General features: G+C 33.3%; 8 protein-coding genes, 1 long non-coding RNA gene, 1 other non-coding gene and 1 pseudogene across 20 annotated transcripts; 3 read left to right on the top strand and 8 right to left on the bottom strand.

The window, feature by feature from the left end:
• Positions 1-8,969: 8,969 nt before the first annotated feature.
• On the top strand, positions 8,970-10,364 carry LOC121216785 (uncharacterized). Its single transcript, XR_005913002.1, has 3 exons — positions 8,970-9,072; positions 9,546-9,621; positions 9,777-10,364. It is a non-coding gene; the product is annotated as an uncharacterized lncRNA (long non-coding RNA).
• A 2-nt stretch (positions 10,365-10,366) lies between these two features.
• LOC107902400 (uncharacterized) lies at positions 10,367-11,197 on the bottom strand (annotated as a pseudogene).
• Positions 11,198-11,352: 155 nt separating this feature from the next.
• Positions 11,353-14,603, bottom strand: LOC107902399 (uncharacterized). The gene is made up of 7 exons (XM_016828590.1): positions 14,409-14,603; positions 14,072-14,306; positions 13,584-13,981; positions 13,244-13,489; positions 12,845-12,896; positions 11,887-11,984; positions 11,353-11,451 (listed from the first exon to the last, which is right to left on the bottom strand). The coding sequence occupies exons 1-7, from the start codon at positions 14,601-14,603 to the stop codon at positions 11,353-11,355; spliced, it is 1,323 nt and encodes a 440-aa protein (XP_016684079.1).
• Positions 14,604-24,112: 9,509 nt separating this feature from the next.
• On the bottom strand, positions 24,113-25,037 carry LOC107904027 (uncharacterized). The gene is made up of 2 exons (XM_016830295.2): positions 24,622-25,037; positions 24,113-24,524 (listed from the first exon to the last, which is right to left on the bottom strand). Exons 1-2 carry the CDS (start codon positions 24,898-24,900, stop codon positions 24,351-24,353), a joined length of 453 nt encoding a protein of 150 aa, XP_016685784.1. The 5' UTR covers positions 24,901-25,037; the 3' UTR covers positions 24,113-24,350.
• Positions 25,038-59,329: 34,292 nt separating this feature from the next.
• LOC121216784 (uncharacterized) lies at positions 59,330-59,930 on the bottom strand. The gene has a single exon (XM_041092200.1). It carries the CDS (start codon positions 59,791-59,793, stop codon positions 59,353-59,355), a length of 441 nt encoding a protein of 146 aa, XP_040948134.1. The 5' UTR covers positions 59,794-59,930; the 3' UTR covers positions 59,330-59,352.
• A 3,722-nt stretch (positions 59,931-63,652) lies between these two features.
• Positions 63,653-63,759, bottom strand: LOC121218083 (small nucleolar RNA R71). Its single transcript, XR_005914347.1, has one exon. It is a non-coding gene; the product is annotated as a small nucleolar RNA R71 (small nucleolar RNA).
• Positions 63,760-85,199: 21,440 nt separating this feature from the next.
• Positions 85,200-88,722, bottom strand: LOC107904025 (uncharacterized). Of its 8 annotated transcripts, none has more exons than XR_001686068.2 (10): positions 88,138-88,555; positions 87,907-88,050; positions 87,241-87,267; positions 87,000-87,162; positions 86,820-86,921; positions 86,555-86,650; positions 86,055-86,168; positions 85,841-85,977; positions 85,562-85,616; positions 85,200-85,465 (listed from the first exon to the last, which is right to left on the bottom strand). XR_001686068.2 is itself a non-coding variant. In XM_016830290.2 (9 exons), exons 2-8 carry the CDS (start codon positions 88,048-88,050, stop codon positions 85,847-85,849), a joined length of 777 nt encoding a protein of 258 aa, XP_016685779.1. In that variant the 5' UTR covers positions 88,138-88,555; the 3' UTR covers positions 85,200-85,616; positions 85,841-85,846. The 8 variants fall into 8 exon arrangements, 2 of the variants coding, with proteins under 2 accessions (XP_016685779.1, XP_016685781.1); XR_005912998.1 differs by having other exon boundaries at positions 85,841-85,948; XR_005912997.1 differs by lacking the exon at positions 87,241-87,267 and having other exon boundaries at positions 88,138-88,722.
• Positions 88,723-90,232: 1,510 nt separating this feature from the next.
• Positions 90,233-91,330, bottom strand: LOC107902981 (serine/threonine protein phosphatase 2A 55 kDa regulatory subunit B alpha isoform-like). The gene is made up of 4 exons (XM_016829065.2): positions 91,209-91,330; positions 90,997-91,095; positions 90,766-90,885; positions 90,233-90,578 (listed from the first exon to the last, which is right to left on the bottom strand). The coding sequence occupies exons 2-4, from the start codon at positions 91,063-91,065 to the stop codon at positions 90,300-90,302; spliced, it is 468 nt and encodes a 155-aa protein (XP_016684554.2). The 5' UTR covers positions 91,066-91,095; positions 91,209-91,330; the 3' UTR covers positions 90,233-90,299.
• Positions 91,331-95,145: 3,815 nt separating this feature from the next.
• LOC107904023 (disease resistance protein At4g27190) lies at positions 95,146-101,476 on the top strand. Of its 3 annotated transcripts, none has more exons than XM_041092199.1 (6): positions 95,146-95,325; positions 95,674-95,736; positions 95,825-98,842; positions 99,163-99,945; positions 100,298-101,047; positions 101,188-101,476. In XM_041092199.1, exons 3-6 carry the CDS (start codon positions 95,870-95,872, stop codon positions 101,287-101,289), a joined length of 4,608 nt encoding a protein of 1,535 aa, XP_040948133.1. In that variant the 5' UTR covers positions 95,146-95,325; positions 95,674-95,736; positions 95,825-95,869; the 3' UTR covers positions 101,290-101,476. The 3 variants fall into 3 exon arrangements, with proteins under 3 accessions (XP_040948133.1, XP_040948132.1, XP_016685778.2); XM_041092198.1 differs by having other exon boundaries at positions 95,182-95,325; positions 95,674-95,749; XM_016830289.2 differs by lacking the exon at positions 95,146-95,325 and adding an exon at positions 95,371-95,584.
• A 733-nt stretch (positions 101,477-102,209) lies between these two features.
• On the top strand, positions 102,210-108,501 carry LOC107904022 (disease resistance protein At4g27190). Of its 2 annotated transcripts, none has more exons than XM_016830282.2 (6): positions 102,210-102,359; positions 102,718-102,780; positions 102,869-105,883; positions 106,186-106,968; positions 107,323-108,072; positions 108,213-108,501. In XM_016830282.2, the coding sequence occupies exons 3-6, from the start codon at positions 102,914-102,916 to the stop codon at positions 108,312-108,314; spliced, it is 4,605 nt and encodes a 1,534-aa protein (XP_016685771.2). In that variant the 5' UTR covers positions 102,210-102,359; positions 102,718-102,780; positions 102,869-102,913; the 3' UTR covers positions 108,315-108,501. The 2 variants fall into 2 exon arrangements, with proteins under 2 accessions (XP_016685771.2, XP_016685772.2); XM_016830283.2 differs by having other exon boundaries at positions 102,718-102,793.
• Positions 108,502-125,475: 16,974 nt separating this feature from the next.
• On the bottom strand, positions 125,476-127,310 carry LOC121216781 (peroxidase P7). The gene is made up of 3 exons (XM_041092197.1): positions 127,011-127,310; positions 126,707-126,898; positions 125,476-126,230 (listed from the first exon to the last, which is right to left on the bottom strand). Exons 1-3 carry the CDS (start codon positions 127,215-127,217, stop codon positions 125,679-125,681), a joined length of 951 nt encoding a protein of 316 aa, XP_040948131.1. The 5' UTR covers positions 127,218-127,310; the 3' UTR covers positions 125,476-125,678.
• Between the last annotated feature and the right edge of the window lie 16,869 nt (positions 127,311-144,179).

Raw genomic sequence — 144,179 nt, 5'->3', positions numbered from 1 at the left:
ATCCAATCAGCCGCTCTATTAGCTTCGCGCTTAATGAGGGAAACTTCAACTCTGATATTTCATTCAACAGCCTATCAAATTTATGCAAAATGGGACCAATGCTCCTTCTCCTCTCTGCTCCTCCAACCTCAATCTGTTTAGCAATAATCTTTTAATCAGTCTCAATAATAATTTTAGCCCATCGATTCTTCACTGCAAGCTCAATCCCTGTTAAAACTGGCCATGCTTCAGCAGCTTCTGCAGAACAAACCTTCAATTCTTTCTCAATCCCATCAATCATCGAACCAGTCCAATCTCTTCCAATTACCCCAATCCTAGCCATCTCAGATTCTTCTTTAAAGCTTGCATCACAATTTATTTTAATCCAATTCTCAGGAGGATTCATCCATTTATAATCAACAGTAATTCTTTACTACCAAATAATGGACCACATTCAACCTTTTGCTCTTGAACTTTAAGAAACTCCTGAGATGACAATTTGATCCTTCGAATGGTCTGTCCAACATCCAGAGTTTTCCCTCCAAGAACCACTTCACATCTAACCTTCCAAATGTACGAGCAAGTATATACAAGCTTAACCATCATACTCCTATTCCCAAATTTACTTCACATCAAACGACTTGATATCCTCCCTTTTGATCTTCAATCCAGAGCATACTTCAAACCAAACGCCCCTAACCCAATCATACCCCAAAATAAGATGTTCAACAGATTCACTTCCTCTTGAAAAATCGAGCAAGTTGAGTTTTGCGCACACTTTCTTTTCCAAAGATTAAGCCATGAAGGAATAGCATTATGACACAGTTTGCAAATAAAAATCTTTATTTTGCTAGGGACCTGTAGTTTCCATATAAATTTCTAGGTACAAACCTCAATCACATAGGAACTAGAGGGTTTAGAAGTAAGCACATTACCAGATTGCTTCTTCAGCTCTTTATAACCGGACTTAACAGAATATTGCCCTATTGTATATTATATGGCCAAACCAACCTGTCTTGCTCCTTAGTATTATACACCGGAATTTGGTGGATTTCAGCAATTTCTCTGTTGTTTAGCCACTTTGAGATTGCAGCCAAATTCCAGCATTCACGCTCTTTACATATGATTTCAGCTGCTAGTATTGGTAATGGTTCTTCCACCTGTCCAGGATAAGAAAGAGGCTCAATTGCCCCTCAACCATCTGTCCTCCCATATGTGAACAGATTCTCCGTTTTGAATTTTCCATAACAACGTTCCTTTAAGAAAATCCTTGCCTTCAATAATGCTACTCCAGACCCAAGATGCTTTAGAACCCTTAAATTGTTGGCACATAGTTAAATTAATCTTGCACAAAATAAATTATGAAGAGTTAGAAATGCGAAGAGACTTGAAGATGAAGAGTTACACACATGCATATAGATGAATAGTCACAACTCCTATAGCATTTAAGTGATGTGGATGAATAGTCACTTACAACTCCTATATAAAGAGTTGTATGTGATGAAGCATTTGTAGAGTATGTGAAATAAAAAAGAAAAGTTTATTAGAAAGGGTGTTTCTCTCTTCCATACAAAATTTATTTCTCTTCTCCATTATATTCTTCATCATTTTCTTTGTTTTATTTCTCCAAATATTAATCAATCTTCTACAAGTTGGTATCAGAGCAAAGTTTGATCGACATGAACAATTCTATTTCTCTTTCTTCCGTTCCCTAATTAACCAAAGAAAATTATGGCAAATGGAGTATCCAAATGAAGGCTCTTCTTGGATATCTAGAAGAATGGGAGATTGTTGAAAAAGGTTATAATGAAGTTGAGGCTGAAGAGGAGGAAGGATTAACACAAGCTCAAAAAGAGAGTCTAAGAAAATCAAAGAAGAAAAATCAACAAGCCTTATTTTGGATATATCAAAGAGTTCAATCATATGAAGCAGATTGGGAAAAAATCGCTTGTGCCACCTTGGCAAAACAAGCATGGGAGATTTTACAGAATTCATTCAAAGGAGATGAAAAGGTGAAAAGAGTTTGGTTGCAAACTCTTCGAGGGGAGTTTGAAAGATTACAAAAAACAGAGTCAGAATCTGTTTCTGATTACTATTCATGAGTTTTGTCCATAGTCAACCAATTAAAAAGAAATGGTGAAACTATGGATGATATTCGTGTTGTTGAGGAAATCCTCCGTTCTTTGGATTCTAGATTTGACTACATTGTGGTAGCCATTGAAGAATCAAAGGACTTGAGTACCATGACCATTGATGAACTCACAGGTTCGTTGCAAGCCCATGAAGAAAGATTAAACAAGAAGAAGAAGGAAGTAAATCTAGATCAAGCACTCCAGTCAAAGTTGTCTCTAAATGAGAAGAAGGAAGATTTTAAAAATCAAAGAGGGAGAGATCGTGGTCGTAGAAGAGGAAGAAACTTTAAAGGAAGAGGCTGAAATGCTCGTGGAAGAGGTGAAGATGCAAGCACGGAGAATGGATGGAAAGAAGCCAACCAAAATTAGAATTTTAGAGGTTCACAAAGAGGACGTGGACATGAAAATCAAATAGGAAGAGGTCGTGGCTAATTTAAATGTTATCATTGTCACAAACCTAGTCATTTGGCGAGTGAATGCTGGTATAAGAAAGAAGAGAAAGATGAAGCTAATATAGTGCAAAATTATCAAGAGGAAAAGCAAGAAACTTTGTTGCTCGTGTCTCATGGTGGAGAGATTGATGATGTCTGGTACATAGTGTGATAGCCCGAAATAGGGCCTAATCGAAATAGTGGTTTTATAACCACAAATCTGAAGTGAAATAGTTTAATTTTATAAATTTTTATTAATTACTGATTGATTGAAATATTGTGTGAAAATATGGATAGGAAATTTTAATGATTTAGTGCCTAATTGATTTTTTAGGACTAAATTGAGAAAAATGCAAAGTGTGTCTAATTAGTGATTAAATGACTTAATTGAATTATTGCATGAAATTGGAAGTGTTTATGTGGAAAATAGACCATAAATTAGTGTTATGGACTCAAAAGGGTAATTCTAGAAAAATATCTAAGTAAATGGGTCAAGGGTATTTTTGTCAAAAGTGAATAAAAGACAAAATAAAGTGAAAATAAATGTCCATTTCTTCAAAATATTAAAGAGTTGTTGCCGAAACTTTCATGTTCTATAAGCTAGGGTTCTTGATTTTTCTAAGCTCAATTATCAAGAAAGAAGAAATAGTGGAAGTGATCGGGGAAAAGAGAAGGTTATCGACTAATTTACAAAAATAGTCGTTTTGCATCCGAGTGTTTTGAGCTTGCTCGAATTGGGGATCGTCGGAGCTTGTATCACACTATCACAGCCACCTCGATATTATGTGTTTTCAAAATGTTTAAAGCTATGGCATGTATAGAGTCTTAATCATTTTGAGTATGTTCAAATGATATGGCTAAGATTAGCTATTGAAATGGTTAGTAAAGAATATGTTTCGGTGTTATGTATGTTTAAATGGTATCTAATATAAAGAAGCAGTTTTTGGACAGCAGTAGTGACGTAAATTTAAAAAATCACCAAAAATAGTAGAAATGGAATTAGAGACTGAATGAGATATAGGATTAAATATTATCAAGTCTATTTTTATGTAAAAGAAACGGTGTAAGAAAAGGAATTTTATATTTTGAGATATTTGAATTTTAGTGAGATAGGGTTAGAATGGTTTTTGAAGTCCCCTGTTCTAACTTTAGAAAATCATTATAAATTGTACAGAAATTATTATGGTTCATAATTTATATGTATAGATTCCTTAATGAGTCTATTTTCAAAATAAACAAACGATAACATTATATGAATTCTGTACAATTAGATAATTGATTTTTATTTCCAAGAGGTCAGAACTGTAGAGTAGGGAAACAGTGGAAACTTTAATGAATAAACAGTACTAATTGACCAAACCAAAAATTCTGAAAATTTTATGCTAAATAGGAATATGAGTCTAGTTTTAGGGAAAATTTACGGATTTAAATTATGAGTTTTTTAACTAGAGTTATAATTAAATTAGTGACAATCACGTAGGTGGACAGTTTTGTTGTGAACAGTGAAATTAATTTTAAAGGCAATTTTTTTTATGCTCCGAATTGGTAAGTTAAGTTAGATGACGCCTCGTGCTCGACTCCAGCAATGGTCTCGGGTAAGGGGTGTTACACATAGACAGTGGTGCTAGCAAGCATATGATAGGTAACAAAAATTTATTCTCAAAGTTATTTGAATCTGATTGTGGAGAAGTAAAAGTAGGAGATGGCAAAGCTTACAAAGTTAGTGGTGTTGGTGAGTTGGAGTTGGAAAACAAAGTAAGGAAGGGTTGAGAAAATGTCTGAAGTTTATTTTGTTCCTGGTCTTAAAAATAATCTGCTTAGCGTTAGGCATCTCTTGAAGAAGGGGCATGATATTCATTTCCGTGACATGGCTTGTTACTTGTCAAGGAAAAATCAGGTTGTTGCTAGAGTTGGAGTAGCATCAAATAATCTTTTCTCTCTCACCCTTCAAAATCAGAAGACGTCTTGTTTTATTAGTGCTCATAAAGGAGTTTCAAAGTTATGGCATGATAGATATGAACATTTGAACTATGGAAATTTGGAGCTGCTTTCAAGAAAGATGATGGTCAGAGGTTTACCAAAGATCGATCGGCTTGACGATGTTTGTGAAGCTTGTCAGATTGGAAAGCAACACAGAATTGCTTTTCCTTCTCAATCCTCATGGAAAGCAAGAAGACCATTGCAACTTATTCACTCGGATCTTTGTGGTCCAATGACAGTTTCATCTTTGGGAGGTAATTGTTACCTTATCTCTTTCATTAATGATTACTCAAGAAAGTTATGGGTGTATTATGTCAAAGAAAAATCAGAGGCTTTCCAGAGATTCAAAGATTTCAAGGCAGAAGTGAAGAACTTTACTGGGCTAAAAATTAACACCTTGCGGACAGATCGTAGAGGTGAATATTTTTCAAAAGAAATTGAGAAATATTGCAGAGACAGTGGCATTCAGCATGAAATAACAATCTGCCATACAACTCAGCAAAAAAAGTGTGTGTGACAGAAAGAACAAAACAATTATGGAGATGGCTAGATGTCTTCTTAAGAAGAAGAGGTTATCAAGAAGATTTTGTGCTGAAGCTGTTTCTTGTGCAGTTTATCTTATCAACAGGTCGCCGACAAGAAGCTTGGAGAATTGCATGCCACATGAGGCATGGTATGGTACAAAGCCTAGTGTTCGTTATCTTAGAGTATTTGGGAGTGTTGCTTACTCTCATATTCCAGATGCAATGAGAAGCAAGTTGGATAACGAGTCAGAGAATTGTATTTTCATTGGCTATAGTGAAAGAAGTAAGGCATCCAAGTTGTACAATCCAATGGCAAAGAAGATTGTGATAGGTCAAGATGTTTTGTTTGATGAAAATTCCATGTTTAAATATATGGAAGTTAAAAAAGAGAATTTACCAATTTTTCCTTTTGAACTAGAAGAAGAAGAAGAGGCAGTAATTGAGAATGCTAAAGATGTTGCTCAAGCAGCAAATCCTCTTGCTTCCCCAAGTTCTTCATCAAATTCTTCTTCATTCAGCCCGATCCGAAAAACGAGAAGTATCCAAGAGTTATATGATGTAACTGATGAAGTTGTGCAAAATGATGTCGTATTCTTTGCCTTCTTTGCATGAGAAGATCCAATTTCTTTTGATGATGCATATCAAGAAGAAATATGGAGGAAAGCCATGAAAGAAGAGATTTGCTCAATTGAAAACAATGATACATGGGAGCTCATAGATTTGCCGCCACACAAGAATTCTATTGGAGTCAAATGGGTGTACAAGAAAAAGATGAATCCAAATGGCTCTATCAACAAGTACAAGGCAAGACTGGTTGCAAAAGGATGCAAGTAAAAGGAAAGAGAATATTTTATAGAAGTACTTGCTCCAGTTTCAAGACTTAAGACAGTTTGGTTACTTATTTCTCTTGCTGCCCAAAACAATTGAAAAATATTCCAAATGGACGTAAAGTCTGCATTTTTTAATGGTGTTCTCAAAGAAGAAGTCTATGTTGATCAACCACCAGGGTTTGTCAAAAAATGAGAAGAAGAAAAAGTTTACAAGTTGAACAAAGCTTTGTATGAGTTGAAGCAATCACCTCGAGCTTGGTACAGCTGCATCGATTCTTATTTTCAAAAGTGTGGATTCCAGAAATGTCCATATGAGCATACTCATCAAAGGCAATTCTCAAGGAAGATTCATGGTTTTAAGTATCTACGTTAATGATCTTATTTTCACAGGAAATGATGTGAATATGTTGAAAGAATTTTAGCACTCAATAATGGCAGAATTTCAGATGACAAATTTGGGAGAACTTCATCATTTTCTTGGCATTGAAGTTTATCAATCCGAGAAAGGAATTTTTATTTCACAAGAGAGCTACGCAAAGGAAGTTCTAAAAAAGTTCAAGATGGAAAATGCTAATCCAATCTCTACTCCATGCATCAAAGGTCTGAAGTTATCTAAAGAGGGTGAAGGAAAGCTTGTCAATTCCATCATATTCAGAAGTTTGGTTGGAAAGTTTATGTATCTGACTTCGACAAGGCCTGACATCGTGTATGTTGCTAGCTTGGTGAGTAGATTCATAGAGAAACCTTACTCCAATCACTTGGAGGCTGCTAAGAGAATATTGAGATATGTGAAGGGAACCATTGATTATGGAATTTTCTATAAAGCTAATACATTAGTTGATCTCATTGGTTATACAAATAGTGATTTAGAAGGAAACATTAATGATAGCAGAAGCACTTCTGGTTATGTTTTTCACCTTGGTAGTGGTGCAGATTCATGGAGCTCAAAGAAACAATCATTTGTGGCTCTTTCGACTACAGAAGCTGAATATATCATTGCATCTTATACAAGATGTCAATTGATTTGGTTACATGGAATTTTGGAGAGTCTTAAGCAGAAGCAGAACAAGTCAACGATTTTGTTTTGTGACAATAGTTCTACTATTTCGGTCACAAAGGATCCAGTTCTTCATAGAAGGACAAAACTCATTTGCATTCGATATCACTTCTTGAGGGAACTGGTAAATGATGGTGATGTTCAAGTTAAATATTGCAAGACGGAAGATCAGATCACTGATAACTTCACAAAGCCGCTTAGTGGACAATTCTTCAAGAAAAATGTTGAAAGGTTGGGAGTTCGAAGCAAGTTTAATTTAAGGGAGGCATTGTTGGCACATAATTAAATTAATCTTGCACAAAATAAATTATGAAGAGTTAGAAATATGAAGAGACTTGAAGATGAAGAGTTACACACATGCATGTAGATGAATAGTCACAACTCCTATAACATTTAAGTGATGTAGATGAATAGTCACTTACAACTCCTATATAAAGAGTTGTATGTGATGAAGCATTTGTAGAGTGTGTGAAATAAAAAAGAAAAGTTTATTAGAAAGGGTGTTTCTCTCTTCCATACAAAATTTATTTCTCTTCTCCATTATATTCTACATCATTTTCTTTGTTTTATTTCTCCAAATATTAATCAATTTTCTACATAAACAGGCATAAGAAAACCCGAGTTATGAAAATAGATTCACTTAAAATCCAAGATGCTTTAGCATTGCGTCAGACAATATGACTTGCATTATTTGGAGTTTTAATCTTTTCAACAAAATCAGTCAAGCAATGACTTAGATGATTTCTTGGATGTTTGAAAGCATCTTTGAAGACCGTTTAAATGGAGAAACATATCTTCAATATTAAATTGGATTGGATTGGATTGGATCAAGCATTCAGATCCCTTTAAATAAGATTGGATCGAGAGTTCTTGAATATTTTTTTCTAGTATCTACAAATTACCTTGGACTTTGTTATTATATTGTACATATTATTTTAACTACAGTTTTATAGGGGAATTGATTGGAGAGACTTGTAATTGATACTGCAAAGAAGTTTTTAGACTAAATTTTTGAGGAGGAACTTAGAGGTGGGTGATTTAGATCTTTAGTTAAAAAAGTGAGTTTGCTACACTGTAGTGTAATAGGTATTAAATCACTTTTTGCATTAGGACTAAAGATAGTAGATTTAATCACTCAATTAGATTCCTCAAATATATAGAAACCGAACTACATGTATAACTTGTGTTATTAATAGTGGTTTCACATTTGTCATTATTTTAACTTAAATATAGCCTTGCGGGAAGCTATTTAACTAATGTAATTTGAGTGTATAACAATTAACTTAACAACCATTATAAATATATTCTCGAGTTATCATGAGATAATCTTAATAAGAATCATATATGACTTGTTATCCTTTTAAAGAAAATCTCATCCTGTGATCCACATGATAATACTTATCATAGGATGCAGCCAGATTAAAACTGGCTCAAAGTATTATTACACTATCCCTTAGATACCATTAATAGAGGCTATGGGTTAAAACTGGCTCAAAGTATTATTATACTATCCCTTAGATACCATTAATAGAGGCTATGGGTCATGGTTAGAGACCTTCTCCTACTCAATCTTTTAAAAAAACATGTAAAGTTTTAAATTCTAATTTCATATATGAAAGATTAAATATGCAAATAAGATCAAGTGACATTCTTTTATAATCTGTAACATGCTTCATCATATATGCATGACATGCTAATCAATTTTATCAACATTCAATTAAACATAATAAAATCAATATCTAATTCATAATGAGAAATAAAATCAACTCTAAACAGCTAAAAATTTTCATGACTCCATTTTAGAAAAAGAAAATTTGTAAAAGATTACAAATTTTTTCACAATGCATATTTTGGATCTTGAACTTTTCTAGTTTTCGAACGTTTGAACAATATTTTTCTAAGATCCAACTTTGTCGTGATGTGCAAAATTTTGATCGAATGAAAAATTTAAAGTTTCACATCAAACGAATATAAAAATAGATAAAAGCTTCCCCAAACTAAGGAACCGAAGCTGTTGCATTTGTGCAAGGCTTGCAAGGGGGTGTGAGTCGTGGCGCTAGCCCTACTTGCCCCTAGTCCCCTACTACGCACGCGTGCACTCTGCCTGGTTATGCCATGCATGCTATGGCTATTTTGGAGGTGAGTGTTCTAATTTTTTAGGGATAAAAGTGAGATCTCTATGCTTGGGGACTAATAGAGTGTGAATCACCTTTTGCATTTGTGATTAAAGATAATGGAATTGCTCACTGACTAAACTACGTAAATAAATCTTGATATTTTTTGTGTTTTCATTTGCACAATTATTCAAGTGCCAAGCAATAATGATCACTTTAGTGTAGCACTTTCATTAATTGTTTTCATATTAAGCAAACAATTGTAGTTAGCAAAACTCATCAAACAAATAACACACCCCATAATCTCACAGCTTCTTAAAGAATTTAACTGCCAAATCATTACTTTCTAACAATCCATGTTAACTTCATCAATGATTTTACATTTTTTTCACTTTAAATTACTTAGTCTATTACAGAGAGAAAACCTTATCCTGTATGAAATGGTACCTTTTAAACTCTCTACTCTTTTCTTTTATCTTTCTTCGGTATGTTGTTTAGGAGGCTTTTGAGGTGGATGACGCCTGAATGACAGTTGATCATATAATGTTTATGGCGTTGTGGGATCTTTTATACTGTAAGTTCTAATAGTGGGTTTGATTTTGTTTTGTAGTTCTTTTGCTTTTACATGTTTGGGCAAGTTTTGATCTGGTTCTTGTGTTTTTATGGGGATAACTATCCTGGGGCTCCCAGCGTACCTTTTTTACTCTCTTTTCTTTATCTATTTTTCAGTATGTTATTTAAGAAGCTTTTAAAATGGACTTATAGAAACCAAGGCTCCAGCTCAATCGCGAGAGATGCTTTCCCAAGACAATCTTACCGTAATCAAACAAGGTCAATCCACAACCATCTAAGCCTTAACCTCAACCATCCTGTACCACGAGATTAGATATCTCAGCGAAAAAGTTGTCCTGTTTACTTTTGGGTTGCTATTAGCTCCATTGTCCATGGATTCTACAAGAAAGTTGTGCTCACATTGATGATTTGAATTAAGCTATTGGTGATGTCTGCATTGTCAAAGCGTCAGGTAGAATGTGTAACAGATGCCTTGACCATTGCTGACTTTTACCAATCTCGCATGCTTTAAAACTTGGTGGTTGTTGCTGCTACTGGTAATGTATCGAGTTGCTGGCATGCTAGTTATGTTTTATTGTGCTGCTGGAAACATGGTTTGCTGGTGGGAGTTTATTTGTTGTCAAGTTTTCTATGTTATGGTTCCTGGTTTGTAGTTTGATGACTTGATGGGTCGATGAGGAAGTTGGAGAAAATATAAAGTATAAATTGAGTCAAAAAGATAAAATAGTAAAGGTCATTCTATTTTATTTTTCCATAATATTATACAAATAGTCAACCATGTATATATACATGGCACTGACATGATTGTGAAGGCCTACACACTTTCTAATGGTTATATTGGCTATCAAAATTTATTACTATCATAGTAGTACAGGTAATGCAGCTGCAGGCAGCACATTATTATTTAATTTTGATAGCCTTGATTACCAGCACAGCTTGATGAAGAAGCAAAAGGCAGTTATGCCTCTAACTCAAATGATGCCTTAATTGTGGGTGAACGGCTCCCGGCATCAATTTTAATAGATACATTGTACCCAAACTTTGTAATTTTAAATTTTGGTTTTCCTCTTTTCTCAATGTTGGTGTTGATTTGCCCACAGTGAATAGGTTGCCTTTGGATATCAGTATAGACCTGCAGCATGCATGCAATAATCATAGATTAAATGATTATATATACGCATTCTAACTAGTTAATTAATGATAAGATTGAATTGAATTTAATATATACCTTGTTGTTCTCATCTAGTGGGTTGCTCCAGGCAACAACCCACTTTGTTCAATCACGTCGCCTGTACACAAGACCAGCAACTGAACCTGGAATATCAGCATCATCAGTCACTGATTCATGGGTAAACTCGCCCGCATCTCCATCTTCAATTATTTCTGGAAAATTCGCATAATGAGAGCTTTGCCAAACTTTCTTGTCAGTTAAGGTTAGAGCTTCGCTGGAAGAGTTCCAAAGCTTTCCGTTTGTGGTTTGTTGAGCCATTTTCTAAGAAGAAGCCATGGTAGCTTTCTATGTGCTTTGGTTTGGTTGTGTTATGCTTCGGATATTGCAATACACACCTACTTATATAGTAGTTTACACCATGCATGCATTGTCCATAACAACAATGTTTATGCGCATGAAATTTGTAGACTTCATATCAAAACTTTTTTTTATTCCTATTCTTGATGCTAAAAATTCAGGATGCATAGCATAAGGGCTATTATGCACTTCCCGCAGAATGAATTACCTCAAATCAGAGTCGTTAGGCACAAAGACTTGACCTGCGAAACACAAAACCCCATCATTGTTCAATCCAAAATCAGTAGTACTTCCTTCCTCAACCTGACAGAAACATAGAACCAGAGAATCATCCCCCAACTATTTATCCCAAATTTGATCAATCCAAGTCAGCTTAACTTGCAACTCGACTAATAGACTCCCATCATCAAATAGACCTAGGCGAGCAAACATTGTCCTTAAGTCAGACATTACTCTACGACTAAGAGCATCAGCAACCACATTGGCCTTATCGAGATGATACTCAATCGTGTAGTCATAGTCCTTAAGCAACTGAATCCATCTACGTTGCCTAAGGTTTAACTCTCTCTGAGTAAAGAGATACTTGAGGCTCTTGTGACCGGTGTAAATGATACACCTTTCACCATACAGATAGTGCTTCCAGATTTTTAAGGCGAAGACCACCGTAACTAACTCCAAATCATACGTGGGATAGTTGCCTTCATGTGACTTAAGCTGTCAGGATGCATAAGCCACTACCTTACCATCTTCCATCAGAACACAACCCAAGCCAACCTGTGATGTGTCACTATAAACCACAAACTCCTTATTGCATTCAAACTGTTCAAAACAGGAGCCTGAGTAAAAAAAATTGAGTTTCTTAAAGATCGATTGCTGCTCACCAGTCAAGATAAATGATGCGTTCTTACGCAGTAACTTAGTTAGAGGAGCTGCGATAAGTGAAAACTCCTCGACAAACCTCTGATAGTAACCCACTAACCCAAGGAAGCTGCGGATCTTAAAAACATTCTTAGGTTGTTTCCACTCAAGCACAGCCTCAATTTTCTTAAGATCAATTCAGATCTCCTCAGCAGAAGCCACATGACCCAGAAAGGTGACTTCCTTAAGTCAAAACTCACATTTGCTTAACTTAGCATAAATCTGTTTCTCACAGAGTATCTGAAGAAGTACTCTAAGATGATTATCATGATCATCTTCACTATTAGAGTATACCAAAATCTCATGGTTGAAAGACTCGGTTCATAAGGTCCATGAATGTAGCCGGATTATTCGTCAAACCAAATGGCATGACTAGGAACTCGTAGTGCGCACAACAAGTCTTAAAAGCAATCTAATGAACATTGACCTCTTTAACCTTAAGCTAATGATAATCGAAACGAAGATCTATCTTGGAGAACACAGAAGCCCCACGAAACTGGTCAAACAATTCATTGATCCTCAGAAATGGGTACTTATTTTTTACCGTCAATTTATTTAGCTGACGGTAATCTATACATATCTTTCTTCTTTACGAATAGAACCGATGCTCCCCATAAGGCCACACTAGGTCAAATGAACCCTCGATCGAGGAGTTCCTGAAGCTGAGCTTTTAGTTCCATAAGCTATTTCGGTGCCATGTAGTAGGGAGCAATGGACACCGGAGCTGCACCTGGTATAATCTAGATACTGAACTCGACTTCCTGATCCGGAGACAAACCTGACAACTCCTCAGGAAAGACATCCAGAAACTCCTTAACCATTTGAATGTACTAAACAAATGAATCCACAGAAGTTGAATCACACACATAGGCCAGAAATGCCTCACATCCTTTACGAACCAACTTTTCAGCCATAAGAGCGGAGATCACATTGGATAAGTAATTCTGACACTCGCTAATTATATCACTTCCACATCATTCTCAAATCTCAAAACTACTCTCTTAGTAGCACAGTCCAAACTGACCCGATGTTCTATGAGCTAGTTTATTCCCAAAATTAAATCAAATTCTCTTAATGGCAACTCCATCAAATTAGCTGTAAACACAACCCCTTAAAATTCCAGTGGTACATTCCTATAAAACTTGTTAACCCGAACTGACTGACTCAGTGGACTAACCACAGTAATCTCTCCAAAAGTGCTCTTAACAGACATACCCAAGTTCACAAAGACAGAACTAGCTATATAAGAGTGTGTCGGTACTATATTTATCAAAGCAATATAGGGAGTAGTATGAATGAATAACGTACTAGTGATAACATCCGCGGTATCTTTGTCCTTACGAGGTCTAGTCACATATACTAGTGCAAACTGTCTAGCTTCAGTCTGATTAACACCTTTACCCCGATACTCTTTGACCTCTACCTATACCGTTACCACCCCTAGCCGTACCATAGCCTCTAGGCGGCTACTGAACTACCCACTGATGCTAAACTAAACCTGGAGCTAGAGCTTGCACCTGATTAGAATGCTGTGGACAATCCCTAATGCGGTGCTCCATTGACCCACATCGCAAAAAAGCTCCTAACCTCCTCAAATATTTGCCCAGATGATGCCTACCACAATTTCTACACAGCTGAACCACAGTAGGAGCAACAGGAACCTCAACCCTCGGAGGCCAATCAGATCTAACCCGTTTCTTAGGCCTTGAAATAGGACTAGAGGGCTCTGAATCCATCTTATTGTTACCTCTCTCACGATCCCTACTTTCACGCTCAACACGCTTAACCTCCTTAGAAATTCTCGACTTGTCCACTAAGATGGCAAAAACCTGCTCCCTTTGCGAAGCTATCAGAACCCTGAGATTATCTCTTAAGCATTCCTCGAAGCGGATACACTTATAATAGTTATTTGATACTAGCCCACGAGCATATATGCTCAATCTTAGGAATTCAGCCTCAAACTAGACCATAGCCTTTTCCCCCTGAGTAAGGCTTATAAACTCACGTCTATGAGCATCCATAAAACTCGCCCTCACATATTTACTCTGGAAGGTGCTCTTAAAATGATCCCACGTAATCTGATTTGACTGAGTACCCTTATCAACCGTCAACCACCACTGATATACCTCATTGCAAAGCAATGGTACTGCATCTTTTAATTGATGCTCAAGGGTGCAGTGATATCGTTCATAATCCTCTATGTGGCCTCCTACCAATATTCGGCCACAGCTGGGGTGAATCTAGTAACACCCCTGAATAATTCAGCACCATTGGACCAAATTCGTTCAGTTACTGACCCACGGCTCTCAAGACCAAAATGGGTCCAACGACCTCTCCAAAACCTTGAGTATGGCATGGGACAATGCGTCGATCCCAGCCGAGCAACTTTGAGACCCAGTCTCAGCAGTAGGTGTACCTGATGTCTCGCTTGTATCCAAATTAGGCATACTACCCATCAAGGATGAATCAGATCGAGCCCCTCTTCGGTGCCCACCGCACAAACGGGTATCGAGTCTACGTGTTCCATAAGTACTCATCGTATATATTATCTACATTACAAATTTTATGTATCAGTTCCAGTATTTATTAGTAGATATTTTATGCTCAAAAACTTATTAGAAGAATATACAGAGATGTTTCAGTCTCTAATTATCACAGTATGGTTCTAACCAATTTAAAGTTTTCTAAATTAAGGTTTATCTAAGTCAGAAGTACTTACAGAATCGACACCGGAGACTCGGGATTTCACAGAATTATTTTTTCGATTAATGTAGAAAGGAACTTTACTCGGAAAACAATTTTGACAAAATTTTGAACCCAAAATTTCACAACCTAAGTTTTGCAACTTTACTCTGATACCACTAAATGTAACAACCTAAGCCCAGCCTAGACGTTATGATCAAATATGGAGATGTTACATTAAACGGTTGTAAATCCAGTTTTTTGTAAATTTTGGGAAAATGTTGTAAACTTTTATTACTTAAACCCCAGTTTAATAGAAAAATACATCCAACTTAACTTTATAGTTGAAAACAATGTTTGCTTACATTTTCTAAAATGAATACTTAGCAGCGGAAATTCTCAGATCGTTATATTTTGGAAAACCAAGTTTATTTTCTCAAAATCAGTTGTTTTGTAGGAAAAGAAACATTTTCGACAAAATGTTTTTAATAGTATCATGCAAAATTTGAAAATAAAATCCCCAAAATCAAAATAGTCCAAAAAGTCTCAACAGTCCAATAATAATGAAATGCAATAACCCCAAATTTAAGTTAAATAAAAAATGAAACTAAATCAATTTAACCAAGCTTTATCACACCAGTTCACCTAAGTTTGAGCATTACCTGAAAATATTAGACAAATAGAAAGTGAGCTTACAAAACTCAGTGTATAACGGATAACTTTAAACAATTAATTTATATCAGACAGATAACTCTTGTTTCAAGCGTTATATTTCATGCCTTTTGACCTAGTTAATTGCCTATACTGAAGTACATCTAGTTGCATTTTAGGACATTTAATTAGTATTTTTAGCATTGCATTAGAACTTGGGCTGCACTTAAATATTAGGTACTTTTAATTGCTTGTGAAAAGGTTGTGTTTTGTGGTATTGGCAGGTGTAGGGTAAGGAACAAGAAATAAAAGAGTGAAGTTTTGCTAGGGCAAAAAGGTGGTCAAATTGCCAATTCGTATGCCATGGCAATGTTAAAAAGGTGTCTAGTCAACATTTAACTTATATCAGTTTCAATCCAACTCTACTTGTACCAGATAAATCTGCCTAGAAAAGAGGAGAAGATAAATCTTGAGCCGTTGGAGTTATTCTGAAAAAGAAAAAATAAAAAGAAGAAAAGGAGGAAACCCTAGAAGTGAACAAAATGTGAGAACCTGAGGCGCAATAGAAAGGTAGAGGCTGAATAGAGACAAGAAAAGGAAAAACAAAGGCAGTCCCTCTTAACCACCTCAGGACACTGCGCAGCTGGAGTGTTGATTGTACAAGTGAACACTGTCTTCCCGACATTCTTCCATTATTTCTAATATGTTCATTCGTTAATTACAGTGATGAAAACGACAAGTTAAATTTTATTTGCCAACCTATGAGCTAAATCTCATGTGGTTGGGGTTACTTTATTGAACTTTAACTGTCTTTAATGACTACAATATAAATCTGAATTATTTTACTATTTCATTCAATTGTTTTATTCTTTAAAATGTCTGTGAGCAATCCCTAGACATAGTCGACTATGCAGCATACCCTTAAATTAATCTAAAGTCTAAAAGGTTAGATTAGTTAGACCATGGTTGAATGATATGAGCGAGTACTCTACAGATACTTGTAGTAGACTCTAGACATAGAGCAACGTTCATACAGAAGGAAAAAGTGCAGGGTACCATATCAAAGGCCTATAGACACAGGCGAGGTAACTTGATGTTTCTACTTCCGAAAGAAGCAGGTCACTTTAGAACTCTTCAAAGAAGTAGGTTAAGTATGATTTTTCTAAGGCATTGCTGACAGAAAAAGTAGATTCTTAGTAATCCCGACCTTCCCACTCAACATCACATAATCCTTACCTTTTGTCGTAGTATCTTTGACATCACATCCTTAGTTGTTAATTTGTCAGTTACATATTATTCATATAATCTTTTTCATAATTGTCATTACATTCCTACTCTCATTTTGCCATAGCATTTCCAAGTATTCATTAACTCCATATATTGCATACATCATTATTCCTTTTAATTGTCACTGCATACTTACCATAGTTTTACCATAGTATTAATCACATTTTATTATATTATATTGACCATTTGTGTACCTAATTCGATCATCGTGGGAACGATACACACTAATCACTTTATTATTTGATTCGATGTTTACACTTGCACAATTCGTATATCATATTCACTTGCGACAGATTCATATTAGAGAAGTACAGATACATACATATATTCCTACCCCCATCCGCTCCACACCATCTCCGACCATCCCAACACACCATATATGGTCTGAAATACCCATCCAACCCTACACACCATTTACTGTCGATATGACACTTTTCAGAATATTTGCAATTAAGTTGCCAGTGTAATAGACAAATTATCGCCATTCACAAAAACACTTCCTCCACATAATATAACCCATCCTAGATGCAAATACAGAACAAAACATAATCAGAATGCTACAGTTATACATGCATGACATAACAAATACAAAACATACATAGCATTTCTCGGGTTTCTTATATCTTATTACAAGGTTTATTTAACAAATAACATCTCAAATATATGAATAGATATCATAATTTATACTAACAGTTCACCAGATTTCATGCTTTAAAGTCTATTTGATCACATACCGACCTCACAGAAGGCCTATGATCGATCAGAACGATGTGTACGACCCTAGAGAAAAATTTAGAATTTTGGGCTCACATGGCCCAAATGGCCTAGCCTGTGTAGCCCAAATGGCCTCACACATGCCAGTATGGCCCACACACTCATGTGGTCCACACAGCCCAAATAGCCTAGACCGTGCGTCACACACGGTCCAACATACGGCCTACCACACAACCGTGTGGTGTCGACAATACAATTTTTTAGCTTTCGTTGTTTGTTGTTTTTTGGGTTTCTCACACCTGGTCAAAAATCTGATGCACACTCCAAAAAGAAATATTCTAATACCTAAATTGACGAAATAATACAAATTAACAACATAATTTCTCCAACTTAAACGATTAATTTAACAAATCCTACATGAACGAATCTAGAAATCGATACGAACTAACCCCATAATAGCAGAACACTCACCTCCTATCGATCACAACTTGAGCGAATCCAATTAGTCGAAGAACCCACCATCACACAATCCTCACCTAAACATAACTCACATAAAATCAAATTTCCAAACTAAACCTTCACAACAAACATCAAAAGAACCAAGCCCCCAAAAATTATAAATCCAAGAATAGCATTAAAACTTACCCAACGTCACTAAATCATACCAGGGAGAAATAATAGAAAAAGAAATGAAAAAAACAGAGATTATAAGCAACCTCAGCTTGGCAATCAATAAAATAAAAAGAAGAATCAAAATCAAAGACGAAATATTTGGGTAAAAGAAAATCAGCAAGAACGTCAAAAACATAGTAGCTTGAAAGAAAAAGGAAGAAAAGAAAAATGTATGAAACAAAATTGGGGAGAAAGATAGGTAACGTGAGTAAAGTGGGTAGTTTTGAAACAAAACAAAACAAAATAATAAATAAATTAGCTAAATCTTTCAAAACAAACCCTCAATCCAAACAGCCTTACAGGTTGAGTTCAACTCTTAACATAAACTCCGTTCACTAAACAGCACTCAAAGTCGTTTAACAAAATAAAATCACCCCACACCCACGCAAAAATTCAAACTAGTGATCTCCAAGCCACACTAAAGACCATTAACCACTGAAGCAAATATTGACTAATAATAAAATTTAATAAATCGAAAGTTTAAGATTTTGGGGCGTTACAACAGCTCTATGCATGATGTTTTGAGTTTAAATATAATTATGATCAAATTTTCAAAAATAGAAATATAGGGACTAAATTTAAAATTTACAAAGAATACAAGGACTTATGAAATTTTGTAACTTAATATAAAATTTGAAATATGAGTATTTGTTTAAATAATGTTTAGTTTAATTTATCTCATATATAGAATATATGTAAAGTAAATTAAATTTTAATTAGGCATTATTTATTATCAAGTTTATATATGATATTGATTATTACAAAGTATCATCTTATTATAAAATTAAATTAAATTGTCAAAAGGAAATTGTATTATAATATTTTGCAACAAATATATTTATGCTATGCTTGTTCATGAAGAACAATTTTTATAAAATGATTCCAAAAATATTTTTCAAATAACAAAAAATATTTTACAAAAAATTAGTCAAACAATAAAATCTATCAATTTTTTTAATATCAATTTATTTTTTAAAAATCATTTTCGGACAACATTAATAGTTATTAAATAAGAACTGATGGAATCTTGAATTTCCAAAAGCCACTTAACATAGTCACGAAAGCATAAGATACTGTTTAAGTTAAAATCATGTTAGATTACGTCACATTTATTACGTGGATGATTGAAAAAATATATAGATGAAAATTGTATCTTGGAGAAAAATATAAAATAAAATTTTAATATCAATTTCTTTTTTTGTAAAATAAAGCAAAAAAAAAACTAAATTAAACTAGCTTCTCCAAAAGAGGATTTTTCGTATATTACACTGTTCTTCTATTCACAATTAAATTCTCTTTTCGAAGGATATGTTGAATCCTCCAATGTTTTATCCTTCTTAAGAGCTAATGAATTCTTTTAACTAAAGTGGAATTTGAGTCTCCGAAGGAACTTTCCTGAATTGTGTTAACAGCTTCAAGGTAAACTCTATCAAATCTTTGATCTCTAATAAGTTTTAGACCATCAAATACACCCCATAATTCAGCCTTTGAAACTGTACAATTTCCAAAGTATTTGTCGAAACCAATTATCCACCCCTATTATGGTTACTTACTAATCCTCTAGCCACAATGAAACTTTCTTCGATTTTGATTGAACCATCTTTATTTAACCGAACCCAATTACTAAGGATATTAAATTTTCGTGCTAAAGAGTTTTTAGAAATTATATTTCGTATTAAATTAGCGTTTGAATTTCTTTTAATATCAAATTACTCTTTATAACGTATCGTATTTTATGTAATATTTAATTTTTAAAAAAATTGTGTACATGCAATTTAGCATGTATAATATTAATGACATTACTAGATTTAATTTTTTTTTTACTTTTTGAAAATTTTTTATTTTACTATTTTTAAAGAATAACCAAATATTTAAAATTCAATCAAAAGAGATTTTAGTTCAGTTGACAAAAATGGATTTCTTGGATCGTAAGTACTTCAGTTTAAGACTTACTATGCATAAATATTTACGTAAGGTTTTTGAGTTTTAATTTAATTAATCTTAATTTAATGTTAATCTCGATTATATTAGAACGATCGATTTATGATTATTTATATTTGTAACTATATTATACTTGTTACGCTTAAAAAAAAATTCTTTTTCTTTCAGAATATTTGATATTATATTCCTAATCGATCTAGACATCTCTTTTGTGGTTGCATCCACTTTAAACTTCATAATTCCAAAATAAGGTGAGCAGATAAAAGGATTTGCCTTCCAAATATATATTCTCACCAAATGAATATATGCATGTTAATTTCCTTTTTGTTTTTCTCAGGAAAAAAAGGGAATATGCAAGTGCCTTCATTCATCATTATCATATGCATGTGCTTGATTTTGCCTTTTACCTGGCTAATTGAAATGTATACATGCGTGTGTGTGTGTATATACATGCTAATTGTCACCATCTTTTAAAGCATATATTCAGCTCCCTGATCCATTATAGAGGAATATGTTTGTTAGCATCCTTACTTATTTATTAAAGTGAGATGTTTAATAAATACGAGATTTATGATACACTTATATTTATAATATAAATGAAAAATAAAGTTATTTAAAAATATATTTATTAAAAATTCACATAAAAATTAATTGGTATTTTTTATTATAAATGTAAAGTTAATTGTTTACTATGCTTTAATTTAGAGTTGTCTAAGTGTCAAGTTACCCCTCTGAACTTGAAAGCTTGCTCGAAATATGAGAGGGTTTGGACAAGTAGATAAAGCTAAAAAAATGGGCTTGAAAAAATGTATAGGCCCATTCGGGCCTTGAGTAGAGTTTTTAAGCCCGAGCCCAACCTGACCTGAATATATATAATTTCTATATTGATTCTATTCCTTTGCTGGGTATGGAACATTAGAAGGTGTGCAATTTACTTAGTGATACCGATGATGTCTCAGATAAGTTGATTGTAGTTGCATTTATAAGATCCCGATAGCTCTGCATAAAGGATTGGATAAGATGATTTGGCGTTGGTCTAGTAATGGATCATATTCAATAAAATCAGGATGCAAGTTAGCCTCTGATTTGTATTCCAATTCTGTTTCGAATGAAGCCGGTGGTCCTTGATTGAAGATTTGGAATGGCCATTTCCCATCGGAGGTGTCTCAGAAACTTTATTCCTACCAAGGCAATGTTAATTGTTAAAGGATTAAATGTGCCTTCTATTTGTATCCGACGTGGAGAGTTGGAAACGCTTGATCACGTTTTTAATTCTTGTGCGCTCACTCGGGTGGTTTGGTAATATTCTGGACTCCCACATCCGCATTTTGATGTTCTCCATTTTATTCGCACTTTGCTTGAGTCAGTTGATGTTAATAGAGTTTGTTGGACTCTTACTATTTTGTGGAGCATTTGGTTCCATCATAACTTGTTTTTTTTTGGAAGGGTGAGGTGTTTTCCTCGCAACATGATGTCGATTTTGCTGACAAATTTCATAGGCAAAGGTTGAAGGCTCAGTTTGTTTTGGGTATCACTCAACCATTAGCGCATCCGATTACTTCTACGACTCGTGGGCGGGCGCTACCAGCTGTTGGTATTTGTGCTAAATTTTATATATAAACTTATGCCTGTTTGAGAAAGTGTTGAAAAAATTCAATCAATTGAAAATTAACATTATTTAATTTTTTTAAAAAATTAATATCTAATCAATTGAAAATTGATATGCAATTTTAGTTGAAATTTGATGAATTGTTTAAAAAAAATGGGATGGCAATATCTATGCATGATATTTTGAATTTAAATATCTTTATGATCAAATTTTTATTGATTTATTATATGTAAAAAAGATAATAAAAAAATATTATTACAAAAATATAATTTAATTAGTATATAAAAGAATTTTTTAATAATTTTAAAACTGAAGTAATAATCCATCACACCAACTCATCATTAAAACACATAAGTATGGTATAGATTAACTAAGCAGTGTTTCAAAGTGTTGAATGCCTCATGGTCTGGAAAACATGGCCATAAAAACAACATACTAATCTCTTCAGAATGTTAGATCCAATCGGATAAAGTATCCTATCCCATTGAATTTCTAATTTCCAACCAAGTGGGTGACTCCTTATTCTGTCTCGATTATGGATTGAATATACACGGATCCCACAACCCTTTACATGACGACAGTTTCCTACAACCATCTGATCAGTAAAAAAAGTCAGTTCAGAAATTCTATTTTAAAAGAGAAGTGACATTTACCTCATTTACTCTTATCGGTTTGTCATAGCTGAATTTGATCTACTGCAAATTAGCAGCCATGATCGAAATTAACTTTCTGATCTCATGAGGAGTTTTAGTCACTATGACACCTTCGTTGACAACATCCATCATATTTATTTCCATGGGTAGGAGTAATTCATAAAAATATTGGATGAATAATTGTTCCAAAATTCTATGATGGGAGCAACTAGCACATAATTGCTTAAATCTCTCCCAATACTCGTGGAGTCTCCATGCCGTTTTGCTTGATGCTGTAACTTTTTCCTAGTAGAAGTAGCACATGACGTAAAAAAAATCCGAAAATAATCTTATCATGTCAATCCAGGAGGTAGATAACATAGCCAATCCTTCACCTTGTTGGCTAGTGAAAACGGGAAGGCTCTTAGTTTGGTTTGTTCTTTGATCACACATTGTCGTCTCATAGTAGAACAAACTACACTACATGGAAGTCCTTCAAGTGCTTATGAGGATCTTCGTTTTCTTGACCACAAAAAGTAGGCAATAGATGATTCAAAAGATACCTCTAATCTAAGATACTCAATGCATACCAGTTGTTGCTTCAGAATTTTTTAAGAGAGAAATTGGTTCTTCTCCTTTTGATTCGGTAGATGAATCGACTGAGTTGTTCTATGTAACTAGTTGGGTAATGAAGACGGTGGGTTAGTTCTCGCTTGAACTCTCTTCCTTAGTCTTCGAGCAGTTCTCTCTAACTCAAGATTGTACTATTTCACCTACACAAGAAGATCAAAATTTTAATTTTAATAAATATATTTTATGACAGAAAAAAGAAAGAAAGACCAAAACATAAAAAGGAACAAAAATTAAATTAAATTAAAAACAAGAAAGAGATAAAATTATTAACATTAATATATGATAAAAAGGCTAAAATTTGTACAATTGTGGAGACCTATAAAAATAAAATCCTACTAAAAAATATAAATTTAGTACATAGTATTAAGTAGAGTAGTATTCATAGAGATTGATATTAACTTTATTTTTTAAAACAAAAACAAGGAAAGTAAATATGATGGAGATTTTAGAAAATAAAAAACTAAATTTAAATTTAAATCTTAACCAAGAAGGCAATAATAAAAATTGAAGAAATACCAATCAAATGGAGCTCTAGTCAATTGTAAAATATCCGTTTGATTCACAAGTTTAATCATCGATGCAAAGATAATTTTATTGTTTTTTAATAGATTAGTTAAAGTTGCCAATGTCGTGCCTAGCAATCAGTCTCTACTTAATTTATCGATAACCAAGAGAAAGCTGTTGAAATTAATCTCCTTATCAATGAACAACCCTATAAATTCACGTTTAGAATTTAACTTACCGATAGAGTTACAAAGGAGAGAGACCTAATTTTATCCAACAAACACGCTCAAGTAAGATTTATTTGAATTAGATTGCATTCCCACCCAACATTGATTGCATACACAGTTACGGAATTTAAATTAGCTCCATTGGCCATGGATTCTACAAGAAAGTTGTGTTGACATTGATGATTTGGTTTAAGCTATTGGTGATGTCTGTATTGTCAAAGCTTCAGGTAGAATGTGTAACCGATGGCTTGACCATTGCTGACTTTTACCAATCCAGCATGTTTTAAAACTTGGTGGCAGTTGCTGCTACTGGTTATGTATTGAGTTGCTGGGATGCTAGTTATGTTTTATTCTGCTGTTGGAAACATGGTTTGTTGTTGGGGGTTTATTTGTTGTCCGATTTACTATGTTATGGTTCCTGGTTTGTCGTTTGATGATTTGATGGATGGACGCAGAAGTAGGAGAAAACATAGAGTATAAATTGAGTCAAAAGATAAAATAGTAAAGGCCATTCTGTTTTATTTTTCCATAGTATTATACAAACAGTCAACCATGTATACACACATGGCACTGACATGATTGTGAAGGCCTACACACTTTCTAATGGTTGTACTGGCTATCAAAACTTATTACCATAACAGTAGTACAGGTAATGCAGCAGCAGGCAGCACATTATTATTTAATTTTGATAGCCTTAATTACCAGCATAGCTTTATGAAGAAGCAAAGGCAGTTATGCCTCTAACTCAAATGATGCCTTCATTGTGGGTGAACGGCTCACGGGATCAATTTCAATAGATGCAATGTACCCAAACTTTGTAACTTTAAATTTTGGTTTTCCTCTTTTCTCAAGGTTGGTTTTGATTTGCCCCCAGTGAATAGGTTGCCTTTGGATATCAGTATAGACCTGCAGCATGCATGCAATTGGTCATAGATTAAATGATTATATATACGCATTCTAACTAGTTAATTAATGATAAGATTGAATTGAATGCAACAGATACCTTGCTGTTCTCATCTAGTGGGTTGCTCCAGGCAACAACCCACTTAGTTCCATCACGTCGCCTGTACACAAGACCGGCAACTGAACCATGACTATCAGCATCATCAGTCACTGATTCATGTGTAAACTCACTCGAATCTCCATCTTCAATTATTTCTGGGAAATTCGCATAATGAGAGCCTTGCCAAACTTTCTTGTCAGTCAATGTTAGAGCTTCGCTGGAAGAGTTCCAAAGCTTGCCGTTTGTGGTTTGTTGAGCAGTTTTCTGAGAAGTAGCCATGGTAGCTTTCTATGTGCTTTGGTTTGGTTGTGTTATGCTTCGAATATTGCAATACACACCTACTTATATACTAGTTTACACCATGCATGCATTGTCCATAACAACAATGTCTATGCGCATGAAATTTGTAGACTCCATTCATATCAAAACTGTTTTTTTTTCCCTTTTCTTTATTCCGATCTTTTCACTTCTAACCAAAAATTCTTTTCAATTAAAGAAATATCGTATTTGAAATTTTTGATAAATTATTATTTTTAAAAAAGTTTATATAAATTTTCTATAATAAATTAACAATATAAAGGGTAAACCACTTCCAATGGCACCTAATTTTTAATAAGTTTAGTTTCCTCATTCAACTTTAAAAAGTTACAACATTCTCCATTTGCACCACCTGCATCTATTGACAGCTCTCATTTTTCTTCTCTTCTACAGTTCATTTTTTCCATGAAATAACTTTAAACATCACAAATCTGCAAACCAAAATTCAAATAACTTTTTTCTTTGATCACTGACATCGATCATCCAATCGATTTGGATCTAAAATATGTTCTCCTACTTGTCAATGAGTCCTAACCCATTGTACCGAATGTTGAATCATCGTTTGGCTTGCTAACTGGACTTTTAAAATAAACCCTAACAGCCTAGTGTCTTCAACAAAAACTTTCAAATAGTTGAGTGGTTTAAATAAAAATTTTCGAATAGTTTAGAGACTATTTTATAACCTTTTAAAGTTAAATGACCAAAACTTAAATTTACTGACCTGATATGCACTTTACCCTAATAAAAGTATAATTTTTAGGTACTAAAACTAAACCCACATAACATAATTAAATAAATAAATTTCAATGGATGCATTACATAAAGAATTACATATTGATAAAGGTCACCTCTAAATTAAAATTTTCCATCATATGAATTAAAGTTTCCAAAATATCCTTTAATCTTAATTATATATTTTTCAACAAATATTTTAAGAATTGTTCAAATAATTTTCTTTTACTGACTAGTGTCAGTTGCTAGTACTTACAAAACTCCATGTCCACCATAAGAATCTTGTATGGATTTATATATTAATTATATATTATGCCACATTTATTACGTGGAAGATTGAAAAAATATAGATATTTTGGAAACATTTAAAAAGTAGTGATATTAAATTTTGATTTGTTTGAGATATATTTTATATTGATATTGTATTGGTATTAATAATTGAGTGAATTTTGAATGTAATTTAACTTAATATCTTATATACATATTTATTTATTTATTTTTTCATTTCTTTTATTTTTTTAAATTATTTTTTGTTTGTTAAAAAAATATTCATTTATTTTAGAGTAATTTGACAAATAATACAAATTTAAAAAATAAAAAAGATAAATAAAATAAATAAATTTTTTTATAAAATTGGAATATCAAATAAACTATTATACCAAAATAAAAAGCACACAAACAAACAAGCAACAATTTCAACATTAAAGTTATCTCTCCAAAAGGACTAAGATTAAGGTTACCACTTTAAACTTTAAAATTCTAAAAGCAAAAGATAGGATCTGTCTCCTAATTTTATATTCTTACTCAACCTTAAATTGAATATATGCTAGTTAATTTTATCTATATGAGATAATATTTGATGTGTTATCAGTGTATAGGTTTTATGTATTATCAATTAATAATAATATGATATATTATTATTGGTGCAAAATAAAAAATATTGAAGGACTTAAAAATAAATACAATTAACATTATTTTTATTTAAACATAATTCAATAATAGTTATAATTATATTATTTATCTTTTGGGTTTCGAATTTTGAATTTGATGATTTTCCATTTATTTATTTTTAATAATTATAATTAATATTTATTTTAGATCCTTCAAAAAATTTTGTTTTACACTGGTCATGATGTGTCATTTTATTATCAAATTATGGTACATAAAATCTATGTATCAACCATACATAAAATATTCTCCATATATATGCCTCCATCTCGTAGTTTTGGCTTTATTTTATTTGTACTTTGTAATGAAGTGAGATATTTCTCACCTTACAAATTAGTTTTTTCTCCTATAAAAACATCAAAACTTTCATTATATCAAACAATAATTAAGTATCATAAGAACTCAACACCTTACAAAAAACTTGACTACTCAATGTACGAGAGAGCCACAACTACCTCACTGTAAAACTAGCTTCAATCTTAATTCGAAGGAGGAGCAGGCAATTCGTCCTTGTCTAGAATGAACACCAAAGAAGATGGTGGTTGTCGAGTCCAACCATTGTTGCACATCCCATTGTAGAATTTGTTAGTTGTTGTAAATATGGTTAATAAGTTAGAGAGTTAGTTTAGTTTAGTAAACTTTTGTATATAAAACAAGAACTATAAACTTATTGGATATCCTAGAGAGAATTATTCATTTCAATTATCATTTATTGATTGCTCCCATATTTTCTACTTCTTTCATCTGTGTTTCACTCGCTATAAATATGGTATCAGAGCTATTATACACGGTGGTGGTCATGACTGTCAATTGTTAGCAACTTTAGTATTTGGTTTTCTGTTTTCTGCTTCAATTTTGGCACTCTTTATTTTCTACTTTCTTTGTTCCAGTTTTTTTTTTGGTTTTAGTCTTCTTTGTTATTGTTCTAGGCCTATCTTTTAGTTTCTTGAAAAATTTCTGGATTCTTTTTTTTTTTTTTGCAATGATAGTTGTAGACCTTACAAATAGGGGTGTTGATTTCAATAATCTTGTTTATCTCCACCTTCAGACACACCAGTGTTCAATTGGTCTCTCAACCCTTGACCAACATCAAAATTGTGTTGTTTGGAGTCGCTCCATATGAATTGCGTTGTTAGCCAAGAACAAGCTTGGCTTTGTTGATGGATCTTGCACAAGAGAATCTGTAACAACAACCTTTCAACCACAATTGGATTATTTTAATGCAATAGTTCTATCATGGATTTTGAATAGTGTTAGCTCAAATTTATCAATTGGGATTGTATTTGCTACTAATGCAGCCCAAGTATGGAAAGATTTAAAGGAACATTACGATAAAGTTGATGGAACTATCATTTTTTTCTTCTTCATCGAGAAATCTCCTCTTATGTTCAAGGTACTACTTATATTTCTGTATTCTTTACTCAGTTGAAATTACTTTGGGATGAGTATGATGCACTTATACCAGTTTATTCATGTGATTGTGAAATGTCTCAAAAGTATTTGGAGCATGTGTAACAACAAAGATTATTTCAATTTCTAATTGTAGCGCCCTGAATAATTTAAGTCTTTTTTTGTGAAATCTAACACAAATGTGTATCTACTTCAATGGTTAGATGTTCTGGGTGCATTTGAGAGGTCATGGGTTCAAGTCCCACATTTGGAAATTTTGTTATATTTTTATTCAAGCCTTATCCCTGTTGGGTGGGCTTATATTATATTATTTGTAAACTTACATTAGAATAAGCTTACTGGTTCCAGTGGTAAGGTGTTAGCTTGTTGGAGGTCTTGTCTTCGAATCCCAACATGAGCATGGGTGATATTTTTGCTCAACTTATGTGGAAGAGGTTCGGTGGAAATAGGATTCCAAATTAGTTGAGGTTGAGTTGTTAGTGGGAAGTTGAGATATATCTAATTTTGTTTTTATTTTGGGTTTTTTTCAAAAAAACGGTATTCTCTCTCATTCCAATTCTCTTTGACATTATTTTTTGTGTCCCTTCCCCATCAAAAGTTTCTTCTTTCTTTTTCCTTATTCTGTCAAATCTTTTGTTCCAAATCACTGTGATACGAACCCTTGGTCTCTCTGTGTGTTTTGGTAAGCGAAGGTGGTGAGTTCTTGCTCGTTTCAGAGGTAACGGTTTGTGATAATTTTTGTTGATGTTACTTTTCATAGTTTGATTTTTGGGTTTTGGCAGTGGTGAATCGTGAAGAATGGTGCTTTCCTCTTGCAGAATCGTTCTGGGTAGTGGATAAGTGTTGGACACATATGATACACCATTGTCGATTTTGTGGGTTCGGTTTCATTGAGAATTAAAACTGATTGTAAGAGCGTGTAATGTCGATTTCTAGGTTCTAGTGGGCTCAGGAATACTTGCGCGTTAAAATTAAACTAGGTGTATACCCTAAACACGAAAACTCGAGATTTGACGGAAGTCGAAAAAAGGCACTGTCGACGCCACATGGGTGTGTGCCCGACCATGTGGCTGGTCATGTGTAAGACACGACCATGTGACTGACGAATGTGTGGCCGTGTGCATGACACGGCCGTGTGACAGTGTGAGTGTGGCCGTGTGGGCCATATTGGGCATGTAGGTTTTGGGCTAAGCCGTGTGGACCACACGGGCAAGGCCAATCTGGGCGTATGGGCCCACACGGACATGTGGGCCCAAAATTTTAAAATTTTCCCTAGGGTCCTGATATGTATGCTTGACTGTACTGTTTATTAAGTATGTATTTATCTGTATACAAGCATGTTAAGCATGTTTATTCTGTTATGTTCGCATCTGTATTCTGTATCTATATTTGGGGTGAGATTTGTATATGTGGAGGAAGTGATCTGTACGGCTACCTGTTGCCTATTATATGGCAACTTGGTTGCATATTATTCTGTTATGTGTCACATCGACATTATATAGTGTGTTGAGATGGGTGGGTATTATTAACCCCACATGGTGTGATGGGATGGTTGGAGATTGTGTTAGAGGATAGGGGTATGATTCTAAATATATGTTTTGTTTATCTGATTCTGATATCTGTATATTTTATGAACTTAGGTCCGAATTTGTATCTAACTATTTACGAAATTCTATGTATGTTCCATGACTATTTCTGTCAGGTTATACACCGAGTTTATGAAAACTCACATCTATTTGTCTGTTCTATTCAGGTAATCCACAAATTTGGACGGCTCGGTGTGAAGGAGGCTCAACGGTGACCACTCGATCAAAATATGTTTTTATTTAGTAATAAAGGTTTTATTTTAAAATCTTGTTTTCTTGAGAGTTTGTAATTTCTGGAACTCTCTGGACTGTATGGTTTTAACTTTTAGATTTGGATTTCATTTTGCTTTCTTTTTGCAACGTTGACAAAAACATTATGCAAATAAATGGTTTTAACATTTTTTTAAAACACGAGCTTGGTTTTGTTAAACGATTTCCAAACTTCCGCTGCAAAATAAATGGTTAACTTTAAAGAACAACTTATAACGGTTTCAGTAATACATATGTATGAATGAATATGTTTTATCAAATAGCTAAACATGGTTTTATCAAAGTGTCATCAGTTTTAAAAACCCTTCTTCGTAACACTCTGGGATATTACCATAACGTTTAGGTCATGTTTGGAGTGTTACGTTTAGTGGTATTAGAGCCATGTTGCAAAACTCGGGCTCTAAATTTTGGGTTCCAAAATTGTGTTTTGAAAAAGAACTAGTTTTCAAATAATTTAGATTATTTTGAGTAAGTATGTGGTACATCGAGTCTACGGTGCTGATCCTATAAGTATTTTTGAATTTAGAAATACTATAGTTAGTACTTTCTAAAACTGTATTGAGTTAGTTAGATACTAAAACCTCTGAAATACTTTTGAACTTCTGATAATTTAAGCATAAAATATCTGTTAATAAACACTGGAACTGATGCATAAAATTTTATAATGTAAATAAAACTTAAAATACGATAAGCGCTCATGGAGCTCGCGGTCGTGTTATTCGTGGGCACGGTGGGTGCCGTAGGTAGGCTCGAGCTGAGTCTTCCTCTTTGAGCAGTTTGCCAAATTTGAATACGAGTGAGACACTGGTTTCACCTACTATTGAGACTAGGACTCAAAGTCGCTCGGCTGGGGATGACGCACTATTCCAAGCCATGCTGAGAGTTTTGGAGAGGGTCGCTGGAACTCATTCTAGATCTGGGGGCCGTGGGTTGGTAACTGAACGACTTCGGTCCAATAGAGCTGAGTTGTTTAGGGGGTCGCTGGAGTCGCCCTTACTATGGTTGAGTATTGGTTGGAGGCCACTGAAAAGATTATGAATGACATCGACTGCACTCCAGAGCAAAAATTAAATGGTGCAGTTTCTTTGCTTCGCGATGAGGCATGTCAATGGTGGTTGTCAGTTGAGGAGGGTATTCAACCGAATCGCCTGAACTGGGACTACTTCAAGACTACCTTCTAAGGAAAGTACGTGGGTGCGAGCTATGTGGATGCTCGTAAGCATGAGTGTATGAATCTCACACAATGTGATAAGTCTGTGGCCAAGTATGAGGCCGAGTTTCTGAGATTGAGCCGTTAAGCATGAGGCATAGTGGCATCTAATTATGAAAAATGTGTTCATTTTGAGGACGATTTGAGGGATAGTCTGAGGGTTCTGATTGCTCCACTAAGGGAGCGAGAGTTTTTTTGTTTTGGTAGATAAGGCGAAGATCACCAAAGAGGTTAAGCGCATGGAGCTCTAGAATAGAGACCGAAAGAGAGGGAATAATAAGAGGGATTTGGAGCCCTCTAGTTTTATTCAGAGGCCTAAGAAATGGGCCAAACCTGATGGGCTTGTTAGAGTGGAAGTTCATGTTGCTCTTACTAGGATTCAACCTTGTGGTAATTGTGGTAGGCGCTATATGGGTGAGTGTTGGAGGAGATTGAAGGCTTGTTTGTGATGCGAGTCTTTGGAGCATCATATTAGAGAGTGTCTATATCGTACTGATCAGATGCAAGTTTTGGGACTGAGTTTTGTTCAGCCTCAGAGGGTAGTACAGCAGCCACCTAGGGGCCGTGGACCAACTAGGCGTGGTAATGGTATTGGCTGAGGACAGAGAGCACCGGGCATAGGTTCTAATTAGATTGAGGTAAGGCAGCCTACACTGGTTTATGCTACTCGACACCGGGAGGATAGAGATGCCCCTGATGTGATCACGGGTACATTTTTAATTTTTGATGCTCCATATACTACTTTGATAGACATAGGTTCTATGCACTCTTATGTAGATAGTATTGTTTTCGAGAACTTAGGGATTTCAGTTGAGTGTACTTTTGGTGAGATTACTATATTGAGTCTGTTGGGGTAGTCTGTTTGAGTTAGTAGACTATATAGGAATGTTTCGTTAGAGATACAAGGGGTTGTATTTTTGGAAAATTTGATAGAACTACCATTTAGGGAGCACGACTTAATTCTGGGTATGGACTGGTTGGTTGAGCACCGAGTTAGTCTGGATTGCGCGACTAAGAGGATCGTTCTGAGGACTGTGGATGATAAGGAGGTGGTTGTGATCGGCGAGCGTTAGGATTACTTATCTAATGTGATATCCACTATAGTGGCCGAGAATTTGGTTTGGAAAGGGTGTAAGGTGTATTTGGCCTACGTTAGTGTTTCAGTTTTGGAGGACTCTTTTGTCGGGGATATTAGAACAGTAAGGGAATTTTTGAATATTTTTCCTGAAGAGTTACCAGGTTTACCTCCAAATCAAGAAGTTGAGTTTGACATTGAGCTTCTACCGGGTACAGCTCCGGTGTCCATCGCTCCTTACCGTATGGCACCGAAGGAGCTTACAGAGCTTAAGGCTCAACTTTAGAAGCTTCTAGATCATGGTTTCATATGTCCTAGTATGTCTCCGTGAAGGGCACCGGTTCTGTTTTTAAAGAAAAAAGACAGTACCATAAGGATGTACATCGACTACCGGCAGTTGAATAAGCTAACTATGAAGAATAGGTACCCACTTCCGAATATCGACGACCTGTTTGATCAGTTTCATGGGGATGTAGTATTCTCGAAGATAGATATTCATTCTAGGTATCATCAACTAAGTGTTAAGGAAGCTGATATTCATAAGATGGCATTTAGGACTTGTTATGGGAACAACGAGTTCTTAGTTATGCCCTTTGGTTTGACGAACGCTCCGGCTACATTCATAGATCTGATGAATCAAGTTTTTTAGTCGTATTTGGATTAGTTTGTCGTGGTCTTCATCAACGATTCTCCTGTATACTTTAAGACTGAGGATGAGCATGATGAGCATCTTAGAATAGTGCTTCAGATACTTCAAGAGAAACAACTCTATGCTAAGTGGAGTAAATGTGAGTTTTGGTTGCAAGAGGTAAAATTTATGGGGCATGTGGTTTCTGCTGAGGGGATCCGAGTTGATCCTAGAAAGATTGAGGCTATGCTTGATTGGAAACAGCCCAAAAATGTTTCTGAGATCCATAGTTTTCTGGATCTTACGGGTTATTATCGGAGGTTTGTCGAAGGGTTCTCACTTATTGCAACTCCTTTGACTAAGCTTCTGCGTAAGAATGTTCCTTTTTTCTAGACCGATACGCAACAATTGAGCTTCGAGAAGTTCAAGTCTGTTTTGACTCAGGCTCCTATTCTAATACAGCCTAAATTTGGTAAGGAGTTTGTAATGTACAGTGATATGTCGCACGTCGATGTGGAATGCGTACTAATGTAAGATGGTAAGGTTGTCGCTTATGCGTCCCGTCAACTTAAGTTACACGAGGGGAATTATCTGACACACGATCTCGAGTTAGCTACCATGGTGTTTGCTTTAAAGATTTGGAGGCACTATTTGTATAGTGAGAGGTGTATCATCTATACCGACCACAAGAGTCTCAAGTACCTCTTTACTCAAAAGGAGTTGAATCTTAGGCAGTGTCAACGGATTGGGCTGCTGAAAGATTATGACTGTATGATAGTGTATCATCCTGATGAGGCCAATGTGGTAACCAATGCTCTTAGTCGAAGAGAGATGATTGATTTGAGAATGATGTTCACTCGCCTTAGCCTATTCGATGATGGGGGTCTGTTAGCCGAGTTACAAGTTAAGCTGACTTGGATTGGGTATATTCAAGAAAAATAGTTAGGGGATGAGTCTCTAGGTTTGCGGTTGCGTCAGGTTGAGAGTGGCAGCACATCTAATTTTAGACTGAATAAAGATGGAATTTTGTGTTTCCGAGGATGGTTTGTGTACTGAAGGATTCTGGTATGAGGCAGTCAATTTTGAGGGAGACGCATACTAGCCTTTATGCTATGCATCCCAGTGGTAATAAAAGGCATCGGGATCTTCGAGAGCTATACTGGTGGTTGGGTTTGAAACGAGAGGTAATGAATTTTGTTGCTTGTTGTTTGACGTGCCAACAAGTCAAGGCTGAACACCAATTGCCTTTGGGTTTGCTTCAACCTGTTAAGATTTCCTTATGGAAATGAAAACCTGTGACGATGAACTTCGTTAGTAGGTTGCCTTTAACCCCCACTAAGAAGAATTCTGTTTGGGTCATTGTGGATCGATTGACCAAGTCTACTCATTTTATTTTTATTCGGATGGACAACTCTCTGCAGAAGTTAGCAAAACTCTACATTTCTGAGATTGCAAGATTGTGTGAGTTCTAGTTTTGATAATCTCTAATAGGGATCCTCGCTTCACTTATTAGTTCTGAAAGAAACTTCATGAAGCTCTGGGTTCGAGATTGGACTTCAGTACTGCGTTCCATCCTCAAACCGATGGTCAATCTGAAAGGATGGTCCAGATACTAGAGGATATGCTTCAAAGCTGTGTGATTGAGTTCTGAGGTAGTTGGGAGGATTTTCTTCTGTTAGCTGAGTTCGCTTACAACAGTAGTTTCTAGTCTAGCATTCAGATGGCACCTTACGAGGCTTTGTATGGTTGTAAGTGTCGTACTTTGCTATGATGGACTAAGTTGGGTGAGCGTCGAGTTTTGGGTCCTGAGTTGGTTTCTGAGACTGAAGATAAGGTTAGACTTATTTGGGATCGTCTGAAAGTGGCTTTTGATAGACAAAAATCTTATGCAAATCTGAAAAGGAGAGATATCAAGTACTCTGTGGGTGACTTCATATTTGTTAAGGTATCGTCATGGAAGAAGGTTCTGCAGTTCGGTCGTAAGGGCAAGTTAAGCCTTAAGTTCATTGGGCCATATCAAATTCTGAAGCGTGTAGGACCAGTTGCTTATCAGTTAGAGCTACCACCAAAGTTGGATCGTATCCATGATGTGTTTCACGTCTCAATGTTGAAGCGGTATCAGTCTAACCCATCTCACGATGTCTCTGTTAAGGAGATCGAGGTTAGACCAGACTTGACTTTTAAGGAAGAGTCGGTTCAGATTTTGGATCGAGATATTAAGGTTCTGAGGAGGAAGTCCATACCATTTGTTAACTTTCTGTGGCAGAATCATGGCACTAAGGAAGCCACGTGGGAACTTGAGGACTTGATGCATAAGCAGTATCCTTATCTCTTCGGATCAGGTAAATTTTGAGGCTGAAATTTTTTTAAGGGGTAGAGTTGTAACGCCCTGGATAATTTAAGTCTGTTTTTTGTGAAATTTGACACAATTGTGTATCTGCTTCAGTGGTTAGATGTTCTGGGTGTGTCTAAAAAGTCTTGGGTTCAAGTCCCACATTTGGAAAATTTTTTATTTTTCTTATTTAGCCTTATCCCTGTTGGGTGGGATTATATTTCTTTTTTATAAACTCACATAAGAATGAGTCTGCTGGTTTAAGTTGTAAGGAGTTAGCTTGCTGAAAGTCTTGTGTTTGAATCCCTGAGTAAGCATGGGTGATATTTTTGCTCTGGTTATGTGTAAGAGGTTTGGTGGAAGTAGGATTCTGAATTAGTTGAGGTTGAGTTGCTAGTGAAAAGTTGAGATTTATCTGATTTTGTTTTTATTTTGGGTTTTTTTTCAAAAAAATAGTTTTCTCTCTCTTCCCAATTCTCTCTGACGTTCTTTTCTATGTCCCTTCCCCATCAAAAGTTTCTTCTTTCTTTTTCCTTATTCTGTCAAATCTTTTGTTCCAAATCGCTGTGATACGAACCTTTGGTCTCTCCGTGTGTTTAGGTAAGTGAATGTGGTAAGTTCTTGCTCGTTTCAGAGACAACGGTTTGTGATAATCTTTGTTGATGTTTCTTTTCATAGTTTGATTTTTGAGTTTTGGCAACAGTGAATCGTGAAGAACGGGGGTCTTCTCTCGTGAAATCGTAGTCAGAATCGTTTAGGGTAGTGGGTAAGTGTTGAACACTTATGATGCACCGTTGTCAGTTTTGTGGGTTTAGTTTAATTAAGAATTAAAACTGATTGTGGAAGCGTGTAATGTCGATTTCTAGGTTCTGGTGGGCTTGGGATTACTTGCGCGTCAAAATCAAACCAGGTGTATACCCTAAACATGAAAAGTTGAGGTTCGATAAAAGTAAAAAAAGGGCACTGTTGATGCCGCACAGGAGTGTACCCAACCATGTAATTGGTCATGTGTGAGATAGCTGTGTGATTGACGAAGGTATGGTCGTGCGCATGACAACGTCATCTGACGATGTGAGTGTTGCCATGTGGGCCACACGGGCTAGGCTAAATCGGTCATGTGGGCCCACATGGCCATGCCACACAGGCGTGTGGGTTTTGGGCCAGGCCGTGTGGGCCTCACGGGCAAGGCCAATCTGGGCTTGTGATCCCATGTGGGCATATGGACCTAAAATTCTAAAAATTTCCCTAGGGTTACACGGGTCATTTCGATCGACTGTGGACCTACAGTAGGGTCGATAAGGGCTAACCAAACCCTATACATGTGATTTAATACTTTGATAGTCTGATTTGAGTAGGAAACTAATATGTATACCTGACTGTACTGTTAAGTATGTATTTATCTGTATACGAGCGTGTTAAACATGTTTATTCTGTTATGTTTGCATCTGTATTCTGTATCTATGTTTGGGGTAGGATTTGCATATGTGGAGGAAGTGATCTGTACGACGACCTTTCGCCTATTATCTGGCAGCTTGGCTGCATATTATTCTGTGTCACATCGACACTATATGGTTTGTTGGGATGGGTGGGTGTTTTTAACCCCACATTGTGTGATGGGATGGTTGGAGATAGTGTGTAAAGGACGGGGTAGGATTCTGAATATATGTTCTGTTTATCTGATTATGATATCTGTATTTGACTGTTTACAAAATTATGTGTATGTTGCATGAATATTTCTATCGAGTTACACACAGAGTTTATGAAAAATCACATCTGTTTGTCAGTTCTGTTCAATTAATCTACAGACTTAGGCGGGTCGGTGTGACGGAGGCTCAACGGTGACCACTCGATTGAGATATGTTTTTATTTAGTAATAAAGGTTTTATTTTAACATCTGGTTTTCTTGAGAGTTTATAATTTCTGGGACTCTCTAGACTGTATGGTTTTAACTTTTGGATTTGAATTTCGTTTTGCTTTCTTTTCCGCAACGTTGACAAAAACATTACACAAACAAATGGTTTTAACTAATGTTTTTTCAAACACGAGCTTGGTTTTGTTTAAACGATTTTCAAACTTCCACTGTGAAATAAATGGTTAACTTTAAATAACAACTTATAACGGTTTCCATAATGCATATGTATAAATGAATATGTTTTCTCAAATAACTAAACATTGTTTTATCGAAGTGTGGTCAGTTTTAAAAACCCTTCTTCGTAACACTCCGAATTTAGCTATAACGTCTATGTCATGTTTGGGGTGTTACACTAATAGGTCTCAATAACTCTTATGCTTCCATTCATAGTCAAATTATGATTATAAAACCTCTTCCCTCGATAAATCTAGCATAGTCCATGTTGGTTCAAGAAGAGTCTCAACGAATGTATACTTGTGAGGTTTCTCTTAATGATCCTACAACTTTGTATTCTTCTAATGTGCAAACTCAAAAAAAAAAGCGTTCAATGGAGTTTGTGATCATCGTAAGTTGAAAGGACACAAACGAGAGTCATCTCCAAACTTTAAGTTTACCAAGCATAAATCAACCAGTTCCATAGCCAATCAAGTTGGGTCGACTGAGTTGTCTCCTGGCTGTCCTTCCATATCTATATCTAAATGAATAATTGATATGCAATTTTAGTTGAACTTTTATGAATTTTTTTAAGAAAATGAAATTGCGGTATTTATAAATAATCATTTTTCTATATTTATTTATGAATTATCTAAATAAATATTTAATTGTAAATTTGTAATTACATTTCAATTTGAATAAATTAACTCTTAATCAGGTTAGGCTAAACCTGAATTACCCTATTTTATTTAGGTTCGAGCTTGGACAAAATTTCAAGTCCATATTTCGGACCGAGTCAAGCTTGAGCAGAGACAATATCTAGAAATCCCCTTGTCTAGGCACGACCCGTGGACACCTCTATGCATGATGTTTTTAGTTTAAATATCGTTATCATCAAATTCTCAAAAATAAAAGTATAGGGACTAAATTTGTAATTTACGAAGAATACAAGGACTTGTGAAATTTTTTAACCTAGAATAAAATATGGATTTTTTTTGAATAATCTCATTATATGTTCTGATCATATATAAACAAGAAGATAATGTGTTTCAGTGCACTCGAACTCACATCCTCCTACATTGACAACAATGTACATGCTAGTCAAGCTAAGACTCAATCAGCAAAAAATATGAATATTTTAATTATACAAATATGAGTATTTTTTTAAATAATGCTTAGCTTAATTTATCTTATATATAGAATATATGTAATTAAAATTAAGTTTTAATTAGGCATTATTTATTAACAAGTTTATATGTGATACTGATTATTACAAAATATTATCTTATTATAAAATAAATTTCAATTGTCAAAAGATTTCGTGTTCATTTACAAAGAACAGTTTTTAAAAAATGATTTTGGAAAATTTTATCAAATAACAAAAAATATTTTTAAAAAATCCTCCAAGCAATAGAATATATAAATTATTTTTTAGAAATAATTTTCTAACAACCTTAATAGTTATTAAATAAGGAGTGTTGGAATCTTGAATGTCCAAAATCCCCCTAACATGGTCACGAAAGCATACGATGCTTTCTTTTTTTTTTAAGGTAAAGCATAAGATACTTTTTAAGTTAAAATCATGTTAGATTACGCCACATTTATTACATGGATGATTGAAGAAAATATAAATATCAAAATTTGATATTTCGTGTTAAACCTTTTCTTACAAATCATATTTTGTATTAAACTTTGGTTTGAATTTAATCAAATGAGACTTTAATTCAGTTGACAAAAGTATAGGTTTTAGGTCTTGAGTAATTAGGTGTAAAATCTATCATGTATAATTATAAGCATAAAATTTTTGAGTTTTAGCTCAGTTAATCTTACTTTAGTTTTAGTCTCGACTATATTAGTACAATCGATTTATGGTTATTTATATTTGTAACTATATTATCAAAAATAAAAAAAATTAAAAATTGTTTCACTTTTCTTTTCTTTTACATTATTAAGAAATATATAAAAGAATTATTTAATTTTCCAATTATTCTAATGAATCTTTCATTAAACTGGAAAAAAAGAAAAAGAGAAAGAAAAATAGTGAGCTGTCTTATAAATTCTGGTTGAAATTAAAAGAGGAATAAAGCATCGAAATTGAAGATAAGAAATTGGAAGTTACTTATCCAGAAGCGCCAAGATTAACGTAACCTCACATGACACAGATTCGGCAGCACCGGCATTTCATATCGTCCCCAATTAAATATTTATTCCTAATCGATCTAGACATCTCCTTTGTGGTTGCATCCACTTTGAACTTCATAATTCCAATAAGGGATTTGCCTTCCAATTATATATTCTCACTAAATGAATATATGCATGTTAATTTCCTTTTTTTGTTTTTCTTAGGAAAAAAAAGGGAATATGCAATTGCCTTCATTCACCATCATCATCATCATGTGCATGTACTTGATTTTGCCTTTTACCTGGCTAATTGGAATGTATACATGCGTGTGTGTATATATACATGCTAATTGTCACCATCTTTTAAAGCATATATTCAGCTGCCTAATCAATTTTAGAGGAATATTTGTTTGTTAGCATCCTCACTTATTTATTAAAGTAAGATGTTTAATAAATATGAAATTTATGATACACTTACATTTATAATGTAAATGAAAAAGAAAGTTATTTAACAAATATATTTATTAAAAATTTACATAAAAATCAATTGATATTTTGATTATAATTGTAAAGTTAATTGTTTATTATGCATGAATTTAGAGCTGCCTAAGGGTTAAGTTATCCGCTTGAACGCGAAGACTTGCTCGAAATATGGGAGGGTTTGGACAAGTACATAAAGCCCACAAAATGGGTTTGGTACATTGTATAGGCCTGTTTTCTACTCGGGTCAGGCCTCGGTAGAGTTTTTATGCCCGAGCCAGACTCTAAAATGATTGAAGGTAGAGTTTCGAGGGTATCCGTGTAGACCCTAAAATGATTGAAGGTTTTCATGAGTTGAAACAAGATAGGAATGTGTCTGAAATCCAGACTTTTCTCGGCTTAACGGGTCATTATTAGAGGTTTGTTGAGGGGTTTTCGTTGATCCCAACTCCTTTGACTAAGTTGTTACTTAAAAACGTACATTTTGTATGGACCGATTAGTAGCAATCGAGCTTTGAAAAGCTCATATCTATTTTAACTCAGGACTCGTTCTGATACAGCCTGAGTCCAGTAAAAATTTTGTTATGTATAGTGATGCTTCTCACACTAGTTTGGGTTGTGTTCTGATGCAATATGGTAAGGTAGTGGCTTACGCATCCCAACACTTTAGTTGTAGAAAGGTAACTATCCTACGTATGATCTTTAGTTAGCTGCTGTTGTCTTCGCTTTAAAATTTTGGAGACACTATCTGTATGGTGAGAGGTGTTGATACGAGTCACAAAAGCCCAAATTCTTGAAGGCGAGGCCCAATAAGCAAATTCCCAACCCAATCAAGAAATCCATCCATACTTAGTTGAAAATCAGGCCAAATTGTCAAAGTGGCCCAAGTTGTAAAGTTTTATTTTTATTTTTATTTATTTATTTATTTATTTACTTAGTTTAAATTTTTATGTCAATATTCAGTCCAAGAGTCCCAGATAAAATGACCTTTGACCGAATTTCCATATTAAAATAATTAGGAGTTTTTTTTATTTTAGTTTTCTAATTAGATTAGGACTAGTTATAAGGCCTATTTAAAGGCATGGCTGTCCACCTTGTTAAACACTTATCATTATTATTAAAATTTCAGATTTGTTGAGAGCAGAATTTTTTTGAGTTTTCTCCAAGATTTCTCTCTTGAGTTTTCTTTAGAAGTTGTTTTAACAATCTTTTTGATTGTGGGAGCCATCTTCAACCTTCTTCTTGCCATTGATATTCTTTGGAGGGGAGATTAGAGCCGTTTGAAGGGAGTTGTGAGATCTTTCGAGATTTCAAGGCTTCTTAGGACTTATCTTTTAATTTCTTACTGTCAATTCTTCTTTATTTCTGCTTGTGCCGAATCTTTATCTAATTTATTTTCTATTCTTATTGTGTTTTCAGCCTTTTTCTATCTTAAGGAATTAGCCCAAAAATCCCCAATTTCTAGGGTTCTTGCTGATTCATCCATACTCTTTTTTGGGAGAAATTAGATTGCCGAAATTTGGGGAAAACTATCTGGGTGTTCAATTGGGCAGAATCGCAATCTCTTCTAGGGTTTCAAGATTCCTTATTAACACTTATTTCTATTCTCTATTTGATTCTTTACTGTTTTGGGGATTTTATTTCAGATCTGAAAATTTGAAAATCTAATCTTTTAATTTTCTGTTTCGTTTCAGATCTAATTGTTTAGGGTTTTCGTAGGAGTTTCTCGTGACTTGGCAACTCGATCTTGGTCCGCGCGCAACCCCGTATCATTTAGTATCAGATTTTGGGCGTTTTGGGTGTTCTTGGTTGATTTCTAAACTGATCTCTATTTTTTAAATTACAAACAGCAGTTTTACCCAGAAAAAGTTTCGAAAAAAAATTCATTTGAGTGGGTAAACGTTTTCTGATTGATCTGAAATTTTACATACATATTTTTGGCACTGTTATTGAATATAAAAAAATATTTCCCGCAAAAAAATAAGTCGAAAAAGTCAAAAAATTGAAAAAATACGAAATCCAATAAAAAAATTAAAAAAATATTCAGCGGGTTGAATTTGGTGCCCAGATTTTCCAGATCAAAAATTCAATATTTGAAGACATTCCAGATTTAATTTTGTGATTTTTTGAGATCGGGAACACCTCGAACGAAGTTGTCAAGTTACTCCGCAGTTTTTCGGGTTTTCTGTTTTCAACAATTTTTATTGATTCTTAGCTGTAGGTTTTCATTTGTTTGCTTTTTATTCTCCCTTTACAATATCTAGCACCTTCTTGTTTTTTGTGTTAGTAGGATTTAAATGTGTGCCCAATTCTTCCTCGGTGCAACACGAATCAATTGGTGTCTCGTCAGTTTTTGGCATCCTAGTGCAAATTAGGATTCTTTGGTAGTTTGGTTCACACTCTCTAATTGGTTGATATAAACTCTGATAAAGAACTCACAAGATTGAATTCGACCTCATTAAGAATTTGATTTTTCTTTTTGAGTGATTAATGGTGAGGTTTGCTAACTTTTATTTTTGAGTGTTGAGTGTTTATTTTTTACAGGTTTTGAAGATGTCTAAAGGTGATAATAATGATGCACTTATGAAAGTCCAACAACAGTTAGACAAACATACTGCTGCAATCACACAAATAAATGCTACACTTCAAGCATTGAATACTACTTTGAATGAGGTACGAGTGAATCAAAAACATCAATATCGAGATCCAATTAAGGAAGATAGGGATAACCAGCCCCATAGGTGCAACCCTCAACGTGTCCCTAGAATGGATGATGATTGTCATGATCATGGACAATCATCTTTGGGAAAATCAAAGAGCGAGCAGCAACGAGAACATCTCTTTCATACTCGCTGCCACGTACAAGGTAAGCTTTGTAGAGTTATTATTGATGGTGAAAGTTGCTCGAACATAGCCAGCACGACGATGGTGGAAAAGCTTTGCTTAACCACTACCAAGCATCCACAACCTTATCAACTACAAGGTCTTAGCAACGAAGGCCAATTTAGGGTCACTCAACAAGTGCGCATCGCCTTTTCTATCGGTAAGTATCAAGACGAAGTTGTGTGCGACGTAATGCCTATTCAAGCCTGCCATTTGTTGCTAGGAGAACCGTGGCAACTGGATCGAAAAGTCACTCACGATGGTCGTACCAATAGGTATTCTTTCAAGCATCAAGGAAAGAAACTCACCTTAGTGCCGCTCACTCTGGAACAAGTCCATGAGGACCAAATCAAACTGAAAAATTCTGTTAAAACAAGTGAGGAAAAAGAGAAAGAGAATGAAAAAGAGCAAAAAGAGATTGAGAGTGAAAAAGAAATTGAAGAAAGAAGAGAAAATGAATTAGAAAAAGAAACAAAAGAAAAAGACGTGGAAAGGGTAGTGAGGAATGTTTCCACTAACCAAGATATGAATTTTTCTTGTGTTGCTACTTTTCAGGTTCCCGAAAGATCGAAAGATAACTTTCAACTTCAATACCTCTCAAATGAAAGACGCTTTCATACGATCAACTTAGGCAAAGATGAAATCACACTACATGATCCCGAAGGTAAGCGAGGTAAGGAAATTTTAGAAACCGAGTCCAGTGCAGATTTGAAAATTATTGATAAAACTTTTGGTGACTTAGTTCTTAAAAGATCCCCTCATTTTGATCTGATTAATTGTTACTCTTCGATTGTGGTTGATAAAGTTATTACGAAAAGAAGCGTGATTTGTTATTCTCTTGATTTACCTTGTGTAAAATCCTCGAATTTGTCCAAATCTGTTTTGGAGAATAAGGTAACGAAATTTTCCAAATTTGTTTTCAATTTATATTCGTGCCTTAAACAGTTTATGTGGTTGTACATGAAGTTTGAGTTCCATTTGACAAAGGTTAACTCAACAACGGAGATTCGACTACACTATGCCCCCGATGAGCGAAGGTTTGTTTTAAATGAAAAAGGTAAAATCGACCCTTATTCTTCTGCTTATCGAGGTAAGATGCTTGAAACCTTTGAAACACTTTTGTACTCCTCGGATAGTGATAAAGATCGTGTTGATGAACACTTAGATCGAAACGTGCTTGACTGTCCTATTTTATTTATTGATGATCTATCTGTTTTGATGGTTGATAAAAAGATTCTTGTTTTTGATAATGCATGTGTGAGTGAATCTATAGACCGTCGATTAATGCATGGTATGATTATGCAACTCTGTGAACCATGTGAATCTTTTCAAATACCATTTGATTTATTACTCGCAATTTATTCATGGTTTGTGGGAACAATTTGAGACGACTGAATGCCTTAAAACATGTCCATCTTTGTTTCAAATATTTGACGAGGCAGTGGTGAGTAAATTAGATTGTTTGCATGGTAATCTGAATCTGTCCATTCACATGCGTTATACCTGTTCTATTATGCTTATGATTGGACTACAAGCTTATTTCCGTTACTATTTACTATCTCATGGCTATTCTTCTCAGTGGACTCAATTGCCATTAGTCCCATTCGATAGAGGAAAGTCGAGTTCATTTGATTTTCAGATTCGAGAATGAATCTTTTTGAGGAAGGGGGGAATGATACGAGTCACAAAAGCCCAAATTCTTGAAGGCGAGGCCCAATAAGCAAATTCCCAGCCCAATCAAGAAATCCATCCATACTTAGTTGAAAATCAGGCCAAATTGTCAAAGTGGCCCAAGTTGTAAAGTTTTATTTTTATTTTATTTATTTATTTATTTATTTACTTAGTTTAAATTTTTATGTCAATATTCAGTCCAAGAGTCCCAGATAAAATGACCTTTGACCGAATTTCCATATTAAAATAATTAGGAGTTTTTTTTTATTTTAGTTTTCTAATTAGATTAGGACTAGTTATAAGGCCTATTTAAAGGCATGGCTGTCCACCTTGTTAAACACTTATCATTATTATTAAAATTTCAGATTTGTTGAGAGCAGAATTTTCTTTGAGTTTTCTCCAAGATTTCTCTCTTGAGTTTTCTTTAGAAGTTGTTTTAACAATCTTTTTGATTGTGGGAGCCATCTTCAACCTTCTTCTTGCCATTGATATTCTTTGGAGGGGAGATTAGAGCCGTTTGAAGGGAGTTGTGAGATCTTTCGAGATTTCAAGGCTTCTTAGGACTTATCTTTTAATTTCTTACTGTCAATTCTTCTTTATTTCTGCTTGTGCCGAATCTTTATCTAATTTATTTTCTGTTCTTATTGTGTTTTCAGCCTTTTTCTATCTTAAGGAATTAGCCCAAAAATCCCCAATTTCTAGGGTTCTTACTGATTCATCCATACTCTTTTTTGGGAGAAATTAGATTGCCGAAATTTGGGGAAAACTATCTGGGTGTTCAATTGGGCAGAATCGCAATCTCTTCTAGGGTTTCAAGATTCCTTATTAACACTTATTTCTATTCTCTATTTGATTCTTTACTGTTTTGGGGATTTTATTTCAGATCTGAAAATTTAAAAATCTAATCTTTTAATTTTCTGTTTCGTTTCAGATCTAATTGTTTAGGGTTTTTGTAGGAGTTTCTCGTGACTTGGCAACTCGATCTTGGTTCGCGCGCAACCCCGTATCAGGTGTACTATCTACACCGATCACAAGAGCCTCAAGTACCATTTTACCTAGAAGGAGTTGAATCTTAGGCAAGTAGATGCATTGAGTTCCTTAAGGATTACGACTGAGTAATAGAATATCATCCTAGTAAGGCCAATGTTGTGACCGATGCTTTTAGTCGGAGATCGATGTTTAATTTGAAGACGATGTTTGCTCGCCTATGTCTGTTTGAGAATGGTAGTTCTTTAGCTATGTTGCAATTTAAGCCAACTTTGATTGATCAGATTCGAGATAAGCAGTTGGTGGATGATTCTCTAGTTCTTTGGTTTTAGTAAGTTGAAGAGGGTAGGACTTCTAATTTTTGGTTGAATAGTGAGGGTGTTTTGTGTTTCCGGGGTTGGGTTTGTGTGCCTAATGACACCGAATTGAGGAAATCTATCTTACGGGAAGATCATAGTAACCTTTATGCTATGCATCCTGACTGGAATAAGATGCATCAAGATCTTTGAGAATTGTACTGCTGGCCCATATTGAAATGAGAAGTAACCGATTTTGTTTCTCAATTTTTGACATGCCAGCAAGTTAAGGCTGAACACAAACTTCTTTTGGGTTGCTTCAACCGGTTAAGATTCCTCTTTGGAAATGAGAGCCTGTGACTATGGACTTCGTTAGTGGATTACCCTTGACACCCACTAAGAAAGATTCCATTTCATTTATCGTAGATAGGTTGACCAAGTTTGCTCATTTTCTTTTGGTTAAGATAAATTATTCTCCGTAAAAGCTAGTGAAGCTATATACTTCTGAGATTGTTAAACTGCATGGGGTTCTTGTATGGATTATCTCTGATAGAAACCCTCTATTTACATCTTAATTTTGGAAGAAGCTACATGAAGCTTTGGGTACTAGGTAGGACTTCAATACTGCATTCCATCCTCACACTGATGAGCAATCTGAATAGGTGATTCAGATATTTGAAGATATGCTACAGAGTTGTGTTATCGACTTTTGTGATAGTTGAGAGGAGTTTTTCCCACTGCCTGAGTTCGCATATAATAATAGCTTTCAGTCCAGTAGTCAGATGGCACCTTTCGAGGCCTTTTGTGGTTGTAAGTGTCGTACCCCTTTGTGTTGGACTGAGTTGGGTGAGAGGCGGACTATGGGTCCTAATTTTGTTTCTGAGACTGAGGACAATGTTAGATTGATGCAGAATCGTCTTAAGGCAGCTTCTAATAGATAAAAGTCTTATGCAAATCTAAAAAGGAGGGACACTGAGTTTGTCGTAGGAGATCGGGTTTTCCGTAAGGCACCACTCTAGAAGAAGGTCTTTCTCTTTGGCCATAAGTGCGAGTTGAGCCCTAGGTTCATTGGGCCTTATCAGATTCTAAAACGAGTTACGTCAGTCACTTATCAGTTAGAATTACCTCCTAGGCTATATCATATTAACGATGTGTTCCATGTCTCTATGTTGAAGCGATATCGGTCTTACCCATTTCATATTGTGTGTATTGGGGAGATTGAGGTAAGGTCAGATTTGACTTTCGAGGGAGAGCCAATTAAGATTCTGGATCGAGAGGTTAAAGTCTGGAAGAGCAAGAACATTCTATTGGTTAAGGTTCTATGGCAGAATAATGGTACAGAGGAAGCCACATGGGAACTTGTGGATTTGATTCATTAGCAATATCCACATTTATTTGAATCAAGCAAATTTTGAGGTCAAAATTTCTATTAGAGGGAGAGTCGTAATGCCCCAAAAAATATAAGTATTTGAATTGTTAGAAATTGACAAGTTAATTAATCTATTTCAGTGGGTAAGAGTGTTGCTTGTGTGTATTTTTTGACAATGATGAGCCTACTGGTTGTCTTCGCTTTAAAATTTTGGACACACTATATGTATGGTGAGAGTTGTATTATCTACACCGATTACAAAAGTCTTAAGTACCACTTTACCTAGAAGGAGTTGAATTTTAGGCAACTAGATACATTGAGTTGCTTAAGGATTATGACTGAGTTATAGAATATCATCCTAGTAAGGCCAATTTTGTGACTGATGCTTTTAGTCAGAGATCGATGTTTGATTTGAAAGCGATGTTTGCTCACCTATGTCTGTTTGAGAATTGTAGTTATTTGGATAGGTTGCAATTTAAGCCAACTTGGATTGATCAGACTCGGGATAGGCAGTTGGTGGATGATTCTCTAGTTATTTGGTTTTATGTTTCTGGGGTTGAGTTTGTGTACCTAATGACACCGATTTAAGGAAATCTATCTTACGGGAAGAGGATAGTAACCCTTATGCTATACATCCCGATTGGAATAAGATGCATCAAGATCTTTGAGAATTGTACTACTAGCCCAGATTGAAATGAGAAGTAACTGATTTTGTTTCTCGTTGTTTGACATGCCAGCAAGTTAAGGCTGAGCACCAACTTCCCTCTGGTTGCTTCAACCCGTTAAGATTCCTCTTTGGAAATGAGAGCATGTGACTATGGTCTTCATTAGTGGATTACCCTTAACATCCACTAAGATAGATTCTATTTCATTTATCGTGGATAGGTTGACCAAGTTTTCTTATTTTCTTTCGGTTAGGACAGATTATTCTCTGCAAAAGCTAGCGAAGCTATATATTTCTGAGATTGTTAAACTGCATGGGGTTCTTGTATTGATTATCTTTGATAGAAACCCTTGATTTACATCTCGATTTTGGAATAAACTACATGAGGCTTTAGGTACTAGGTTGGACTTCAATATTGCGTTCCATCCTCAGATTGATTAGCAATTTGAGTGGGTGATTTAGATATTGGAGGATATGCTTCGGACTTGTGTTATCGTCTTTCGTTATAGTTGGGAGGAGTTTTCCCACTGCCTGAGTTCGCATATAATAATAGCTTTCAGTCCAGTATTCAGATGGCACCTTACGAGGCCTTTTGTGGTCATAAGTGTCGTACCCCTTTGTGTTGGACTGAGTTGGGTGATAGGTGGATTATGGGTCCTAATTTTGTTTCTAAGACTGAGGACAAGGTTAGATTAATGAGGAATCATCTTAAGGAAGCTTTTCATAGATAGAAGTCTTATGCAAATCTAAAAAGGAGGGACATTGAGTTTGTCATAGGAAATCGGGTTTTTCTTAAGGTCTCTTTGTGGAAGAAGGTCTTTCGCTTTGGACATAAGTGCGAGTTGAGCCCTAGGTTCATTGGGCCTTATCAGATTCTAAAACGAGTTAGTTCAGTCGCCTATCAGTTAGAATTACCTCCTGGTCTATATCTTATTCACGATGTGTTCCACATCTTTATGTTGAGGCTGCATCGGTCTAACCCATTAATTATATGTCTGTTGTATATATTGAGGTAAGGCCATATTTGAATTTCGAGGAGAAGTCGATCCAGATTCTGGATCAAGAGTTTAATGTCTTGAGGAGGAAAATCATTCCATTGGTTAAGGTTCTGTGGCAGAATCATAGTATAGAGGAAGCCACATGGGAACCTAAGGATTTATTCATCAGCAATATCGACATCTATTTGAATCAGGTAAATTTCAAGGTCGATATTTCTTTTAAGGGGAGAATCGTAACGCCCCAAAAATTATAAGTATTTGAATTGCTAGAAATTGACAAGTGAATTAATTTGTTTTGGTGGTTAAGAGTGTTGTTTGTGTGTGTGAGGTTCTGGGTTCAAATCTTTTTCCTAGCAGTTATGCTAAATTTTGTTTAAACCCCTAACTTTGAGTATCTGGTTAAAAACCTTCTGTGCGCATCTATTGACAAGGATGACCCTATTGGTTCAGTGTAAGGCTTCAGCTTACCCTTTGGTCTTGTGCTTGAATATTTGCACAAGCAAACGAGAATAACTTTTGGTAATCCCTTAGTGTGCCGCCCATTTGGTTGGTGTTTAGATTAAATTCAAATTTTAGTCACTTGATAAGTAGTATAAAATTTGATAAGCTAGCATGTTTTTAATTTTATTTTATTTTTGAGAAAATCCCTCCCCAAAAAACTCACCCACTCAACCGTCCACCACCCCACTTTTCTTTGAAACTCTCTTTTTGTTTTTCTTTTCTTTTCTCTTCTCATGTTTTTTTTTTGGAATCAGGAAAGCTTTCTCAATGATTTTTTCTTCATTCTTTCCCTTGCTTACAATAATTAGTTTTATGTCGATTTTTCCTTCCATTTATTTAAACTTTCGTTATCGATTTACTCTTGTTTCTTCGTTGTTACTCATGTTTCATGGTGCCATTCTCAATACGCATAGTGGTTCGATAAGGTTTCGTGTTATATGTGGAATACTATTATGGTTGATTGGAAGTAGATTCTTTGGTTTAATTATTTCGTATTCTGGTAGGAGAAGCTACTGAGGTGAACGACATGTTACTAGTGATTTAGGGGTTTCGTAGGGCTGTCATGATCGTTTGGGCAATTGAACGAGCACCCAAAAGGCTAATTTCCAGTTTATTAAGGTGTATGTTAGCGATTGTGACTGAATGAGTTACTTGGGAATTAGTAAATCATTGTTAATTTGGTCGTTTAAATGTTGTTTTTAGGTGTTGGAATCTTGTGGCTGAATTCATATTAGAAAGTATCTAGGTGTGTGACTCGATTATGTAAAAATAGTGAATGGTAGAAAGTCGAAAAACCCACTGTCGGTGTCACACAACCGTGTACCCAGCCATGTGACAAACCATGTGAGCCACACAACTATATGTTAGGTCGTGTGCCAGACCGTGTGGACCACATGATTTGGGCTATTTGGGTCGTGTAGGTCACACGGGCGTATGTAAGACCATGTGTGGGACAGTGTGAGACACATGAGCTGGGACATTTTTATCGTGTGGGCCATATGAGCATATGTGTCCATTTTCTAGAAATTATCACCAAGGGCTAGTTTAATCTATGATTTCTATTTAGTCTCTCCATGGGGCCCATACTACTTAATTAAGACTTGAAAATATGATATTCGTTAATTTTATTTCGTATGTGATATGATAAGGTATGTGAATTATACATATATGATCTGTATTTTGACAATTCTGAAAGCATGACCACATACGAAAAGCATGCAAGACATCTGTATATTGAGTATCTATTAATATGTACATGTGCATTTGGATTGGGATATGATAGGACGGAGGAAGTGTTGACAGTTTAATGATCTATCTTATATGGTGGTTTAAAACCACATACATCTGATCTGGTGGCTCAGCCACGCATATTTGATTCTAGTGGTTTACTGCATATTATTATCTAGCAGCTTGACTGCATTATTTCTGAAAAGTGACATACGTTCACTTACTGGTGTGTGGGTTGGATGGGTACTTGATACCCTATTTAGTGTGTAGGGATGAACGGTGATGATGTGTAGCAGATGGGGTTAGGATCTGTTTATACATTTGTATCTGTTTATGAAATGTATCTGATTATGTATCCAAGCATATATATGAAATTCTATATGTTAAATCATGTGTGTTTGAATTGTTGATTGAGATATATTACACACAAAGCTCGTAAGCTCACTTTCTGTTTGTTTTCCTCTCAGGTAATCAACCAACTTAGGACGGATTGGTGCTGCATGAGCTCGGTTTAAAATTTGTCGATTCATACTTTTTTTTATTAAATTTAAGCATTGATTTCAATTGGATTGTTTTTGGACTTCTCGGGATTGTTTTATGTTTTGGATTTTATTTCTCGTTTTGAACTGCTTTAACATTTTTAGATTATTTTGATTCGAACTGCACCATGTGGAAATTTTCAATCCAAATTACGATTTTCCAAACTCTGCTTAACTTAAGATTGTCGCTGCAAAATTAAGCAATCTTTTAAGTGTTTTTCTGAAATTTAAGTGAATTGATCGATTAAGAAAATTTTCCCTAAAAACAGGAAATATCATTATTCAATTATTGATGTACAAAACTTTTCTGAATTTTAAGTTTCTAGTTTTCAAATGAACGTATGTAATTTCTCAAAATTTGGCCATAACGTTTAGGTTGGGTATGGGGTATTACAAAAATATTTTAGATTTATTATTTGATCTTTTAATTATTCAAGGGACATTATTATTTTATTTTGAACTGTGACATGAGACATAGATTTAGGGTTTTATTTATAGCTTGCATGACATTTAATTTTATCTTAGAATTTTGATTTATGTTTATAAATTAGTTATGCATGAACTCCTGTTTTATTAAAAACGTAAATTGATATCATTTTTCCGTTGCTAGGTTATAATTAAGTTTTGAGTAATAAATAAATTGGTAATTAATTAAGTTTCAAAGGTAATCATCGTCACAAGGAAAATGCTTCACTTATCATGGCATTTGTTAACTCATGAGTTTTTCAAAAATAGACTAAGTTTTCCTCTAAATTAAGCAAATGTTTTAAACAACTGTTTTATAAACTCTGACCATTACTAGACCCTTTCGGTGGCCGATGTAGTCTACCAAATTTAAATATAACATCTACGCTAAGTTGGGGAGTTACACGATTGCGAAACAACCAATTTTTCAGCTCCAATTGGATAAAATGATTGAGGTGTATATTATAAAATTATAAAACTTCACAAAAGAATCTAAAATGACGTAACTTATTTTTTTCGAGTATAATTAAATAATAACTAAAAAATTAATGAAAAATTTTGTCATAATTTTACTCCGATTTTTTAAACTTCACTACAGAATAATTACTCACAAAGTAATAGGAAGAATGAAATTTTTAGTAAATATTACATTTTACATAAAACTTTTAAAAAATTATGATATTAAGATTATGCATTATACGACAAGTGTGATTTTGAGAATTAATAACGCCATTAAAGAAGTTATTACATTAAAAAGATGTTTATGTAAAGACTATGGTGGGGGGTTTTTGCGGATTGTTTAATAAATTATTTTAAAGTTAATTGTAATTTTTTTGAAAGTCTATTAGGAGTCCTTATAATATTATATAAAGTTTATTTTAGTCTTCCTATTAAAAATTGTTCCGATTAGGTCTTGACATTATAGTTTATTTAAATTATGATACCGTATAATTTATTGATAATTTGGACAAATATATATCATACTTAACTAATTTATCCATAATTTGACCCATAAAAAAAATCAATCATCCCAAAAAAATCATGTATTTTTGAACTATCATGTAAGTTATGGATCGACAAGTTATGACTAAATCAATTGAGTATAATATATTTTACTAAAATTAAAAAGTAATTCAACGATAAATTGTAACAGTGACTTAGTTTAGATAAAATATTAATGTATAAAAACTAATTTGAAGAATTTTTAATAAAAAAAAGCTAAAATAAGCTTTACAGACTTGGATAAACTTTAACCAATTTTTTTCACACAAAATGTTTTGATTTGATTTTAATCATTCGAATTAAACATATGATTTTAGTTATCTTTTATATTGAACAAAAAATATCTCAAATCTATATAAAAAGATAAAAAAAAAATATTAGGTTTGTATTAATATTAAACTAATATAGTCTACTCACATTTTGCGTTGAGTTGATTGTTGGTTTATATCAAATCATAGAGTATGATTTCAAAAATTAAAATATACTCTAAACAAGATTTTTAAAATTGAACACATAGTTGAACTGATTAAGCCATTGGTTCGTATGGTTTGACTGAATAAATCATTAAAAATAATAATAATAATAATAATAATAATAATAAACCAATCCAAATGATTATTTTAACTTGGTTCAACCGGTTTGCATTAGTTTGTGGGTCAATTGGTCTGATATCTCTCTCGAAATCGATATCCCAATTGCTTCAAACAACCATGGTTGTAAGCCTCTACACTTTGTATATTTGAAATTTAGTCCTCCTACTTTTATTTTCAAGAATTTAATCCCTCTATTTTTTTATGTATAAATCTACTTTCAGATTATATATAACCACGTAATATTTTTATTGAAAAGTTATAAATATTAACTATTTGAACTAATTAACTACATTATAAAAATATAGAGACCAAATTATGTTTGAAATTAAAGTATAAAGATTAAATCTCAAATTTAAGCATATTAGAAGGACCAAAACTAAAAGTTAACCACTTTTATAAAATATAAAAAATGATGTCAGCATGAGAAAAATCCTTTAAACCTTAATTTAGTATTTAATATATAAATTATAAATTATAAAATAAATTCAAATATAATATAATTATGCGCATTTTACAGGTTTAAAACTAGTTTTAATTAATACCCAATCATAATCGTTAACATTTTCTGAACTTTTTTAAAGTTCAATTTTTGTAGAAGATTCCAAAATCCATGACTTCAATATCGGAATTTTTTTGTATGAATTATGAAATTTCAAAAACCCTATTCTTGTTTATTGTTAATTTCCAAGCAAAAAAAAGTATTTGCTATATCACTTAAACCTTGTAACTTTTACCAAGTAAACTTAGATCTTTGTTTAAAATTTGCTAAAGCTATAATGATAAATTTAATTTTTAATATTTATATTTTTTGCATATCAAATTCATCTTTGTTTTTTTAGTTAAATATGACTATTGATATTTTAAAAAGAGTCAAATTATTTTTCTTAACAGAAATGTTGACTAAAACATTAATTTTTTTTAATGTATTGACATGGCAACCTGCGTGGTGTTCTTGAACCATAAAATTCTTATACAAAACTTAATAAATTAGGATATGACATGTAAAATCATTAAGAATAGAATTAAATGTAGAAGCATACCTAAATCCATTGATTTCTTGGAATCTTTGATATTGTGGTTTTGATATTCTAAATTAGCATACAAGTAATTAAGAGAAAATGACTCACTTTTTTTTTCTAAAGATGAGATATTAGAAAAGTTACGTATGTGTAAATTAGGGACCATAAACCTAATATATAACTTTTGCACATTAACCCTAATTTCTAATTAGCCCATCATCAATTAAAAACTAGTTACTAGAGTATCTACACATATTTGCTCCATACTTTATTTAATCACTAAAGCCCAAAAAACCTTAACCAAATTAAATTAATTTTAATTTGGGCTAATATTTTATGATAGTAAATAATAACATGTAATTACTATTATTATATATGTGATGTCCATATTTTCCAACAATCTCCCACTTGGACCACATATATATTTATTAATTGCTCTATAATTATATGTCGTTATATAATCTTATGAGCTCAAAACTTTACTATCATATCCAAAAGGTGTTCTGAATAATCTCGTCCATTGATTATGTTAACATAGAACCAATGCGACTTTCGTTTCATATATTGTAACTAAATTCATCATTGATCACATATATTAACATAACCAAATGACATAGATCAAGTATGGATGTGTGGCATGAAAATTACATTCAATGTGAACCAAACATGCCTATTTCCTACTTCTCCTCCTTAAACTTAAGTGAGGTCAATATCAAACAGAGTGAATAAATCGAATACTTCATTTCTAATAAAAAATAACCAAATACATAAATATTTGAAAACAAACATAAAGCAAATAAAATACAAACTCCTACAAAACCATGATGTCCTCAAATAATATAACACCCATATGAGTAGTGTGCTCATGAAAGACCTTGGGTGGTAAACCTTTTGTAAGTGGATCCACTATCATGGAGTTTGTCCCAATGTGCTTTATGGATATTTGTCAACTTTGCACTCTTCTTTCACAACTAGGAACTTTATGTCAATATGCTTTGACATAGATGAGCTCTTGTTGTTGTTGGAATATAGCACCACTGACTTATTGTCAAAAAATAATTTGAGTGGTCTTTTTACATTCGCAAAAACGTGTAGCCTAGTGACAAAGGTCCGCAACCATATTCCATGGTTTGATGCCTCATACCATGCTACAAACCCTGCTGCCATAGTGGAAGAAGCTATAAGTATCTGTTTGACACTTTTCTAGGATATATCTCCTCCAGCTAATAGATAAATATAGCCTGATGTAGACTTCCTGCTATCTTAGCACCTAGTGATATCAAAATCTAAATACCCTACGCCCTCCAAATGATCTGATCTCTTATAAGTGAGCATGTAATCTTTTGTTCTCTAAGGATACCTCATAACTCTCTTTGCTGCTATCCAATGGTCCATGCCAGGGTTACTTAAATATCTACCTAACATCCCAACAATGTACGCAATATCCATACACGTACATACTTGAACATACATTAGACTCCCAACAGCTAATGCATAGGGAATTTATTACATTTTCTGAATTTCAAGGTTACTTTTAGGGCATTGAGTAAAACTAAATTTGTCTTCTTTCCTAACAAGGGTGTCACCTAGTCTATAACCATATATGCTAAACCATTTGAGTAATTTATCGATATAGCTTTTTTGTGACAAGCCAAGAAAACCCTAAGACCAGTCTCGGTGTATCTGAATTCCTAAAAAAAATGTGTTCCTAAGATCTTTCATCTAAAAATGCTTAGATAAAAACTTCTTGGTTTTGTGTAATATGCCTATATCGTTAGTGGTAAGCAAAATGTCATCGATATATAGAACAAAAAATATATACTTCCACTGAATTTGTGACACACACAATCATCAACAATATTCATCTCAAAACCAAATGAGACAATTACTTTATGAAACTTATGGTACTATTGACGGGAAGCTTGTTTGAGTCCATAGATGGGTTTTGTTAATTTGCAAACCATATTCTTTGGGTCTCCTAATTCAAATTTTTTTGGTTGCACCATATAAATTGTTTCTTCAATGTTTCTATTAAGAAACACAGTCTTAACACCCATCTATGTAACTCAAGATCAAGATGAGCAACAAACGCCATGATTGTCTTGAAAGAGTATTTTGATGAAACTAGAGAGAAAATCTTTGTAAAATTAATGCCCTCTTTCTAAGTATATCATTTAGTTACAAGACGTTCCTTACATCTCTCCACATTACCATTTGAATCCCTCTTGGTTTTAAATATTCATTTACAACCAATTTTTTTTGCACCATCAGGTAATGAGAAAAGTTTCCAAACTTTATTGTCTTGCATTGACTTATACTCTTCTTGTATGACATCAATCCACTTTTAAGAGTTATAACTTTTCATGGCCTGACGAAAGTTGATTGGATCATATTCCATCATTCCATTGTCATCCTCATGCTCTTGGAGAAATACAACATAATCATCTAAAATATCATTTCTCCTCTCTCTCATGGACCTCCTTAATGGTACTTGTTCCTGAGGTTGTTGAGTTGTTCTTCTGGAACAATTACCTCATATTGAATAAGGAGTTGTTCAACATTGTCTTGTTAAGGTTTTGGATTCACTTCTTGATCAATGATAGGTAATGAGAACTTTCACATCGTCGAAAGTGATAGCAGGAACTAAGTTAAAATCCAATTCCTCCTCAAAAGCAATGTCTCTAACCTTATTTCTCCCTCCAAACTCAACATCCTCAAAAACTATTGCAGTTCCCATCTAAAAAATATTCCTAATTGTGAGATCATAAAACTTATAGCCCTTGGACCGCTTAGAATAATAAATAAAATAGCTACTCATTGCTCTGGAGTCCAATTTCTTTTCATGTGGCCTATAAGGCCTTACCTCAACTGGATATCCACCAATGTGAAATTGCTTTAGACTAGGCATTCGACCTGTCCAAATCTCATAAGGTGTTTTTGTAGCTGCTTTAGTGGGTACTATATATAGAATGTAAGTTGTTCTCTTTAATTCTTCTCCCTAAAGGGACTCAGGTAAGGTAGAATAAGCTATCATACTTCTTACAATATCCTTAAGAGTCATATTTCATCTTTCAAGTACATCATTCATGCTAGGTGATCCCAGCACAGTGTATTGTGGGACAATACCGCATTCTTCTAGGAATTTCACAAATGGTCCTGGACGTTTTGCACCTGAGCCTTCATATCTATCATAGTCCTCACCACCACGATCAAATCTGATGTTCTTAATCCTTTTGTTGAGTTGGTTCTCAACTTCAACTTCATAAGCTTTGAACACGGCTAGAGACTGAGATTTCTCATGAATGAGATATAGGGACCCATAATGTGAGTAATCCTCTTTGAATGTTATGAAATATTATTAACCATTCTAGGATCCTGTAAGGAATGACTGTAACACCTTATACCCGGTCCGATCGCCCAATTAAAGCTATAAGGTATTACAACTATAAAACTTTAACATCCTTCACAATTTAATAAAAAATAACCAAATAATTCATTTGCAATCATTTCATTCTATTCAATCAAAATGGGACCTATATCAAATTTACAGAACATTTAAAACAAACTGGAAATAATTTTGGATTAAAATAAAACTTTCACAAAAATTTAAGTAAAAAGTAAAAATAGGGGTCACACGGCTGTGTGACAGAGCTCAACCCGTGTGGCTCAATAACATGGTCGTGTGGCCAAACTGTGTAACAAACTGTGCTTGTGTAACTCAGGGTCACACGACCACATCACCAGGCCATGTAAACCTAGGTCATATAGTTGTGTCCCTAGGTCGTGTACAAATTGTGACCGTCTGAACAAATCTACACCATAAATCAAAGATATCACAAGGTTGTGCCATACAACCATATGGGCTACACGGCAGTGTGGTAGACCGTGTCGTAGGCCATGTGTGCCCAAAAACACCTTCAAACACAGGCCAATTCACATACTAATTCTTAGGTTCCAAGCCAATCATTAACTAACACTCAAACCTATTCAAAATGTTCCAAAGCATGCCAAAATATACCAACTCATAATCAACCTATGTGCCTAAGCAATATGTCCTCATTGGCACCACATTTCAATATAAACAACAACCATACAAAATAACACATAACCAACATATCATCCTTATTCATTCATCAAATAAATTCCAAATAACATATGCCATAATCAACCATTTATACCAAACTTTCTAATGCCAATTTATCTCAACCAAAGTTTCAAAAGTTACCAAAACAAAATAGCCATTTCAACAACAAATCACCAAGAAAGACATCAAATGACAAGTTACCATTTCAAGATACCAAATACAAAAATCATGTTTACAATTTAAATAGCATAAGTCATCATCTCACAAAATAGAATCAATATGATATTCCAAATTAGTTTCACCACATCCATCCCAAGTTTATCATGAAACATTAAATTTAATATTATATACCAACTTTAACCATATTACAAATCCAACTAGAACTTTAAGTTCATCAACTTAAAAACCCTATATATATATGCCACAAAACCGAAATAACAAATCAAAAACTACCAAAATAGAAGCTTGATAGTGTAAGCCTTGAAGTTGATCCATCTGACTAGTTCTACAAAACGTTAACTATAGAAAACAAGAACAAACAGAGTAAGTTTAAGTAGCTTAGTACGTTCATAGCTAATATTCAAATCAACTTACCTAAATTAAACATTTAAAAACTAAAATAACTTTGATTAATTAAACCTGACAATCAATTACGAGAACACATAGAATTAGTACTAAAATAATTCATCATATATTTCATGATTATCCATGGTTTAACCAAAATCATTCATATATATACATTACATCACATCAATTCCAAAATGAACATTCTTGCATGATTATACTTTGATACAAACATTCTAATGGATAAACATTGGAAACATCAAATCATTATAAGATTAAATACAAATTTTCATAGCCCGATGAACTATAGTAATATGACTCGGATACTCAGGTAACCATATCACACTAGAGAGTATCAGAATACTAACAGAGGCACCAAAATGCAAACAAAGTTTACCCCATTTAATAATTCAAAGGTACTTTCAGAAATACATTCGTACACATGTTGCTAAACAACTAAGTTCTTTCCAAAATCATGAAAATCATACTTCGCAAATGTTCAACAACTACCAAATATTAACTTTCTCATCTATAATTAATTACAAACAATTTATAATTTCAATTTAATCATCAAAACTAACCTCAAATACAATTAAATCAAATCAAAATAGCACAAGTTCAAAAAATTTATAGATCTATACTATGAACTTACCTAGTATATTTAGCTAAGCAGCAAACAAAAACAAATTCAAATCTAATCATACTTTTCTCTCCAAGAGTAAACCAAAAAGAATACCCAAGAAAAAGCCAACAATATGTCACCAACCGTCTGTCGAAGCCAATCCCAAGCCAAATCCTCTACTCTTCTCTCGAACCAGAATCTCCACACCGCCACCGAACCATGCAAAACCGTGCACCCTTTGGCAAAGAATGATTGGAACTCTCTGTCTTTAACAAATGAGACCATGAAAAGCAAGAACCCCACGGCGAACAATAGCAGACCCGCGAAGGAATCGGAGGTCCGGATCAAGAGCTGATCGTGTGGAGTGGATCCCAAGAGCTTGGTGGCCGTCTCGATCCCGTGGGTGAATGTGTACATTTCTTTCATGTAGAACATCATGAGTGCGCCGCTTGATAAGGCGATCACCGAGTGGAGGAGACAGATCAGCCTGAAAGCTGCTGCTGATGTTGACATTTTTCGGGGTGGGGGTTTTTTGTTTGTGTCTACAAGGGAGGGTGATCAGTGGTTCGATGAAGAAATAGACATGATTGTAGTGGAAAGAAACCCTAACCCCAAAACCGAATGAAATGAGAAGAAAGAGGAAGATGAATAGGAAAAGTAGACTTGTAGGGACTAATCTGCGGTTTTCCCTTTTACCCGGTTATCCTCCGTATGGTTCAATTATTGATCTATATAATGATTAAATTCACTTTACCAATTTCAAATGCATTATCAAATTCATTTCTATTCACATGACCAATAAATTTCATTTTATAAATTTTCCTTGAACTTTTACACTTTGTTTAATTCATTCATTAAAATTATTAAAAACATCACAGTTGATCCGAATATACCCAAAACAAATTCAATATCACACCAAATCAATTTTCAAAAACTTGAGATTTTTCTAAATTTACATGCTAAGTTTTACTTATTTTCATATTAGCCCCTAAATTCAAAACTAATAAAAATTATTTTACAAAATAGTCCTAAACAACAACTGAGTTAACAAAGTCATCATTTAATCACAAGAACACCTAGAATTCACTAATGGCGAGTTTCAAAATCTTTAATAGTATTACAAAATAGTCCATGGGTTAGCTAGATTAAACTACAATGATCTCAAAAACATAAAATTTACTAAAACTGGGTAAAGAAATCACTTACATGCAAAAGCTTCAACTTCGCTAAAAATTTCTAAAGTTAGCTATGGTAATTTCGGGTGGAAATATGAAATGGAGAAGATGACTCCTATTTTCTTCATGTTTTTATTTTATTAATATTATTATAACCTTTAAAATAACATATAATTTATGATAAAAATGCTCACGAACCGTCCACTTTAAAAACAAATGGTTTTTTTCTAATTAAAACCTTAAACATTAATTAATTAACCATCGAAGCACTAAAATTCCCGAATCAAACCTTCACACATCAATATAAATACTCCGTAAATATTTAATAAAAATATTTACGAACTCCGTTTACAAAAGTGAGATCTTGATAGCTCATTTTTCAAAACTACTTTACTTTAAGGACAAACCACTTATACTTAACTATTTGTTCAATTATAAAAAAGTTTATCAAATCAAAATTCAATATAAACTATATTTTACTCATATGACTTAAATAATAATATCTGACTCATTTTTTAGATTTGTGGTCCCGAAACCACTATTTTTGACACCACTGAAATTAGGTTGTTACAACTCCCCCTTAGAAAATTTCATCCTCAAAATTTCTTACATGAAAATAAGTTCGGGTATTGTAACTTAATAGATTCTTTCGCCTCCCACGTAGCTTCCTTAACTCCATGTCAGTGCCATAAAACTTTAGTCAATGGTACTTATTTATTTCGCAATCCTTTCACTTCCCGAGTTAAAATTCTAATCAGTTCTTCACTATAAGTCAAATCGTGCTGCAGCTCAATCTCATCCGTAGACAATACATGTGATGGAATAAAATAATAGTGACGAAGCATCGAAACATTGAAAAAATTATGAATTTTATCAAGTTTTGGAGGTAATGCCATACTATAAGCCACCATTTTGATTCTTTCTAAGATTTCATACAATCCAATGAACCTCAGACTGAGTTTTCCTTTTTTACTGAAACGCAACACTTTTCTCCAGGGCAAGACATTTTGAAACACTTTCTCACCATCAGAAAACTCTATATATTTACATTTCAAATTAGCATAAAATTTTTAACATTCGAATGAAGTTTTCAAATTATCATGGATGGTGCGAACTTTATCTTCAGTTTCCTGAACTAGATCAACTCTAGCCAATTTTCTTTCATTCAAATCAGACAGTATAATGGATTTCTATATTTATGCTCATATAAAGCCTCGTATAGTGCCATCTTTATACTCGACTTATAACTATTATTGTAAGCAAACTCAGCTAACTGATAAGTCATAAAAGTAATATGTTTTTAATCCCATTCTTGATGCATTTTTGGATGATTTATCATGTAAATTAGTGAATTTGATCTTTAAATCCATGTTTCTTTACTTAGGCGAGCATAGGATAGTGAAAGGAGTGAAAAATGGGCCAACATCAGATAAAAAGAGTTGTTTTCAAGATCCACATGACCTGGCCATTTCCAACGGGCTGGGCACACATTTCGCACCCTACTTCTCTTTTACGTGGAAAAACCCAATTTTTAGGGTTTCTGAGCATTCTAAAGTTTATAAATACATATTAGAAGAGGACTTAAGGGGGCACACATAGAAGAACGAAGAAAAGACTCGAGGAAAGCCACCAGATTCAACTCAAAAGCGGATCTCCTTCAAGATTGAAGATCTTCGTTCAATTTCCTTAGAAGTTTTATTGGGTTTCTTTATGTCTTGTTGTTATCCTAACTTTGAGATGGTTTTATTCCAAATTATGAACTAAATTCCCTAGATACTTAGAGAAGATGAAACCTATGATGGATCTTATTATGATTTCTAAATTACATGATAAATACTTTATTCTTGTTCTCAATTATGTATGCTTATTTCTTGTTTTAATATTTCTGAGATATTGATTCAGGTTTAATGTGCTTATTTTAGTAGAGCAAAAGTCAATGTTTAAGAGTAGATCTAGCATAATTGAGTGGAGTTGCATGCAATCCTAGAAATAGGATGACATAAATCCACCGGATTAGAGTCAAATCTAATAGGGGTATCCATAGATTGAGTTAATGCGACAATAGGAGTTTTAATTAGAAAGAGATTTCAATTAATCAACCTATAGTCAGTTGTTCTTACTCTCGAAAGAGATTTTAACATAATTTAGGAATTTTTACGGATCAAGTCACAAGTGAATAATCATTTAATTCAGATTCAGATTAATAAGTGAAGTCTAGGTGGATTCTTTGCTGGGTATTGTCTATCTCATTGGTTATCTTCGTTTATTTTTCCCAATTCAATCTCTGACAATTCTTAGTTAATTTAGATTAGTAAATTTAGATTAAAATAATTCCATCAATTTATTTGCTAAATAATAGAAAAATAGTAATTACTACTACTTTTAGTCCTCGTGGATACGATATTCCCTTCTCACCATAGCTATACTATTGTTCGATAGGTGCGCTTGCCTTTGTCGTAATTATAGTTAGTTTAGTGACCATCAAGTTTTTGGCGCCGTTGTCGGGGACTAAAATATTAGGAACACTTGATTTTTATTAATTTAGCCATTTATTTTTACCATATTTTTTTAGTTTAATTTTTTGTTTTCTAATTTTTCTTTTATTTGCTTCTGCCAGATTCCTTTAGTTTATGACTAGAAGAAACCCGTCAGGAGCATTACTTTTTGATAGTGAAATTGAAAGTACAGCTCACAGAAATTGTAAAAAAGCAAGGCAGAGTCGACAAAGTATTGTAGATGAGCAAGAGGACGTTGTTATTACTGAGGAGATGGGTGATAATCGAAATAATCAGCTACCTCCTGTAGTTGATGCAATTCCAAATCCTACCCCTCGTACTGTGTACGATTAGGGCAAGCCCACTCTAACTGGGTCTAAATCTAGTATTGTGAGACCCACCATTACTATGAATAACTTTGAACTAAAGCCGAACACTATTTAGATGATCCAATAGTTTGTTCAGTTCGATGGTTCGCAAGACGAAGATCCAAGTTCTCATTTGGCTAATTTCCTGGAAGTCTGTGCTTCTTTCAAGATAAATGGTGTTTCTGATGATGCCATTCGCTTACGGTTGTTCCCTTTCTCATTGAGGAACAAAGCTAAATAGTGGTTGAATTCCTTACCACAAGGTTCTATCACTACATGGGACCAAATGATAGAGAAATTTTTACTGAAGTATTTCCCACCGGCTAAGACGGCCAAGTTGAGGAACGATATCTCTTCTTTCATTCTGATTGACTTAGAGACCCTATGTGATGCATGGGAGAGGTATAAGGATTTATTTAGACGGTGCCCTCACTATGGGTTACCTTTATGGTTACATGCTCAAACCTTTCTATAATGGTTTGAACCCCTCAACTAGGTAATTGATCGATGCAGCAGTCGTTGCTACACTGAACAATAAAACACCTTAAGCGGCTTATGAGTTTAGAGAGGAAATGTCACTGAATAATTATCAGTGGCAATTCATGAGGACAAAGCCGACGAAAGTAGCTGGTGTTTTTAACCTAGACGCGGTCACCATATTATCAAATCAGGTAGAACTTTTGAATAAAAAAATTAATGGTTTATGTGTTTCTATGCAGGTACATTCGGTGATGCAATGCGACTCAAATGGAGGTGGAATAAATAATTTAGAATATTTACCCTTCGGTCCTAGCATGGAGAATGAGCAAATAAATTATATGGGTAATAATTTTAGACCTCAAAATAATCCTTATAGTAATAATTATAATGCAGGATGTAGGAACCACCCAAATTTCTTATGGGGTGGTCAAGGAAACCAAAGATCACAACCCCCTCCAGGCTTTCAAGAATAACCTTATCAGCAAGAGAAAAAACCTAACCTTGAAGAGATGCTAGCAAAATTTATTTCGGTGTCAGAGACTCGTTTTCAAAACATCGAGACAGCTTTAAAAAATCAACAAGTGTCTATTCATGGGATCGAAAGTCAAATTGGACAGCTCGCTAAAATTGGTTTCAAAAAGACAGCAAGGTAGTTTATCTAGTAACATCGAACCCAACCCAAAAGAGCATGTGAAAGCAGTTACACTAAGAAATGGGAAAGTGTTGACTGAACCTGAAAAGAAGCTACAATAGGAATCTGATAAGGAAAAAGATTAGGGGTACAACCTGAAGTGAGTGAAACACAGGTACTTAAAGAATATAAACCATCGATCCCATATCCAACAAAGTTTAAGAAAGACCGCATGGATGCACAATTTGGTAATTTTTATGAACTTTTTAAATAGTTGCATATTAACTTACCTTTGTTGAAGCTATTTCGCAGATGCCAACATATGCAACATTTTTGAAAGAGCTATTAAAAAATAAAAGGAAGTTTGAAGAGCTATCCACTGTGGAACTCAACGAGGAATGTTCAGCTATTCTTCAAAATAAACTACCAACTAAGTTGAAAGATCCAGGAAGTTTTACTATTCCCTATTTTATTGATAGTTTAAATATTGAGAAAGCATTTGCTGATTTAGGTGCTAGCATTAATTTGATGCCTTATAAAATGTTCAAGCAGCTTGGTCTTGGGGAACCAAAACCCACTAGGATAAGTATTCAATTAGCTGATAGATTTGTTAAATATCCTAGGGGTATTATTAAAGATGTCCTCGTAAAAGTAGATAAATTCATATTCCCTGTCGATTTTGTTGTGCTTGACATGGATGAGGATGTTGAGGTGCCTTTAATTTTAGGTCGTCCATTTTTAGCCACTGCCAGGGCTATCATTGATGTGGGTGATGGTAAACTTTTGCTTAGGGTAGGTGATGAAGAGATTATTTTTAAAAATATATGATGCCATGCGATTCTCTAGAGAATAAGATGATTCATGTTATTTTATTGACTCTATTGACCATGTTATTCAAGATTCATTACAGGAAATTGTTCATAAAAACACGTTGGAACTATGTCTTGTCCAAAGAGATGAGGTAGCCGATGATATTATTGTGGTAAGTGCGACAAAAATTGATTTAGATTCTAATGAGTCTTCACTAAGACAGAAGAATTATGAGGGCATTGAGGTAAACGATAAATTAAAATTAAAACCCTCTACTGAAGAACCTCTCAAATTGGAACTGAATCAATTACCAAATCACCTAGAGTATGCATTTCTTGGAAATAATTCTACATTACTAGTGATTATTCCTTCAAACTTGTAGCCAAATGAGAATGATGAGTTATTGCAAGTATTAAAGGAGCATAAAAGATCTATATCTTGGAAGATTTCTAACATTAGAGGGATCAGTCCTTCTTTTTGCACCCATAAGATTTTAATGGAGGATGAATACAAACCATGCGTACAAGCTCAAAGACGACTAAATCCTAACATGAAAGAAGTCATTAAGGCTGAGGTAATTAAAATTTTAGATGCTGGAGTTACTTATCCTATTTCTGACAATACTTGGGTGAGTTCAGTGCAGGTTGTTCCTAAGAAGGGAGGCGTGACTGTTGTAGCCAACGAGAAGAATGAGTTGTTTCCAACAAGAACAGTTACGGGATGGAGAGTTTGCATTGACTATAGGAAGTTGAACGATGCCACGAGAAAAGATCATTTTCCTTTGCCATTCATTGATCAAATGTTGGAAAGATTATCTGGGCATATGTATTATTGCTTCCTAGATGGACTCTCTGGCTACATTCAAATCCTGATAGCTCCCGAGGACCAAGAAAAAATGACATTTACATGTCCATATGGTATGTTTTCTTATCGAAGAATTCCTTTTGGATTATGTAATGCTTCTGCTAATTTTTAGCGTTGCATGTTGGCTATTTTTGATGAACTTGTAGAAGACATTATGGAGGTATTCATGGATGACTTCTCAGTATTCGGTAATTCTTTCCATCTTTGCTTAAAAACTTAAAACGAGTTCTAATGAGATATGAGGAAACGAACCTTGTGCTTAATTGGGAAAAATGTCAATTTATGGTTCGAGAAGGGATTGTGTTGGGCCATAAAATTTCTAGTAAATGGATTGAGGTTGATAGAGAGAAAATTGAAACCATTGAAAAATTACCTCCCCCTAGTTCAGCTAAGGTTATTCGAAGCTTTTTAGGACATGTTGGGTTCTATAGAAGGTTTATTAAAGATTTTTCTAAAATAGCTAAGCCTTTAACGAATTTGCGAGAAAAAGATGTGCCCTTCTATTTTAGTCAAGAATGTTTAGAAGCATTTAATACTCTTAAAGAACAATTAATTAATGCTCCGATTGTGGTTGCACCTGATTGGAATTTACCCTTTGAGCTAATGTGTGATGCAAGTGATTTTGGAGTAGGTGCAGTTCTTGGACAGCGAAGAGACAAGCATTTTCAACCAATTTATTATGCTAGCAAGACGTTACAGAAAAAGAATTACTGGCTGTGGTTTTTGCATTCGATAAATTTAGACCATATTTGATATTATCTAAAGTTATTGTTTATACTGACCATTCAGCTCTTCGTTATCTCCTAACTAAATCAAATGCAAAACCTTTACTTATAAGATGGATTTTATTATTGTAAGAATTCGATTTAGAAATCCAAGATAAGAAGGGAGCTAAAAATCTTGCAGCAGATCACCTTTCCAAGCTAGAGAATTCACATCTCAATGAGCTTAATGAGAATGAGATACATGACTCATTTCCTAAGGAACAACTCTTAGTTATAACCGACTCTGAAGTCCCTTGGTCTGCGGATATTACGAATTACTTAGCTGCTAACATCCTACCAAAAGGGTTGACACATCATCAAAAGAAGCGATTCTTTGCCGATGTGAAAAATTATTTTTGGGAGGATCCTTTTCTTTTTCGTGTATGTACCGATCAAGTAGTTCAGAGGTGTGTTACGAAATCAGAAGCGAGTAAAATTTTGGAACACTGCCACTCAGGACCAGCAGGAGGACATTACAGTGGGACTAGGATCACACATAAAACACTTAAATCAGGTTTTTGTTGGCCCATACTGTTTAAGGACGCAAACAGGTATCTTACTTCTTGTGATAGATGCCAGAGCACAGGTAATATTTCTAAACATGATGAAATGCCTCAAACTTTTATGCTCTCATGTGAAATATTTGATGTTTGGGGCATTGATTTTATGGGCCCATTTCCTAGCTCATTTGGTAATAAATACATCCTAGTAGCGGTCGATTATATGTCAAAGTGGGTAGAAGCTCAAGCTTTACCTACTCGGAGTCAACGACAACCATGAAACAATGTCCATAGTGACACACTCCCATTTCTACTCGGGAATCATCCCAGGTTGTAACAAACCTAATGGAACCTGATGTTTGGCTTGAACTTGGTGGCATATCAAGCATCTGGATATTTCACTTTTCATTCCCAGCCACCAATAATTTTGTTTCAGATCGTTATACATTTTATTGTTTCCAAGATGAATCGAGTAAAAACTCTTGTGAACTTTGTTTAACAATTCTCATTTCAACCCAGCATCACTTGGTACACATAATCGATTACGATAGTATAAGAAATCATTAATTCCGATACAAAAATTAGTTGTCAACCATTTTTCACTAGATCCCGCACCGCTAACAACTCCAGATCTTTTTTTTTTTGAAGTTCTTGAATTTGCAATAGGGATACCGGTTTCACTTCCAACTCAGCCAAAATAGAACCATCATGTTCCAACGTCAAACTTGCATTCATAGCCCTCAAAGTAAAGAGAGAGTTATGGATCAAAGCATCGGCTACTATATTAGTTTTCCTGGGATAGTAGTCAATCACTAAATCATAATTTTTTAGTAATTCAAGTCACCTACGTTGTCACAAGTTTAAATCTTTTTGAGTTATCAGATATTTTAGATTTTTATGATCAATAAAAACATGACAGTTTTCACTGTATAAATAATGTCGCCAAATCTTTAGAGTAAAAACAACCACGACCAACTCTAAATCATGTGTTGAATAATTTCTCTCATGAGGCTTCAACTATCGCGTGGCATAAGCAATTACTTTCCCGATCTACATCAAAACATAACCCAAACCGCAAAGGGATGCATCCCTATAAACGATAAACTCTTTCCTAATCTCAGGTTGAGTTAGAACTGGAGCCCCAGTTAACATATTCTTTAATTGTTCAAAGCCTTTTTGACATTTATCGGACCAAACGAAGCTAACATCTTTTTGCAACAACTTCGTTATTGGAGATGCTATGATCGAAAAGTTTTTAACAAATCGCCGATAATACCCGGCTAAGCCTAGAAAGCTAAATACCTCAAAAACATTCTTTGGAACCTTCCAATCAACAATTGTTGATATTTCATTTGGGTCTACTCGAATGCCATCAATGAAGACTACATGACCCAGGAATCCAACTTCTTGAAGCCAAATTTACATTTACTAATTTTTTCATAAAGTTTTATGAGCCAAGTCTGCAATAGAATTCTCAAATATTCGACGTGATCTAACTTGTTCAATGAATAAATCAAAATATAATCTATAAACACCACAACAAAACGATCTAAATATGGTTGAAACACTCAATTCATTAAATCCATGAATGTGGCATGGGCTTTAGTCAAACCAAACGGTATTACTAAAAACTCATAATGGTCGTAACAAGTTTTGAATGCAGTTTTTGGTACGTCTGGTTCTTTAACTCATAACTGATAATAATTGGGTCACCGACCAATCTTCGAAAACACGGTAGCTCATTTTAACTAATCAAACAATTCATCGAATTAAGGTAGCGAATATTTATTCTTTTCTGTAACTTAGTTCAACTGCCGGTAGTCTATGCATAATCTCCTCGATCCATCTTTCTTTTTCACGAATAATACCGGTGCACCCCAAGATGACACACTTGGTTGAATAAAATCACGATCTAACAATTCCTATAGTTGTACTTTCAACTCTTTTAACTCAGTAGGAGACATTCTGTAAGGAGCTATTGAAATCAGAGCTGTCCCAGGCACAAGTTCTATAGCAAATTTGACTTCTCGAATTGGTGGTAACCCTGGTAATTCTTTTGGAAACACATCAACAAATTCTTTAACTATTAATACCTAGTCTACTTGTATTTAGATAGCCGAGAATCAAGAATATATGCGAGATACGCTTCACACCCTTTTTTGATCAATTTTTGAGCCGATAATGTTGAAATTATATTCATCACATAACCTGTCCCAAAAGCCTCAACATGGAGAAGTTCACTGTTTTTACATTTCAAAGTGATTTGTTTTTGTTGATAGTTCACTATAGCATCATCTTCAGTCCACCAATCCATACCAAAATGAGATCAAAATCAGCAAATAGTAATAGCATCAAGTCAGCAAGAGAGTGGTAACCTCGGATTTTTTTTAGTGGACACATTTTACAAATTTGATTAATTAAAACACACTGACCCAACAGATTTGTGACTCTGATATTGTAATCAATTGAGTCGATAGGTATATTCTTTTTGTTTACTAATGTAGTGCATATATTCTTTTTTGTTTACTAATGTATTGCATATATTATTTTTGTTTACTAATGTAATGCATATATAATAATGTGTTGACCTAGGGTCAATCAATGCATATACATCAATATAAAAAAGGGAGAATGTATCTGCAATAACATCAGAAGCAGAAGCTTCCTCTCGAGCTCTAATAGCATAGGCCCTAACGGGTGCTCTCGCCTCTAATCGATCGGTCCTATCATTAACTTTTCCTCATCCGATTGTGATGCCTTTACTATTTCCCGACTTCTTACCTCTCTGTGCAATATTCTCAGGTTTAGTAGTTTGATTCCCAGAGTCATTGAATCACTTTGGATAGTTCTTGAGGAAATGATCAATAGAACCACATTTGAAACAAGTTCCCTTTTTGAATCGACATTCATTGAAATGGTTTTTTACCGCAATGTTCCCAAACTGGTTTTTCCACATTTCTAACACTGCCTACACTAGCAGTTGGTGAGTTCAGAAATCTCAAATTGCTTGGTCTTCGTCTATCTCTAGTAGTGAACCCTGAAGAAGAAGCGAATCGACTAGCATCATTACGAAATTTCTTCGTTGGAAAAGTCTGAATTGATTTAGCTTGCCCTCTTTTACTAAAATCTCAAGATCTCTTATTTCACGGCCTTTTATCTTTACAAATCCCTTCTATTTTCTGTGCACACTCTGACAATTCCACAAATTCTCATAATTTCAAAGCTCCGACCAACATTCAGATTTCATCAATTAACCCATCCTAAAAACGAATACACATATCTTTTTCAGTCGATACAATATTTCGAGCATATTTACTCAAACAAACAAAATCTCGTTCATACTCTGCTACTGATCGATTTCCTTGTTTCAACTCAAGAAACTCTTTCTTTTTCTTCTCTAAGTATAAACGACTAACATATTTCTTTTTGAATTCCATCTAAAAAATCCAAATTAATCTGATCATTCAGAACCATAATTGTCAATGTACACCACCACGAGTATGCTTTGTATTTCAGTAACGAAATTACACATTTCAAATTGTCTTCGGGTGAACACATTAATTCTGCAAAGACTCTCTGTGTATTCTCAAACCAGTATTCAGCTTTGGTAGGATCGTCATCAACTTTACCTTTAAATTCTTCAGCCCCACACTTACGAATTTTATCAACATGGGGTCGATTAACCATTACAGGTATGCGGTTTTGAGGACACAAGGTGTTAAAAGAGGAATAGTCGTGGGTGGAGGTTGCGGAGTCGTAGGGTTAGCTCGCATAAAATTATTGAACCACTAATTCATCATACCCTAAAAGACATTTTTCTTTTCATTATCGAACAATTGCGGAACTAACATACTTTGAGTCATTCCCTGACTAGAAGCTTGAACATTACTTTTGGCTTCATTCATTACGGCACAATTTGATCCAGCTGACATGTTGTGTCTAAAAGAAAAACAGAGTCAGATTGGATTAAAAGCATCGCATTATCACATGTATATGTAGCATGTATATTCTAGACTCGATACACGTTATGTTAGTCCTAGAATCGATTAAACTGTAACTCTGATACCACTAAATGCAACACCCTATACCCAGTCTGATCGCCCGGTCCAAGCTATAAGGTATTACAATTATAAAATTTTAACATCATTCACAATTTTATAAAAAATAACCAAATAATTCATTTACAATAATTTCCATGCTATTCAATTAAAATGAGACCTATATCGAGCTTACAGAACATTTAAAACAAACCAGAAACAATTCTGGACTAAAATGAAACTTTTACAAAAAATTGAGTAAAAAGTAAAAACACGGGTCACAAGGTCGAGTGACAGAGCTCAGCCCATGTGGCCAAACCGTGTAACAAATGTGCCCGTGTAAGTCAGGGTCACACGATTGTGTCGTCAGGTTGTATAAACCTAGGTCATACAGTCTTGTCCCTAGGCCGTGTAACAAACTGAGACCGTGTGGACAAACTTGAACCATAAATCAAAAAGAGCACATAGTCGTTTATACAGTTGTGTGGGACAAACGACCTTGTCACAAAATGTGATCGTGTGGACAAAACTGAACCATAAATCAAAGATACCACAAATTCATGTCATACAATTGTATGGGACACACGACCATGTGGTAGACCGTCTCAAAAGTCGTGTGTGCCCAAAAACACCTTTAAACACAAGCCAATCCACATACCAATTCTTAGGTTCCAAGCCATGCATTAACAACACTCAAACCTATTCAAAATGTGTCAAAATATGCCAAAATATACCAAATCACAATCAACATGCGTGCCTAACCAATATGCCCTCATTGGCACTACATTTCAATATAAACAACCATATAAAATAACACATAACAAACATATCAACCTTATTCGATCATCAAATAAATTCCAAATAACATATGTCATAATCAACCATTTATACAAAACTTTCTAATGCTAATATATCTCAACCAAAGTTCCAAAAGTTACCTAAACAAAATAGCCATTTCAACAACAAATCATCAAGAAAGACATCAAATGACAAGTAACCATTTCAAGATACTAAATACTAAAATCATGTTTACAATTCAAATTACACAAGTCATCATCTCACAAAATAGAACCAATATGATATTACAAATTAGTTTCACCATATTCATCACAAGTTTATCATGAAACATTAAATTTAACATTACATACCAACTTTAACCACATTACAAATCCAACTAGAACTTTAACTGCATCAACTTCAAAACCCTGTATAGATGCCAAAAAACCAAAATAACAAATCAAAAACTACCAAAATAGAAGCTTGATAGTGTGAGCTTTGAAGTTGATCCATCTGACCAGTTCTGCAAAAACGTTAATTACAGAAAACAAGAACAAATAGAGTAAGCTTAAGGAGCTTAGTAAGTTCATAGCTAATATTCAAATCAACTTACCTCAATTAAACATGTGAAAACTAAAATAACTTAGATTAATTAAAGATGTCAATCATTTACGAGAACGCATAGAATTAGTACAGAAATAGTTCATCACATATTTCATGCTCATCAATGGTTTAATCAAAATAATTCATAGATATATATATACATTTCATCACATCAATACCAAAGTGAACATTCTTGCATGATTATACTTTAATACAAACCTTCTAATAGATAAATAGCGGTAACATCAAATCATTAAAAGATTAAATACAAATTTTCATAGCCCGATGAACTATAGTCATATGGTTCAGATACTCGGGTAACCATATCACACCAGAGAGTATTGGAATGCTAACAGAGGCACCGAAGTGCAAATAGAGTTTACCCCATTTAATAATTCAAAGACACTTCCATAAATACATTTGTACACATTTTGCCAAATAACTAACTTCTTTTAAAAATCATAGAAATCATACTTCCCAAATGTTCAACAACTACCAAATATTAACTTTCTCATTTGTACTTAATTACAAATAATTTATAATTTCAATTTCATTATCAAAACTAACCTCAAATAAAATTAAATCAAATCAAAATAGCACAAGTTATAAGTGTATATATATAGATCTATACAATGAACTTACCTAGTATATTTAGCTATCGAGTAGACTTGTAGGGACTAATCTACAGTTTTTCCTTTTCCCTAATTATCCTCCGTACAATTCAATTCTTGATCTATATAATGCTTAAATTCACTTCACCAATTTCAAATGCACTATCAATTTCATTTATATGCATATGACCAATAAATTTCATTTTATTAATTTTCCCTAAACTTTTACACTGTGTTTAATTTAGTCATTGAAATCAAAACTATTTAAAACTTCACAATTAATCCCAATATACGCAAACCAAATTAAATATCATCACAAATCAGTTTTCAAAAACATGAAATTTTTCTAAATTTACGTGCTAATTTTTACTTATTTTCATATTAGTCCCTAAATTTAAAAATCATAAAAATTCCTTTACAAAATCGCCCCAACAACAACCAAGTTCACAAATTCATCATTTAATCACAAGAATACCTAGAATTCACTAATGAAAAGTTCCAAAATCTTTAACAGTTTTACAAAATAGTCTCTAGATTAGCTGGATTAAGTTACAACTATCTTAAAAACATAAATTTTACTAAAAAGGGTAAAGAAATCAGTTATGCAAAAGCTTCCACTTGGCCAAAAATTTATAAAGTTAACTGTGGTGATTTTTGGTGGAAATATGAAATTGAGAAGATGACTCCTATTTTCTTCATGTTTTTCTTTTCTTAATACTATTATAACCTTTAAAATAACATATAATTTATGATAAAAATGCTCACTAACCGTCCACTTTAAAAAGAAATGGTTTATTTGCTAATTAAAACCTTAAACATTAATTAATTAAACATTTTGGTTAATAAAAATAATAGTGATTTAGTTTTACATCTTTTACTATTTAGTTCTTTTTCTTTAATTAACCATCCAAACACTAAAATTCAGGAACCGAACCTTCACATTTCAATATAAATACTCTGTAGATATTTAATAAAAATATTTACAAACTCGGTTTAAAGAAATGAAGTCTCAATACCTCATTTTTCGAAACCATTTGACTTTAAGGACAAACCACTTATACTTAACTATGTGTTCAATTATAAAAAAATTATGACTCATATGAATTAAATAATAATTGATTAATCTCTCAGATTTGTGATCCCGAAACCACTTTTTCTGATACCACTAAAAACAGACTGTTACAATGACCCACAAATATTGGTATGAATTAATTTTAAGACATCTAAAGATTTATTGGCACCCAATCTCTTGGCTTTGGCTTGTTTTCCATTGATGCAATTGACACAGAAATCGAAGCCTGTGAAGTCAAAGGGACTCTAAAATACCATCAAACATAAGATGCTTAACTATACCATTTGAGATATGACTTAAGCGCTTATGCCATAATGATGCCAAATTTTTCTTATTTAATTTGCGTTTAATATGAAGTGATTCCACATTCAAGGTTTCATTATAAGATGCAAGTGTTTCTAGCAAATAAAGATTGTCATAAGTATTTAAAGAACTAGTTCCAACAACATTCAAATTTAAAGGCAAACTAAACTGATTGTTTCTAAATGAACAACAATATCCAAATTTTTCCAACAAAGAAACATAAACTAAATTCCGTGTAAAAGCCAATACAACAAAAGTGTCTTTTAAATCCAAATAAAAACCAGTTCCTAAAAACAACCTAAAATGCCCAATTGCTTTCACTTCTACCGATTTTTCATCACACACAAAGATGTGTCTTTCACCATCACTTGACTTACGGTAGCTTAGACAACCCTGCATAGAAACACTTATGTGAGTAGTAGCACAATAATCTATCCACCAATTGTTTCTAGGTACTAAGCTAAATTGACCTCAGAATAGACCAAAGAAAGAATTATACCTTTCTTTGCACGCCAAACATGATATTTGGCACATTTTTTCTTCATGTGTCCATACTTGTTACAAAAGAAACAACTCTCTTTAACCTCTTGTTATTTCTTTTGAGCTGGACCCTTAGCAGCTTGATTCTAATATTTTCTTTTCTTGCCCTTGTCTTTAGAGGCTTTGGCCAAATGAGTGCTTTCAGACTTATCATGCTTCAACCTTTCTTCCTCTTGCACAGAATGAGAAATGAGCTCATTTAGAGTCCATTTCTCCTTTTGACAATTGTAACTAATATTAAATTGGTTAAACTGTGCAAGAAGCGATACCAAAACTATAAGAACAAACAATTCCTTAGAAAGCTCGATTTTAAGTGTCTTAAGTCTTGAAGCAACATGGAACATCTCCATAATGTGCTCCATGTTTCCTTGACCCTTATACTTCATAGGCATCAAAGAAGTCAGAAGTGATGTCATCTTAACCTTATCATTTTTGGCAAAACGTTTCTCAATTTCGTCAAGGAAACACTTGGCCTGAGTAATCTCTTCAGATTTTGTGCCCCTAAAGGCTTCTGAAATGTTGTGCTTCATGATCATTAGACTCATGCGGTTTGAACAATCCCACCTCTCAAAATCCCTTTAAGCATCAGTGGTGCTTACTGCAGTGAGAGCTGCAAGTTGTTCTTCCCTTAGTGCAAGGTTTATGTCCATACAACCAAGCACTATAAGTAAGTTCCTTTTCCATTCCTTGAAATTAGTCCCATTAAGCAAGGGTATAAAATTTATATTAGCAGATATCGTGGCGACAGAAGATGAACTAGTTGAATACAGAACAAAATATATAAAAACAAGCTCACATCAATATTCATAAGTAAATAATAAATTTAAAATAGTGGCTAATCTCGTCTCAAGATACCAAACACAACATTAATATCAGGTCTTTGGATAGTAATATTATAATAAGCGATACTCTTGTTTTAGCAATCAAAGATTGAAAATAAACATGTATTTCATGCTAATATGATACTTTTTTTCTTATATGTCGCATCAACAAATAATTTAAAAATTATAAGAATTTTAAAAAATAAAATAAATATTGATAAAAAATTAGCATAAGGCACACATAAATTGTTATGCGGGCTGCCATGTTTGAAAATTTAATATTTTATTTAGTATTTTTCATTAAAAGAATAACAATTGAACTCTTTTTAATAGTTGATGATCAAATTCCTTTTATCAATAGAAAATACATATTTTTAACTGCAGTGAAAATCTTTAAAAAAAAAATTGAAACATCGCTTGAAATGAATCAAATGCATTCACTCAATTATTGAAATCTCAAGGAAAGTGTGAGAGCAAAGTGTTATCATTTTCTAGTCTGCTTTTCGACATTATGTAAACAGTAAAAGTTTCTTCTCAAGACTTTCATTTTATTTTCAAATATTTCATATCCCTTTCTACTTTTAAATTTTACGAAAAATACATAGAATTATAACTTATTTTATTTTATTTCCATTCCAATTCGTGGGTATTAATTGTAAAAGAAATTAATGCACTGATTGTTTGTTGAAGCTTTTATTTACAAATTGCAGTAATCCTTTGGCTACTAAACTTCAAAACCAAAACCAAGAAATCCTAGTTTATATTTTTGAGCTTCAAATCCTTTTGATTGTTTTCAACCAGTGAAGCATCTTCTCAGCACCAAGTCTAGTTTGATTTTGAATTTCACAAGTGAGGTAAAGCTATTTATATATGCTTCATTCCATGAATTGTGTTTAGATACATATATATTTCTTGATCTAATAATCTCTTACTATGTTTTTTTCTTGAAGCAAATCAAAGCTGAAAAAGTGTTTGGAATTTTTTTCTCTTTGCAATCAAATACTTGGAATTATTACTTCATTTTGAAGAGGTAAGAGGGGAATGTTTATTATATTTTCCGTTGTTATATGTATATTATTAGTGTGAGGGTAAAATTTTAAAGAATATTGAATTACCTCTTTAAATAAGATATCTATGGACAATTACTTGAAATGATAATTACTTATGATTTGCTACAGTGTCTATTGCTAATAGCCTTGGGAGATTACAAACTCTGAAGATATGGGAGTACTGCTCCCAATTGGAAGTGTCAGACATAAACCTCCAAAGTGTAAGGGAAGTAGAAGTTAGAAACTACAATAATTTGAGGTATCCCTTCCCAATGGCTATTTCTAATAGCCTTGGGAGATTGCAAGCTTTGAAGATATGAGACTGCTCCCAATTGAAAGAACAATCCAAGGCTCAAAAGTGTCAAACATAAGCCTCCAAAGTTTAAGGGAAGTAGAAGTCAGAAACGGCAATAATTTGATGTATCTCTTCCCAATGTCTATTGCTAATAGCCTTAGGAGGTTGCAAACTCTGCAGATAAGTGATTGCTCCCAATTAGAAGAAATAATCCAAGGTTCGGAAGTGTCAAACATAAGCCTCCAAAGTTTAAGGGAAGTAAAAGTTGAAAACTGCAATAATTTGAGGTATTGGGGGATTGCAAACTCTAGAGAGGTGCTTTGGATTGGAAGAAATAATCAAAGCAAAAAAAGAGTCCAACATATGTCTCTATAGTCTAATGGAAGTATTTGTACGTGAATGCAACATGTTGACATCTCTTTCCTCATTGTCCCATGGTCGCATTTTGAAAAGTTTGACAAAACTTGAAATTTACGATTGCCTTCAATTGGAAGACACTTTTCCAATATCAATGGCTCAAGGTCTTCCTCTACTGAATGAGGTTGTGTTGGAAGATTTACCTCAATTCAAAGGAAGGGATGGAAACGAGATTGTGCTCACCCTTTCATCATTGCAGAAGTTAAAAGTGGAGAATTGTCCCGGATTGACATCTTTTATCATTTCAGCTAAATTACAAGTAAGCTTTATACATTGTTTATTAATCTTTTATTGATTTTCCCTCTTGATAATTTATTGTCTGGCTATACAAATGCTTGTATATCATTTTATAATTTTGGTCTAAAGATTCATCAAAATAAACTTTTAAATAGCAAACTAAATTGTATTACCCTTTAGCAACATAATTAATTGTAATATACGAGAAATATATTATTTATAAAGAAAACATTGTTAACACAAACTTTAGTTTTTTTTAATACCTATGTAATATTATTTATGTTATTTTTTAAATTTATCTTAATTATATGTATTTGTTTGAACTGTGATTTTTTTAAAAAATTTGATATAATTGGCTATAAAAGATTGGAAAGAAATTTTGGGCTTATTCTTGAAGGAAAAAAAAATTAGATAAAAGAATTTAGCTTCGTACACAAGTGTTCAAACTTAAATAATTTGATAATTTTTTTTTAAATAAACCTTCATTTAAAGCAAAATTTTGTTAAATTAATAAAAGTTATGTAAGAAAATTAATTAACAAAATGAGAGATAAGTTGTTCATTGCTTTGAACATTTTGAAATTGATGACTAATGATAGGGAGAGGAGGATCATCTGTAAGTATGGAATATTTAAAAGTTTCCAATTTTAAAGAGTTCTTTGATTCTAGCTATAACCTTTCAAGCCTGAAGTTCCTAAGTTTGATGGAACTAACTGAATTGCGAGTGATATGGAATGGTTCCATCCAAGCTGTAAACTTTCAAAATCTCACTGAATTGAATGTTGGAGACTGTATAAGCTTAAGATACATCTTCTCACCTACCATTGCTCGAAATTTGCCACGATTGAGTGTGTTATGAATATCTGATTGCGAGGAATTGGAGCAAATTATTGAGAATGATCAAACGTCATCACAACATCATCTCCAACCTATTTGCTTCCCTAGTCTGGCTGAAGTTAGTATCAGGGATTTTTAAAATTTGAAATATCTCTTTCCGTTTACTTTCGCCCCTGGTGGCATTCTAAAATTGAAGACAATAAGCCTTGAAAAGGTCTCCAAATTAGAAAAGGTATTTGAAGGAGATGAAGCAAATGTAAGTAAGGATGAAGAGAAAGTGATACACCTACCTCAATTAACCGACTTAAAGCTCAATGAGCTACCAAACCTCATGAGCTTCAGCCTGTTGGAACATTTGGCAGCAACAACCAAACAACGAAACACTAAGAGCATAAGCTCTTCAAACAGCAAGCAGAAACACAAAGCATCAAGAGCATAAGCCCTCGGTTAACAGGCAGAAAAAAGAAAAAGAAAGAACAATGGCAGCAGCTCTTAGAAAAAGAACAAAACAGAGAACAAAGGAGGAAGAAACAAAAACAATTTACTTGCTCACAAACGTGCAGCAAGGAAGCAATCTAAGTTTCACAACTGATATGCTTAATTTTTCAATAAGAAAAACAATACATTTATAGCCAACTACATCAGTTATTACTACCTACTACCACTAAGTAGCCTAGTAACTTTAAAAACATTGCTTGTACACAAACAAACCACCTAAACTAGTCATTCAACACCTAAACATATCAAGTTGTCATCAGCTTGTTCATTTCCAAGTAGTTTAATCAACAAAGAAACTAAAAAGAAAACCTTGCTGTTACAGCAAGTATACATGCTGCAGCATGTCATCAAGCTGCATGCACTGTAACAGCAGCATGGTTGGCCAATTTCAACACTCCTCCTTGGACTCCATGCTGCAAATACCAATCATTCATCAAGTTTTTTGAACTTGACAGCCCTTAGATGTTTTGTTTCAAGCTGGCCAATTCATTTTCAACATTGGCTTCATTCACAAACAAATCTGACTTACACACTTGACTATCCCAGTCTTTTGTGCCAAAGATTTGTTCACCAAATGGAGTCTTCTCCTCCTTCACAGCCTTGGTTGACTGCACATCTTACCTTGTTTCTTTGTTCACTACAATCTTGCTTCTTCTTGCACAAACAATTCGTGAGTATAGTTTGCTTGCCTTCATTCTGCCATTTTGGCTTGCAATTCGACAGGCTCACACTTTGCTTACTGTCTTCAACAGGCTTGCAACTATACAACACGCATTGAGCTTCCACATGTTGCTGAGCTCACACCTTTGACAGACTCACATCTTTGCATATTGTCTTCAACAGGTGTCTTCAACAGGCTCGCACTTTCCTAAGCTTGCAGCTTTGACATCTTGCTAAGCTTGCACATTTGGAAAGCTCACACCTTTCCTTGAAACTGAAACTCCTCCTTCAGCTTATTCAAGCTTGTTTGGGGGTCTCATAAGTTTGAGCCGATGTTGAGCAGGGGAAGCAAAATCAATGGTCCCTTAAGACTTAGGCTCTGATACCATTTGTTGGAACATTTGGCAGCAACAACCAAACAATGAAACTCTAAGAGCATAAGCTCTTCAAACAGCAAGCAGAAACACAAAGCATCAAGAGCATAAGCCCTCGGTTAACAGGCAAAAAAAAAGAAAAAGAAAGAACAATGGCAGCAGCTCTTAGAAAAAGAACAAGACAGAGAACAAAGGAGGAAGAAACAAAAACAATTTACTTGCTCACAAACGTGCAGCAAGGAAGCAATCTAAGTTTCACAACTGATATGCTTAATTTTTCAATAAGAAAAACAATACATTTATAGCCAACTACATCAGTTATTACTACCTACTACCACTAAGTAGCCTAGTAACTTTAAAAACATTGCTTGTACACAAACAAACCACCTAAACTAGTCATTCAACACCTAAACATATCAAGCTGTCATCAGCTTGTTCATTTCCAAGTAGTTTAATCAACAAAGAAACTAAAAAGAAAACCTTGCTGTTACAGCAAGTATACATGCTGCAGCATGTCATCAAGCTGCATGCACTGTAACAGCAGCATGGTTGGCCAATTTCAACACAGCCCTGTAAGTTATCATTTTGTTTTCCCATCATTGGAGGATTTAAAAGTAGAAGGTTGTCCCAACATAACCACAAGGTTTAGTGTTGATTCGAAGCAATCAGTGCATGCCAAAACACAGGTGCACTTCTCTCCCAAACTCAATAATGAGCTTTAAAACAAATGTTCATCTGTTGAATTATTTTCTTTGTGTATTCACCCAAACTCTTTAATTTCTATGAATTAATGAAATATTTTTGTTTTGGTTGTCTGAGGCAAATTATTTTTTATGCTTTAATTACTAAATGAAACTATCCGTTTGTTTCACTGAAAATGGCTTCTGGAAAATGATTTCTAGAAAATGACTTACTTTTCTAGAAAAGTTAATATTTTCTGATATTTGGATGAATCTGTGTAAAATATTTTCTTTTGTTTGGCAGGTTCTTTAAAAATATTTCATAAAAGTCATTTTCAATTAAACAAACATACATTTGAGATTTTTTTTTATTTTTTATTGTTTAATTGAGTTTATTTTATATCTATAATTTTATATTTTACATTGTTTTTACATATATTAAAAATATTTTGTTAAATTTAGGTTCATTGCAATGATTATTTTTTAGTTACATGACTACCAACTGAGTATTTTTTTTATTTAAAATGTGACTTTAACAAAATTGACCAAAAAAAATGAACAATATCAGCAGTTGGACTTGATTTTCAAATCTGGAAAGTAAAGGGACTAAATTCTTGAAAATAAAAGTATAGAAACTAAATTGCAAATTTTTGAAGAGTATATAGACTTATGACATATTTTAACATTTATACTACAAAACATTTATTATTAATATATTTATAATTGTAACAAATATTTAGTATTAAAATATTAATATTGATATTTTTCAATAATATGTGAATAATATTATTTAAAATTATTATTTTTAAAATTTACTATTAAAATAAAATATAAATACTTATTAAAAATAATAAATTATATTAATTATATTAGTAATTTATTATATGACTAAATATAAATAATTAAATATGTATGTTTAATAATATTAAAAAATATAATATTTTATATTAATATTTTAAATATTTTTAAAAATAAAAATAAAATTTATTATCAATATAATAATATTAAACTTGATTTAAGTTAATTTTTATATAAAAGTAAAATTATCTATTGAGGAGATCTTTTCCGGAAAATGACTTACGCTTTTCAAAAGGGTAAGTCATTTTACAAGGAAAAAAGCTTATTTTCCGTTGACCTGTAAGTCATTTTCTGTTAACCAAGCTGTTTTCTGTGAAACAAACACAGGAAAATGCAAAAAAACATTTTTCGTAAAACCTTTTACATGTAAACAAATGGACCTGTAATTAATTTTTGTTGGCTATTAGTAGTGCTTTTTTGGATACCCACTACAGCAAAATAGACTTTTAGCGACATTTTTTTAGGCCTTTAGCGACGTTTTTAAGCGCCATGAATTAGCAGCGCTTGTAAAGCGCCGCTATAGACAACGTCATGTGAAAAAAACATAGCTAAAGACCATGACATTTAGCGGCGCTTTTATCACAAACGCCGCTAAAGACCATGACATTTAGCAGCGCTTTTATCATAAACACCGTTAAAGACCATGACCTTTCGACGCTTTTATCACAAACGCCACTAAAAACCATGACATTTAGCGACGCATTGGTCACAAACACACTAAAGAACATGACTTTTAGCGGCGCTTTTGTCACAAACGCCGCTATATAACAAGCCTTTAGCTGCGCTTAAAAGTATAAGGTTGTTCCATCTTTGGAGGATTTAAAAGTAGAAGGTTGTCCCAACATAACCACAAGGTTTAGTGTTGATTCGAAGCTATCAGTGCATGCCAAAACACAGGTGCACTTCTCTCCCAAACTCAATAATGAGCTTTAAAACCAAATGTTCATCTGTTGAATTATTGTCTTTGTGTATTCACCCAAACTCTTTAATTTCTATGAATTTTTGTTGGCTATCAGTAGTTCTTTTTTGGATATCCACTACGGCAAAATAGACTTTTAGCGGCAGTTTTTTAGGCCTTTAGCGACGTTTTTAAGCACTGCTACACAAGCGCCGCAAAAAGTGCCACTATAGACAACGCCGCTAAATTTAGCGGCGTTTATGTGAAAAAAGGTCGCTAAAGACCATGACCTTTAGTGGCGCTTTTATCACAAACGCCGCTAAAGACCATGACTTTTAGCGGTGCTTTTATCATAAACGCCGCAAAAGATGACCTTTAGCGACGCTTTTATCACAAACGCCGCTAAAGACCATGACTTTTAGCGGCGCTTTTGTCACAAACGTCGCTATAGAACAAACCTTTAGTGGCGCTTCTCACAAAAACTGCTAAAAATATAACATTTAAAAAAATTATTTTAGTCAAATAATATTTATTTTTATGATAAATATTATATTATGTTTTATTTTTTATATTTGAACTTTAAATATACTTTTAAGGATAAATAAAAAAATATTATTTAAATTAAATTTTCTATAAAAATTTTAACTTTAAAACTAAATATAAAAATTAATGAATTTAATTTTAGAATTTAAAATAATAAATTAATAACACAATTAAAATCCAAAAGTTAAAACTCAAGTTGTCGTAAATATTAAAGATAAAATAAAAATTTAGAATCAAAACTAAAATAAATAATACATATGAGAAACAGATTGACTAGTTGAATCTGCCTATGACTATACACATTGCAAGGTAATAAAAAATACAATGCATTTTCTTAATCAAGTAAATCTTGGTAATAAAAGATATAATACATTTACTTAATCAAGGAAATCTTGTAATGAACTCAAAGCAATGAGCCTTAGAGAAAAACTTTTAAGCATGGCTTCGAATTTGAACTGCAGATTTAGTGCCTACATGCCCATTATTATTGGCAGGCCCCATTCTCTTTATATAACTACAGCAGCTGGACTTGATTTTTAAATCTGGAAAGTAAAGGGACTAAATTCTTGAAAATAAAAGTACAGAAACTAAATTGCAAATTTTGGAAGAGTATATAGACTTATGACATATTTTAACATTTATACTACAAAACAATTAATATTAATATATTTATAATTGTAATAAATATTTAGTATTAAAATATTAATATTGATATTTTCAATAATAAGTGAATAATATTATTTAAAATTATTATTTTTAAAATTTACTATTAAAATAAAATTTAAATATTAAATAATTTATTAAAATAATAAATTATATTAATTATATTAATAATTTATTATGACTAAATATAAATAATTAAATACGTATGTTTAATAATATTAAAATATATAATATTTTATATTAATATTTTAAATATTTTTAAAAATAAAAATAAAATTTATTATCAATATAATAATATTAAACTTGATTTAAGTTAATTTTTATATAAAAGTAAAATTATCTATTGAGGAGTACTTTTCCGGAAAATGACTTACGCTTTTCAAAAGAGTAAGCCATTTTACAAGGAAAAAAGCTTATTTTTCGTTGACCTGTAAGTCATTTTCCGTTAACCAAGCTGTTTTCTATGAAACAAACACAGGAAAATGCAGAAAATATTTTTCGTAAAACCTTTTATATGTAAACAAACGGACCTGTAATTAATTTTTGTTGGCTATCAGTAGTTCTTTTTTGGATATTCACTACTGCAAAATAGACTTTTAACGGCGTTTTTTAGGCCTTTAATAACGTTTTTAAGCGCCACTAATTAGTGTCGGTTGTGAAGTGCCGCTATAGACAACACCGTGAAAAAACGCCGCTAAAGACCATGACCTTTAGCGGCGCTTTTATCATAAACGCCACTAAAAACATAACATTTTCAAAAATTTAGTCAAATAATATTTATTTTTATGATAAATATTATATTATGTTTTATTTTTTAAATTTGAACTTTAAATATAATTTTAAGGATAAATAAAAAATATTATTTAAATTAAATTTTGTATGAAAATTTTAACTTTAAAACTAAATATAAAAATTAATGAATTTAGTTTTAGAATTTAAAATAATAAATTAATAACACAATTAAAATCCAAAAGTTAAAACTCAAGTTGTCGTAAATATTAAAGTAAAAATAAGAATTTAGAATCAAAACTAAAATAAATAATACATATGATAAACAGACTGACTAGTTAAATCTGCCTATGAATATACACATTGCAAGGTAATAAATAATACAATGCATTTTCTTAATCAAGTAAATCTTGGTAATAAAAGATATAATACATTTACTTAATCAAGGAAATCTTGTAATGAACTCATTGCAATGAACTCAAAGCAATGAGCCGTAGAGAAAAACTTTTGAGCATGGCTTCGAATTTGAACTGCAGATTTAGTGCCTACATGCCCATTATTATTGGCAGGCCCTTTCTCTTTACATAACTACAGCAGCTGTAATGGCAAAAACAAAACAAAACAAAACATGCTGACTTCAACAATAATGCAGCGTGTGTCAGGCAAATGTTTAAATTTAAGTCAATTCTTAACTTTATTCTCTGCAATACCAGGGCACAGCTAGAAGGAACTCAACTTCCCTGTAAACCTACGAGTGATTAATTTCAAGAGTAAAAACAATTGAGTATGTCAGCTCTGATAAGAGTGGAATGATCGGGATTAATAAATTAGAATCAAAATTTGCATTCAACCTATGGCTCAAGCAAACACCTTCAAGACGTGGCATCTGGGATTCAAATCCCAACATCATAACCATTTTAGTATATCTAATGTTATATAAAATGGGGTACAGCAAAGGATGAGAAAACTTACTCGTTATTATTGGCAGGCCCCATTCTCTTTACCGTTTATGGAATTGCCATAATGAAATGATGAATCCAACCATCCGGTAGTCTTTGCTTTTTCAACATGTGCTAGAAACTGTTTTCGGGCATGAGCAGAACATGATCCTTTGCCAATCAGAGGGGAGAATTAAGATATAAACAGGATGAACCAATTTAATAAATGCAAAAACTTGATTTATTACCTGTAGCGTGGCCATGGGGTAAAAGATCACCATAATTCTCATGATTATTTGCAGCATCAAACATGAAGGACGCTTCAGGATTTGCATCCAAGGAGGAACCAGTAGGAAGAAGTCCTACATTTTTAACCCAAAAAATAAAAAAAAAATAAGTAAACATAAGGGTAAATTTTACTAACAAAGAAGCATTTTTTTTCCGGTACTGTTAAGCTTTCATTACATTTTAAGTTGGGAGAAGACAGGAGAGAATGGCACTATATACATATTCGAATCATGGACATCATGGCAACAGAACTTAAACCTACACAACTTATTTGCCACTAGACTAGTGGAGATCATGCAGGTAGAACTTAAACCCCCACAAGTTATTTACCACTGGACTATTAGGTGTGATAAAAACATGGGGCAATTGGAGAGGAGAAATAAAAAAAATACAATAAACCAGATAAACTAATATGATGAATGCAAAAAAAAAGAAAAAGAAAAAATACTCGATGTATTACCAGCACCGACGACATTGTTGAAAATGTTATCATGATTGTTCGTAGCACCATACTCAGGCAAGTTATAATTTGCAGTAGCAGAATCAGTCCAGTCTCCTAAATTAACAAGAAAGTTAATTCAGGAAGCCGTGAGAAAGACCTTGAAATTTAAGAGTTAAATTAACCAGCATAAAGCCAAAAATTTTAATACCGAAAAGACATGAAAATCCTTCGGACAAATTGGGGGGAAAAAAGACACAAACCAAAAATATATGATGATAAGTACCTGCTTTATTACCCTGACTATTAGGGGCATCAAACCCAAAGCGCAAGTTATGGTTTGCAAAACCAGCAGCAGCAGCAGGGGCTGTAATGTTGTAGTCCTGGTCTGCAAACATGTTAAAGGAGTCTATCAATACAACACCAAGCAATTTATTCAAGTTGTGGCTCGTGACTTATATATTACCAAAGCATGTTTGCTGAAGAAAACCAGCCATGGAAGGTTGAAAGTATGTCGCCCCTGTCTCTCCCGAACTCACTAATTCATTAACACTTTGTAAAACAGCTCCCGAAGTTGCTAAAACTTGACCGCCTTGCACATTGGTCTGCAACGCAAACCATTCTACCAGCTGCAATGTAGAATTCAATTCAACACTCAATAGAATATCAGAAACTCAAATATTCAATATACAGCATAATCGGCATACCTTTTCCAAAGAAGTAAGCATTTGCCCCTGCAAGTGAAGAGAAATGAATTATAAACTTTATCTAACATAAGAGAATACTACCTCCAATGACACTTAAACAATGAACTATCTGACTGATAACTAATAACTAATATATATGTATGAACAAATCCACAAAATAAATTAGAATAAATATAGAGAAAACTACATCCAATGACACTTAAACAAGGGATCAAAAAGTTCCCTTAATTTCCTTTCTACTACTAAGTTATGGCCTTATCATAAAAAAAGAAACAAATAGTGATAAATCTATGAATAAAAGATACATAAACTTAACCAAATGTTGAGTAGTAACTACTAAGTAAAAATGGCAATAAACATAAATTATAAAAATTTACAAGAAACAATTTTCTAAACAAGTATTTTTTTTAAAAAAAATAAAGATTTATATAATACAAATTTCCGTACATCAACTTCCCATCCAGTGGGATTCCCCTCATTTGTTCTTCGTTCGCTGTCTATAAAAAAGCAATTATGATTTCACAAAATAAGATTAAAAAACAGTCATATAAATGGGTATTCTAGGAGATTTCAAGGCTTCCCATGTGAATCAAACAAATTTATGATAGTTTAAGCAAATTATTATTGAAATGAAACGAAAAGTAGAGAGGAATGGGAGTGCAGAACCTGTGCCTCAAGCTTTCTCTTAAGTTGTTGGATCTCATTTCCCATAACCCCAATTTTAGACTTGTATTCCTCTAGCTCCATTTTCGTCATCTGGTGTTCATCCTTCAACTTTGGGATCTCTTGTTCCTTCTCCTCATGCCTCATCTTTAGTTATAAAAACACCAAAGCAAAAATTAATTAATTAATTAAAGACAAAAATAAACGAAGGGGAAAAGTTGACGATCACTGTACTTTAATTTTCAGTCGATATCGTTTACAGCTCTCGTTATGTTTATCCTTCTGAGCTGGCGTTTTCAGAGATTTGGTAGCCCTTCGTTTGGGTTGGGTTGAATTCCGGTCTCAGCCTTCACCGCCGCTTCAGCGCCGCCCGTACCGTCCATTTCTGGAGGAGGCCGCTGCTTTCTTTTCACCGTCAAACTAGATTACAAGAATAAAGCTGCCTCTCTACTTGATTACCCGAAATTTGTACTACACACAACTTTCGATTCCAAACAATTGATTGAATCTTTCAAAAAACTTGCTTAGGGAATGGATCAAAGATTCAAAAAAAACAACTTTAATAATTAAAGAGTAGATTTAAATTTTCATATTTTGTTTTGTTTTTTTGGTTTTAGCCTTGGGCTTATTGTGATTTACAAACTAATAATTTGACCCAATTTTCATTTAAAGTTTTACTTTTAATAATTATGTTATTAATATTATTAAATAGTAAACCAATTTGGATTCAACTAAATCCTTGCTTTTAAGTAGTATCTTAAAAAGAGTAGTAATTCATATTTGAATTACAATATCAAAGTAATGTAACATCATTTTAATAAAGGATAAGATAATATAAATTATATTTATATTGTAATTTTGATTTTGATTTTGATTTTTTTTAGAAAACCAAAATTTAATATATAATATTTAATGATGTTGTGAAAAAGTTAAAAAAAATGTTTTTGACAATGAAAATCTTATACCGTTGAAAATGGAGTGGTTATAAAAACATTTGATAATTTTATTAGTATTCATAATAATGAATGAAATTTTATACCACTGTCAAAGAAGCAATTTTTTTAATGTATTGGCATGATAACTTGTGTGGCAGTGTACGCGTGACATGACACTATTTTTTTTATATATCATACTAATGAATAATTTAAAAATTATAAAAAAATTTAAAAATAAAAATAAAAGTTTATAAGTAATTATAAAAATTAGTATACAGCACACATGAATTGTCATGCGGGCTAGCATGTTAAAAAAATAATATTTTAGTTAATATTTCTGTTAAAAAACAATAATTCAATTCCTTTTATAAGATTAATGGCCAAATGAATAAAAGATATAAACGTTAAGGATTAAATTTATCATTATACCCTTACAAAACAATAAAAATAACTTTAAATGAATAAAAATGAATTAAGGAAAACTAATTTTCATTCCATAGCAAATGAAAATTAAGAAGATAGATTATTTTTGTCAATAGAAAATACATATTTTTAAATGCCGTGAAAATGTGAGAGCAAAGACTAGGGGTGCGTTTGGTTCGCTGTATTGGATTAGAGATGTATTGGATTAGAGATGTATTGGATTAGAGGTGTATTGGATTAGAGGTGTAATAGCAAATCAACTGTTTGGTTGACTGTAATGGAATAGAGGCGTAATAGTAATATTGTGTTTGGTTGAATGGAATAGAGCTGTAATAGCATAGTGGAAAAAACTAAAATGACTAGAATACCCTTAGCATAAATTTGTTTTGGTAAATGATTATTGTTATTGTTATTTAAATTTTAATAAGATTATTATTATCAATAATAAATATTTTAATCATATTTAAACATAATTATTATTAAATATATTTTAATTAAAATATATAATTTAATAAAATTCTTAATAATTACCAGAAATTTGTTTTGGTAAATTATTATTGTTATTGTTATTTAAATTTTAATAAGATTATTAATATCAATAATAAATAATTTAATCATATTTTAACATAATTATTATTAAAAAAATGTTAATTAAAATATATAATTTAATAAAATTCTTAATAATCAATATTCTTATATAAATTTACTAAAATCATAATATATGATACTGTAAAATATAATTTAACATAATTATTATTAAAAACATTTTAATTAAAATATATAATTTAATAAATTCTTAGTAATCAATATTCTTATATAAATTTACTAAAATCATAATATATGATACTATAAAATATAATTTAACATAATTATTATTAAAATATTTTAATTAAAATATATAATTTAATAAAATTCTTAATAATCAATATTCTTATAACAAAAATTCAAAGTAATTTCCGACGGCTAAAATGTTAAGACTACAATTGTAATAGCATTACATGTTAGATCAGTAAACCATATAATAAAAGTATTGGCATATCAAACACTGCCTAAACCATGGAAAAATGACAAAAAAAGTAACTGATTCCAAAGTATCTTAACAAATAAGCATTCTGGATTCACAACAACTACCACAGGCAAATGCAAAGATGAGAAACCCCCAGTTGGGAATGAGAAGTCATTGCTTGTGCATCCTCCATTTGCAATGTATTGTTTGGAGCTTGTTGATATACTTGAACCAACAATAGGACCATTTCCCATGGCTTTGGTTGAGTACACGTTCATGTTACATACTTTTTTGACTTTCTTCTCTTGTACCTTTACAAGTTTGAAATGACATTAGAAGTACCCAACAGGATGACAAGGTTAAATTTGTAGATTTGCTATGTTGCTGCTTTTGGGATATTGATATTCCTTGGGAAAAAATAGTGGAGTTATCACAATAATAATTTGTGTATAACTTCATAACTGTAAAATCCAGAATAGAAAATATGCCTTTACCTACCTTCCATAACTTTATTGTTCTGTCATTTGTCGACAAAAGAAAAAGAGCACCATTAGATGACTGGCACCACCTAATTTTGTTAATTTTCTCCTCAATTTCCAAGCTCTTCAGATAGTCAAACTGTATTAAACCAAGGGAGTACACGTTTTCAATATTCAAGTCCAGAAAGTTTTTAGCATGTACTCCCAATAATCATTATGTTTATGTCTACCACAAACCAAGCATAAATACCTCAGGTTCGTGGCTTTGAAACTCTGTTTTATAGCGAAACTCAGGATGCTTATTGATTGGATAATCCATCTTCTCTAGATCTCTTCGATGTCCAACATGCTACATATTATAAAACGGTATGACAAAGTGTGAGAACAGAACACCGGAGAATCACAGTAAGTGAAACAAGCAGGTTCACAAATATTAAAAAGAAAAATGGTCAGAGAACGTACGTCTTGAGTGTCAGTCCTTTCAAACAAAACCACCCGACCCCCACGATCACCGATAGCAAGGTGATCGCCATTTCTATTGAATTCAATTACAGATATGATATCAACTGAAAAAGAAACAATGGCATGTAAATGAAGTGAAAAGAGAACTCATAAAGAATGATTTATTCCTAGTGATGACAATTGAGAACTCATCACATCGCATGCATCAAAAAATGACAACTTAAAGATCACACCTCAGGTTTCTCCCACATTATGCAGTGACAAATAATTTGAAGATAAAGATCCACGACACTTTAAGACATACAGATGCTCCAAATTTAAGAATATTAAGTCCTAATCTTCCCAATTTTATGGAGGTTAAGCATGCAGTAATTGCACAGTTCATTTTTCAACATTTCCTCTATTTTTCTTTTGTTTACTTTTGCTTGGTGATAATAACCCCAGTCATACGCCCTATCTAATTGAGATATACTATCCTATCAGTTGAAGTTGCATCTAGATAATGTAACTGGCACCAACAATCTTCGCATTTTATAGTTTTTATTGAAGACATTTACAAATTTCAAACAAGGAAAATATGGTCTTAAACACAACATTCCCTGTTAAACCAATCCAAACAGCTATGAATAATCACTATGAAATCAATCATGGTATTACCCAATAAAGAAAAAATGAGGTGTTCGAATAACATAGATCTTTAATTCCCTTTAAACGGTTCTCCAAACCAATAAAGATTGTACCAATACCTTATCCATTTGAATTTACATTCTATCTTAGTTACCATTATTTTATCTAGATTTTAGGTGAGTATCGAATATGAATATGCAAGTATACTCAATTTTCTTGAAGATCATATCCTATAGTTATGTCCAAATAAGTATCAAATACTATCAGATCCACTCTCCAAACTCCAGCAAACACAATTAATTTATTTACTTTGCATGATTCAAAGCAGGAGGTGGTTTCCATTCAATATGTCTCAATATGTACAATAACAATAATCCATCAACTATGTATATAAACATTATTGAATCACATTACTAAGAAACTAAATAAATAGGAAAATAATGCGGTGTATAGGACGATTTGTAAGATTGCACTTTGTTCTAATATTTCTAATTTTATTACATATATATTAATTTTTCTGATGATTCTTCAATTGAATTTATACAAACAAAGAGAAAGAGATATCACTGAATCACCGATCACGTAAGGATTCATTTAGAACAAATTCGAAACACACTGTTATGGAACAAAATAGAAAGCCAGAAGAAAAGCAGAAAAAGAAAGGAGGACAGAAACAACAGAGAATGCAGAAGAAAATAGAAAAAATAGAGACAAAATAGCAAGGACGAGGAGAAAGGAAAAAGGGAGACGAAACAGATTTAATTCATCAAAAAAGCCTTAAAAAAATACATAAAGAGGATTCAAATGAGAAACACAAATAACTATCGTTTGAATCGAACACAAGTTAGATAACAAGAAAGCATAAAAACAAACTGATCAACCAATTGATCAACCAAAATCAGCAGCAGCACAATGAAAGCAGTGTAATAGGGTAATCGTTCAAGATTCATACCTCAACAAAAACCAAACGCCGAGACCGGAGAGAAAAAAATGAAGCAGTAGATTTCGGGTAAAGAAATGGGAGATCGAGAGAGAGAATCGATAAAGAAATGAGATGAAATGATGAGGACAGAAAAAAAGAGAGGGTGGAGGACGATTTCGGGTAGGGAGGGAGGGTAAAACAGAGACTTGGGGAGGGAAGCCGGACGTAATGTGTAATACTCGATTTGGGAAGGGATTAGAGAAGCAGGGAATTTGGGGATTAGGTCGGGATTGTATTACGCGCGTAATACCTATTACAGCGAACCAAACGCCGAAATAGGGGCGTAATGTAATAAGCGCGTAATCGGGGCGTAATGAATTAGCTAATACTCTGAACCAAACACAGTGTAAACATTTTCTAGTGGCGCTATTTAGGTTTGCTTTACCGACAAAACAAGCGTAAACTACGGCCAAAATTTTGTCCCAACACTTTTTTTTTTTAGATATTTTTCAAATTTATTTCCTTAACTTTTATTTTTAAAAAGTCAATTCAATCAATGTACGGGGCCCACAAAGATTCCCCTTGTCTTGTCAATCCACTAAAAAGTAACTACAAATAATTGTTGAAACTTTTATTTACAACTGACAGTAATCTCATAACACAAATCCTTTGGCTAAACCAAAACCAAGAATTCCTACCTTATATTCTTCAGTGTTGGAATTTTCCAAGCTCATCAACTCCAATTTCTTCGTTAAGGTTTTTCATCATTTTAGTGCTACCTTCATCCCTCTTCTTTTCTATTTCCCCTTTCCCGCTGTTTTATCTAAATAACCCAAAAAAATATTATATTTACAAAAATAATTTAGGTTTAAAAACAATCACCAAAATAACCTAAAATGAACAGTACCCACTCTTTTTTTGCACCAATGATTGGCTAATTATTGTGTCAGACTTAAAAAATTTTTTTTTTGGGTTCTGGCCTGTCAATGGCCGGAACCCATGTATTTTTTTTAAAAATTGTGTAATACTGAAATACGAATATACGAAAAAGAAAAAAAACAAAAAAAAAATTTTGGGTGCTGGCCTGTCAATGGCCGGCACCCAGTATACAGTACACGAAAAAAAATTTTATTTTTTTTCGTGTCAGAATCAGATAAAAAAATACGAAAAAAATAAAAAAATTTTGGGTGCTGGCCTGTCAATGGCCGGCACCCAGTACACAGTACACAAAAAAAATTATTTTTTTTCGTGTCAGAATCAGATAAAAAAATACGAAAAAAATAAAAATAAAAAATTTTTTGTGCTGGCCTGTCAATGGCCGGCACCCAGTACACAGTAGAAAGAAAAAAATTTTAATTTTTTTTCGTGTCAGAATCAGAGAAAAAATACGAAAAAAATTAAAAAAATTTTTGGGTGCTGGTCTGTCAATGGCCGGCACCCAGTACACAGTACAAAGAAAATAAAATTTTTTTATTTTTTTTCGTGTCAGAATCAAATAAAAAATACGAAAAAAATAAAAAAAATGTTGGGTGCTGGCCTGTTAATGGCCGACACCTAGTACACAGTACAAAGAAAAAAAAATTTAATTTTTTTTCGTGTCAGAATCAGATAAAAAAATACGAAAAAAATAAAAAAAAATTTTGGGTGCTGGCCTGTCAATGGCCGACACCCAGTACACAGTACATAAAAAAATTTTTTTATTTTTTTTCGTGTTAAAATCAGATAAAAAATACGAAAAAAATAAAAAAAAATTTCTTTCTACTGTGTACTGGGTGCCGGCCATTGACAGGCCAGCACCCAAATTTTTTTTATTTTTTCGTATTTTTTTATCTGATTCTGACACGAAAAAAATAAAAAAAATTTTCGTGTACTGTGTACTGGGTGCCGGCCATTGACAGGCCAGCACCCAAAATTTTTTTTTTATTTTTTTCGTATTTTTTATCTGATTCTGACACGAAAAAAATAACTTTTTTTCGTGTACTGTGTACTGGGTGCCGGCCATTGACAGACCAGCACCCAAAATTTTTTTTTTATTTTTTCGTATTTTTTTATCTGATTCTGACACGAAAAAAAATAAAAAAAAATTTTTTGTGTACTGGGTGCCGGCCATTGACAGGCCAGCACCCAAAAAAATATTTTTTTTGTTTTTTTTCTTTTTCGTATATCTGTATTTCAGTATTACAAAATTTTAAAAAAAATACATGAGTTCCAGTCATTGACAGGCTAGAACCCAAAAAAATAATTTTTTTAAATCTGACACAATGATTATGATTAGCCAATCATTGGTGCAAAAAAAGAGTGGCTACTGTTAATTTTAGGTTATTTTAGTGATTATTTTTAAACTTGGATTATTTTTGTAAATATAATATTTTTTTGGGTTATTTGAGTAAAACAGCCTCCCTTTCCATAAAGCCAAAAAAAAAAAAGATCAAGTTTACTCTTTGTGTTCAGTTTTTCCTTTCTTTTATTCCAAAAAATACCTAATCTTCAAATCCTTTTGATTGTTTTCAACTAGTGGAGCATTTTCTCAGCACCAAGTCTGGTTTGATTTTGAAGTTCTCAAGTGAGGTAAAGCTATTTATATATGCTTCATTTCTTAATTGTGTTTAGATACATATATATTTCTTGATCTAATAATCTCTTATTCTGTTTTTTTCTTGAAGCAAATCAAAGCTAAAATTAGGTGGCATTACACTCGTATATTTGATTTTGTTAACTAGTATGAATTGATAAGCAACAAAGAAAATGTAATAAAAGCTTCTCCACTAAGTCTTCTTTCTTTCTACTTATCTCACCAATTCTGTACCATACTTACAAAATTTCTATGGTATAAAATTATTTTTAGTTTGGCATCATATCAATTCTGCTGTCGGTATAAGTTTATCATAGTATTCACTTTTTGTGTTTTCTCTGCAGCTGGACTGAATCGAATAAAAGCCGATTAATTTTCATACTTGGAATTGTCTTTCACCTTGCGTGGTATGTCTAAGAAGTAGGTGTTCATCTTCAACATTTTTTAGTTCTTTAATATTTTTTTCTAATGATAATTACTTATGATTTGCTACAGTGTCTGAACTTGGAAAATCGTATTCTTCAATCGAGCTTGTCAAGAATGGGTTGTGAATTTTGCGACTCTGCTCTTGCTAACGCCGTTGGAACACTAATTGTGGACTATGTGGTAAAGCCGGTGGGACGTCAACTTGATTATGTCCGCCACTTTCATGAAAATGTTGAAAAGCTGGTGGAAAAAAAGGGTGAACTTGGAAGGGCACGAACTCGTCTGCAGCATGAGACTGGGGTTGCTGAAAGGCAGCTTTTACATGTTGAAGATGATGTAGGGGATCTGCAAAGGAAGGCAGTGGAAATCCTATCGAATGTGGAAACTTTGGAAATGGAAATTCAACAGAATAAGAGGTGTCTCAATTGGTGTCCTAATTGGAGTTGGAGATATCAACTAAGCAAGCAAGCAATGAAGAAAACTCTGGATATATCTAAGCTTTTGGAGAAGATCAACAAATTTGGTCAACCTGGACGAGTCGGTTACCGTGCTCCTAGTACCCTTCCCACCATAGAATTCCTATGCTCTAAGGAATTTGTGGTTTCGGAAGCTTCAAAGATTGCTTTCCATCAAATCATTGAAGCCCTACAAGATGACAATATCAGCATGATTGGATTGTGGGGGATGGGAGGGGTGGGCAAAACCACCTTGGCTCGTGAAGTTGGAAATCAAGCTGAAAAACTGAATTTGTTCAATAAAGTTGTGATTACAACTGTGTCTCAAAATCCAAACTTCGAAGTAATTCAAGATCAAATTGCACAATTCATAGACTTTGATATGAAGAATGAACGAGGAAGAAGATCAGTGCAAGATTTATGGTTGAGACTGAAGAAGGAACAGAGGATTCTTATTATCCTTGATGATATTTGGACAAATATCAACTTAAAGGAGAAGATAGGAATTCCGACTGGCGAAGATCATAAAGGTTGCAAAGTTCTTTTAACAACACGCCGTCAACAAGTATGCCTTGCTATGGATTGTCAAAAGGTGGTACAACTGGGTTGTTTAGATGGCGATGAAGCTTGGAATTTGTTTGCAACGAAAGCAAGTTTAAATGGCTCTGCTGATGACGCTATTAGAAAGGTGGCAACTAAAATCATCAGAAAATGCCAAGGTTTGCCCATTGCTATAGTTTCGTTGGGAAGTGCTTTGAAAGGTAAAAGTTGTCACGAGTGGAAAGCGGCATATCGGAGACTCAAAGGTCGTAGATTAACTGAAATTGAAGATGTTAATGAAGAAAATGCTTATCTATGTCTTGAGGCGAGCTTCGATTACTTGAAGGGTATGGAGACGAAGACTTGTTTCTTATTGTGCTCTTTATATCCCGAAGATTATGAGATTTATGTGGAGGACTTGGTGAGATATGCATGGGGATTGGAGTTGTATAAAGGTATCAACTCAATTGAAAAAGTTAGAAGTGAAGTGCTTGCATCGACTGAGATCCTCAAGAACTCTTGTTTGTTGTTAGATTGCAGAAGAAAAGGGCATGTCAAAATGCATGATGTGGTTCGTGAAGTTGCTTTATGGATTGCATCCTCCAGAGAGGAGTTTTCCTTTGCGAGTGTTGGAACATTGCCGATGGATGAAAGTTTCAAGCATTTCATAGCAATCTCCTTCAACACTGATCAAATGGGTGAACTTCCCGAAGGATTGGTTTTCCCAAATCTCAAATTTCTTTTACTTGGTGGAACAGGTAAGGGTCGCATGGAAACTTCAAGTGAATTCTTTGAGGGTATGAAAGCATTAAAAGCTTGTACTTTGGCTGATCTATTGTTATCTCCAGTTGCATTTCAATTCCAAATGAACCTTAAAACATTGAAGTTGTGTAACTGTAGATTCTCTGACATCTCAATGGTTGGGAAGTTGAAGACACTTGAGATTTTTTCCTTAAGTGGATCTCTTATCTCTGAATTGCCGAACGAAATTGGTGATTTAGAAAATCTAAGACTTTTGGAGTTGTCAAATTGCACAAACCTACGAAGAATCCCTCATCGATTAATACAAAGATTGTCCAGTTTAGAAGAACTATACTTGCATGGTTCTAGCTCAATAATATGGGCGACTGAGAACACAACTGAAAAAGAATGCTATTCTAGCCTATCAGAGTTGAATTTATTGCCCAAGTTGGGTGTACTATCGTTGGATTTGTATCCTCAATATCTTTCAGATGGCTTTGTGTTTCCTAAATTATGGAGATTTGATGTTCTCATTAGTTTGGTTTGGAGGACGCCATTTGAACCTTGTCCAATCTCAAGATCTTTGACAATATTTAATGAGTCCATAGATGCATGCAAGCAACTATTTGAAGATGTAGAATCTCTTGACCTGATAGGAGTGCAGGGCTCTCCAAACCTTATTCCAAGCTTGGAGTTGGAATTCAGTAAGTTGGCTTCTCTAGATCTTCGTAGTTGCAATGGTATGAAATGCCTAATTGATGCATCAAAGCAACAGGTGCCAACCACTGCATTCTCTAATTTGAGAAGCTTATCATTAGCATCTATGCTTGCTTTAGAAGAGCTGTGCAATGGCCCTCAACCACAAGGTTTCTTACAAAAGTTAGAAACCTTGTCCTTAAGGGATTGCAATGAAATGATTGGTGCAATTCCAATTTTACAAAATCTTGAAGAGCTTCAAGTTCATCAATGTGGTAAAATGCAAGTGCTATTCCAGACTGTTGAATTGAGGAGCATAGAACAGTGGCCCAATCATCATTTAAGCCTCCAAAGCCTAAAGGTTGTACAAATAAGTGACTGCAACAGTTTGAAATATCTCTTCCCAATGTCAGCTGCTAATAATAGCCTTGGGCAATTGCAATCTCTGGATATACGGAGATGCTCACAATTGGAAGAAATAATACAAGGGACAGAAGTGTTAAACATAAGCCCCCAAAGTCTAAGGAAAATAAGAGTAAGTGAATGCAATAAGTTGACATCTCTTTCCTCATTGTCCCATGGTCACAGGTTGCAGGAGTTACTAGTGGATGATTGTCCCCGGTTGACACCTCTTATCATTTCGGCTAAAATACAAGTAAGATTTATAAATTATTAATTATTAATTGAATTGCTTCCTTTTCTTTCTTTTTTTTCCCTTGCTAATAATTGGTTATCCCAATTGAGAAAATGCTTGCATAGCTGTTTAAAGGATACATAGTTTTCATTTTATAATTTTGGTCATTTTATAATTTTGGTCTACAAACTAATCCAAATTACAGTTAGCTGACTATAATACCATTTAATAACTCAGATAAAATTTCATTAAGAGACTTTTTATGATTTGTAAGAGAAATTAATTAGTAAAATGATAAGTTGTTCACTTTCTTTAAACATTTTGAAATGATTTGTTTATAGAAATTGGAGCTACGGAGAATAACAAGTGAGCAATTGAGCAATATAGATATATTTAATTGTGAAGAAGTGGAGCAGATTACTGAGAAGGATCAAACTTCATCACATGATCATCGACTCCAACCTATTTGCTTTCCTAATTTGACTCAGATTAGTATCTTCAATTGTGAAAACTTAAAATGTCTCTTCCCGATTACAGTTGCTCATGGAGGCTTTCCAAAACTTCTAAGTGCGTCCAATTTGCAAACTCTGGAGATAAGCAACTGCTCCCAGTTAGAAGAAATAATCCAAGAGCCACAAGTGTCAAACATAAGCCTTCAATGTTTAAAGGAAATAAAAGTTGTAAACTGCAATAATTTGAGGTATCTCTTCCCAATGTCTATTGCTAATAGTCTTGGGGGATTGCGAACTCTACAAATAAGTTGGTGCTTTGGATTGGAAGAAATAATCAAAGCAAAAGAGGCATCCAACGTATGTCTCCATAGTCTAATGGAAGTATTTGTACATGGATGCAACAAGTTGACATCTCTTTCCTCATTGTCCCATGGTCACATATTGAAAAATTTGACAAAACTTGAAATTTACGATTGCCTTCAATTGGAAGACACTTTTCCAATCTCAATGGCTCAAGGTCTTCCTCTACTGAATGAGGTTGTGTTGGGAAATTTACCTCAATTCAAAGGAAGGGATGGAAACGAGATTGTGCTCACCCTTTCATCATTGCAGAAGTTAAAAGTGGTGAATTGTCCCGGATTGACACCTTTTATCATTTCAACTAAAATACAAGTAAGTTTTATATATTGTTTATTAATCTTTTATTGATTTTCCCCTCTTGATAATTTACTTTCTGAACTATACAAATGCTCGTATATTATTTTATAGTTTTGGTCTAATGATTCATCTAGTTTTTTGTAATTTGATATAATTGGCTATAAAAGATAGGAAAAAAAAATTGGGCTTATTCTTGAAGGAAAAAGAATTAGATAAAAGAATTCGTACAAAAGCGTTTAAACTTGAATAATTTGATTTTTTTTTTAAATTAATAAATGCTATGTAAGAAAATTTATTAACAAAATGAGTGATAAGTTGTTCATTGCTTTCAACATTTTGAAATTGATGATTGATGATATGTTTATAGAAATTGACCCTTCGGAGGATGGAAGAAAGGAAGAAAATGAGCAACATGATGGAGGAAGGAGGATCATCAGTAAGTATGGAATATTTAAAAATTTCCAATTTTAGAGAGTTATTTGATTCTAGTTATAACCTTTCAAGCCTGAAGTTCCTAAATTTGTTTGGACTAACCGAATTGCGAGTGATATGGAATGGTCCCATCCAAGCTGTAAACTTTCAAAATCTCACTGAATTGAATGTTGGAGACTGTATAAGCTTAAGATACATCTTCTCACCTACCATTGCTCGAAATTTGCCACGACTGAGCAAGTTACATATATCTTGTTGTGAGGAATTGGAGCAAATTATTGACAAGGATCAAAAGTCATCACAACATCATCTCCAACCTATTTGCTTCCCTTGTCTGGCTGAAGTTATAATAGATAATTGTGAAAACTTGAAATATCTCTTTCCGATTACTTCTGCCCATGGTGGCCTTCCAAAATTGAAGACAATAAGGCTTGTAAACGTCCCCAAATTAGAGCAGGTGTTCGAAGGAGATGAAGCAAATGTGAGTAAGGATGAAGAGAAAGTGATACACCTACCACAATTAACCTACTTAGACCTTGGTAGGCTACCAAACCTCATGAGCTTCAGCCCTGTAGGTTATCATTTTGTTTTCCCATCTTTGGTGGTGTTAAACGTAGAAGGTTGTCCCAACCTAACCACTAGGTTTAGTGTTGATTCAGAGCAATCAGTGCATGCCGAAACACAGGTGCACTTCTCTCCCAAACTAATGTTCATCTATTGAATTCTTTTCTGTGTATTCACCCCAACTCTTTAATTTCTATGAATTCATGCAATATTTTCATCATAAACAAACAGTAATATGTCAAGCTTTAATTCGTTTTGCAGGCAAGCCAATCAGTTGATGAAACTATAGTGGAAGAATCTGCTACAGCTCAGGAAACTACATGGCCAGCTGGTAGCAACATAAGTTGGAGTGCAGAACACTGAAGAAGACATTGATGAACAACTTTTTGAATACGAAGATTCAAGTGAATGAAGGCAATTATATAAAAGGAGGTTACCTGAAAATCCATCCATTGTGAACCTCTGGTAGTTGTTTCATTAAACAACTTGGGAAAAATTACTTTATTTAAAACAGTTCATATTTTTTAATGTTTGAATATCTTATATAAAATATTTTTCCTCAAACGATTAAATCATAATATTAAACAACTAATCAATAGCTAGAGTCAATAAGTAAATAAAACAAATTTTCTAATCTACAAAAATCTTTTGTTGTATGATTTTATTTGTTATGATGATTTAAAATAGTACGTGATAAACAAATATGTTAGTTTTATAATTAATTACAACATATAATATATTTTTTTTTTCTACTAAATATTATCAGTATGGTTATTAATCATAGTTTATATGTTTAAATCTTTTCAATTTTATTTTTATTTAATTTTTGGATCGAGATTTAAATTTTAACTAGGGCAAATTACCCTATTCATCACTATTTAGGTTTGCTTTACCGACAAAACAAGCGTAAACTAGGCCAAAATTTCGTCCCAACACTTTTCTTTTTTAGATATTTTTCAAATTTATTTCTTTAACTTTTATTTTTAAAAAAGAAATCAATGCATGGGGCCATTGACAAATCAACCAGTCAATCCACTAAAAAGCAACTACTAATAATTTGATCCATTGATTGTTTGTTGAAACTTTAATTTACAATTGACAGTAATCTCATAACACGAATCCTTTGGCTAAACCAAAACCAAGAAATCCTACCTTATATTCTCCAGTGTTGGAATTGTCCAAGCACATAAACTCCAATTTCTTTGTCAAGGTTTCTCATCATTTTAGTGCTACCTTCATCTCTCTTCTTTTCTATTTCCCCTTTCCATAAAGCCAAAAAAAAAAAAAAAATCTTCAAGTTTACTCTTTGTGTTCAGTTTTTACTTTCTTTTATTCCAAAAAATACCTAATCTTCAAACCCTTTTGATTGTTTTCAACTAGTGGAGCATTTTCTCAGCACCAAGTCTAGTTTGATTTTGAAGTTCTCAAGTGAGGTAAAGCTATTTATATATGCTTCATTTCTTAATTGTGTTTAGATACATATATATATATATATATATATTGATCTAATAATCTCTTATTCTGTTTTTTTTCTTGAAGCAATCAAAGCTACAATTAGGTGGCATTACACTCGTATATTTGATTTTGTTAACTAGTATGAATTGATAAGCAACAAAGAAAATGTAATAAAAGCTTCTCCACTAAGTCTTCTTTCTTTCTACTTATCTCACCAATTCTGTACCATACTTACAAAATTTCTATGGTATAAAATTATTTTTAGTTTGGCATCATATCAATTCTGCTGTCGGTATAAGTTTATCATAGTATTCACTTTTTGTGTTTTCTCTGCAGCTGGACTGAATCGAATAAAAGCCGATTAATTTTCATACTTGGAATTGTCTTTCACCTTGCGTGGTATGTCTAAGAAGTAGGTGTTCATCTTCAACATTTTTTAGTTCTTTAATATTCTTTTCTAATGATAATTACTTATGATTTGCTACAGTGTTTGAACTTGGAAAATCGTATTCTTCAATCGAGCTTGTCAAGAATGGGTTGTGAATTTTGCGAGTCTCTTGCTAACTCCGTTGGAACACTAGTTGCGGACTATGTGGTAAAGCCGGTGGGACGTCAACTTGATTATGTCCGCCACTTTCATGACAATGTTGAAAAGCTGGTGGAAAAAAAAGGTGAACTTGTAAGGGCACGAACTCGTCTGCAGCGTGAGACTGAGGTTGCTGAAAGGCAGCTTTTACATGTTGAAGATGATGTAGGGGATCTGCAAAGGAAGGCAGTGGAAATCCTATCGAATGTGGAAACTTTGGAGATGGAAATTCAACAGAATAAGAGGTGTCTCAATTGGTGTCCTAATTGGAGTTGGAGATATCAATTAAGCAAGCAAGCAATGAAGAAAACTCTGGATATATCTGAGCTTTTGGAGAAGATCAACAAATTTGGTCAACCTGGACGAGTCGGTTACCGTGCTCCTAGTACCCTTCCCACCACAGAATTCCTCTGCTCTAAGGAATTTGTGGTTTCGGAAGCTTCAAAGATTGCTTTCCATCAAATCATTGAAGCCTTACAAGATGACAATATCAGCATGATTGGATTGTGGGGGATGGGAGGGGTGGGCAAAACCACCTTGGCTCGTGAAGTTGGAAATCAAGCTGAAAAACTGAATTTGTTCAATAAAGTTGTGATTACAACTGTGTCTCAAAAGCCAAACTTCGAAGTAATTCAAGATCAAATTGCACAATTCATAGACTTTGATATGAAGAATGAACGAGGAAGAAGATCAGTGCAAGATTTATGGTTGAGACTGAAGAAGGAACAGAGGATTCTTATTATCCTTGATGATATTTGGACAAATATCAACTTAAAGGAGAAGATAGGAATACCGACTGGCGAAGATCATAAAAGTTGCAAAGTTCTTTTAACAACACGCCGTCAACAAGTATGCCTTGCTATGGATTGTCAAAAGGTGGTACAACTGGGTTGTTTAGATGGCGATGAAGCTTGGAATTTGTTTGCAACGAAAGCAAGTCTAAATGGCTCTGCTGATGACGCTATTAGAAAGGTGGCAACTAAAATCATCAGAAAATGCCAAGGTTTGCCCATTGCTATAGTTTCGTTAGGAAGTGCTTTGAAAGGTAAAAGTTGTCACGAGTGGAAAGCGGCATATCGGAGACTCAAAGATCGTAGATTAACTGAAATTGAAGATGTTAATGAAGAAAATGCTTATCTATGTCTTGAGGCGAGCTTCGAGTACTTGAAGGGTATGGAGACGAAGACTTGTTTCTTATTGTGCTCTTTATATCCCGAAGATCATGAGATTTGTGTGGAGGACTTGGTGAGATATGCATGGGGATTGGAGTTGTATAAAGGCATCAACTCAATTGAAAAAGTTAGAAGTGAAGTGCTTGCATCGACTGAAATCCTCAAGAACTCTTGTTTGTTGTTAGATTGCAGAAGAAAAGGGCATGTCAAAATGCATGATGTGGTTCGTGAAGTTGCTTTATGGATTGCATCCTCCAGAGAGGAGTTTTCTTTTGCGAGTGTTGGAACATTGCCGATGGATGAAAGTTTCAAGCATTTCATAGCAATCTCCTTCAACACTGATCAAATGGATGAACTTCCCAAAGGATTGGTTTTGCCAAATCTCAAATTTCTTTTACTTGGTGGAACACGTGAGGGTCGCATGGAAACTTCAAGTGAATTCTTTGAGGGTATGAAAGCATTAAAAGCTTGTGCTTTGGATTATCTAATGATATCTCCAGTTGCATTTCAATTCCAAATGAACCTTAAAACATTGAAGTTGCGTAACTGTAGATTCTCTGACATCTCAGTGATTGGGAAGTTGAAGACACTTGAGATTTTTTCATTAAGTGGATCTGCTATATCTGAATTGCCGAACGAAATTGGTGATTTAGAAAATCTAAGACTTTTGGAGTTGTCAAAATGCAGAGAACTACGAAGAATTCCTCATCGATTAATACAAAGATTGTCCAATTTAGAAGAACTATACTTGCATGGTTCTAGATCAATAAAATGGGCGACTAAGAACGCAACTGAAAAAGAATGCTATTCTGGCCTATCAGAGTTGAATTTATTGCCCAAGTTGGGTGTATTATCGTTGGATTTGCATCCTCAAGATCTTTCAGATGGCTTTGTGTTTCCTAAATTATGGAGATTTGATGTTTTCATTTTGGCTTGGAGGACGTCATTTGAACCTTGTCCAATCTCAAGATCTTTGACAATATTTAATAATGCGTCCTTAGATGCATGCAAGCAACTATTTGAAGATGTAGAATCTCTTGACCTGGAAAGAGTGCAGGGCTATCCAAACCTTATTCCAAGCTTGGAGTTGGAATTCAGTAAGTTGACTTCTCTAGTTCTTTATAGTTGCGATGGTATGAAATCCCTAATTGATGCATCAAAGCAACAGGTGCCAACCACTACATTCTCTAATTTGAGAAGCTTATCATTAGCATCTATGCTTGCTTTAGAAGAGCTGTGCAATGGCCCTCAACCACAAGGTTTCTTACAAAAGTTAGAAACCTTGTCCTTACGGGATTGCAATGAAATGATTGGTGCAATTCCAATTTCACAAAATCTTGAAGAGCTTCAAGTTCATCAATGTGGTAAAATGCAAGTGCTATTCCAGACTGTTGAATTGAGGAGCATAGAACAGTGGCCCAATCATCATTTAAGCCTCCAAAGTCTAAAGGTTGTACAAATAAGTGAGTGCAACAATTTGAAATATCTCTTCCCAATGTCAGCTGCTAATAATAGCGTTGGGCAATTGCAATCTCTGGATATACACAGATGCTCACAATTGGAAGAAATAATACAAGGGACAGAAGTGTTAAACATAAGCCCCCAAAGTCTAAGGAAAATAAGAGTAAGTGAATGCAATAAGTTGACATCTCTTTCCTCATTGTCCCATGGTCACAGGTTGCAGGAGTTATTAGTGGAGGATTGTCCCCGGTTGACACCTCTTATCATTTCGGCTAAAATACAAGTAAGATTTATAAATTATTAATTATTAATTGAATTGCTTTCTTTTCTTTCTTATTTTTCCCTGTTAATAATTCGTTATCCCAATAGAGCAAATGCTTGCATAGCTGTTTAAAGGATATATAGTTTTCATTTTATAATTTTGGTCTACAAACTAATCCAAATTACAGCTAGCTGACTATAATACCATTTAATAACTCAGATAAAATTTCATTAAGAGACTTTTTATGATTTGTAAGAGAAATTAATTAGTAAAATGATAAGTTGTTCACTTTCTTGAAACATTTTGAAATGATTTGTTTATAGAAATTGGAGCTACGGAGAATAACAAGTGAGCAATTGAGCAATTTAGATATCTGTAATTGTGAAGAAGTGGAGCAGATTACTGGGAAGGATCAAACTTCATCACATGATCATCGACTCCAACCTATTTGCTTTCCTAATTTGACTCTGATTAGTATCTTCAATTGTGAAAACTTAAAATGTCTCTTCCCGATTACTGTTGCTCATGGAGGCTTTCCAAAACTTCTAAGTGCGTCCAATTTGCAAACTCTGGAGATAAGCAACTGCTCCCAGTTAGAAGAAATAATCCAAGAGCCACAAGTGTCAAACATAAGCCTTCAATGTTTAAAGGAAATAAAAGTTGAAAACTGCAATAATTTGAGGTATCTCTTCCCAATGTCTATTGCTAATAGCCTTGGGGGATTGCGAACTCTACGAATAAGTGGGTGCTTTGGATTGGAAGAGATAATCAAAGCAACAGAGGCATCCAACGTATGTCTCCATAGTCTAAGGGAAGTATTTGTGCGTGAATGCAACAAGTTGACATCTCTTTCCTCATTGTCCCATGGTCACATATTGAAAAGTTTGACAAATCTAGAAATTTACGATTGCCTTCAATTGGAAGACACTTTTCCAATCTCAATGGCTCAAGGCCTTCCTCTACTGAATGAGGTTGTGTTGGAAAATTTACCTCAATTCAAAGGAAGGGATGGAAACGAGATTGTGCTTACCCTTTCATCATTGCAGAAGTTAAAAGTGGTGAATTGTCCCGAATTGACACCTTTTATCATTTCAACTAAAATACAAGTAAGTTTTATATATTGTTTATTAATCTTTTATTGATTTTCCCCTCTTGATAATTTACTGTCTGAACTATACAAATGCTTGTATATTATTTTATAGTTTTGGTCTAACGATTCATCTAGTTTTTTTAATTTGATATAATTGGCTATAAAAGATAGGAAAAAAAAATTTTGGGCTTATTCTTGAAGAGAAAAAAATTAGATAAAAGAATTCGTACAAAAGTGTTTAAACTTGAATAATTTGATATTTTTTTTTAAATTAATAAATGTTATGTAAGAAAATTAATTAACAAAATGAGTGATAAGTTGTTCATTGCTTTGAACATTTTGAAATTGATGACTGATGGTATGTTTATAGGAATTGACCCTTAAAAGGATGAAAGAAGTGAAGAAAATGAGCAACATGATGGGGAGAGGAGGATCATCAGTAAGTATGGAATATTTAAAAATTTCCAACTTTAGAGAGTTATTTGATTCTAGTTATAACCTTTCAAGCCTGAAGTTCCTAAATTTGTTTGAACTAACCGAATTGCGAGTGATATGGAATGGTCCCATCCAAGCTGTAAACTTTCAAAATCTCACTCAATTGAATGTTAGAAATTGTAGAAGCTTAAGATACATATTCTCACCAACCATTGCTCAATATTTGCCACGATTGAGCGAGTTATATATATCTGATTGTGAGGAATTGGAACAAATTATTGACAAGGATCAAAAGTCATCACAACATCATCTCCAACCTATTTGCTTCCCTCGTCTGGCTGAAGTTATAATCTTTTATTGTAAAAACTTGAAATATCTCTTTCCGATTACTTCTGCCTATGGTGGCCTTCCAAAATTGAAGACAATAAGCCTTGGAAACGTCCCCAAATTAGAGCAGGTGTTCGAAGGAGATGAAGCAAATGTGAGTAAGGATGAAGAGAAAGTGATACACCTACCACAATTAACCGACTTAGACCTTGATAGGCTACCAAACCTCATGAGCTTCAGCCCTGTAGGTTATCATTTTGTTTTCCCATCTTTGGATGATTTAAACGTACAAGATTGTCCCAACCTAACCACAAGGTTTAGTGTTGATTCAGAGCAATCAGTGCATGCCGAAACTCAGGTGCACTTCTCTCCCAAACTAATGTTCATCTATTGAATTCTTTTCTGTGTATTCACCCCAACTCTTTAATTTCTATGAATTCATGCAATATTTTCATCATAAACAAACAGTAATATGTCAAGCTTTAATTCGTTTTGCAGGCAAGCCAATCAGTTGATGAAACTATAGTGGAAGAATCTGCTACAGCTCAGGAAACTACATGGCCAGCTGGTAGCAACATAAGTTGGAGTGCAGAACACTGAAGAAGACATTGATGAACAACTTTTTGAATACGAAGATTCAAGTGAATGAAGGCAATTATATAAAAGGAGGTTACCTGAAAATCCATCCATTGTGAACCTCTGGTAGTTGTTTCATTAAACAACTTGGGAAAAATTACTTTATTTAAAACAGTTCATATTTTTTAATGTTTGAATATCTTATATAAAATATTTTTCCTCAAACGATTAAATCATAATATTAAACAACTAATCAATAGCTAGAGTCAATAAGTAAATAAAACAAATTTTCTAATCTACAAAAATCTTTTGTTGTATGATTTTATTTGTTATGATGATTTAAAATAGTACGTGATAAACAAATATGTTAGTTTTATAATTAATTACAACATATAATATATTTTATTTTTTTTCTACTAAATATTATCAGTATGGTTATTAATCATTGTTTATATGTTTAAATCTTTTCAATTTTATTTTTATTTAATTTTTGGATCGAGATTTAAATTTTAACTAGGGCAAATTACCCTATTCATCACCCTAAAATAAGGTCGTTTCTATTTTGGTAACTCTAAATTTTTTGTCAATTTAGTCATTGACGTCAGAAAAATTGTTCAAAATCGTCACTCATTTGTTATTTCATTAATGGATTGCTTATTGAACCTTCCACGTCAGCATTATTTCACAAAATTACAAAATTTTAAGTTAATGTAACACCACATACCCAGTCTAGACGTTAAGACCAAGTCTGGAGGCTACACCAAAGCATTTTAAACCACAATAATAACAATAATTTAAAAAGGAAGACTCAAACCCTCTATCTCAAACACATAAACAAAACACTTAACCACAAATACAAAAACTTAATTACTAGTAGACTTTAACAGAAAAACATTCAAATTTTGAGGCATTACACTTAATATTTTGACCCAAATTCATAACCAACAAACCACTGGTGTCCAAGTCATCATCCCCGTAAATCTACAAAGAGCTCTAACCGTTGATTCTCATTATTATCATCATCATTAACTAAAGGAACCGCCGTCATCGAATAAGGAGGCAACACCCTCCCATTAGTAAACAATGATCGTCCATTCCTTGCTTCATGATGCTCACCGTGAGTTATAACTCTAATATTGTAATAACAGATTTTGCCCGGGCTTTAAAGGGCTCAATTTACAAATCGGCCTATGTGGCCCAATTAAAAATAAACTGAGGCCCAAACAAAATTCAGTGGCCCAAACCAAACACGGCTCGAAACAGACAGAAACCCTAGGGTTTCCACAGCGCCGCAAGCCCCAAATCTTCCCCGAGCTCCACCTGCATAACAAAGAAAGAAATCAAACAACATATGGAAAAAATCATAGATTTGAGAATCAAAGATATATCCAGATTTATTCTTTCTTTGATTTATTTTCATTCGATTATAAAAGGACACTGGATACATTGTAATGTGATCGATTTTTTGAAATCAATAATAAAAAACACGTTTTACAGCACAAATAGAGATACAGCGAAAATCAAAGGTTGTTTTTACATTCTGTTATTCATTATTCATTTATATACTATTAATAAAGAAGGAAAAGAGAGATATAACCTCCTTTTTGAGCCCTAGACCGCCGTGAATGGCTGAGGGTGTCATCTCCGATGAAAGACGACCGGAAGCCGAAAGGTTTCGTTGCTTTTAGGGGCACTTTCGTTGGTGTTTTGTGCGATTTGAGCCCAGATTTAGACTCAGGGGGGCTAAAAGGTCAAACCTGGAAATTTTTCCCCCTCCGGCCACTGCAGACGGCGGTGCTGGCGCCGGAGATCGGCGGCCGGCGTCGTGGCCGGTGACCGTCCGATGACCGACCGATGGTCGGAGGACGGAAGGGCTGAGATAGTTTTTTGAAAGACTTAGTTTTTTTTTTCTTTAAAAAAGTTTTGAAATGAAATTTGGCTTTAGTTTTGGCTTAAATAGCCACTTGAAAACGGCGCCGTTTTGAGGGGAGGATCCGCGCGTCGACCCGACCCGGACCCAGGATCCGCGTGTTTTTATGCGGAGGGGCAAATTGCACTTTAGCCCCTCCGCCTTTAAATGTCTTTATAATTAGGTTTTTTTATTTTTTTTAAATTCGCTCTTTAATTTATTTTAATTTCAATTTAACCCTTCTTGAACGACACCGTTTTAGAAGAGAAGGGAAAATTGCCCTTCCAGCCCCTCTATATAATTCGCGCGTTCAATTTGGTCCTCCAAACTTTATTTATTTGCGGATTCACCCCTGTTTTTTTACTTGCTACCCAATTTAGTCCTTTTTCCATTTTTTTCTTAAAATTAGTATTTCTAATAATTTTTTTTGAAATTATTGTTATTATTATATGTATATATATATAAATGTTTCTTTTGTATGTATTTATACCTTAAAAACTAATATTTTTTTCGTATATTTTAGACACATGTTTTATTAATTTTGATATTATCTTAATTATTTTAAACTTATTATTTTCAAGGGTACATGTATATTTTTTATTTATTTCAATTATTTGTTTATTAATTTATGTTTATATATATTTTTTATTATCTTGTCCATTTATTTGATATTTGGTAGGCCATTATTTTATTTATTTGTTCATATATTTGCATTATTTCTATCCTATCGTAGTATTTATTATTGCATTATATATTTAACGTAGCATAACATTACATTTTTCTACTCGATTTTTTTAAAAATCAAACGCTTTCAAAATGGATATTCTTTAAATCAAAATAAAAACTCATTATTGGGAATTCAACACGTTGTGTCCTAACGTATTGGATGTGACGCATTGATTTCTCGAAATGAAGATTTTTTAAAATCATGAAGGAAATATTCCTAGTTTGAGATTCTAATGGAATTGTGCCCTAACGTATTGGGTGTGATTTCTTAAATATTGGATAAGTGGATGTTCTTTTAAAGTAAAGGAAATATTCCGAGTTTGGGATTCTAAAGGGATCGTGCCCTAACGTATTGGGTGTGATTTCTTAAATCTTGGATGAGTGGATGTTCTTTTAAAGTTTTATTGTATAAGTATTCTGACCTAATTCATTTTGGGGGAAATTAGAATGTTGTGCCCTAACGTATTGGGTGTGGCATTTTTGCTTCTCTGAATTGAAAAGGGCCTTAATATGCAATGTTTTAAGTTTTTAAAGATTATATTTTTAAAGTTTTCGACCTTAAGACATTAATTAATTAACTAGGTACCAATTTTTGGGCGTAATGAGGGTGCTAATCCTTCCTCATACGTAACCGACTCCCGGACCCATTTTTCTAAAATTCGAAGACCAAAGTCGTTTTTTTAGGTGACCCAATCACACCTTACTAAAAGATTGGTGGCGACTCCCAATTTTCATTTTTTAAAGTCGAAAACCTAAAATTTTTGTTTTTTTCAAAAAAAAAACGATTTCGACAGCTTGGCGACTCCACTAGGGACCCTTTTTAAAAATAAGAGAGTCGAGCCACAAAGTTGATTAATTTTTGTCTTATGGTCGAGAAAATATTTTAAAAAAAACTCATGACATCCTTTTGCTTTCATCATCTTCTTATTTGCATTATACATTTCATGAGTTGAACAATGTTACCCTTTTAAGTGGGAGTGAGAAACTATGCCTTCGTGAGGTTTTACCTCCGTGTAGGGTAGTGGATTGCTTTCGGGATACATCCGTACCTATGTCTTCGTGAGATTTTTCATCTCCGTGCAGCCATAGGGAAATGTATTCCCCTGAACTGAACTCAGTCCATATGAGCCTATAATGTGTGAGGATTGAGGAATCTGCTGGTTCGGGTACCTTTACTCTAGAAACCAAACTTCATATAATGAACCTTAGGAATCCACCTTAGGTAGAAACATACTAAACCCTAGTAGATATCCAATTAGGGATCTTTATTATTTCTTGATTATATCTTGTGTTTCTATGTTATACTGACTTTTGATGTTTTATTTGCATGACATGACATTTCATTTCATCATAAAAGGCGTCAATTCAAATTCAATTGCTAGATAGAAGGCTTATCATGGAAAGCGGGTTTCTTGATAAAGTGGAGGAAGAAATCCCCTATAGAAAGGAAGTTCCTCATTTGGGCATGAATATTTGGCAGGACACCCTGAGAGTGGTGTGAACAAATTTCATAATTCGTATCCTTGAATTACAATAGGAGAAGACTGAGAAGAGTCAAAATTTTCCTACTCTTAAAGTCACGGGGGAAGGAATATAGTACGAATTCTGCGTCCTAGAGAGATGAGCTTTGAGGTACACAACGGGGGGCAGTTTGATTAAGCGTTCTTTTTGGAAATATCAGCCAAGCAAAAGGCGTCAACGACAAAACCTTAATAAACCTCAAAAATGATAATTCTTGAAAAATGGCATTCTGCATTCATTCAAATGTCATTCACACATGTCTACGAGCACTTGATGCATTTTTATGTCATCCTACTCATTAGGCATAATTAGGTTCACTATACAGGTCATGTTCCCCAGAGAGCAGATTAGTGAAGATAACAAATCGCAACTAGTCTTATCTCCCTGAAGTTACAATGGAGCAGACTAAGTTAGCAAGTCTTATCCTCCTGAAGTTGCAGTGGGGCAGACTAAAGATCGCATCTAGTCTTATCTCCCTGAAGTTGCAGTGGACCAGACTAAGCAAAGCAAGTCGTATCCTCCTGAAGTTGCAGTGAGGCAGGCTGAAGATGGCAAATCTTATCCCTGAAGTTGCAGTGGAGCAGATAAAAGCCGATAATCCTATCTCCCTGAAGTTGCATTGGAGTGGATTAAAACCTCAGATCTTATCTCTCTGAAGTTGCAGAGAGCAGATCGCATCTAGTCTTATCTCCCTGAAGTTACAGTGGAGCAGACTAAGCAAAGCAAGTCGTATCCTCCTGAAGTTGCAGTGAGGCAGGCTGAAGATGGCAAATCTTATCTCTCTAAAGTTGCAGTAGGAACAGATTAAAGCCTACAATCCTATCTCCCTGAAATTATAGTGGAGTGGATTAAAACATCAGATCTTATCTCTTTGAAGTTGCAGAGAGTAGATCGCATCTAGTCTTATCTCCCTGAAGATGCAGTGGAGCAGACTAAGCAAAGCAAGTCTTATCCTCCTGAAGTTGCAATGAGGATGGCAAATCTTATCTCCCTGAAGATGTAGAGAAGTAGATTGAAGCACTAGTTCCTCTACCTTTAGGAAGGAATACCAAAGTCGGGTCTGACCGGGCAAAATTGTTTTTGGTCTTTGCTCTGTTCTCGTTACTCGATAACAAGCAAAGAGGGGCAGCTGTAATAACAAATTTTGCCTGGGCTTTCAAGGGCTCAATTTACAAATCAGCCTATGTGGCCCAATTAAAAATAAACTGAGGCCCAAACCAAATTCAGTGGCCCAAACCAAACACGGCTCGAAACAGACAGAAACCCTAGGGTTTCCACAGCGCCGCAAGCCCCCAAATCTTCCCCGATCTCCACCTGCAAAACAAGGAAAGGAATCAAACAACATATGAAAAAAATCATAGATTTGAGAATCAAAGATATATCCAGATTTATTCTTTCTTTGATTTATTTTCATTCGATTATAAAAGGACACTGGATACATTGTAATGTGATCGATTTTTTGAAATCAATAATAAAAAACACGTTTTACAACACAAACAGAGATACAGCGAAAATCAAAGGTTGTTTTTACATTCTGTTATTCATTATTCGTTTATATACTGTTAATAAAGAAGGAAAAGACAGATACAACCTCCTTTTTGAGCCCTAGACCGCCGTGAATGGCTGAGGGTGTCATCTCCGATGAAAGACGACTGGAAACCGAAAGGTTTTGTTGCTTTTAGGGGCACTTTCGTTGGTGTTTTGTGCGATTTGAGCCCGGATTTAGACTCAGGGGGGCTAAAAGGTCAAACCTGGAAATTTTTCCCCCTCCGGCCACCGCAGAAGGCGGTGCTGGCGCCGGAGATCGGCGGCCGGCGCGGTGGCCGGTGACTGTCCGATGACCGACCGATGGTCGGAGGACGGAAGGGCTGAGAGAGTTTTTTGAAAGACTTAGTTTTTTTTTCTTTAAAAAGGTTTTGAAATGAAATTTGGCTTTAGTTTTGGCTTAAATAGCCAATTGAAAACGACGCCGTTTTGAGGGGAGGATCCGCGCGTCGACCCGACCCGGACCTAGGATTCTCGTGTTTTTATGCGGAGGGGCAAATTGCACTTTTAGCCCCTCCGCCTTTAAATGTCTTTATAATTAGGTTTTTTTTATTTTTTTTAATTCGCTCTTTAATTTATTTTAATTTCCATTTAACCATTCTTGAACGACACCGTTTTAGAGGAGAAGGGAAAATTGCCCTTCCAGCCCTTCTATATAATTCGCGCGTTCAATTTGGTCTTCTAGACTTTATTTATTTACAGATTCACCCCTGTTTTTTTACTTACTACCCAATTTAGTCTTTTTTCCATTTTTTTTCTTAAAATTAGTATTTCTAATAATTGTTTTTTGAAATTATTGTTATTATTATATGTATATATATATATAAATGTTTCTTTTGTATGTATTTATACCTTAAAAACTAATATTTTTTTTCGTATATTTTAGACACATGTTTTATTAATTTTGATATTATCTTAATTATTTTAAACTTATTATTTTCAAGGGTACATGTATATTTTTTATTTATTTCAATTATTTGTTTATTAATTTATGTTTACATATATTTTTTATTATCTTGTCCATTTATTTGATATTTGGTAGGCCATTATTTTATTTATTTGTTCATATATTTGCATTATTTCTATGCTATCGTAGTATTTATTATTGCATTATATATTTAATGTAGCATAACATTACATTTTTCTATTCGATTTTTTAAAAATCAAACGCTTTCAAAATGGATATTCTTTAAATCAAAATAAAAACTCATTATTGGGAATTCAACACGTTGTGTCCTAACGTATTGGATGTGACGCATTGATTTCTCGAAATGAAGATTTTTTAAAATCATGAAGGAAATATTCCGAGTTTGAGATTCTAAAGGAATTGTGCCCTAACGTATTGGGTGTAATTTCTTAAATCTTGGATAAGTGGATGTTCTTTTAAAGTAAAGGAAATATTCCGAGTTTGGGATTCTAAAGGGATCGTGCCCTAATGTATTGGGTGTGATTTCTTAAATCTTGGATGAGTGGATGTTCTTTTAAAGTTTTATTGTATAAGTATTCTGACCTAATTCATTTTGGGGGAAATTAGAATGTTGTGCCCTAACGTATTGGGTGTGGCATTTTTGCTTCTCTGAATTGAAAAGGGCCTTAATATGCAACGTTTCAAGTTTTTAAAGATTATATTTTTAAAATTTTCGACCTTAAGACATTAATTAATTAACTAGGTACCAATTTTTGGGCGTAATGAGGGTGCTAATCCTTCCTCATACGTAACCGACTCCCGGACCCGTTTTTCTAAAATTTGAAGACCAAAGTTATTTTTTTAGGTGACCCAATCACACCTTACTAAAAGATTGGTGGCGACTCCCAATTTTCATTTTTTAAAGTCGAAAACCTAAAATTTTTGTTTTTTTTCAAAAAAAACGGTTTCGACAAATATCTTAGAGTTATTTGTCTTTTATTTAAGTAGGATTTTAATTTATTTTATAAGTTAATTTTAGTAGATTTTAATAATTTTATTTTATTTATGTTTTAGTTAATTATATATTAGTAGTGTTAAATCATACTTTCAAGTGTTTCTTACCCAATGTATGGAGAATGGATAGCTTGACATAGGCAATTAATGTAGATTTTTGCTCCGACGAAAGATGTTTCCACCCCAGTGAACGTAGATAGACAACTCTTCGCTCTAGTGAAAAGATTGTCTATTGGAGCAACGCAATTACATGAACAATTTTCAAGAGTTGTGATTTTTAGGGATTATAAATGGGAAAAAAGACCTAAACTCAAGAGATAAAAGGAAAAAAAGAGAAGCTGCCAAAGGCTTCCCGTATCAAGAACCAACAGATTTCATTGAGAAGGTTGAGTTTCTCCATCTATTTTCTTTTTGTTTCCTTTTTCTATGTCTAGTTAATGTTTTTATTTCTAGATGTTTTTCAATTCCTCCATGAACTAAGTTCCTTTTCTAGGATTGCAATAGATTCCATGTTTAGTTAATTGAATGTTTTCTATTTTTGTCTCTTTTTATTGTAACAATCTAATTTTCATAAGTATCAAAAAAGCCAAATCATGACCGAATTCACTAAGTCAAAATGTCCAGGGAATTAAATTAAGAAGGTTACGACTTAAAAGTGAGTCTACAAGATGAAATTAGAAAGAAAATAATTAGATGAAGCTAGTAAATAAATGGTACAAAGACTAAATTAAAAAGTGATGTCAAATAAATAAGTTAATTAAAGTTTTATGCATGTCCTTGATTAGTGATATTTCTATGTCCTTAAAAGTATTTATTCAATAATTAACATAAGTTAGTGGCTTTAGATGATCTAAGTCATTGATGATCAATTAGTTTAGCATGAGATAATAATGGCCATTGATTATAATAAATAAATTTTAGTTAATTGAAAGTAATTAATAAAGATGGTGGAATGAAAGAGAAAACATATTTTCTCATCTTCCACATTTGGTCTTAGTAAAGAAAGAGAAAAGAAGAAAATTGTCATGAGTTTTGCTTCCATTGCCACAAGCTTTTAGGATTCGAAGCTTGAACATTACTTTCAGCTTCATTAACTATAGTTAGGTTTGATTTACCTAACATCTTGAATCTATAAGAAAATACAATATTAGAACGGATCAAAGGCATCACACTACCACAGGGTATATGATTCATGTATATACTAAACTATACTCCGCTACATTAGTCCTAGAATTGACTAAATTGTAACTCTGATACTGCTAAATGTAACACCCCTAACACGTATCCGTCACCAGATTAGGGTTACAAAGCATTACCGTACAAACAGAACATTAAAACATACATTTCATACATCATTGAAATCATATTATAATACATTCATTCACATACATATTGTCCCTTAATCGAGCTTTCGAGGCCTAAAACTACCTTATAAATAATTCAGGACCAAATTTGAAACATTTGGAGAGTTTAAGAAAAAGTTAGAAAAATTTGTCTACAATGGTCACACGGCCGTGTAGCCAGGCCGTGTGCCTCACACTGCTAAGACACACACCTTTGTCTCAGACCGTGTAACCTTCGAGCTAGGGACACACGTTATGTCCTAACCTATGTCCTCACCTGTATAACTCTCTGAGTAGGGTCACATAGTCGTGTTACATGAGTAGGGTCACACAGTCGTGTTACATGTCCGTATGTCAAGCCGTGTAACTCTCGAAATAGCCCCACACGCCCGTGTGTCAGGCCGTGTGCTAGGCTGTGTAACTAACTGACTTGCATGCAAAGAAACCTACAGGAGACACACGGCTATGTCGCTTGGCCATGTGTCATGCATGGCTGAGTCACACACCCGTATCCCAAACCATGTGGACCTAAAATTTGCCTAAAATCAAGCCATTTCCAAAACCAACTCATGCATGATCCTTTAGGCCAATTGTACACATATTCAAGGCATCAAAACCCTATCAAAACATACATATAAATACCAATTTAAGAGTCCTAAATCAACTAACCAATATGACATTCAAGGCACCTCAATTGCAATTCATCAAAACCTATCTAAACATGCGTATTTCATTACTTACCATTCCTCAACTATTAGTTCCAAAAACTTACTAAACATACAACATAAGGTAGCTCAATGACACAAATCATCAAATGATACTAATAAACCATTTTCATCCATTATCAAAAGCGACCAAAAGTACTTTCTAAAACAAACATTATAACTTATTATGCATACATGACACCAAAACACAAACACATTTTGTTGTTATTTACATATTCATCAAACATCACTTTAAAACATCCTATATACATTTCAACCACAAATTCAACTACATAAGTTTATACATGACACTACCCTATGAGATACAAAAACTAACAATATCGATGGATAGTATGATCCAAAGATTTGATCTGTCCAAAATGTCAGCAGCGATGATATACAAAACAATCCACAAAAACGAATAAGCTTATAAAGCTTAGTAAGAACATAGTATATCATTTAATCTAACAATAATTGAATACGATTCATATATTATTCAATTTAGAGTTACCAAAGTCTAAACAGGGTAGAAAAACTCATTCAGAGGTACCAACGTACAAACAAGGGCACACATGTGCAATTCAACAATAATATTCTAAAAACATAATAATTAAAGCATTATAATATAAGTACACAAATAGAAATTCTTTTACATATTAAAACACTATAAACTTACCTTGAGACTAGGGCGTAAAAATGAGATTAACTAATCCGAGGCTTTAACTTTTCTCTGATCTAGATCCGTACGTGGTCTATCTTGATCATGCAAGCAAGAAGGTTTGGCCGAATACCCTAGCTAGCTCCCATGGTGCATTTTCGGTTGAGTTATCAAAATGAAGAAGATACCATTTTCTGTTTACTTTTGTTTTATGTTTTATTTACCATTTTACCATTTTTCCCTTTAAAAACATTAATAATTTCAATAGAACCTTGCCATAAACATCCACTAACTATAGAAATTGTCTAATTTAGTCCTTTTTACTTAATTAATCATGCAAACATCAAAATTTCTTAATGAAATTTTTATACGATCATACTAACATCTCATAGACATTAAAATAATAATAATAAAATAATAATTTACTAATTAAATTTGTGGTCCCGAAACCACTATTTTGATTTCCCTGAAAATAGGTTATTACACTGCCCCACTAGAGCGGGGCCTTTTAGCAATTGTCCCACGACTAACACCTCCTATTGGAGCCCCATCAACCTTATTCAAAGCCCTCAATGAAGCCTGAGTTACTGGATCATTCCTAACATGGTCATAATTAATATTCCCATTTTTCATATTCCCATCCTCAGTAGTGGGTTCACTGTTAACCTCATTCTGTTCATTATCCTATTCTGGCCCTAACAATGCAGCCAACTCTATCGGAGCCCTTAGAAGTCACCCCTTATGACCCTTCCTACCATGAGTTATCATTCCATGTGCATTCATTTCAGTGTTTTATGGATCTACAATTTTACAATTAAGAACTTTTAGTACTTTGTTTGGTCTTTTACGCACTCACATTTTATAACGCTCTTATTAAATTTTTATGCAATAGTCTCTATAATATTAATAGATTTTCAATACTATTTCTATGGACTTGGCATCAGACCTTAGGACTTTGTCGTTTAATGTATAAAACAATTTCTGAATCCACTGTGGGTTTTTTTTTTCCCCAAAATTTTCCCTTTCCATGTATGCATGCATGCAAACTTACTTAAGTAGATTTAAAATCTCAGTCCGAGGTTTTGAACCAAGGTTTTAATACCACTAAATGTAACCTCCCAAACCCGGCCTAGATGTTGTGGTTGAATCAGGAAGGCCACATTGGACACCTTAGTGTCGAACCTACCCTAACGATAGTTAAAAACCTTCAAGTACTCCCTTTTATAAAACTTTGGTTTCTATTGTTAGCTTTGGAAAAATGCTCATTTACTTAGTCCAACCATGTTTAGGTTGAATAAGTGAATTAGGTGAATTTTTAAAAAAACCCAACTATCGGCGTTGCCTTCGAAAAATCATTTTGTTATCTTATTACCAGGGGAAATGTATAATTACTAGTCAAATTATTAATTTAGTTATATATCATGTATAGTCCATTTCAAAATATTTATAAAAATTGTGTATCTATACCAAATATATGTGTCATGCATGCATGAAAAACCCCAAAATCTCAAACAATCCCAAATCACAGTTTAAAGAAACTTTACAATCCAAAACCAAATAATAATAATAATAAGATAACCCTAAAATATAATTAAATTAAAATAATATCAAGAAGTAAAGTCAAAAGTCTGTCGCTTATTCGCATGTCAATTTCGATCCTAAGTTCAATCATTAACTAAGAAAATGAGGTAATAGGGTGAGCTTAACAAGCTCAGTGCGAGACTAAACAAGCAAGTATTAAGCATTCATACAAGCAATTTCATAGATGTGCCAATAGCACAATCAAACATTATCAATAATAATTTCAAATGCAAATGATCGTGAAAAATACACATGTAAGATCCTACCCATACCATCCGCTACACACCACGAGTTCCCCAGAACCCGTCTGCCAAACTCCAATATATGTGAGCAAACTCAATGTGGTAAAACCACCAATAATCAATAATGCAGTGAAACTGTCAAATAAATAATGCAATATAATCGCCAATCCCCCTAGGTACTCCAAATACAGTGCACTGACTACAACTATAAGCAGACTTAATATGCTGTCGATACTCCATGAACCTCCTTCGTCAACCACAAAATTTCATCCCAATGCATATGCAATATGTCATACAAATTCGTACATAATCATATTTCAATACTTTTCACATTTATTCGACATGTTCAATATGTCCTCAATAATCTCATACTTTCAATAAAAGGAAGTAATGTTTCAATTTTCAAATTACCACTAAGATTGTATCTATCAATATCATTCAATTCACATACTTTACAAATTTCATTGTACACCAATAGCAACCTCACATATATATATCATAGTAATATTTCATGCATTTAAATCATGCATAAACCAAATATCTCAAAATTTCATACCATTCTATCAAACATTCTCATATCACATAATATAATTATGCATAACAATCTCAATTACTCATTCATACAGACAAACTAGCAATTTTGCCAACACAACAATCTTTTAAAGCTCAAAACGTACGTGGTTCGGCTACTCACAAAACTAAAATTTTGGCAATTAAGCCGAACCAATCAGCAAGCTAATTATCAAATATAACATGACATTTATCAAATTTTACAAGTTTAGGACCCACACCTTATTTTTCATTTTCTTGCAGTACCATAGTGAATCTTCCAATTTTCCTTAATAAATCTTTACACCATCCTAAACCAAAATTTAGAATAATTTCAATCAATTTACCATTTAATAAAATCTCAATTACCCACTTTTGGGTTCAAAACAATTGTCAAATTAATAACTATTTTACGAATTCAAACTAGTCCAATTCCTCACCCTGTATCGATGCGAACCATACGTACGATTGTTCTTCGACTTTACAATTGATTCGGGGCATTTGGGTCAGCACCTAATTCAATAATATACTGGAAAATTAGTAGCTAATAATGATTAAATTCCACCATTTAATCAATCCATAACATTTACCCTACAACTATGTCGAAACAACAATTAATTTTACGCTTAATTGCATTTACGCTTCCTTAATGCCCAAACGATCAAGAAAATTTTTCCCAAATTGACATAGGTTTAATAGCTGATTAGGAGGGCTCAAGAACTTAAATTATGGCTGGAATTAATGGGAAAGATTCAAGAAACAAAATAGCCTCCTATTCTATACATATGCGCACGAACCACCACCCATGGTTGCTGAAATTGGGGCTGAATTTTAAAATAGTTTGAGACCTCATGAAAATCTAAAAAAATAAATTTAAAAACATTTCAAATCTCCCAAATTTCATATCTAGAAATTTTGGTTTTTAATTGACAAGATTAACCAAGAAATTGAAGAGAAAAGAGATATTACCTAAGCTAGTTGAGAGAAACGACAATGAAACCTTCTTGGCATTGTTTAGGATCAATTTTAGAGTTAAATATTTTAGATTTAGGGCTGATTTATTTGGGGAAAATTTTCAGCAATATAGTAAAGGAGATGGTGCACAATCTTGATGCAAAAAGAAGAAGAAGACTATGGTAAAAATGGAGGTGTAGGCAATGGCAACAATGGAGGAAAAAGGAGAAAAGAAAAAAAAATAAAGATGAAGAGAAGGAGAGGGGTTTAGGGATGGATAAGGTAGAAGAAAAATGGATTCAAAGGCTGATTATTTTGATAAAAGAAATTGTATTTATACCTAGGTTTACTAGGCTTGGATGGCAACACACATAAAAAAAGGGGGGGTTTGCAAATTAATTTATTTTGTAAGAGTTGAGACTTGAGCTTGGGACGTCCAACTAACTTTCATGCTTTTACATTAAACAACTAATCACTGGGTCAATTCCTTATTTTTTTTATATATTTCTACATTTTTATAGAGCTAAATTTGGAATGTTACAAGCTCAACCACATATATCTGTTTCTAGCGATTTATCACATAATGATCTGGCAGCTAGACTGCTAATATTCTGAAAAGTGACATACAGTCACTTAGCGGTGTGTAGTGGATAGGGGTAGGATTGTATATCTACATCTGATATATTCTGATTCTGTTTCTGTATATGAAATATGCCTGACTAGAATCTGAAAGCATGTTTGAAATTATATATGTGGTTTTTTATTATAAGTTACACACTGAGCTCGAAAGGTCACCTCTATCTGAATATTTTCAAGTAACCCCCAGACTTAGGACGGGTCAGTGCGATAGGAGCTTGTCAAACTCTTTTGTTTTATTTTAATTAAACCTGGTTTATTCTGTTTAGACAATTTTCAGACTTTTGAACTTTTTTTTTAAAGTTTGGATTTAATTTTCTTTTTTTAATTATTTAAATATTTTCCTGATGATATACATTTTATTCGTAAAACATTAGCTTTTCAACAATAAACCGTATTTTCCAAATTTGAACATGATAAAGAAGTTCCACTGCAAACTAAAATGTTTTAAGAGTATTGATAATTAACAAATTTATCAAATTGGTTAAGAAAGGTTTTTCCTTAAAAACTGGACTTTTACTTAGCAAAAGCTAGCGTCGCCTTTACAAGTCTCAAATGGTTTCAGGGTTTTCAAATGAATTGTAATAACTCCTTCAATTCTAATTATAATGTTTAGGTCGGGTTTGGAGTGTTACATATGGAACTGTAGAAGAACGATCTTGCCACTTGTTTTGTTTTGTTTTTCTTAATTTTTGACATGAGACTAAGTAAAGAAAAAGAGAACGAAAAGAAATGAGGGAAAAGGAAATAACAAAAATTAAAAATGTTATTAATATATATATAGAAAATTGACGGATATAATAGAGTGTGTATAATAAAATTAAAACGTATAAAAATATTAAAATAATATTTTAGTTAAGCGGTAAATTAAAAGTTTTTCTAATGTAATTTGTGTGGGTTTGAATCCTACTATACGTATATCTTTATTGGTTTTTTAAGTGAAAAAGCTAAAAACACCCTCAAATGATATAACCTATTTTAAATATAGAACGACATTCCCATAATTTCCCTAATTGAATTAGTGACCCAATTGAGGGTGACACCAACTCAATAAGGGATTTTATCACTACAACAAAACAAGTCTATCGCGAAAATTTTTTTTACTTGACAACGCAAAAAAGGTTGGTATAGGCCATCCTTACACTTTCGAATACATCGTCTATAGTGCAGTTGGTATAAGTTCCGCGACGCTTTTGAAAAAGCATCGGCATAATTCAACATAAGCTGACCTTTATTGAAAGGTTGGAAAAAAAACTTGGTCAAGGCCAACATTTAGAAAACGTTGGCATAGGTGGAAATAGACGACGAAAAAAATGTTGGAATAAAGCATAAATATGTTGACCTTTAAAGAGTTGACTCATGCTAACGTTAAAGGTGACTTTAAAAAGGTTAGGATAGACTCATCTAAGACAACGTTTAAAAGGTTGGGATATATCCGTATAAGGCAACCTTTAAAAGGTTGGGATAGACACGTTTAAAGCAATTTTTTTATATTTTTTATTATTTCAATATTAATATATTTTCATAAATATTTACAGTGAATAATGATAGAAATTATGCTTTAAATACAAGTAAAAAATATAAAATTAAAATAAAGGTTAAATATTCACTACAAAAATTGATCCAACAATCAAAATACACTAACATTGTTGAAATGTACACACAATCAACATTCAACCGAATGTACAAAAGTAAAAAATAAAAAATAAAAGGAAAATAAAATAATAACCCTAACAGCAAACAAGCCAAAACAAGTTCATTGAGGTCCACAATTAAATCTGATGAGCTACCTGCACGACCACACCCATGAGAACTTCTTTCCTCCTTCATTATACTAATTTTTTTTTCAAATGCACCTTTGATGACTACAATCTTTTGAATATTCTGAAATCATAAGACTCTCTTAGTTAGAAAAGCAATCAAATATATTTAAAAAAGGTTCACGCAAAAGGAAAAGAATGAAACTTAAAGGGCAGAAGAGAGAAGAGGTACAAACAAACACAAAGGCTCACCCCAGCTTCACGAGTCAAGTATGTAAGAAGCAGTAAGGCTTCATTCCGTATAACCTGGAAGACCGACAGTGATCAACATCATAAAAAAAGAAAGGAACAAAAAGCAGAATATGGAAAGTTTACAAAATTTGCATGAAAAACAATTGGCTAATAGAATCCATTTAAGCAACATCCAGTGAACATGTATCCATGACCTTAACCAACAAACACAATACGAGGAACAAAAAGCTGTTGCTTCTCTAATAACTTTTTTCTAAAAAATGCAGAGTCCAAACTCATGTTGATATATATATATATATGCATATTAAGGACACATTGTACTTTTTTCTAATTACTTTTTATGAGTTTAGAACACAGCACATTGTACTCTGTTGATATACACATTTTTTACCTGTATTTGAGAAATATGTGAACATTCATAACGCAGTCCTTGGCGAGTTAAGATATAAAAGGAATATTGTGTTCCTTCTATTAATATATTAATAGTATAAATATTTCAAGTTTGTAAGTTTATGTGATATTTTAGTTGTTTTTGTATCGCATTTTTTTTAGCTCATATTTTATATAAATTATCATACTTATATAATTTTAATTTTATTTACTTAAAATTTTGAAATAATTATTATTTTCTATAATTAAAATTATTTTTTATAAATTATTTAAATACATGATCAATTCTAAATAAAACAAAAGAGAAAGATTAAGAGAGACTCATTTCTCAGTCATCTTTAGATTTTATGTCTTCAAAGGTTGATATAAGCCACCCCCATGGATCAATTTTTCTGGGTTTTTAGTGAGTAATATATGGGAATAACAAGCTGACATGATATTACATATGTGATAATATGTTTGCCTCATCAGATTTGAGAAATAGTAGAACTTGATGAATTTAACAATTATCATTTGATAAAAATAAAATTTTAAAATTACAGCAACTAAAAATAACCAAATTAGAGTACACAAATTAGATCCACAACTTTCTTAAAGTACATGGACTAATACCACAATATAACCATTATAATATAGCCTTCAAACTCATTGCATGGAACTTATTGAAATAACCGATAATTGGATATGGGCATAACAATCAGTTGACCACCCTGCAGTTCCTTCTGATCTCCCCTTGTGTTCCAGTAAGAGGACTAATGTTCCCCATCCTCACCATGGCAGCAGCAAAATCAGCCGAAAAGGTAGCAGGATTGTTGCTGTAGGTTCTAACAAGAGCATCCTGTGATCCCCCATTGAAGAGCTCCTGGTCCGAGTGAAGCAGCCCTCTTCGAGCCACGAGGTTACGGAAGTAATCGTTGTCGAACCGAGTAGGAGTCTGTATATCAAGAGGAGCCAAGTTGTTATCACCACCGGAAGCAGGGCAGTTGGCCCGTCTGGTGGCTGCAAAATTCGCATCGATATTGGTGTCGTTGTAGATGCGACCGCGGAAAGTGGTGCATCGAGCCAGGCCGATCGTGTGGCCACCGGATAGGGCGGTCAGGTCTCGTGTGCTTAGGCCTTTGGCAGCGAACGAAGAGGTTAGAGTTGCGAGGTTAGCGAATGGTGATGGGATTTGGTTGTTGGCTGCGCTTTGGCTGGCTGTTCTTGCATCTCTCCGCCCTAGGGGTACTTGCCATGTAGGTCCTCCAAGCTGCCACCATATTATATAATACTAAGTTTTTATTTAAGATAATTAATTAAGGTTATAAGCTTTGATCATATCAGTTTTTTTTGACACGATACCTAAAATTACCCATAGCCCTTCCTAACTCATAAATAAGAGGATAATATATTTCAACGCATTCAAACCCGTGTCCCCCCACATTGACAACAGTATTATGCCAATTAAACTAAAATTTAACCGGTTTAATCTTTCTTAATTCTTAAAATAAGAAAAAATTGTATTCAAACACGTTTGAATTTTTTTACTTTTTTTTTACGATATCGAAAATCACAACTACATTATGGATAGAATTTTTTTAATAATTTAGTTGTGCAAAAGAAGTAGAGTGTATGGTCGAAATTTGGAAAGTAAAAAAGTTTTCTTTTTAATATAAAATTGTTAAAAGTGCATGTATATGTATGTAGCTACTATAAGCAGCATGGGAGAGCTTATCAACCACTAACCAGGGCAACACCATCTCTAGCAGCAAGTGCTAATATATCTGCACAAGAAACAGTAGCACTGCAAGCAGCCTCCACATTAGTCTTTATGGTATCGATCACTTCCAAACCTCGAGCCGAGTTTCGGTTCGGCACTGCATTCTTTTCGCCCGTGAACGTCGCCGTGTCATCTAGCAGTATCGATCCATCACAACCCTGCATTAACATAACACATACAAACACAAAATAATCCACACATCAGTCCTATTAGCAATGTACATATTTATCATAACGTTGACGGTGCTTCAAAATCAATGTACAAAATTACGTTAACAAAGCAGTCATGGAAAAACAAACGGAGAATAGAGGCCCCAATTCGGGTCTCTCGGTTAACGGCCCGACTCATGGCATTCCGGACGATGGTCTGAAGGTTGGGGCAAGAGCTTGCATAGAAGTTGGGAGAAAGCTGAGCATTGGCAGCATGGCAAGAAAGCATCACAATAAGTAGTGTGACAATGGGAATTGTGGAGGCCATTAGAGAGAACGAAAGCAGAAGCTGCCAAAGCGAAATAGATAAAATATGATCAATTAGATATTTCTTTGGTAGCGGTGAATAATCCCTGCATTGAGACGTGGTATATATAGCCAAAATAATTTGGCCTAGATAAGAGATGGTGGCATCTTGCTTTGTATTGTATGGGTTTAATTATGCTCCTAGTCACTGTACTCTTCTAACTTTTGAAATTTAGTCCCTCTATTTTTTTATTATAAGTATTGGACTGAATAATTAACTTCACAACTAATTAATTAACCAAAATAAATTAGGAAGAGAACCCACACATTTATATAAGATGAGACTCGAACCTGAGATCTCAAAATTTCTAGAGCCTCAAACTCTCAATTTTTGTTTCCAAAAATTTAATCATTATACTAGTATTTGAAATTTAAATTTGAATTTGCGATATTTCAAAATTTTAAAAATCTGATTTAGAAAGTAAAATCTAATTAATAATATATATTTACATCAAATTTTGAATCCAACAAATAAAAACATTAAATTTAAATAATTAAAAGTAAAAGGAAAGCATAATTAGACCTATTATATGTTACCTAAAGTTTCAAACTTTGCTGCGAACCGAAACGCGGTTCTAGAGGCGTCTACTTTGTGGGAAAAGGTATGCAAATGCATGCAAACGAAACAAAAGTCTGAAGTACTAATCAATGCATGATTGACTTATTACAAAATCCATATCTGTTTTTCAGGAATTGTGGGAAGACTTGATTCAGTCCATTTCTATACAAAATGACTTTGAGATTTTCAATATTTATATTTATTTCGATTTCAATTTACATTAATTTATCATCCAATCCAATTCCAATTTTTTTCCTTTTATGGGGAGTTGGAGTCCAACGGAGTATTATGCTCAAATGAAAGCATATGTGTCTTTAGATGCTATATAAAAGGTAAAAGGTTCAAATCTTATCATGCACAAATACTCGTATTGTCTTCACATGCCATACGCAGTCCAATCTGACATGACACTCTCATTTTAACCTCTTTAAATATGCTTGAACTTTCATCAAAGTAAGAAGACAAAAACTTTGATTTAACCTAAAAACAATACCAATTTATTGAGGAAATTGTTAGCTATAATTGAACAATACTTCAAAAACTTTTTCCGAACGAATTTGACTTCCCTTAGTCCTTTTACAAAAAAAAAAAAAGAAATAGCTTGGATTTGGTGAAAAGTACATGGAAATCCCTCCACTGTGAAGAAGTAAGCAACTAAGTCCCTATAGTAAAAGATGGACCAATGAAGTCCCTGTTTTTTTTTAAATGAAATCAAGGTCGGTGTTAATATAAAGCGAAGGTTTTAAAACTCCAATTCTTAACTTTTTCTTCTTCTTTTTTCATTTTATTAATTAAAAAAATTACTTTGAAAAAAAATATGTGACACGTGATCTTTAATATAAATGAAAAATTCGTCATGTTTACAAAAATATATTTAAAATTAGAAATATTAGGCGTGAGAAAACTAAGAATTTAGAATACAGATCTAACATATCATAAACAATGAAACGTATAGTTTGAAACTAACTAATTATAATAACACGTGAAATACGTACGATATTAATCACTTGTGCATATTAAAAAATAAAAACATATAGAACACATTAAAATAAAACTTTGGTTGAGTGATAAATTTAATGTTTTACTAATTCAATTGACGTAGATTCAAATACCACCATATCCATATTTTAATTGATTTTTGTTAAAATAAAAATATTAAAGTACCCTCAAATAATATAATTAATTTTAATTATGGGGTGATATTTTTGTAATTTCTCTAACTGAATTGAATTCGATTGATAGGTGACACCAACTCAATAAAAAACTTAAATAATAGTATAGATTAATATCAAATTAAAATATTATTTTATTAAAATAAAGTCATCATGATCAGTGCCCACTAAATTTGCTCTGAGATTTATAAGCCACCACGTTAAATTCGACACCAATTTAATTAATGAAATTATTAACATAACTTTACATATTTTAAATAAGTTATATTATTATGAGAATACTTTTTATTTTTTAATTTAAAAAAACTAATAAAAATTACAAATGTTAATATTTGAACCCATATCACCAACATTTATAAAATTTTCTCTTTATAACCTCGACCAAAGCTTTATTTTAATATTTTTATACATTTTAATGTTATTGCACAAATTGTTTCACCCACATGGTTTGTATATATTGATAATGTTATTGATTAAGTTGATGTCACAAGTCAACTCGATACCAATTTAAGAAAAATGAAATGTCATGATAAACAAGTTCGTACATTTAATATTCTTAATTTGATGTATTTACCTATTTAAATTTCTTTTTACTCGCAATTTAAACTATTTTTATTTTAATTTTGTACATATATTGCGTATGTATTATTATTAGTTTCAAACTGTACGTTCATTATTTATTGTATGTTATTTATAAAAGCACACCTATGTTTTAAATCCGTGATCTCTACAAGCATACACGTGTGATAAAAACCAACTTAGTTATGAAATTACTAAAATATCCTTTCATATACAAATTAAGTTATATTTGAATGAGAATATTTGTCTTTTTTATATAATTAATCAATAAAAATTCAATCATAATAAAGATGTGAACCCAAGACACCACACATAACAAATAATTAACTTTCCAATTAATTAATTTTTATATAATTTTTTAATAAATATATTTGTTTCTAAAAAAATTAAATTATGATAAGAGAAAGTGAGCAAACTCGTTCTTGAAATATTTGGGCCTGAGGCGAAACAATAAATTGGTGCCCCTTTTAAGAAAATATAAAATATAATACAATAAAATAAAAACATATACTAGTAATAAAATAAAAAAAATTGGGCCCCTTTTCTTTTCTTTTTTCTTGCCTACAATGAAGCTTAGGCTACCGCACTCTCAAACTACCTCTAAGACCGGATCTGAAAGTGTGAGGCAGAAGTTTACAAATTACTCACAAATTAAAGTAGAAGAAGAAGTATACAAATTGTGTTTTGCATATAATATTAATATAAATCAGCTAACTAAAATTGAATAATTCAAAACATTGACATTTTGTTGTGAAAGAGAGAGGTAGATGAGCATGAGCATTAATGATATGCAACATGCAACAAGCTCATGACTGAGCCTGTGATTCCAAGTTGGATTTGAGAAAAAGCTCAGCTCTCAACATCGACCTTCATTTGGGAAGGATAATCATTCATCATGCCATTCAATATTTTTCACCTTACAATCAATTCTTCCAATCTATCGGTCTACTTCATATGAGATCTCTCCGGGGCTTGGTTCCACAAATATTTTTAAATTTAGACTTGTATTTGATTTTATTCGAATTATAAATTTATTTTACTATTTAAGTATTAAAAAGTAAAAAGTATTTTTGTAACTAGTTTACTTCTCATTTTTGTACATGAGTGAATTTTATTTATGCAAATAAATTATTTTAAAATAAAATTTAAAATATCAACTTATATTTTAAAATTGTTGTTAAATTTATATATATAGTGTATATATATATATATTACATATTATAAAGTCTAAAATCCCAGTTGATGTGGACATGTTATTTAATTGACATGTGGACAACTTATTTTACTGTCATGTGGATAACTCTATATTTTTCTTTATTTTTAATGGGAATATTATTATTTCAAAGTAATATATTCAAAATTTATTATGTTCAATGATGGGTGTCGAATCCATCAAAAACTATATTCATACACCTAAATAGTAAATAAAAAATAGTGCAAGGAGTAGGGTCGATGAGATATCTAAAATTGTTGTTTGTTTTAACCAGGTTACGCGTCTAGGTAGACATTGTCGTGCCCATGATGTGTGATGGTTTGTGCAAAAATAAAAAGATTTGTTTAAATATGATAAAGGTAACAATAATTGAAATCAAAATAATAGTGAAAATAGACAGAAACGAAATTAAATTAAATAAATTGATATGATATTCTAGCTTCAAGCTTGATTTTGCTCCAGTTTCGAACCAGCTATTGATAACAAGTCTTCTCATTCAACCGATAAGTCAATTATAGTGATCGAGGAACCTCAAACCACTAACATTGTCATGTGTAAATTAATTATGGGAATGCTCAACAACTAACCCTTACCAAATGAACAACCACAAAACATGTGTCCACAATTTAACTTTATGATAGCCTTGCAAACTAGAAGGGTCCAACTCGAATAAACGGACTCAATCGCGCGGGTCGTTTATATCCAATTGCTATTTTCGTTAATGGATCCAACCAACTACTTAATTGGACACACCCTTTTGTTCTAAGATATACCAAAACGACAGACAATCGTATATGTTCTTCCAACTATAAGTCTATTAACACTGAATCAACGAAGTCTTTTTGACTCGCTGTCAATAGAACTTTGTGAGATGACGATGTCTATATACTAAATCGGAGAAACAAAAAATGCCAGAATGAAAGTTTTTAAGTCTCTCCACTATTATGAGCGAAGGTGGACGACCCGACCATACTATCATAAGTGATCACGCCACTAGGGAAGTCCAGTAACCTTCTTTCTTTGTTTTGGGCTTACACATTGGGGACAATATGTAGTTTAAGTGAGGAAATTGTACATTTTATTTTCTTTGTTTTTTGTATGTATGTTTTGCATTTTTTTTCTTTTTTATGTCATTTTTTCAAAAATAATTTTTCTTATGTCTTTTTGTGGTTATTGTTTTTGCATGGTGCTTGGACTATACTTGGGCAATTGGCCATTGGTTGTGAATATTGAATAAGTATGTTGGACTATCAAACATGTAAATTTCAACTAATATTAGATAATTTGGTATTCTTAAAAGTAATCTAGTTAGTTCAATAAATTAAATTACATAATAGACTAGAGGCAATCGTTTTTCATGGAAAATGTATAAATTGTGCTAAAGGATAGATAGATTGTATAGATGCTTATAGATAAATAAAGTTTGAATCGATAGTTATTCATTCGAATAAATGTAAGCATGATAGAAATCATGTCTTGTGAGATGTTTTGGAGGACCTAAAGCACTGTTTGTTTAGCCTAGAGCCTAAATGACTAACCCTTATGCTATATACCCCTAGTTCCCACAATTTGAGCCTCAAGTATCCCTTTCTTAATAAGCCTTATTTTCAAAGCCTTGAGCCTAAACTGAGTTAAAAACACAACCATTCTCTATCCCTAATCTTTAAAAGCACTATGAAATAGACATGAGCCGTGGATATTGACAGTAGGTAGAGACATTTTGGTGGCTTCATTTTGCTCTTGAGAGAAAAGACAAAAGATTGTTTGATATAGTGTATATAGACTCTTACAAAGTGAAATTAAATGAGAAAGAAATCAAGAAATAAAAATAATGTGAGAGTTAAAAGCATGGTGAGTATTAAAAGCATTGTGAGTGAAAGAATGAAAACTGTAGAAAAAAGAGCTCAAACAAAAAAAAAATCAAATTCGAGCTTAAAAGGAAGCCTCTTGAGTTAGTTTCGCTTATCTTAATATCGCTAAGTTTCATATTTTGCTTTATATCAATTTCAAATACTATCACTATTATTTTATGTTCTAGATCAAACATTCTATCAATTCTATTCACATATACATGTACTTATTTAAATTTATACTTCTTTTCTTTATCCACTATACTAACATAGTAATAGTATTCTTCTTTATAATAAAGCAAAACGACTTATCAATCAATGTCAATTCCGACAAGGTATAGGGCATAGTTACTTACTGTGTCATAAACCATACTAGAAATTATCTCTTAACATTTATACCAATGCTAACATTTTATCACAACATGAGTAAATCGTATTTGATATTCATATTTTGTATTAAATATAAGAATTTATTAATAATTAAAAGCATGAATTGAATATATTTAAATATATTAAATTAGCACCAACCCATTTCGCTATCATTTGCTCATTTCATCTTTGTCCCTCGATGCTTCGACCTTGTTGTTAGCTACATACGTTAATTCGTTTATGAAATAACATTAGTTGATAGTCACAAAGGGCATAACTAACAACCAAGCATATTTATACACTTTTACAATCAAGTCCTTTTTTTAACTTTAATGACATTTTTAAATATAAGACAAAATAATTAACAATTAGTATCCAAATCCCAACTCAAACTCGACTCAATCTTGGCATGTGCCTCTAGACTCAATTTCGAGATCAATTTATTCCAAGAATCAGCTACACCTATAGCTCTAATACCACTAAATGTAACACCCTACACCCAACCTGATCATCGGGTCCGAGCTACAAGATGACACATTCATAGTCAGAGTGACTATGATCTTTTTCTTCTAGTTTAAACCATTACAAGATTTAATTTAGTCAAATGAACATTAATCTCAATAATCAAACATTTACAAGATTTATGCGAGCTTACAAAAGCTCCAAAAACTAATCCGAGGTCGAATAGAGACCAAACATCCATCATATGATGCCAAATTCAACATGAGCATTCATTCAAGAACAAACCAAACTAGATTCAACTAGCTACATGCCAACTTAGAATAAAAATGGAAATGCAAACGTTGATGAGTCCAGGATTGTTCTTTGGATACTTAAGTCGTAGTTCAAATATCTTGAATTATACCTAACCAGCATACAAAAAACAAATTGTACATTGAGCAATGAAAACTCAGTAGTATTTCTACGATTAAAAAAATAGAAGTTTCAAGTTTAAAAATTTGTAACATCCACCTATTATGACATTCATATTAATCAATTGTGCATATTAAAATAAAAACATATAGAACACATTAAAATAAAACTTTGGTTGAGTGATAAATTTAAGGTTTTACCAATTCAATTTACGTAGATTCAAATACCATCGTATCCATATTTTAATTGATTTTTGTTAAAATAAAAATATTAAAGTACCCTCAAATATAATTAATTTTAATTATGGGATGATATTTTTGTAATTTCTCTAACTGAATTGAATTCGATTGATAGGTGACACCAACTCAATAAAAAAGCTTAAATAATAGTATAGATTAATATCAAATTAAAATATTATTTTATTAAAATAAAGTCATCATGATCAGTGCGCCACTAATTTTGCACTGAGATTTATAAGCCACCACGTCAAATTCGACACCAATTTAATTAATGAAATTATTAACATAACTTTACATATTTTAAATAAGTTATATTATTATGAGAATACTTTTTATTTTTTATTTAAAAAAACTAATAAAAAATTGCAAATGTTAATATTTGAACCCATATCACCAGCATTTATAAAATCTTCTTTTTATAACCTCGACCAAAGTTTTATTTTAATATTTTTATACATTTTAATGTTATTGCACAGATTGTTTCACCCACACGGTTTGTATATATTGATAATGTCATTGATTAAGTTGATGTCACAAGTCAACTCGATACCAATTTAAGAAAAATGAAATGTCATGATAAACAAATTAATGCATTTAATATTCTTAATTTGATGTATTTACCTATTTAAATTTCCTTTCACTCGCAATTTAAACGATTTTTATTTTAATTTTGTACATATATTGCGTATGTATACGTTCATTATTTATTGTATGTTATTTATAAAAGCACACATATGTTTTAAATTCGTGATCTCTATAAGCATACACGTGTGATAAAAACCAACTTAGTTATGAAATTACTAAAATATTATTTCATATACAAATTAAGTTATATTTGTACGAGAATGTTTTTGTCTTTTTTATATAATTAATCAATAAAAATTCAATCAGAATAAAGATTTGAACCAAAGACACCACACATAACAAATAGTTAACTTTCCAATTAATTAATTTTTATATAATTTTTTAATAAATATATTTATTTCTAAAAAAATTAAACAGTGATAAGAGAAAGTGAACAAGCCCGTTCTTGAAATATTTGGGCCTTAGGCAAAACAATAAATTGGGACCCCTTTTAAAAGAATTATAAAATATAATACAATAAAATAAAAACATATACTAATAATAAAATAAAAAATTTGGGCCCTTTCTTTCTTTTTTTTTCTTTTTTTTTCTTTTTTCTTTTGCCTACAATGAAGCTTAGGCTGAAAAAAAATATACAAAAAAAAAATTTAGACCTCTTTTAATCCTGAGCCCTTTGCTACCGCACTCTCAAACTACCTCCAAGATCACAAATTGTGTTTTGTATATAATACTAATATAAATCAGCTAACTAAAATTGAATAATTAAAAACATTGACATTTTGTTGTGAAAGAGAGAGGTAGATGAGCATGAGCATTAATGATATGCAACATGCAACATGCAACAAGCTCATGACTGAGCCTGTGATTCCAAGTTGGATTTGAGAAAAAGCTCAGCTCTCAACATCGACCTTCATTTGGGAAGGATAATCATTCATCATGCCATTCAATATTTTTCACCTTACAAACAATTCTTCCAATCTATCGGTCTACTTCATATGAGATCTCCCTGGGGCATGGTTCCACAAATATTTTTACATTTAGACTTGTATTTGATTCTATTCGACTACTTAAATATTAAAAAGTAGTAATAGTATTTTTGTAACTAGTTTACTTCTCATTTTTATACATGAGTGAATTATATTTATGCAATAAAATTATTTTAAAATAAAATTTAAAATATCAACTTATTTTTTAAAATTGTTGTTAAGATTATATATATCGTATATATTATATATTATAAAGTCTAAAATCCCAGTTGATGTGGACATGTTATTTAATTCACATGTGGACAATTTTTTGCAATGATGGGTGTCGAATCCATCAAAAATAATATTATTACACCTAAATAGTAAATAAATAATAGTGCAAGGAGTAGGGTCGATGAGATATCTAAAATTGTTGTTTGTTTTAACCGGTTATGCGTCTAGGTAGACATCGTCGTGCCCATGATGTGTGACGGTTTGTGCAAAAATAAAAAGATTGGTTTAAACATGATAAAGGTAACAATAATTGAAATCAAAATAATAGTAAAAATAGACAGAAATTAAATTAAATAAATTGATAAGATATTCTAGCTTCAAGCTTGATTTTCCTCCGGTTTCGAACCAACCATTGATAACAAGTCTTCTCATTCAATCGATAAGTCAGTTATAGTGATCGAGGAGCCTCAAACCACCAAAATTTTCATGTGTAAATTAATTATGGGAATGCCCAACAACTAACCCTTACCAAATGAACAACCACAAAACATGTGTCCACGATTTAACTTTATGCTAGCCTTGCAAACTAGAAGGGCCCAACTCGAATCAACGGACTCAATCGCACGGGTCGTTTATATCCAATTGCTATTTCCATTAATGGATCCAACTAACTACTTAATTGGACACACCATTTTGTTCTACGATAGACCAAAACGACAGACAATCGTATATGTTCTTCCAACTATAAGTCTATTAACACTGAATCAACGAATTCTTTTTGACTCGCTGTCAATAGAACTTTGTGAGATGATGATGTCTATATACTAAATCAGAGAAACAAAAAATGCCAGAATGAAATTTTTAAGTCTCTCCACTATTATGAGTGAAGGTGGATGACCCGACCATACTATCATAAGTGATCACGCCACTAGGGAAGTCCAGTAACCTTCTTTCTTTGTTTTGGGCTTACACATTGGGGACAATATGTAGTTTAAGTGGGGGAATTGTACATTTTATTTTCTTTGTTTTTTGTATGTGTGTTTTGCATTTTTTTTTCTTTTTTATGTCATTTTTTCAAAAATAATTTTTCTTATGTCTTTTTGTGGTTGTTGTTTTTGCATAGTGCTTGGACTATACTTGGGCAATTGGCCATTGGTTATGAATATTGAATAAGTATGTTGGAATATCAAACATGTAAATTTCAACTAATATTAGATAATTTGGTATTCTTAAAAGTACACTAGTTAGTTCAATAAATTAAATTACATAATAGACTAGAGGCAATCGCTTTTCATGGAAAATGTATAAATTGTGCTAAAGGATAGATAGATTGTATAGATGCTTATAGATAAATAAAGTTTGAATCGATAGTTATTCATTCAAATAAATGTAAGCATGATATAAATAATGTCTTGTGAGATGTTTTGGGAGGACCTAAGGCACTGTTTGTTTAGCCTAGAGCCTCAATGACTAACCCTTATGCTATATACCCCTAGTTCCCACAATTTGAGCCTCAAGTATCCCTTTCTTAATAAGCCTTATTTTCAAAGCCTTGAGCCTAAACTAAGTTAAAAACACAACCCTTCTCTATCCCTAATCTTTAAACGCACTATGAAATAGACATGAGCCGTGGATATTGACAGTAGGTAGAGACATTTTGGTGGCTTCATTTTGCTCTTGAGAGAAAAGACAAAAGATTGTTTGATATAGTGTATATAGACTCTTGCAAAGTGAAATTAAATGAAAAAGAAATCAAGAAATAAAAATAATGTGAGAGTTAAAAGCATGGTGAGTATTAAAAGTATTGTGAGTGAAAGAATGAAAATTGTAGAAAAAAGAGCTCAAACAAAAAATCAAATTCGAGCTTAAAAGGAAGCCTCTTGAGTTAGTTTCGCTTATCTTAATACCGCTAAGTTTCATATTTTGCTTTATATCAATTTCAAATACTATTATTTTTATTTTATGTTCTAGATCAAACATTCTATCAATTCTATTCACATATACTTGTACTTATTTAAATTTATACTTCTTTTCTTTATCCACTATACTAACATAGTAATAGTATTCTTCTTTATAATAAAGCAAAGCGACTTAACAATTAATGTCAATTCCGACAAGGTATAGGGCATAGTTACTTGCCGTGTCATAAACCATACTAGAAATTATCTCTTAAAATTTATACCAATGCTAACATTTTATCACAACATGAGTGAATCGTATTTGATATTCATATTTTTTTTATTAAATCAAAGAATTTATTAATAACTAAAAGCATGAATTGAATATGTTTAAATATATTAAATTAGTACCAACCCATTTCGCTATCCTTTGCTCATTTCGTCTTGTCCCTCGATGCTTCGACCTTGTCAATAGCTACGTACGTTAATTCGTTTACGAAATAACATTAGTTGATAGTCACAAAGGGCATAACTAACAACCAAGCATATTTATACACTTTTACAGTCAAGTCCTTTTTTTAACCTTAACGACATTTTTAAATATAAGACAAAATAATTAACAATCAGTATCCAAATCCCAACTCAAACTAATTGACTCAATCTTGGCATGTGCCTTTAGACTCAATTTCGAGCTCAATTTAGTCCAAGAATCAGCTAAACCTATAGCTCTAATACCACTAAATTTAACACCCTAGACCTAACCTGATCATCGGGTCCGGGCTACAAGATGACACATTCATTGTCAGAGTGACTACTTTTTTTTCTAGTTTACATCATTATGAGATTTAATTCAATCAAATAAACATTAGTCTCAATAATCAAACATTTATGAGATTTATGCGAGCTTACAAAAGCTCCAAAAACTAATCTGAGGTCGAATAGAGACCAAACATCCATCATATGCCAAATTCAACATGAGCATTCATTTAAGAACAAACCAAACTAGATTCAACTAGGTATATGCCAACTTAGGATAAAAATAGAATACGCAAATGTTGATGAGTCTAGGATTGTTCTTTGGATACTTGAGTCATAGTTCAAATATCTTGAATTATACCTAACTTGCATACGAAAAATAAATTGTACATTGAGCAATGAAAACTCAGTAGTATTTTTATGATTAAAAAAATAGAAGTTTCAAGTTAAAAAAAATTGTAACATCCAACTATTATGTCATTCATATCTAGTGGCAAACTAACTCATTTAACATTGCAATAGAAGTGATCAATTCCATTTACATGCCAACACCTATCATAAAACCTTTTTCAAATTCAATATCAATCATGAATCAAACATTTATATCATTGACATTATAACAACAAATTTCATGTTCATTCCATAACTGTGAATCATTAAAGGGTCTTTTTAAAGTTAGTCAACTCATTCGTAATCATTTCAACCTTTCAAGCCTCGTTTCCAATTGATTCACACATAAGTTCACGTACTTCCTTTATCATGATCCACATATATATCCATAATTGATTCCATAGCATTATACTATTCCATTCGATATCTTTTATCAAGTCGCAAACTCAAACCAATTTCACATAATTTATTTCATTACCATATTTTATTGTCAATCTATTTCATTACTATTTCAAGTTTCTAATTCCAATTATAATATCACACCCGATGCAACTTTCACATATCATATCCTATAATTATTTTTAATTACCTATCATACCCTAAATTCGTTCACATTTGCATACTCATGCCATGTACACTATTCTTATCATATAACTATCATTCCATTACAACGTCAAATGATTCATTCTATATCTTACCAAATCAGCTTTTTATTTTATTAACCGGCTCACATTATCTTATTATTATTCTTGATAATCCAACTTTGTATGTAAGGGCTTGTATTTAAAACTTACAGCATTTCATCATTTCCAAATATCATTCATCTAAATCACATTGCCACATTCATGCACAATTTAACATTTCTTACATATCATTTATTATCATCACAGTTAAGCTTATATGTTTCCTTTAGTTTTAACATTCCAATCATTTTTTAGCCTAAAAGCTCTTCCCTACTTATTCGACCCCCAAGGGTCATTTTTTATTTTTTCGTATATTGATACATAATTCAATTCAATATCATTTTACTTAAATCATTTAACTAATTTAAATCTTTATAACCCTATTAACTTGCCACAGGCTCAGAACAGATACACAGATCCAACCAGCACACCAATTTGGCACCAGTTCCTCATCGGACAATCCTAAATAAAATAGATTGTGCCCAATGCTTATCGCTGTGACCAAAGTAAAAGTTTTACCCAGCACTCATCGACACATAGTCAAAGTAACAATTTGGCACCTAGTTCCTCATCAAAACATTTGAAGCAATTAGTTTGTGCCCAGAACTCAGTGGAACGTCCAAAGGAAAATGCATCCGACGCTCATCGACATATAGTCGAAGTAGCCCACACTCAATCTATCTTATATCCTACTTTTCTTGACCGGTTAATAGAATAATCATTTTTCCAATGTATGTTTGAACTTGATTTACATTCCATCATTTCCAATCCATCAACCAATAATCCAATTTCGTTATAAGCTCTATTCCTATTCCATTGATTTTAATATCACCAATTCATCAATCAAGATATCATTACATACATAGCATAGCATGATTCGTCTCAATTCTAAACCAATTTCACAACTTCACACCAATATGATTTGATCAATTCACTTTATAACTATTCTATTATTTCCCTCCTCCTCTCCATTCCACATCCTACACGTACATGTACTAGAATCTTTTATGCTTATATGTAACATTAACTATAATTCCACTTATGTCATAGTCGCTAAATTATTTATACCTTGAGCTAAAAAATTTAAAATTTAAAATTAAGATCCGCTTGTTGTTTTTGAAACTAGACTCAAATATCTTTCTTACCATAAAATTTTCAAATTTTCTACTTTAGTCAACCAGTAGAGTAAATTCTTTAAATTTTCCCTTGTTTTTCTAGTTGACAGCTTCAACCTTTCTTTACTAAACATTAATTATCTCATAGTGTCACGGGCCGCAATTCAAAACCCGTGACCATCGCACAATATGCATCGCATGGAGGTCTATCGATTAGATAGGGATCATTTAACCCACAAGAACTAGCCTAATTCAAAGAACAACTAAAGAATCATGTACATTTGAAGAATGGGTGGCCCAATCATACAGATATAGAAACATAGGCTACCTGGGTAAATAGGAAAACTAATCTTAGAAGATTGAGTAGAATAATATCTTGTAAGGTTAGATGTGATTTGATATTGTACATCTTGTAAATCCCTTGATTGTATGGATAGGTTTAATCTCGTTCGTCGATTTTGGGAGAGCCCCACTATAAATAGAGGGTCTCCCACTCACTTGTAAATCACCCATTTTATTACATTTTTTAGTTTTAAATACTAAAGTGAGAGAATTTACTCAAACACCTCTGGTGCATAGTTTTTCTATGGTTATTTTGTTCTTTGAGCTTTCTTTTGTACTTGTGTTGCTTCTGCTATATAAATTTGTGCCTTTGAGGAATTCTTTGTAAATCCTCAATTTTTTAGTGGTTAGGATGACTTAGGCATGTTGAAATGAAGGGATTGCCTAAGGATACATGGAATTGCAAGACTAAAGTTCTAGCCCCGTAAAAGTTGGTATTCAAGCTTTGGTTGTGAAGGCACTATCAAGATGTCGAAAGAAGTTGCCATTCAGAATGAGCCAAAGGAGACCCATTTGTGGGCCAAGAAACTAGTTCTTTTGAAATATATGTTATTGATGGTAGAGGAACGAGTGGTCAATTTCGAAGATTCTATAGAGGACATGAAAGAGACACTCGATGTGGTCAATGGAAGCATAAACGACTTGAGGGAACAGTCTAGGGACTTTGTGAATGACTTTCATTTCCAATGTGGAAAAGGTACAATAGTTGTTAAATTCCACTAGGAATAAGCTGACAGAAAGGAATAATGCTCTTAAGGCCATGGTGATGGCTTTGAAGGAGGAAACAATAGCCATGGCGAGGGTTTTTACCACAAGAATAGAGGAGCTTAAGGGAAAGCTTACCTTGTGTGAAGCAGTCATGGGGAATAGAGTGTCGAGTGTAACACTCAGTGGAAAAGTACACATCCCGAAGCCGAAAGAGTTTGTGGGGACAATGTCTACATGCAATGTGGATAATTTCTTGTGGAGAATAGAGCACTACTTCCATGCCAAAGGCATCATGAAAGATGCGGTTAAGATAACTACTGCTTCCATGTTTCTTACTAATATTGCGCTATTATGGTGGCAAGCTAGGTCCACAGATAAAAGTCATAGTGAGATTGAGATGTGGAAAGAGTTCCAACATGAGTTAATTATCCAAAATTTATCGAGGAGAAAGCTTAGGCAAAGTTACGATGGCTTATGTAACGAGACACAGTGGTAAAGTATGTTCGAAAGTTCAAGGAACTCATGCTCCAAATTTTAGACGTAGCCAAGATTGAGGTGTTTCTTGCTTTTAAGAATGGTTTAAAGTCATAGGTCAAATAGGAATTGAAACGATGAGATGTCTAAGAGTTTTCGAAAGCCATGACGATAGCTGAATCCGTGGTCAAATTGGGTCTAGGGAAAGACAAGTTTGAGTCTTCCAAGTTAGAAGAAAGGGGCATATGCAAGGGGAACCACAAGGAAGATAATGGCAGTGGCAATTGTGGTAATGAGAAACCACAAGTTGAAAAGAGGAAACCCAACAAAAAGAGGGGCAAGATCAAATGCTTTCTTTGCGACAGTTCATATATATTGAAGAAATATCTAAAGAAATCTGTATTTTTTTATATGGACAAGCTGAAAGGTAAGGCCGAGAGACTTGGGTCGAGTGCAATGGGTGCTGAAGTCAAGGAGGCTAAAAGAGAGAAGAAGCCAGTGGAGTGCTTCTTGTGTCATGGTCCGCATAGGTTGCCAAAATATCCAAAGAGATCTTTCATTGAAAGGGACAATCCGTCAAAAAAAGTGCCCAAAAATTTTGGTTCGAGCACAAGGGGAGTCAAAGCCAATGGGGCAAAGAGGAGCAAGAAGAAGCAAGCGACATGCTTCTTATGTCGCGGTCCGCATGAGTTGCGGAACTGTCCAAAGCAATCCAAGTTCACCATGGTCAAGAGAAAGGCTCCGACGAAGCTTGTCGAGTCATCGCAGGGGCTTCCACCCCAAGAAGGGATGAGTTGTGCCTCAGAATTAGAGAAGGAAGTAACGATGCACACATTGAAGCTAGGACCATTGAGGCTTAATTCAAGGAAAATGATGGAGTTAGCCAAGTCATTGGAGAGGTTTCCATCCAATGAGAGGTGAGTTGTGCATCAGACTTAGAGGAAGAAATAGTGATGCAAACTTTGATACTAGGATCAGTGAGGCTAATTTCTATTGATTCATCGAAAGAGCTACCATCTATAGGAATGATAGGTTACGTATCAGACTTTGCAAAAGTAGTAATAAAAATTGGACAATTTTCCAGAGTAAATGTTACGAGTAAGGTACATTTCAAACACTTTGGTGGTGTTTTACATTCTAACTTGTTGGCTTTGCAAAACGTATGGGACCATTCAAATTTCTTTAGTAATGAGGCTGATGGACTGTGGGCATGTCAAAGCCTAGTTACGAGAATCAAGAGGATTCTAATTTGTGTAAGTCAAAATGTGGGCAAGTGAGAGTCGTGGCTTCTTACCAGCGAGTAGGACGTATCGAGCTAAAAGGCAACAAAAGTCGAGGAAAAAGTTTCAAAGAAATGGATGGCTCAATAGTGAGACTAGTCGAGAAAAAGCCAAAGCAACAATAAAGTTTCAATGCGAATCAAGTCAGTGCCATTTCAAAGGCGCGACGAGGGTGTTACGAGAATGGGTGGGGGTGAATGTCACGGGTCGCAGTACAAAGCCCGCGACCATAACATAAGATACATCTCACAGAGGTCTATCGATTAGATAAGGATTATTTAACCCACAAGAACTAGCCTAATTCAAAGAACTACTGAAGAATCATGTCCATTTGAATCATGGGTGGCCCAATCATGCAAATATGAAAACATATGATACCTAGGTAAATAAGGAAACTAACCTTAGAAGATTGAGTAGAATAATATCTTGTAAGATTAGATGTGATTTGATATTGTATATCTTGTAAATCCCTTGATTATATGGATAGGCTTCATCTCAACCGTCAATGTAACTTAATCTAGACTATCGATTTTGGGGGAGCTCAACTATAAATAGAGAGTCTCCCTCTTATTTGTAAATCATCCATTGTATTTCATTCTTTAGTTGTGAATACAAAAGTGAGAGCATTTACTCAAACACC

The sequence above is a fragment of the Gossypium hirsutum genome, chromosome D05 (genome assembly GCF_007990345.1).
Source record: "Gossypium hirsutum isolate 1008001.06 chromosome D05, Gossypium_hirsutum_v2.1, whole genome shotgun sequence".
NCBI lineage: Eukaryota > Viridiplantae > Streptophyta > Magnoliopsida > Malvales > Malvaceae > Gossypium > Gossypium hirsutum.
Note: the sequence above shows the minus strand (reverse complement) of the source record. Positions and strands in the feature narration are given on the sequence as shown.

Excerpts from the sequence above, each read along its gene's own strand:
- LOC107904023 (XM_041092199.1), top strand. The coding sequence starts at position 95,870 with ATGGGTTGTGAATTTTGCGACTCTGCTCTTGCTAACGCCGTTGGAACA. Across the intron at positions 99,946-100,297 it reads TCATTTCAACTAAAATACAA|AAATTGACCCTTCGGAGGAT; the intron begins GTAAGTTTTATA and ends ATATGTTTATAG. Across the intron at positions 101,048-101,187 it reads CAGTGCATGCCGAAACACAG|GCAAGCCAATCAGTTGATGA; the intron begins GTGCACTTCTCT and ends TTCGTTTTGCAG.
- LOC107904025 (XM_016830290.2), bottom strand. The coding sequence starts at position 88,050 with ATGAGGCATGAGGAGAAGGAACAAGAGATCCCAAAGTTGAAGGATGAA. Across the intron at positions 87,268-87,906 it reads AGAGAAAGCTTGAGGCACAG|GGGCAAATGCTTACTTCTTT; the intron begins GTTCTGCACTCC and ends CTTCACTTGCAG. Across the intron at positions 86,651-86,819 it reads TAGTCAGGGTAATAAAGCAG|GAGACTGGACTGATTCTGCT; the intron begins GTACTTATCATC and ends TTGTTAATTTAG.
- LOC107902399 (XM_016828590.1), bottom strand. The coding sequence starts at position 14,603 with ATGAGTACTTATGGAACACGTAGACTCGATACCCGTTTGTGCGGTGGG. Across the intron at positions 13,490-13,583 it reads GTCCACAGCATTCTAATCAG|GTAGAGGTCAAAGAGTATCG; the intron begins GTGCAAGCTCTA and ends GTAACGGTATAG. Across the intron at positions 11,452-11,886 it reads TTCTGATGGAAGATGGTAAG|GTTGAGGAAGGAAGTACTAC; the intron begins GTAGTGGCTTAT and ends TGTTTCTGTCAG.
- LOC107904027 (XM_016830295.2), bottom strand. The coding sequence starts at position 24,900 with ATGGCTACTTCTCAGAAAACTGCTCAACAAACCACAAACGGCAAGCTT. Across the intron at positions 24,525-24,621 it reads CACTAGATGAGAACAGCAAG|GTCTATACTGATATCCAAAG; the intron begins GTATCTGTTGCA and ends TGCATGCTGCAG.
- LOC121216781 (XM_041092197.1), bottom strand. The coding sequence starts at position 127,217 with ATGGCCTCCACAATTCCCATTGTCACACTACTTATTGTGATGCTTTCT. Across the intron at positions 126,899-127,010 it reads TCCATGACTGCTTTGTTAAC|GGTTGTGATGGATCGATACT; the intron begins GTAATTTTGTAC and ends ATGTTAATGCAG. Across the intron at positions 126,231-126,706 it reads CTAGAGATGGTGTTGCCCTG|CTTGGAGGACCTACATGGCA; the intron begins GTTAGTGGTTGA and ends ATATGGTGGCAG.
- LOC107902981 (XM_016829065.2), bottom strand. The coding sequence starts at position 91,065 with ATGGATTATCCAATCAATAAGCATCCTGAGTTTCGCTATAAAACAGAG. Across the intron at positions 90,886-90,996 it reads TTCAAAGCCACGAACCTGAG|TTTGACTATCTGAAGAGCTT; the intron begins GTATTTATGCTT and ends GGTTTAATACAG. Across the intron at positions 90,579-90,765 it reads GAACAATAAAGTTATGGAAG|GTACAAGAGAAGAAAGTCAA; the intron begins GTAGGTAAAGGC and ends AAACTTGTAAAG.
- LOC121216784 (XM_041092200.1), bottom strand. The coding sequence starts at position 59,793 with ATGTCAACATCAGCAGCAGCTTTCAGGCTGATCTGTCTCCTCCACTCG.
- LOC107904022 (XM_016830282.2), top strand. The coding sequence starts at position 102,914 with ATGGGTTGTGAATTTTGCGAGTCTCTTGCTAACTCCGTTGGAACACTA. Across the intron at positions 105,884-106,185 it reads TCATTTCGGCTAAAATACAA|AAATTGGAGCTACGGAGAAT; the intron begins GTAAGATTTATA and ends ATTTGTTTATAG. Across the intron at positions 106,969-107,322 it reads TCATTTCAACTAAAATACAA|GAATTGACCCTTAAAAGGAT; the intron begins GTAAGTTTTATA and ends GTATGTTTATAG.